This window comes from Aotus nancymaae, unplaced genomic scaffold, assembly GCF_030222135.1.
Source record: "Aotus nancymaae isolate 86718 unplaced genomic scaffold, 86718_ANA_hifiasm-v0.15.2.pri h1tg000046l, whole genome shotgun sequence".
NCBI lineage: Eukaryota > Metazoa > Chordata > Mammalia > Primates > Aotidae > Aotus > Aotus nancymaae.
Genome location: NW_026988460.1, coordinates 26,776,590 through 26,918,363, shown reverse-complemented (window position 1 = coordinate 26,918,363; position 141,774 = coordinate 26,776,590). Strand labels below are relative to the sequence as shown.

General features: G+C 45.3%; 3 protein-coding genes, 2 non-coding genes and 1 pseudogene across 11 annotated transcripts; 4 read left to right on the top strand and 2 right to left on the bottom strand.

Annotated features, from left to right (window-relative positions):
- Nucleotides 1–21,785: 21,785 nt before the first annotated feature.
- Nucleotides 21,786–21,892, top strand: LOC135268919 (U6 spliceosomal RNA). The gene has a single exon (XR_010337259.1). It is a non-coding gene; the product is annotated as a U6 spliceosomal RNA (small nuclear RNA).
- A 1,521-nt stretch (nucleotides 21,893–23,413) lies between these two features.
- On the top strand, nucleotides 23,414–38,344 carry CNBP (CCHC-type zinc finger nucleic acid binding protein). 4 transcript variants are annotated; one of them, XM_012435003.2, is made up of 5 exons: nucleotides 23,414–23,557; nucleotides 35,352–35,468; nucleotides 35,588–35,680; nucleotides 35,845–36,046; nucleotides 37,346–38,344. In XM_012435003.2, the coding sequence occupies exons 2-5, from the start codon at nucleotides 35,366–35,368 to the stop codon at nucleotides 37,461–37,463; spliced, it is 516 nt and encodes a 171-aa protein (XP_012290426.1). In that variant the 5' UTR covers nucleotides 23,414–23,557; nucleotides 35,352–35,365; the 3' UTR covers nucleotides 37,464–38,344. The 4 variants fall into 4 exon arrangements, with proteins under 4 accessions (XP_012290426.1, XP_012290424.1, XP_012290427.1 ...); XM_012435001.3 differs by having other exon boundaries at nucleotides 35,352–35,489; XM_012435004.2 differs by having other exon boundaries at nucleotides 23,417–23,557; nucleotides 35,848–36,046.
- A 14,465-nt stretch (nucleotides 38,345–52,809) lies between these two features.
- On the top strand, nucleotides 52,810–85,127 carry ISY1 (ISY1 splicing factor homolog). The gene is made up of 11 exons (XM_012435005.2): nucleotides 52,810–52,963; nucleotides 54,621–54,643; nucleotides 55,546–55,597; nucleotides 56,875–56,940; nucleotides 57,118–57,160; nucleotides 66,542–66,654; nucleotides 73,672–73,789; nucleotides 79,434–79,556; nucleotides 80,172–80,293; nucleotides 84,310–84,396; nucleotides 84,762–85,127. Exons 1-11 carry the CDS (start codon nucleotides 52,961–52,963, stop codon nucleotides 84,867–84,869), a joined length of 858 nt encoding a protein of 285 aa, XP_012290428.1. The 5' UTR covers nucleotides 52,810–52,960; the 3' UTR covers nucleotides 84,870–85,127.
- Nucleotides 85,128–86,544: 1,417 nt separating this feature from the next.
- Nucleotides 86,545–134,825, top strand: RAB43 (RAB43, member RAS oncogene family). 4 transcript variants are annotated; one of them, XM_012435008.3, is made up of 5 exons: nucleotides 86,545–88,663; nucleotides 90,711–90,876; nucleotides 92,252–92,458; nucleotides 122,098–122,281; nucleotides 125,354–129,311. In XM_012435008.3, exons 3-5 carry the CDS (start codon nucleotides 92,255–92,257, stop codon nucleotides 125,602–125,604), a joined length of 639 nt encoding a protein of 212 aa, XP_012290431.1. In that variant the 5' UTR covers nucleotides 86,545–88,663; nucleotides 90,711–90,876; nucleotides 92,252–92,254; the 3' UTR covers nucleotides 125,605–129,311. The 4 variants fall into 4 exon arrangements, 3 of the variants coding, with proteins under 3 accessions (XP_012290431.1, XP_012290432.1, XP_012290430.1); XR_010337238.1 differs by lacking the exon at nucleotides 86,545–88,663 and adding an exon at nucleotides 132,680–134,825 and having other exon boundaries at nucleotides 89,245–90,876; nucleotides 125,354–128,909; XM_012435007.3 differs by lacking the exon at nucleotides 86,545–88,663 and adding an exon at nucleotides 89,245–90,415.
- On the bottom strand, nucleotides 116,887–121,912 carry LOC110569365 (thioredoxin-like; annotated as a pseudogene).
- Nucleotides 134,826–140,807: 5,982 nt separating the features above from the next.
- On the bottom strand, nucleotides 140,808–140,915 carry LOC135268949 (small nucleolar RNA U13). Its single transcript, XR_010337280.1, has one exon. It is a non-coding gene; the product is annotated as a small nucleolar RNA U13 (small nucleolar RNA).
- Nucleotides 140,916–141,774: the final 859 nt, after the last annotated feature.

The following is a 141,774-nucleotide window of genomic DNA, read 5'->3' as shown; positions in this document are numbered from 1 at the left end:
CACTTTGGGAGGCTGGGCAGGAAGATTTCTTGAACCCAGGAGTTCAAGACCAGCCTGGACAACATAGCAAGACTGTACCCTATCAAAATAATAATAATAATAATTACCCAGGTGTGGTGGTGCACACCTGTGGTCCCAGCAACTCAGGTAGCTGAAGCAGGAAGATCTGGTCCTCCTGAGAGGCTGAAGCTGCAATAAGTCATGATTGTGCCATTTGCACTTCAGCCTGGGTGACTCATAGAGACTGTCTCAAAAAAAAAAAAAAGATTTTGTTTCCATTTTTCCCTCAAGAAACTTTAAAGACTGCCCCAGGTGTCCTAATAAGAATAAAATCATTAACTGAATATTTCAGGAAGGCTTTCTCCTCTGAAGAAGGTTACCTCTACTCAGCTGTTCTTTCCTACCCAATTTTAGTCACAAAACCCTGGAATGAAAACACCTGTGCAATCTCAGCCAGCCTCTCAGAAGAGAAAGCAGACCCAAAGCAGGCAGGGGCTCTTCCAGGGCCACCAATGAGCTGGAGACAGAGACGCTGAGCTGGAGGCAGAAACACTAAACCCAGTGGCCTTCCTGACTAGTGCAACTCCGGTCCTAAGGCCTTGCCAGCCCTGCCTCCACCTGCTTGGCTTCCTCTCCGGGTCCTTATGATGACTGAGCAGAAAGCCCCGGGTGAGCCCAGCTGACTCAGAGCTGAAGGTTAGGAGGGTCAGGGTGGGGTAGTGGGTGGTGCAGGAGTGCTTGGTTACTCACAAGAGGGAGAAAGGCTCAGACCGGGAACCTGGGAAGGCTTTATGGAGCAGGGCCAGTCGGCTTTGGACTCAGGCCATGAGCAGCCTAGAAGCTACACAGGAAGGATCTGAGGAGGCAACTGGTGGGAAGAGAGGGCTGCAGAGGCCGAGCGGAGCCAGCATGAGGCCTCCCTGCCAGTCATGGGGCTGTGGAGTTTTCGTTCTGCAAAGCTGCAGAGTCACTGAAGGGCTGGTTGGTTTGTTTTCTTTCTTGTTTTGGTGGTCAAATGTATATAACAAAATTTGCCATTTCAAGAATTTTTAGGTAGCAATTCAGTGGCACTAATTACATTATTGTGCAACTATCACCAATAGCTATTTCCAAAACTTCTCCATCACCAAAAACAGAAACTCCATATACATTAAGCCATAACTCCTACTTTCTGTCTCTATGAATTTGTCCCATTTTATTTATTTTTTTAAGACAGCATCTTGCTTAGTCACCCAGGCTGGAATGCAGTGGTGCCATCATGGCTTACTGCAGCCTCAAATTCCCTGGAATTTGCCTATTATAGATGTTTCTTATAACTGGAATCATGCAATATTTGTCCTTTTGTGCCTGGCACATTTCATTTAGAAATGTTTTTAAGATTCATCCATGTTTTACCTACCATGTATCAGTATTTCATTCCTTTTTGTTTTTGTTTTTGTTTTTTTTTTGAGACGGAGTCGCTCTCTGTCACCAGGCTGGAGTGCAGTGGCATGATCTTGGCTCACTGCAACCTCTGCCTCCCGAGTTCAAGCAATTCTCCTGCCTCAGCCTCCCAAGTAGCTGGGACTACAGGCATGCACCACCATGTCCAGCTAATTTTTGTATTTTTAGTAGAGACACGGTTTCACCATGTTGGCCAGGATGGTCTCAATCTGACCTCGAGATCCATCCGCCTCAGCCACCCAAAGTGCTGGGATTACAGGCATCAGCCACCATGCCCAACCATTCCTTTTGGTTTTTTTGGGGGAGCTGAATATATCATGTTTTTGTTTATTTTTATTGTGGTAAAATATACATAACATACAATTTTTCATTTAAACCATTTTTACATGTAAAATTCAGTGGCATCAAGTACATTCACATTGTTGTGAGCCATCACAACTCTCCATTTCCGGAATTTTTCATCTCCCCAAACTGATAACTCTGTACCCATTAAACACTCACCTCAGCCACTGGCAACCACTACTTTCTGTCTCAAGGAATTAGAGTATTCTACATACCTCATACAGGTGGATTCTCATTTGTCCCTATGTAGTTGCTTATTTCACTTAGCATGGTTTTCTCAAAGTTCACCCCTGTTGCAGCATGTGTCAGAGTTTCACAACTTTTCAAGGCTGGATAATATCTCATTGTGTGTGCAATAATACTCCATTCTGCACTTTGTTTATCCATTAATCCATTGTTGGACGTCTGGGTTACTTTGGCCTTTCAGCTATTGTCAATGATGCTGTTATGAACACTGGTATACACAAAACCGTTAAAATCCTTGCTTTTGATTCCTTGCAATATATACCTAGAAATGAAATTGCTGGATCATACAGCAGTTGGTTTAAAATTTTGAGGACCCATCAAGCTGTTTTCCAGAGAGAACCACCAGCAATGCATGAGGGTTCCAGTTTGTCCACATTCTTGCCACCACTTGTTATTTCCTATTTTCATTCCATTTTAAGACCAAGTCATCTTCCACTGAAGAGTATATACTGTGTTTTGTGTATCTGTTCATCTATTGATGAACATGAGTTGTTTCTGCCTTTTGGCTGTTGTGAACAATGCTAATGCTTCAATGACCATTGATGTTTGCATCCTGGTTTTTAATTCTTTGGGGTATACACATGGGTGTAAAATTGCTGGGTCATATGGTAAGTCTAGGTTTAACTCTATTTTTTTATTTTTACTTTTTGAGACAGAGTCTAGCTCTGTCGCCCAGGCTGGAGTGCAGTGGTATGATCTCGGCTCACTGCAACCTCTGCCTCCCAGATTCTAGCTATTCTCCTGCCTCAGCCTCCTGAGTAGATGGGATTACAGGTGCCCACCACCACGCCTGGCTAACTTTTATAATTTTAGTAGAGACTGGTTTTCACCATGTTGCCCAGGCTGGTCTCAAACTCCTGACCTCAGGTAATCCACCTGCTTCGGCCTCCCAAAGTGCTGGGATTACAGGCATTCGACACAACACCTAGCTATTTTTTGTATTTTTAGTAGAGATAGGGTTTCACCATGTTGACCAGGCTGGTCTTGAACCCCTGACCTCAGGAGATTCACCCACCTTGGCCTCCCAAAGTGTTGGGATTATAGGCGTGAGTCACTGTGCCTGGCCTGGTTGGATTGTTTTCTAGAGAATCACCAGTTATTTCTTTGACTTTGGTTTAACTTACAACTGGAAGAGGTGATGAAATTACTGTAGTTAGAAAATACTGCATGAAATATATATATAGAAGGGCTGGGCACGGTGGTTCACTCCTGTAATCCCAGCACTTTGGAAGGCTGAGGTGGGCGATCACTTGAGGTCAGGAGTTCGAGACCAGCCTGGAGAAATGGCGAAACCCTGTCTCTACTGAAAATATAAAAATTAGCCAAGTGTGATGGAGGGCACCTGTAATCCCAGCTACTCACGAGGCTGAGGCAAGATAATGGCTTGAACCCAGGAGGCAGAGATTGCAGTTATGGAGATTGCACCATTGCACTCCAGCCTGGATGACAAGAGTGAAATTTCATCTCCATAAATAAATAAATAAATAAATAGGCCAGGCACTGTGGCTGACGCCTGTAATCCCAGCACTTTGGGAGGCCAAGGCGGGTGGACCACGAGGTCAAGAGATCGAGACCATCCTGGCCAACATGGTGAAACCCCGTCTCTACTAAAAATACAAAAAAATTAGCTGGGTGTGGTGGCACATGCCTGTAGTCCCAGCTACTCAGGAGGCTGAGGCAGGAGAATTGCTTGAACCCGGGTGGTGGAGGTTGCAGTGAGCTGAGGTCGCGCCACTGTACTCCAGCCTGGCGCCTGGTGACGGAGTGAGACTTTGTCTCAAAATAAATAAATAAATAAAAATAAAAACAAAAATTAGCTGGATGTGGTGGCGGATGCCTGTAGTCCCAGCTACTTGGGAGACTGAGGTAGGAGAGTCTCCTGAACCCAGAAGTCTCAGGTTGCAGTGAGCTGAGATCACGCCATTGCACTCCAGCCTGGGTGACAAAAGCAAAATTCCATCTCAAATAAAATAAAAATTAAAATTAACTGGCCGAGTGCAGCGACTCACTCCTATAATCCCAACACTTTGGGAGGCCAAGGCAGGTGCATCACCTGAGGTCAGGAGTTTGAGACCAGCCTGGCCAACATGGTGAAACCTGTCTCTACTAAACATACAAAAATTAGCTGGGCATGGTGGCATGGGCCTGTAATCCCAGGAGAGGCTGAGGCAGGAGAATCACTTGAACCCGGGAGGCTGAAGTTGCAGTGAGCCAAGATCGCGCGACTGTATTCCAGCCTGGGTGACAGAGTGAGACTTCGTCTCAGAAAAAAAAAAAAATTAGCTAGGCGTGATGGCAGACGCCTGCAGTCCCAACTACTTACAAAGCTGAGTCAGGAGAATTGCCTGAACCCAAAAGGTAGAGGTCGCAGTGAGCCAAGATCATACCACTACTCTCCATCCAACCTGGGAGACAGAGCAAGACTCCATCTCGAAAAATAAATAAATTAAATAAATATATATAGTAGAATATTAAAGTATAAGAATAAAGCATAAAATACTTTATGCATTGCTAGTTTCACATAGACTACAAATGTCTTTGAATCAATTAATGCTTCCTTTTTTTTTTTTTGAGACGAAGTCTTGCCCTGTCACCCAGGCTGGAATGCAGTGGCACAATCTCGGCTCACTGCAACCTCCACTTCTCTGGTTCAAGCAGTTCCCCTGCCTCAGCCTCCCGAATAGATGAGATTACAGGTATGAGCCACCAAGCCTGACCACCAATGCATTCCATTTTTTTTTTTTTTGAGACGGAGTTTTGTTCTATTGCCCAGGCTGGAGTGCAAGTGTGGGATCTCGGCTCACCGCAACCTCTGCCTCCCAGGTTCAAGTGATTCTCCTGCCTCAGCCTCCCAAGTAGCTGGGATTACAGGCATTCACCACCATGCCCAGCTAATTTTGTATTTTTGGTAGATGCAGGGTTTCTCCATGTTGGTCAGGATAGTCTCAAACTCCCGACCTCAGGTGATTCACCCGCCTCAGTCTCCCAAAGTGCTGGGATTACAGGCGTAAGCCACTGTGCCCGGCCCAATGCATTCCTTTTATACAGATTTATATAAAATCCATGATTTATATTTATGTGGCTTGTCCTGAGCTAGGAGGGCCTGAGATATTTTGTACGTGGACTCTGCCAACTCATTTGTGTTTATTTCTCAGAAAGACAGTTCCAGAACACAGGCTGATTATCTGAAAGCCTACTGGATAAAGTGAAATATTTAAAAGCAAACAATGTTTATAGTTGCTCTGATTCAGCACAATTAGATTCTGTTTTGGCAAAGAAAACTTAACAGTGCTCTGCTATTTCTCAGCCACCATCAATAGAGAGAGCTTCAAGCCCCTTGTTCAAATGACCATCCTTGCAAAAGCAGCCTCTGGAGACAGTGGCTGGCAGCCAGCATGGACAGGCCTCTCAGGCTGCATTGTACCTTTAGCACATTCACTTTGGCACATTTGTTTGCAAAATCAGGACTGACTTGTGTTGTTGAAGTGAAATGAAAGGATAAGAATTCAACTAGAGACTTAAAAAGGAAATAAATTCTGAGCCATGCTACAACATGGGTGAACCTTGAGGACCTCATGCTAAGTCAATAAGCCAGTCACAAAAGGAAAATAGTTTATGGTTCTACTTATGTGAGGGCCCTAGTCAAATTCATAAAGAGAGAAGGCAGAATGATGGCTGCTGGAGGGTGGGGGACAGAAAACGGGGAGTTAGTGTTTCATGGGGACAGAGTTTCAGTTGAGGACAACAAAAAGTTCTGAGATGAATGGTGGTGATGGCTGCACAACAATGTGAATGTTCTCAGTGCCACTGAACTCTCCACTTAAAGTCGTAAATTTTGTGCTATGTACATTTTACCACAATAAAATATTCAGATGGAGAATCCACTCCAAAGCTGCACAGAAGGCCTTGGCTTGTAAAACAGAAATTGGCTAGCCAAGCATGTAGTATGGTATACACCTGTAGTCCTGTGCACTTGGGAGGCTGAGATGGGAGGATCACTTGAACCCAAGAGTTCAAGGTTGCAGTGAGCTAAGATTGTGCCACTGCATTCCAACCTGGGCAACAGAGGGAGACCCTGTCTCTAAAACAACAACAAAAACAACCAGAAATCTGCTTAGTCTTCCTTTACTGAACACTGACCTTTAAAAAAAATCAACTTAAAATTTGGTGAGGTGGGGAGGATACAGTGGCTCACATCTGTATTCCTAGCACTTTGAGGTGCCGAGGCTGGTGGATCACTTGAAGTCAGGAGTTCAGGACAAGCCTGGCCAACATAGTGAAACCCCATCTCTATAAAAAAATAAAAAATGAAATTAAATTTAAAAAAGGAAAATTAGGAGATTCTCAAAAATATCAAGAACTTCAACTTCTGCCAAAAAGTCAGATATCTGGCAACCCTAATCTCATATTCTCCAAAGGCAATGACTAGCTACCCTGAAGAGAGCTTAGTTGACTCCTTTCATCTTAGATGGGAGTTGAAACAAAGATTCTAGAAAGCAAGGAGGGATACTGCAAAGGACAGACTGTTCAGAAACACCAGCAAGTACAGATGAACAGATGAAAGCAGGCACAGAGCGGCAGGTCTTGCATTTGCCGGCCTTTCCACCGCCTTTTCTGGGTTGCCAATGTTTAGCTTGGCTTCTTGTCTTGTTGCTTCACCATCAAGAATATCAACAGACTTTTGACTTTGGAGGTCACAGACCCTTGTACTTGAAACTCTTTTCCACTCTATCCCTTTTCTCTTTCCCAGCAGAAGGCTACTGGAAACCAGAAACTAAAAGTAGCTCTACTCTTCCTATTTATTCTGGCAAAACTCTTGGACTGGATAGTATGGGTAATTGAGATAAGAATTTTTTTTTTTTTGAGACAGAGTTTTGCTCTTGTTGCCCAGGCTGGAGTGCAATGGCATGATTTCGGCTCACTGCAACCTCCGCCTCCCGGGTTCAAGCAATTCTCCTGCCTCAGCCTCCTGAGTAGCTGGTATTACAGGAATGTGCCACCACGTCCAACTAATTTTGTAGTTTTTAGTAGAGATGGGGTTTCACTATGTTGGTCAGGCTGGTCTGGAACTCCTGACCTCAGGTGATCCACCTGCCTCAGCCTCCCAAAGTGCTGGAATTACAGGCGTGAGCCACCGCGTCCGGCAAAATTTTATTTATTTATTTATTTATTTTTGAAACAGAGTCTCGCTCTGTCGCCCAGGCTGGAGTGCGGTGGTGCCGTCTTCACTCACTGCAACCTCTGCCTCCCAGGTTCAAGCAATTCTCTGCCTCAGTCTCCTGAGTAGCTGGGATTACAGGCGCACACCACCATGCCTGGCTAATTTTTGTATTTTTAGTAGAGACAGGGTTTCACCATGTTGGCCAGGCTGGTTTTGAACTCCTGACCTCGTGATCCACCCACCTTGACCTCCCAAAGTGCTGGGATTATAGGCATGAGCTACGGTGCCCGGCGAGATAAGAAGTTTTGAGGTATTTTGCCAAACTGATTAACTGATCAAAAACGTTGGAGAAACATTGCTTTGTCACAGAAGATTAATATGACTGGAATAATTATTCTTTATAAGGTCCTATGGGTTGTTTTCTGATATAATAATAACAACAAAACATTTGAATAGCACATTACAGTGTAAAAAGTACTTCTTGTATATACATGATTCCAAACTCACAGCCCTCTTGTGGTAAGTGATAATTTTCTCATTGTATGTCAGCTCCACTTAGAAATTATTCATATTGACATCAGTTCTGGAGATTCCAGATTCCATTTGCTGTATCATTGCAAAGGCCAGCATAAAACACAAGCCAACTGCTGTTACCAGCAAATCAAGGTTGGAAAGTACTTAAAAAACAGGAAAAGCCTGTGGAAAATGCCCTGTCTTAACAACTCTCAAATGCATTGTAATAAAAGCTGGCTCTGAGGACAACATATAAATAGGGCAATCTCAGGTGTGATGCCAAGAGGGGAAATGAGGTATTCATTCAATATTTCACTGAAGGCCCATGTGCCAAGTATGCTGTTAGATACTGGGATCTTGCCTATATTGGGCCTGTAGAGTCTGCTATATATTGTTGATTTATTTATTTAATTTTATTTTATTTTTAGGGAGAGGGTCTTGCTCTGTCACCCAGGCTGGAGTACTCTAGTTATGTGCCACCACAGTCAGCTATTTTATTATTTTATTTATTGTTGTTTTTGAGACGGAGTCTCACTCTGTCGCCCAGGCTGGAGTGCAGTGCTGCGATCTTGGCTCACTGCAACCTCTGCCTCCCAGGTTTAAGCAATTCTCTTGCCTCAGCTTCTCGAGTAGCTGGGATTACCATGTACCACCATGCCTGGCTAATTTTTTTTGTATTTTTTTTAGTAGAGACGGGGTTTCACCATGCTGGCCAGGCTAGTCTTGAACTCCTGACCTCTGACCTCCTCCTGATCCTCCTGCCTCGGCCTCCCCAAGTGCTGGGATTACAGGCGTGAGGCGCCATGCCTAGCCTGATTTTTATTTTTTAATTTTTTCATAGAGACAGGAGTCCCACTTTGTTGCCCAGTCTGGTCTCAAACTCCTGGACTCAAGTGATCTCACCTCACCCTCCCAAAGTGCTGGGATTATAGGCATGAGTCACTGCACCCAGCCTGCAATTTAGAAACATATAATGAAATGATGAGGTTTGTTTTCAAGACTTTCTATGATTTTAATTGGCAAAGTTTGCTTTTTTCCCTCTCTATTGTGAATCTTAAAATTCCTTTCATGCCCCTGTATAACAACTCAATGTACTATTCTTCATATAGAAATATATTGCTTGACACGGGGGCTCACTCCTATAGTCCCAGCACTTTAGGAGGCTGAGGTTGGCGGATCACTTGAGGTCAGGAGTTCAAGACCAGCCTGGTCAACACAGTGAAACCCTGTCTCTACCAAAAAAAAAAAAAAAAAAAAAAAATTAGCTGGGTGTGATGGTGGAGACTTGTAGTGCCAGCTACTCAGGAGGCTGAGGCAGGAGAATCGCTTGAACTCAGGAGGCGAAGGTTGCAGTGAGCCAAGATCACGTCACTGCACTCCAGCCTGGGCAACAGAGTGAGACTCCATCTCAAAAAAAAAAAAAATTAGCTGGGCACAGTGGCGGATGCCTATAATCTCAGCTACTCAGGAGGCTGAGGCAGGAGAATTGTTTGAACCCAGGAGGTGGAGGTTGCAGTGAGTCAAGATCGTGTCACTGTACCACTCCAGCCTGGGTGACAGAGTGAGACCCTGTCTCAAAAAAAGAAATATATCAAAGTAGGTATTAGGAGAAAGTAAGTAAGGGTCTGTAGGTCTGATGTGAGGAAACTCAAGGAGAATGCTCCTTGGCTTCTCTAGGAAATCTACCACAAGAAATTTAATGGGGTCTTCAAGAAAGACTCTTGGAAGAAACCCTGGAAATGCTGAGACCTTGGCCAATGTCCCCTAACTTCTCTCTCTCTCTCTCTCTCTCTCTCTTTTTTTAAATAGAGACAGGGTTTCAGCATGTTGGCCAGACTGATGTCTAACTCCTCCTGAACTCAAGTGATCCACTGGCCTCGGCCTCCCAAAGTGCTGGGATTACAGGCATGAGCCACCACGCTCAGCCAATACTTCTCAATGGGAAGTTTTTTATTGGCTCTTATTCAGCTGGGACCACAACCTAAGAGTACTGGAAAGGAAACAGAAAGGAAAGGGAAAGGGAGATGTGAAAAGAAAGGCAGAAATTAAAGAAAAATTCCACCCTCTAGTTGAGCCTCCGGTCTCTCTGAGTCCCAGTCAATACCCTGGGGCTTAATCCTCCGGTATTATTCTTCTAGTTTTCCATTAATCAAGGAAGTGCAAGGTGCTATGTGCAGGTGTGAGCATGGGGGTGCGTACACACACACATACACAGTTGGATTGTTGTTCAAAACTTGGGATGTTGCCTGTGTCTATCCTGAATTTTTCAAACATACGCACTTTCCCCACCCCTGCCAAACAGCCCCATAGACAGTTTCCTGAGAATAGCAGGCCAACAGGAAAAGCTTGCTGAACTGCCAGTGTGCAGACATTTCACATGTCCCAGTCAGTCACCATCTCTGCAATCCCTAAGGTTCTTCTGCGATAACTCCACACAGAAGGAATATGAAACAGAAACTTGTTTCTGTCCTCTTCTCTTCTCCCTGCAATTTAAAAAAAAACATTGTTAATTCTCAAGGATAGCTGCCCAAAGCATTATGATTACTCTACAGAGTTCTTGCTATATTCAAGGGAGGAAACAATCTTGTGTTTTACTTTTAATGGCAATTGTGTATTTCTTGAGAATCTCTCTTCCCACAGAATTAGCACACTAATCATCCAACAAGTGACCCTTAAGCCAGTAAGATACCAATATTTCAATAGGTGAGAGACCCTGAAAATGTTGCCCCATCTCCTGTGCTTCTCTTCTTCCACTATTAAACATTCTTTTGGATTATTCCAAGTGTGAATTCCCACACTTGGCTCCATTTGAATGCCATCAGCTCAGTTTTTGCCAAATATATCTTTTGTTGTGCACCATCTTTCTAAATATTTACAAGAAAATCATAGTCCTTGATGGATTGCGGCAGGTCAGTCTTGGAGAGAGAAGGAAATGGCCTTGACTGCCCTAGGATGTCCCAAGGAGACTAGCTGTATATTTGAAGTATCCAAAAGGAAAGAAAAGGAGGCACAGAAAGGATCATATTAGCACCATTTCAGTTTTGTTCAGAGCTGTATTTGAATTCTGTGTCGCCCAAAGCAAGCCTCATTTGGGATAAATATTCAACATCAGTAACATTTAGTTCCTTGAGAATATTACCTCAAATGGGGAAGTCAAAATCTCAAAAAGAAAATTACTTTTGTTCATTATTTGAATACAATAGAAATTCTATGATTGCCTATTCACATGTCAGAAATATTTCCTTATATGTAGTAAATCATTGTAGACTTGATTTCATGACTTGGATGTATGAGACTGACAGAAATTGATCTTTTTTTTTTTTTTTTCTTTTTTTTTGAGATGGAGTTTCACTTTTGTTACCCAGGCTGGAGTGCAATGGCGTGATCTCGGCTCACCGCAACCTCTGCCTCCTGGGTTCAGGCAATTCTCCTGCCTCAGCCTCCTGAGTAGCTGGGATTACAGGCACGCGCCACCATGCCCAGCTAATTTTTTGTATTTTTAGTAGAGACAGGGTTTCACCATGTTGACCAGGATGGTCTCGATCTCTTGACCTTGTGATCCGCCCGCCTCGGCCTCCCAAAGTGCTGGGATTATAGGCGTGAGCCACCACGCCCGGAAGAAACTGATCTTAATAATCTTTTATCTTGGTAAAACATTTTGGAATTCACAAAACATTTCATATATTATACCTTAATTTAATCCTCACCAGAGCCCTTTGAAAATATCCAAAGCCTGTTTTCTTTAACATTGTTTGTGTGGCATAGATATAAATTCCATGTTTCCAGAAATCCTAGTACTTGCCTTCATGTTTTTGCTATGGTTTGAGGGGAAATTATGAGAAGCATTGTATATCAATTTCTCCATGGGTAATTTGGGTTAATTGCAAGATTCATATAAATAAGCTACTCAAGGTAATTTTGGTCATGAATGTTTATTGAAATGAGAACTGAAGTTTGGATTGTTAGCTCAGCTATGCAGACAGCTTCACTGTGAGCACTGCACCACAGCCGGGCTCTCTCAGTGCAGATCAGAAGGACAGTTCAGTGAACTCAGTAGGGCAGTACTGGCCGTGCCAGCTTGTACAATCCACAGCTTTATGGCCAGGACTGCAGAATCATGGCTTCCACTTCCATCAGGGGAGAAAGTAGCGCAGCTGAGCAGATGAGAAAGCTAGAAAAGAAAAGCTTGGCTATTATCTGAAATTGCACTGGCTTTGACTTGTCCAAAAGCGATTTCCCCTTTCAAAGTCACTTCGTGAGCATTGACTGTACCAGAATAATCAGCATTCTCTGTGGCTGGCCGAAGGGTGAGTCAGGATTCTAAATTCTGGCTGCAGTGCTGGGGAAAATGGAAACACCAGGCAAGGAGTACATCATGATGTCAGCAGTTTCTGAGGGCTGGTCAAAATGCCAGAAAACACACCTGGTTTTACAATGCAATAAATATATCTGAATGTTCCCAAAAAATAAGGCAAAGATTTGTGATCATGCCATCTGCCCTCAAGCAGGTAGATGTTTTGATATGGTGTGCCTAGAACCTAACACACCAACAATTAAAGTGTATCGCTGGTATGCAAGGATGCAAAGAAAATGCTGCTACATGTAAGGTGCAGCAGGCACAAAGCTCCACAAGGTGGGCAGCCCCAAAGGAAACTCCTTCGTCACTTCATCAATGATCCAAATCCAAGTTTCAGAAATTCTTCATCTTTTCCTAAACTTTACAGCACATTGAGAAACAATGACCACCAAAACGTCAACACAAACAATCTCATATAACTGACGAAGGATTGCTATGCAGAACATATTAAGAACTCTTAGGCTGGGCATGGTGGCTCATGCCTGTAATCCCAGCACTTTGAGAGGTCAAGGCGGGCGAATCACTTGAGGTCAGGAGTTTGAGACCAGCCTGGCCAATATGGTGAAACCCTGTCTCTATTAAAAATAAAAAAATTAGTCGGGTGTGATGGTGCATGCCTGTAATCCCACTACTCAGGAGGCTGAAGCAGAAGATTGTTTGAACCCGGGAGGCAGAGATTGCGGTAAGCTGAGATCGCACCATTGCACTCCAGCCTGGGTGACAAAAGTGAGACTCTGTCTCAAAAAAAAAAAAAAAAAAAAAAAAAACTTACAAACTAGTAAGAAAAAGACAAACAACCCAACAGAAAAAATAAGCAAAATAGTCCCTTATCAAAAGAGGAAACTGAATAATCTACAAACATATGAAATCTGGGAAATGGTAATTGAAAAAAATGAGACACCAAATGAAAATTTATGTTTGCACAAAAACCTATACGTAAGGATGGGCACAGTGGCTCACGCCTGTAATCCCAGCACTTTGGGAGGCTGAGGTGGGTGGATCACAAGGTCAAGAGATTGAGACTGCTGGGCACAGTGGCGTGTGCCTGTAGTCCCAGCTACTTGGGAGGCTGAGGCTGGAGGATCACTTGAGTACACGAGTTCCAGGCTGTGGTGTGCTATCCTGATCGGGTGTCTGCACTAAGTTCGGCATCAATATGGTGACCTCCCGGGAGTAGGGGACCACCAGGTTGCCTAAGGAAGGGTGAACTGGCCCAGGTCAGAAATGGAGCAGGTCAAAACTCCCGTGCTGATCAGTAACGGGATCGTGCCTGTGAATAGCCACTGCACTCAAGCCTGGGCAACATAGTGAGATCCTGTCTCTTAAAAAAAAAGAGAGAGAGATTGAGACCATCCTGGCCAAGATGGTGAAACCCCATCTCTATTAAAAATGCAAAAATTAGCTGGGTGTGGTGGCATTCACCTGTAGTCCCAGCTACTCGTGAGGCTGAGGCAGGAGAATTGCTTGAATCCAGGAGGCAGAGGTTACAGTGAGCCGAGATTGTGCCACTGCACTCCAACCTGGCAACAGAGCAAGACTCCGTCTCAAAAAAAAAGAAAAAAGAACCCTATACATAAGCATTAATGGCAGCTTTATTTGCAATGGCCCAAACTTGGAAATAAACATAGCTCCTTCGATGAGTGATGGTTGAACAGACTGTGGTCCATCCATACCATGGAATACCAACAATAAAAGGGATGGATTTTTTTTTTTTTTTGAGATGGAGTCTTGCTCTATCACCCAGGCTGGAGTGCACTGGTGTGATGTTGGCTCACTGCAACCTCTGTCTCTCGGATTCAAGCAATGCTCTTGCCTCAGCCTCCCAAGTAGCTGAGACTATAGGCATGTACCACCATCCCCAGCTAAATTTTGTTATTTTTAGTAGAGACAGGGTTTCACCATGTTGGCCAGGCTGGTCTCGAACTCCTTGCCTCAAATGATCTGCTTGCCTCGGCCTCCCAAAGTGCTGGGATTACAGTTACATACTGCAAGGTTCCCTTTTAGATAAAGTCTCACACTGTTGCCTGGACTAGAGTGCAATGGCACGATCTCAGCTCACTGCGACCTCTGCCTCCTGGGTTCAAGGAATTCTCCTGCCTCAGTCTCCTGAGTAGCTGGGATTACAGGCACCCGCCACCAAACCCAGCTAATTTGTTTGTATTTTTAGTAGAGATGGGGTTTCACCCTGTTGGCCAGGTTGGTCTCGAACTCCTGACCTCATGATTTGCCCACCTCGGCCTCCCATAGTGCTGGGATTGGAGGCGTGAGCCACTGTGCCCGGCCTGCATGGTTCCTTTTATACAACATTTTGTTTAATTTTTTTTTCTTTTTAAGTTTCCACATATAACACTGAATACAACATTTTTTAAAAGATAACATCTTTTTTTTTTTTTTTTGAGACAGAGTCTCACTCTGTCACCCAGGCTGGAGTGCAGTGGCATGATTTCAGCTCACTGCAACCTCCACCTCCTGGGTTCAAGCAATTCTCCTGCCTCACTTAGCCTCCCAAGTAGCTGGGATTACAGGTGCCAGCCGCCATGCCCGGCTAATTTTTTGTATTTTTTTTTTTTTTTTTTTAGTAGAGACGAGGTGTCACTACGTTGGCCAGGCTGGTTTCAAACTCCTGACCTCAAGTGATCTGCCTGCCTCAGCCTCCCAAATTGCTAGGATTGTACAGGCATGAGCCACCACACCCAGCCTGAAAGGATAAAATCTTGCAAATAAAGAACAGAGATTAAAAAGGAGGAGGAGGCCGGCCGGTGGCTCACACCTGTAATCCCAGTACTTCAGGAGGTGGAGGCAGGCTGATCTATTGAGGCCAGGAGTTCCAGAACAGCCTGGCCAGCAAGGTAAAACCTGTCTTTACTAAAAATACAAAAAATAGCCAGGAGTGGTGGCGCATACCTGTAGTCCCAGCTACTTGGGAGATTGAGGCGCAATAATCGCTTGAACCCAGAAGCGGAGGTTGCAGTGAGCTGAGATTTCGCATAACAGGAAGATCCCTGTGTTTTAACCGTTCTGTATCTTGAGTGTGGAAGTGGATACATGGACCTACATATGACATAAACTTATATATAATTCAATACACTCACATACACATAAAATGAGTACAAGTAAAACTGGGGGAACCTGTACAAAATCTGTGGACTGTGTCAATTTCAATATCCTGGTTGTGACTATACTTTTGCAAAGTATTATCATTAGTAGGATCTGGCTTAAGGGTATGCAGGGTTTCTCTGTATTATTTCTTCCAACTACATATGAAATCTACAGTTATCTGAATAATTTTTTTTTTTTTTGAGGTGAAATCTCACTCTATCACCCAGGCTGGAGTGAAGTGGTGCGGGTCTTGGCTTAGTGCAACCTCTGCTGACTGGGTTCAAGTGATTCTCCTGCCTAAGCCTTCCGAGTAGCTGAGATTACAGGTGTCTGCCACCGCGCCCACCTAATTTTTGTATTTTTAGTAGAGACGGGGTTTCACCATCTTGGCTAGGCTGGTCTTGAACTCCTGACCTCGTGATCCACCCACCTTGGCTTCCCAAAGTGCTGGGATTATGGGATTACAGGTGTGAGCAGATTGTCTTTTTTTTTTTTGAAACGGAGTCTTGCTTTGTTGCCCAGGCTGGAGTGCAGTGGCTCAATCTCAGCTCACTGCAACCTCTGCCTCCCAGGTTCATGTGATTCTCCTGTTTCAGCCTCCTGAGTAGCTGAAATTACAGGCACACACCACACGCCCAGCTAATTTTTTTGTATTTTTAGTAGGGACAGGGTTTCAGATTCTCCTTTCTCAGCCTCCCAAGTAGCTGAGATTACAGGCGCACATCACACACCCAGCTAATTTTTTTGTATTTTTAGTAGAGACGCGGTTTCACCATGTTAGCCAGATGGTCTTGATCCCTCATGATCTGTCCGCCTCAGCCTCCCAAAGTGCTGGGATTACAGGCATAAGCCACTGCACCCAGCCTGAATAAAAATTTAAATAAAAGAGACACCGGCGCTGCCACATCTCGGCTACCCCTGGCTGGGCGGCCCTGTGAAGCAGCTCCTAAAATAAAAATAAAATAAAAAAAAGAGACACCATGTTTCACCCATGAGATTGGCAAATAAATTTTAAAATCTCACAGTAGAGAGTTTTGGCAAGATGTAAGAAACATGAAGCCTTCTTCCACTGCTGCTGAGAGTATAATTAGCTATGGCCACTTTTGAGAGTAACATGACAAGCAGCCAGTGAAATTTAAAACATCACCCTTCATTGCTCAACATTCACCTTCTGGGGCATATATACCCTAAAGAAATTATTCTGCAGCAGCCTAAAAAAATTTGCAATTTATGTGTAAGGGTTTATGACAGCAAAGGAGTGAAAATAATGTAAATAACCTCTAATAGATGAATGGACAAATAAAACAGTTTACAAAGCAGTAAAAATTAGTGAACTAGATGAGAATGAACACATGAACACACACACACACACACCCCAAATTTAAGAAGAAAGTTACGGATTGATATTTATTTATTCAACAAATATTTGGGTGCTTACCATGTGTTAGGTAGGAGCTGTTAGTACAGCAGAAAACAGACAAAGCAAGACAAAGTCTCTGCTTCACACATTTTACATTCTTTTTTTTTTTTTTAGAGATGGGGTTTCTCCATGTTGGCCAGGCCAGTCTCGAACTCCTGACCTCAGGTAATCCGCCCACCTCAGCCTCCCAAAGTGCTGGGATTACAGGCGTGAGCCACCACGCCCAGCCACATTTTACATTCTTGTAAGAGAACACAAATAAGCAAATAGACATGATACTATTTATATAAAAATGTTAAGGGTACATGTATGGTTTGGGAGGTATAGCACATATACACACACATATATTAATGTATACATACATTTTTTTAACTGCCCCTTGCAGAGCAGGGCTACCCTAAAAGCAGTGTGCCTAGGGTAGCCACACTTTTTAAAAAATAATATTTAAAAATGGACCAGGAGGATATACATGATTTTTTTTTTTGAGACTGGGTCTTGCTATGTTGCTTAGGCTGCTCTTAAACTCCTGAGTTCAAGGGTCCTTCCACCTCAGCCTTCCGAATAGCTGGGACTATAGGCACATACCACCGTGCCCAGTTTATATAATTTTTATAATATTGGGAGGAAGGAAAATAAGTGGGACTTGGGGTGAGGGTGGTTGAAGGGATATTTTAATTATCTAAAAGTCATTCTTTGGCCAAGTATAAACACAAACGTTTTCTTTTGTAGTTACAATTAATAATTGAAAGATTCTTTATAGTATAAAGATTTGGAGTCTAAGTTAATGTTTCATAAATTGAAGTCTGAGTACATTTCTCTCTTTTTTTTTAACCAGTGTCATGTGATACTAGCGCATTTCTCAAGATAGAAAAACACTGAAGTATTTATTGATTCATCCTTGCCAAGTTCATGAGTGACTAATTTATAAACTAGATTGATCATTTGTGTTAATTTCCAAAGAAAGGGGCTACAGACTCAATGAACAAATGGATAATACAAAACCTGGGCTCTCCTTTTCTTACCAGCACTGCAATTAATTGGATTAATCAGGCATTAAGCCCTTTATGAGATGTGGCTGGCACCTAGTTTAGATCATGTTCAAAACATCTGCCCTTTTTGGGATTTGTAGGAACTCGTGCAACTCTGTAAGTCTCCTTTTCTCATTTAAAATGAATGGATTAGACTAAATATCTGAGATGAGACTAAATACTCTTCTGGATCTTAGATTCTAATTCACCCGTTTATATAGTAGTTCTTTTTCAATTTAATCTTTACAAATTAGTTCTTCTTCTTCTTCTTTTTGAGATGGAGTCTTGCTCTTATCGCCCAGGCTGGAGTGTAATGGCGTGATCTCAGCTCACTGCAACTTCCCTCTCTGATTCTCCTGCCTCAGTCTCCCAAGTAGCTGGAATTACAGGCACCCACCACCATGCCTGACTAATTTTTGTATTTTTAGTAGAGATGGGGTTTCACCATGTTGGCCAGACTGATCTCAAACTCTAGCCAGATGGCTAGAAAGTACTAGAATCAAGATTTCAAGAGTCTGGCTCTAAATCCTCTGCAGAGGTTTTTTTTAAATGCTAAATAAGGCTGGGCACAGTGGCTCACACCCGTAATCCCAGCACTTTGGGAGGCTGAGGTGGGCAGATCACCTGAGGACAGGAGTTTAAGACCAGCCTGGCCAACATGGTGAAACCCTGTCTCTACTTAAAATACAAAAATTATGGCAGGGTGCAGTGGCTCACGCCTGTAATCCCAGCACTTTGGGAGGCTGAGGCAGGCAGATCATAAGGTCAGGAGTTCAAGACCAGCCTGGTCAAAATAGTGAAACCCATCTCTACTAAAAATACAGAAAATTACATGGTGAAAACCTGTCTCTCCTAAAAATATTAAAGTTAGCTGGGCATGGTGGCATGTGCCTGTAATCCCAGCTACTCGGGAGGCTAAGGCAGGAGAATCAATTGAACCAAGGAGTTGGAGGTTGCATGAGCTGAGATGGCACCATTGCACTCCAGCCTGGTGACAGAGAGAGACTCTTGTCTCAAAAAAAAAAAAAAAAAATTAGTCAGGTGTGGTGGCAGGCACCCGTAATCCCAGCTACTCCAGAGGCTGAGGCAGGAGAATCGCTTGAACCTCGAGCGGAGGTTGCAATGAGCTGAGATTGCACCATTGCACTCCAGCCAGGGCAACAGAGCGAGACTATGTTTCAAAAATAAATCAATACATAAAATAAACCACATAAAAAAACGATGTTGACCAGGCTGGTCTCAAAACTCCTGAGTTTAAGCAATCCACCTGTCCCAGCCTCTCTAAGTGTTGGAATTACAGGTGTGAGCCACTGCACCTGGCCAGCTATTTTTCTTTTAAGGAAAAAAAGAGGCTGCTGTGCTTATGGAGTAGCCATTCCTTATTCCTTTACTTTATTAAAAAAAAAAAAAAAAGAAAGAAAGAAAAAAAGGATGGGTGGTTTTACTTTGAAACTTTCAAAACTATTCGCAAATACCGTTTTTCTCTAACTAGTTAGTTTGCAGTAGAGAGTTTCAATTCAAGGTCAGAGGAGGAAGCCAAATAATGAAATGCTCACTAAATGATTTCTCAGTGTTTCATATCTTCTTTATCATCAGTTAGCATTCCCTACACCATTACTTTAGGGAGTCAATGGAATTTTATAGGATTAGGTCTTGGTAAGACTGGGAGGCCAGTAGCACTGTTCAAGCACATGGGCTGTCTGTGTTTGAAGCCTGACACTTTCTGACCTTGAGCAGATTACTTGAAGTCTCTCAACCTGTTTCCTCATGGGGATAACAAAAGTACTTCAAGGGAGTTTGTGAAAACTTATAAAGAGGTTAAAAACAGCCAGTTGCAGTGGCCCACGCCTGTAATCCCAGCACTTTGGGAGGCCGAGATGGGCAGATGACCTGAGGTTGGGAGTTCAAGACCAGCCTGACCAACATGGAGAAACCTCATCTCTACTGAAAATACAAAATTAGCCAGGTGTGGTGGCACATGCCTGTAATCCCAGCTACTGGAGAGGCTGAACCAGGAGAACTGCCTGAACATGGGAGGCGGAGGGTTGCAGTGAGCCAAGATCACACCATTGCACTCCAGCCTGGGCAACAAGAGCGAAACTCTGTCTCAAAAAACAAAAATTTAATAAAAAGAGGTTAAAAACATTGCCTGGCATATAGTAAGCACCCAATAAATAAGAATAAGAAATAATATTTGAATAGTAATTACTTTATGCCGGGAACTACTATAAGAGCTGTATATATATTAACAATTAGCTATTACTAGTATTACTAATTCCTAGTTCAGGATTTAGCTTAGCAAATTTTCTGCTTCAGAAGCAAATATGAGAGGTGAAAATATCAACTTATTCTCCTCAGTCTGAGTTACATACTTTCCAAATAAAGTCATAGAGCACCATTTCCTTGCTGTCAGGGAAAACAAGACATGGGTTTACATGATATCACCTATCCCCTCAATTTAACAGCAGAATCTAAGGCATGTACTCTGCAGTTGGGCATTTTAGAAGAAATTAAGAGTTGGCAGGTATTGCTGCTCAACTGGTACCCATTTTAGGAATGATGCTGAATCATAGCATTTTAGCCGGTCTTCTCTCAGGACACTTAATACTTTCTATGACCCTTGTTATCCTGCAAGTTCTGCAAGGGCACTCTCTGTGTCTTAACTAGTCACCTTTGTAACCCCTGCAATGCTGAGCATGAGACTGAACACTGGAGGAGAGGAGGGGAATAAAACATCTCCAGGGAAGGGGAATGTAATGGGAGCCTCTTGAAGTCCCACTGGCAGCTTATCTTTTGAGTGAGCTGAATTTTTCCTATTTTCACACATCTCTAGTAAGACAGGTGTACCAAAGGGCATATCCAGGCAATAGAAGCCATTGTAGTTAAATTCCACCATACACCTTTCCTGGAGATAGTTATGGTGCCTCACGATCAGCCTGGCTCTATTAATAATAGTCATTACAGGAAGCTGCATGCCAGGTAGAAAGAGCCATTAGCTATTACTACTCCAGTGCCAAGAAGTAAAGACCACATTATACTTCCATTTCTCCTCCTTAAGTCTTTTAAAACCTATAGAACATTATGTCCAGTATCTCTATTTCTCACATTCACTTTCATTTTCTATAGCTGTAAAAAAATTTTTTTTTGGTTTTTTTTTTTTGCTTGCCTACATGCAGAAAAATAATTTTAATATTAGGAATATTCAATTCCTGCATCTGTAAGGAATAGCAAATATTTTATACAGCACTATGGTTGGAATGGTGGAAAGTCAGAAAATATTAATTTTTGGCTTCTATGGTAATTTTAACTTGTCCTCTTGGTGTGGTGTGGACGCACCCAGGTTGGACTTCACACACAGCCTCTTGCATTATGTTGACTCATTGTTAGAGCTCAGAAGTCACTACCTAAGTGTCTGATTGCTACACTGTACTTTACCTCAAGATACTATAAAGATTAATCAGACTACAGAGGGGAAATCTATAAAGCTGAGTAAGCTTCTTGGTAATAAAACTATATAAATACAAAATACTGTTTTATTATTGGCAATTAATATATTGTGTTTTAGCACAATACATAAGCTGCCAGGCATTTGTTCAATCTGATTGGAAATGGGGACTTTTTATACTGAATCTAAAAACATTTTTACTTTAGATTGCTTTGATTAAAAAATTTTACCTTAGGTTGCTTTTATTAAAAAAATCTTAGGCCGGGCATGGTGGCTCACACCTGTAATCCAAGCACTTTGGAGGCCAAGGTGGGCGGATCACCTGAGGTCGGGAGTTCAAGATCAGCCTGACCAACGTGGTGAAAACCCGTCTTAAAAAATAATAAATATAAAAATGAAAATAATTTAAAAATGTTTAAGGCTGGGAAAGGTGGCTCACACCTGCAGTCCCAGAACTTTGGGAGGCTAAGTCAGCTGGACCGCTTGAGGCCAGGACTTCAAGACCAGCCTGGCCAATATGGTGAAACCCCATCTATACTAAAAATACAAAAATTAGCTAGGCATGGTGGTGGGTGCCTGTAGTTCCAGGAAGCTGAGGCAGAATTGGTTGAACCCAGGAGGCAGAGGTTGTAGTGAGCTGAGATGGCACCACTACACTCCAGTCGAAGTAACAGAGGGAGACACTGTCTCAAAAAATAATAATAATAAATAAATTTTAAAAGTTGGGCTGGGTGCTCGCTTCGGTAGCACTTATACTAAAATTGGAACGATACAGAGAAGATTAGCATGGCCCCTGCGCAAGGATGGCACGCAAATTCGTGAAGTGTTCCATAAAAAAAAAAAAAAAGTTGGGCTGGGCACAGTGGTTCACGCCTGTAATCCCAACACTTTGGGAGGCCGAAGTGGGCCGATCACCTGAGGCCGGGAATTCGAGACCAGCCTAACCAACATGGAGAAACTCTACTACTCTACTAAAAATACAAAGTTAGCTGGGCGTGGTGGCCCATGCCTGTAATCCCAGCTACTCGGGAGGGGGGGAGGTTGAGGCAGGAAAATAGCTTGAACGTGGGAGGCAGAGGTTGCGGTGAGCCAAGATCGTGCCATTGCACTCCAGCCTGGGCAACAGAGTGTGACTCCGTCTCAAAAAGAAAAAAAAAGTTTAAAATATCATTGGCCCTTTAAGTTATACCTTCATTCTTTGATAACTGCTATATTGAACACAATCTGCTAACTGCTTTATCATGATTAAGTAATTACTAGTGATTTGAACCCAGGTTTAATGCCTGACTCTCATCACGTGCTCTGCCTTCTCACGGCCATGATTTCAAAAATCATAACACTGGGATCCAGGAGCGGCGGCTCATGCCTGTAATCCCAGCGACGGAGCGAGACCCCACTCTTAAAAAGAAAAAGAAATCATAGCATTGAACTGCGGGATCCCACTGAGATGAAACTTGGGTCAAAACAATGAGACCTGGGACTCTTCCTTGTTTTGTTTTGTTTCAAATAAAGCCATTCTAGAATGAGACACAAAATTCTAAAATATTTTATAGTGAACAATTGAAACTGGGTTTCATCTTGACAAGACTAGGACTATATACACACATCTCTTTTGGAGAAAATACCAAATCTAAACTGAAGTTCATTCCTGAATATGACAGACCAGGTCAAATGGTTCTCCTGGCCCTTCCGGGTGATGTCACTCATAAACGAGATAAACGTCATAGTCTGGGCCCCACTCCCTTCCATGCTCATGACCTTCCCACGGAGGCCCCTCGCCCTCACCAGGCACTTTCATCTTGGGAAGATACATCAGTCCCGGCGGAGAAAGCAGCAAGGCCTTTCCCCCCGCTCACAAAAACCAATACAAATCTTAGAGCCTGTATCCCACAGCCGTGACCACCGTGACCTGGCACCCCTTTTCTGCAAACTTAAACGCATCTGGAAATCGGGCCCAGCTCTGAAAGCCAAGGGCCTGGTAGGAGCCCGAGAACAAGGAGAAAGTTTCTGTGGTCCCATGATAATCGCAGTCACTGCACCAAGACCCGTCCCCTGGCATCCCTAGGCTCCAGCTGGCAAGAGAGACCACCAAGGCGGGGACGGCCAGATTTCCATCCAGTCGGGCAGAACCCGGACCCCGTACCCATCTAGGAAGGGGCCGAGAGCCACTGTGACTATAATCCCGGCGGGAAAGGCCGCGCGCGTGGCATGGCGGGAAAGACAGCGGCGCGCAGAAACACCAGTCCCGCCCAGCGCCGCGCCGAGCTCCAGCAGGGCGGCCCTCCCGCGGGCGTCTCTGATTGGACTGCCGAACCCCGCGCGCTGATTGGCCGCGTGGGCGAGGCGGAGGAGAGCCGTGCGCAGCGGCGTATGTGGGGCCGTGTGCAGACCCGCGTGTGGCGCAGGCAAGGACCCTCAAAATAAACAGCCGCTATCTTGCGAGCCGTCTTTCACAGGCCTGCGTCTGAGACTCCGTCGCTGCGGGCCCGCTCCGACGCGGAAGGTGAGAGCTGGGGGAGGGGGCCGGCGCTGAGGGAACCGCAGTGCGGACCGGTTCTGAGGCGGACAGAGAGGGTAGGGAGCGGCGAGGCGGTGATGGCGGCTGCACTTTGGCCTGCGCTGCTGCTGCGTCAGGCGGGAAGCTCGGCCGCTGCCGCCTCCTCGGACCCTAGTTTCTGGCCCACGGCTGTCGGATGACACTTCTGCCCTTTCTTCGTCCTGGGAAGCTGGGTCGCGGAGCATGGGGGCCTCTCGGCGCCAGGGCCGCACCCCAGGCCGCAGGCTTAGGGCAGGGGAGGCCTGGGCCCGTGCGCCCTTGGGGCTGAGGCCCTAATGCGTTGAGGGTCGCGGAATGAGGGGCAGAGGGTGGATTTGGCGGGAACTCGGTGGAAGGAGTTCGCGTGTGGGAACAGGCTCCTGGTTGCGGACGAAGGGGGAATGGGGTGGGTATAGTCATGTAGACCATGTGTTGGGGTCGTGAGCCTGACGGGCAATGTGCCAAGGGTTTGGGGGACCTTAGGAAAGGGTTCTTAGGCCTGGCGCAGTGGGTCACTCCTGTAAACCTAACACGTTGGGAGGCCGAGGCGGGCGGATCGCGAGGTCAGGAGTTCGAGACTAGCCTGGCCAACATAGTGAAAATCCGTCTCTACTAAAAATACAAAAATTAGCCGGTCTTGGTGGTGCGCGCCTGTAGGCCTAGTTACTCGGGAGGCTGAGGCAGGAGAATCGCTTGAGCCCGGGAGGCGGAGGTTGTGGTGAGCCAAGATCGCGCCACTGCACTCAGCCTGGGCAACAGAGCGAGACTCCGTCTCACCAAAAAAAAAAAAAAAAAAAAAAGAAAAGAAAAGAAAAGGGTTTTTGAAGACGCGCTTGTGTTTTCCGGTGGCCAGACACTGCTGGAAGACTCGTGAGCCTTTAGAGGTTGTACTCCCCATACTTGATGGTTTCCCGATTCGTATTCTTACCATCATTTAGATACTAAGTTGCTTGTCTTACTTTAGCATTCGAAAAGGGGCTAATGGGGCTCACTTTCCCTGAGTCAACACGATTTAAGTTGCTGGGATCCTTTAAAAGCGCCATTACCAGAAAAAAAACACGAATTTGTCAAACCTCCAAAACCATAGGAGCAGTCGGTAGTCTTTGCATCATTTTTGGATTAATGAAACAGATGTAATTACAAACGAGACAGACATGAAATTCGATTAGCCATCTTCCATCTATATTTTTCCATATCCTGAAAACCTATTTTAGAATGGCATAATCGTCCACATTGGGGTTTAGGTGTTGATGGGTAAGTCTTGTGCTTGTTGCCACATGTTAACCACATGGCCTCAGCCACAGGGCACTTCCAAAGGAAGTGACTGCTGGTCTTTGGGGGTCTTGTAAAAGAGAACATTGCTCAGTAATCGTCTGTGATTTCAGCTAGTGTGTTTCAGGCACTATTCTGAAGGACTCAGAAGAGATAAAGAAGCCAAAACTCTGAATTTGTTTTTTGTCTTTTTCAAAGTGAAGGTTGTCTAATGTATATCCCCATCTTGCTCTTAAATTACGTTTTTAAAAGTAGATTTTCCCCCTTTCGTATTGTTTGACCCAATTTTGGAGTGAAACATAACCAGTTAATATTTCCATCAAGGAATTAATCTTAGAATTTAAATTCGCAATTTTATGTTATTTGTTTGCTTAAGTAGTATAAACGGAGCGTAGAGCTTTGAAGGTTTCAAAAAGATAAAGAGATGTAGTCCTTATCACCTAGGCTTCCCCCTCCCCAATTATAAATAGTTTTAAATGCTTCTAATGAGTTGCTCTAGTTAAGGTTAATGAAACACCTGTAAACTGCCAGGATCCTAGGTACATGCTATTTTTAGTTTGTTGAGTCTGATTCTTGTCTACAAGAGTTCTTTGTGTATTGGAATATAAAAGGAATAATTTATTAGATTCCCAAGGGCAGAATTAAAGACTTTTAAGTTTTCCAGATTTCATCTCTTGCTAACAGTTTTTCTTTAAAAAAAAAAAAAAAGTAACAGTTATGTTTGTGTTTTTCTGAGGAACCAAAGGTCCATGTTTCTTTTTGTATTGGTAACAGGAGAGGTAATATATTTCAAACATATGGTGCAGTCTGTAAAATATTTTGAACCAAATCAGTGGAAGACCAGGGTTTTTTCTTACACTGGCATTTGAACATCTGAAACAGCCAGGGAGATCTTTATCTTAAAGTATAAATGTGTTTTGTTATATGATTTATGACAATTCTACCTGGCTTTTAAAGTTCAATAAAATACGTGGCATGTATATGGGATAGTACCAAACTGGTGCCTAAAAGCAATGAAACTACCACTGGACTAATTGGATTGAATGGTCTATTGGCTGAACAGTTGACCACAGAGATTTTGCTTTTTTTTTTTTCCCTGCAGGAATGAGAGTTTAAAAAATGATTGGCTCTTTTTTCTCTTCCTAGCCTCCTGACAGTAAGTAGAGAGCCAGGAGAATGATGCCAAGGCATCCTGGCCTGCTATGTGGAGAACGCTCTTTCCCTACTGTCTCACTTAATAGGACTCTTATTCTGGCAGTGTCAGATGCTGCTGCAGCAAGGGAATGCCATTGAGTGATTGCAGTAAGCTATGCAGCATTTTCATGTTTAAAACTACTGGGATAATAAAGTGAGAACTTGGGGCCCCCAGATTTCAAGTTGTAATTAGAAGGATTTTGTTAGGAATATGAAGAGTGCTACAATGTCACCTGGAATGGCTCCATAAATACAGTGAGGTGTTAACTAGTGAAATTTAAGTTGCCCATGTTTGTGTGTTTGGTGAGACTCAAGTTCTGCCATGAAGTTAAGGAAAATGTCTGTCTTAGCTTAAAATTCAAGAAATCTATGTGAATGAAGTCAAAATTATTATGACTAGATTTTTTTTTAAAAAAGCTGTCAGTTCTAGTTTTACTTTGATTTTATCTAAAGAGAAATACAGAATGAATACAATTCAATTGTGTGTGGTTTTTGCGGGGCGGTGAGGGGGTGCGCTGAGTCTCACTCTGTCACCGGCCCAGGCTGGAGTGCAGTCTCAGTCACTGCAACCTCCACTTCCCAGATTCCAGTGATTGTCTTGCCTCAGCTTCCCGAGTAGCTGGGATTACAGGTGCACACCCCCATGCCTGGCTAATTTTTGTATTTTTAGTAGAGATGGGGTTTCACCATGTTGGCCAGGAACATCGAGATCTCCTGGCCTTGTGATTTGTCTGCCTTGGCCTCCCAAAGTGCTGGGATTACAGGCATGAGCCACTGTGCCCAGCCATGGCTTTTTTAAAGTTACTAGATACATAGTATTACCTTTATGTAATATTTTGAAGTAGGAAGTAAATTGTATAATTCCCTACTTTAAAAATACTACACAATGGCATTTTTGTTATATATTAGGATAGCATTTTTGTGTACTTTAACTTTTTCTTTTTTCCTGAAATGGAGTCTCGCTCTGTCACCTAGGCTGGAGTGCAATAGCATGATCTCGGCTCACTGCAACCTCTGCCTCCCAGGTTCAGGCCATTCTCCTGCCTCAGCCTTCCAAGTAGCTGGGACTACAGATGTCCGCCACCACACTTGGCTAATTTTTGTTTTTTCAGTAGAGACAGGATTTCACCATGTTGGCCAAGCTGGTCTTGAACTCCTGACCTCAGGTGGTCCGCCTGCCTCAGCTTCCCAAAGTGTTGGGATTACAGGCGTGAGCCACCTCGCCTGGCCTCAACTCTTAACGAAAGCCTCTGCAGAGGGTTGATAGCAAGACTCTTGAAATCCTGATTGTAGTACTTTAGATGTGTGGCTTTGGGTAAGTCACTTGGTGTCATATCTTTAGTTTGTCATTGAAATGGAGCAAGAATACATAACTTGTAAGGTTGTAAGATTATATATATGTTTACTAATGCCTGACTCATAGATATCCAGGTATTAAAACCCTTCAAGAAGTGATCAGGCCAGGCAGAAATGGATGTAATTAACCAAGGTCAGGCAGTAAATGCAGGAACCAGGATAAGAATGTAGAATTGCCCCCAAGGTAAGTACTCTGTTTTCCATTATTCTGGCTGGAATGCAGGTATTGCAGAATGTGTACTGCATCCTTTCTTTGCATCCGTAGTTTGTTTTTATTAAAACAGTCTGAAGTGTTCCAGTACCATGTTGGAACACTAAACTGACTTAATGGCACATAATAATGAGTATATACATTCAGAGGGCAAAAGCTCCAATATGGTCTCAATGCGGTTAGGTCAACAACATGAATGAGTCAGGGATAATCCTTGCGAAGTTATTAAGGATATATACAAATGTGAATGTGTCCAGCTGTGTTAGGAAAACCATATAAAATAATAAAGATAGCCAGAATCACACCTTACTTTGCTAGTATCATTTTTTATCCCTAACTTTCCTGTTGCTACTTATTTTAAATGTATTTCCTAGGATAGAGTTATGATCATTCTATTTATTAGAACCCAGATTGTTAGTCTTGACCACATACTGTTAGGTTTTAATAGTTTACTAGATTTGTTCTTAGTATCAATAGTATGGTACAATTATGTTAAGGAAAACAAATTTAGTATAATAACCATTTGTGGTTTATTTAATTCCAATATTTAATCTTTAAAGCCTAAATAAGTACAAAATTTGTAAAATAGTTTTTTTCTTCTTCCCTGCCCCCCCCCATCACGGTCCCTCCTGTGGGAGTAAAATAGTTATACCTCTTAGTTTAGCTTACATGGCCCCTCACAGTCTTGTCAGACTTTTTTTTTTTTTGAGACAGAGTCCCACCCTGTTTCCCAGGCTAGAGTGCTGTGGCGTGATCTCAGCTCACTGCAACCCCTGCCTTCCGGGTTCAAGCAATTCTCCTGCCTCAGCCTTCCAAGTAGCTGGGACTACAAGTGCCTGCCACCACACCTGGCTGATTTTTGTATTTTTAGTAGAGATAGGGTTTCACCATGTTGGCCAGGCTGGTCTTGAACTCCTGACTTGAAGTGATCTGCCCGCCCCAGCCTCCCAAAGTGCTGGGATTATAGGCGTGAGCCACCATGCTCTGCTCAGACCTTACCTTGACTTTCTTAGTCATTCCTTCTCCTGCCTGGCATGCTCTGTGCTCCTACCACCTTTTAAAGTGGTTTGTGTTATAAAAATTTGATACACAAAAATTGAAACTTAGAACAGATGTCTTGGTGTCTGGTGGTTGAAAATGTGAACTGATTTGGAACTCACCTGTTTTTCTCCTCTTAATCTCTTTTCCATTGCATTCAGGAAATAGACTGTAAGGTGGGAAACAAGTATAAACAGTTAGCCCCACTCTGCTACGTAATAGACTTTGGACTGAGTTCTGCCTACTACCCGTAAGCAGTCTAAGGTAATTGGGGAAAGAGTGGAAAGAATAACTGTGTACTCAGAAGACAAAAACTTTGATAGGTTTTTTTCTTTTTTTCTTTTTTTTTTTTTTGATTTTCTGAGATGGAGTCTCGCTCTGTCACCCCAGCTGGAGTGCAGTGGCATGATCTCGGCTCACTGCAACCTCCGCCTTCCGGGTTCAAATGATTCTCCTGCCTCAGCCTCCCCAGTAGCTGGGACTACAGGTGGTGCCACCATGCCCAGCTACTTTTTTTGTATTTTTGGTAGAGATGGGGTTTCACTGTGTTTGCCAGGATGGCCTCGATCTCCTGACCTCATGATCCACCCACCCTCATGATCCACCCGCCTCAGCCTCCCAAAGTGCTAGAATTACAGGCATGAGCCACCTTGCCTGGCCGATAGGTTTTTTAATTGATTATCTATTAAGCACAAAGTACTGTGTAACAATTCTTAGTACGCACATCAGTTTTATTATCTCTTTTTTACAAATAAGACAGATGAGTAGTCAAATGTCTTTTAGGGTAACACAACAAGTAGTTAAACTGGGTTAAGTGATTAACCCAGGTTAAGTATGGCCCTAAAATCTCTTTTATAGTGACAGGCAGGCTACATCAGTGCACTACAGATGTATCAGATTTTACAAAAATTTTTTTCCAGAGAAAACACAAACCCAAGGAACCTTTAATAAGTGGTCCCTTAGGTTAGTGGAGTTTTGTTGTTGTTGTTGTTGCTTTGTTTTGAGATGGAGTCTTACTCTGTCGCTTCGGCTGGAGTGCACTGGTGCCAGCTTGGCTTACTGCAACCTCCACATCCCAGGTTCAAGTGATTCTCCTGCCTCAGCCTCCTGAGTAACTGGGACTACAGGAGCGTACCACCATGCCTGGCTAATTTTTGTATTTTTAGTAGAGTCAGGGTTTCACCATGTTGGCCAGGATGGTCTTGATCTCTTGACGTCGTGATTTGTGTGCCTCAACCTCCCATAGTGCTGGGATTACAGGCATGGGGCACTGCGCCCAGCCCCATATTAGTGGTTTTTGGCAAAAGGAAGAAAATACATGTATTCCTGCTGACTGACAAAAAGTGAAAAACAGTATTTTGTTTTTTATTGAAGTTAGTATGTTTTGTAGCATTGCATAAAAATAGTACTGAAGTCTAGTTGGTTATGAATTCTTGGACTAATAGAACCCGGATGGCAAGTTAGAGGTTCTGGCCTGGCTGCTGGCTTTTTTTAGTCGTCTTGGGTGTAAATTTCTCAGCCACACGTGGGGATTGTGTTAGATAATCTGAAAAAAGTCTAATTTTCATGGTTTTATGATTCATCCATTTTTTTGCTTTAATATTTTCCAGTCTTTGCTTTATTATAGATTGGAATCCCCCCAAATAACATTTATAAGTAGAAGATAACTTCTGTTACAGATTTTTAAAAACGTTACATTGGGAATGTCCTTTGAGTGGTTGGCCTTAATCCCTGTCAGAAGCTGAAAGTTGTGGATCCTAAAAATTCATTTGTGCAGAATCTTACCTATGATTTCAGAAAGCTGAGATGACTGAGTGTAGTCAGTCCTTAATGAGTTTAAAATTGAGAATACATCATTACTTTAAATTAATGGTGCAGTAACTCTTGTGACTGATAGCAGTAATTTAGGTGCTTTATTGTTAGTGCTTGGTTAGATTGGATTGGGTCAGTAGTTTATTCACCAAATTGCTAAAGACCTCTGTCCCCCCAAAATTAATTAAAATGCTGATTTTCATAATGGCTACTAAAAGGATAACTATATGGGGTGTTTGATGATTCAAAGGTGAATTACTTGGTCTCTACCTTCAAGGAATATCATACAAGGCAATATGGTACTGCCATTAGATAGATATTAACAGAATGTCCTAGAACTTAATAGGAAGGATAGTTTCCAGGTGGGAGATGTAGTCGGATTTTTTTTTTTTTTTTTTTTTTTCTTTTGAGATGGAGTCTTGCTCTATTGCACAGGCTGGAGTGCAGTGGCATGATCTCAGCTCACTGCAACCTCCACCTCCTGGGTTCAAGCAATTCTTCTGCCTCACCCTCCCGATAAGTTGGGACTACAGGTGCACACCACCACACCCAGCTAATTTTTGTATTATTAATAGAGATGTGTTTCATCATGTTGGTCAGGCTGATCTCGAACTCCTGACCTCGTGATCCATCTCCCTCGGCCTCCCAAAGTACTGGGATTACAGGTGTGAGCCAGTGCGCCCAGCCCAGATTCTTTTATAGAGTTGGCATTTGAATTGGCCCATGAAGGTTGGGAAAAGTTCTGACAGGTGGAGAAGGAGCAGGGGAGACCAGGATAGTGTGACGAAATTCCATCCAGCAGCAGTCAGGCAATGAGACAGACTCATGGGGCCATGATTCTCAGCTGTCTTACCTTACCCTAGTTTTACTAAGGAATATCACAGAATTCTGTAAAGACCTTTAAATATATTCTGAGATGAGTACTAGGATAGGGACCTGCTGCCTAATATAAGTAGTGTGTTTCCCGAATGTTCTCACACATAGGTGGGTGTTGAACAATGAGAACACATGGACACAGGGAGGGGAGCATCACACACTGAGGTCTGTTGGGGGCGGGGAAATAGGGGAGGGACAGTCGCAGGGTAGGAGGAGTTGGGGAGAGAGAGCTTGGGGAGAGAGAGCATGGGGAGAAATGCCAGATATAGGTGATGGGGAGGAAGGCAGCAAATCACACTGCCATGTGTGTACCTATGCAACAATCTTGCATGTTCTTCACATGTACCCCAAAACCAAAAGTGCAATTAAAAAAAGTAGTGTGTTTCTAAAACATTATGGAAGGCGGTTAGTTTAATTATGTTACTAAAGACAAGTCTATCACAAGGGACCAGTTTTCAGTGAAACTGTAAACCACCTGATTCACTGTGATGGGGTTGGAGAAGGCAGATTGCATACATAAGTACCTAAGGCCTCTGAAAGACCTTTAAAAAGTATGTGTCGTATTGATGACATTTAGGGGCTAAAAACATTAATTCTTTCTTCCCTTATAAGACTTAGTAGTTTTTTGTTTTGTTTTGTTTTTAGCGTTTACTCTAGTAAACATAATTGTGTGACTAAAAATGGCAAAATATCTAAAATTTCTGTTCTAGTGTGTAAAGTTCTGCCTTTGCCACTGAGATACATGTTTGTTTTACAGAATAGTACTTGAATTGCAGTCTTGTGAGGCACTTTTAATGGGATTATTTTATTTGCTTGACTAAGTGGAGAAATACTGCTTTCACTAAATGTCATTTGTAGTTCATATTGAAATAGGAAGTAGAGCTTAATATTAAGTCTTAACGTGTTATTTTAGCCAATGGTTTCCTTTCCAGAAATATTTGTTCTGTCATTCCCCCCACCCCCTACTTTTATACTAGATCTGGGTCCCATGACTAGAGATAAACAAGAGAATGGAGGAACAGTTTGTGATAAATCTTACATTGATTAATTTCGGGTTCAAGTGACTCTTCTGCCTCAGCCTCCTGAGTAGCTGGGATTACAGGCGTGTGCCACCATGCCCAGCTAATTTTGTATTTTTAGTAGAGACAGAGTTTCCCCATGTTGATCAGGCTGGTCTCAAACTCCTGACCTTAGGTGATCCTACTGCTTTGGCGTCCCAAAGTGCTGGGATTACAGGTGTGAGCCACTGTGCCCAGCCTTGTTTTGTATTTTCTAAAAGCGAAGTATCTTGTTTAAATATTTTAAAATATTTAGGACTTGCAGATTGTCTGGATTACACTGTAAAAGTGATCATTTATGTGCAAATAATTATTCCTGAGAGCAGTTGTTAAATTAGCCCAAGTCGATCTGACTAAACTGGAGAAGATACAAAATGAAGATGGGGAGGAAGTGGTGCCATAAGCAGCTTTTTTTTCTTTGACCATTTTATATGCCATTCATGTTGTTTTTTAATCCTAACTCTTACCTGTGGTCGAAACCAGTTTACATAATTTAGGATGCTAATACTAGTACAGTTAGAAGAATGATTACAAAGCAGATACTCTTTCAAATTCTGTAAAAATATGTTTTTAGTCTCCTTCACTGGCTGGTTTCTTTTAACTAGAAATAATGTTTTATATATCTGAAACCACAAATAACTCATAGCCAAACAATTTTTTTGGTAATATGTTCGTAGGCATGTGGCAAGAGTTAGTAGAAAGACTTTTCTTTTTTTTAAATTTTATTTAATTTTAATTTTAATTTTTTTTAAGACAGGGTTTCACCATGTTGGTCAGGCTGGTCTTGAACTCCCGACCTTAGGTGATCCGCCTGCCATGGCCTCCAAAGTGCTTGGATTACAGGTGTGAGCCACCACGCCCGGCTTTTTCTTTTCCTTTTCTTTTTTTTTTTTATTATTTTTTTTTAGTAGACAGATTTCTCTAAGAACTTATCCAGAATCAGATTGCACAGAATTGGGATAAGTGAGTATTGGGTTATTTTATTTATTTATTCATTTATTTATGTATTTTCACTATCCACCTGGAGATAAGGGTTATTTTCTTTTGCATATTCGACAGTGGGAACTTTTTGAAACTGAACTTCAGCTTAATTTTTAGTTACTAAATTTCTCCACAAGTTAATGATTAAATAGTTTCTGAAAGTGGAGAACCTTGCCATTTTTCTGACTGCCTTTTGGGTCTTTGTTGCTGTGGTTGGGTTGGCTAATTCCATCATCCAGTTAGTTTTACTCAGTTGGAAATATGTTTTTGTAGGTGATGGTACCCGTGCTTAGGTTTGAGAGGTTATTTAAAATATGACTTTGTGTGCCATTGTTTGACAATGGAATTAAGGGTAAAAATATTTAGATATGGAAGTGTGAAAATATAGTTACATTGTTTTCATTCCGTTCTATTCCATTTCATTCTATTTTAAGAATAGCCTCAATTTATTTTTAGATTGTTACATAAGAAGTACAAAATCCATTTGCTTTAGTGGGAGTTTTATTTTTATTTTAAAATGATACCCAATTAAAGGAATTTATTACAAAATTCTAAGTAGCCTTGTTTAAAATGTAGAATTACATTACAGAAACATTTGGAAAGGGGAGAATAAAAGAGAACAAAGCACAAACATTCCCAGTGCTGTAGATGCTATTAGCGCTTTGGTGTAACTCATGGTCATTTTCCTAGTATTTTTATTATATAATTGTCTCTTGGTATCTGTGGAGAAGCAGTTCCACGACCTCCCTCAGATATCAAAATCCTCCTATGCTCAAGTTCCTGATATAAAATGGTGTAGTACTTGCATTACAACCTTTGCACATCTTCTCATGTACTTGAAAATCATCTCTAGATTAAAAATTCTTAATACAGTGTAAGTGCTGAATAAAGTAGTTGTTAACATTGTATTGTTTAAGGAATAATGGCAAGAAAAAAAGTCTGCATATTCAATACAGATGCCACTTTTTTCCCCTGAATATTTTTATTCCAAGGTTGGTTGAATCCATGGATGCAGAACCCATGGATATAGAAGGCCTACTGTACTTTTGTAACCTCTAGAGATAAAATTTGTATCTTGCATTTGTTTTAACATATCTGTTCTAAGGAATATCTCAATCACCAGGCAAGTGCTGCAGTATAAGTAGGTACTATATCAAGTGCTAAGGTTAAGAGAGTATTTTTCTTCACCGACTCCTCGCTCTGAGAATCCATTTTATGGCATCATTGGTTTGGATTATTCCAATTTTCTGATGAGTAAATACTTCTATTTGCAAATGTGTCCATTAAGCTGAACCTGGAATGAGTATTACTACCAATTACTTCCCTCCCTCCCTACCTTCCTCCCTCCCTCCCTTCCTCCCTCCCTCCCTCCCTTCCTCCCTCCCTTCCTCCCTCCCTTTCCTCCCTCCCTTCCTTCCTTCCTTTCTTCCTCTTTCTTTTCTGATGGAGTCTCTATTCTCCAGGCTAGAGTGCAGTGACACAGTCTCAGCTCACTGCAACCTCTGCTTCCCAGGTTGAAGCAATTCTCCTGCCTCAGCCCCTCTAGTAGCTGGGATTATAGGTGTGTGCTACCACACCTAGCTATTTTTTGTAATAGAGATGGGGTTTTGCCATGTTGGCCAAGCTGGTCTCAAACTCCTAACCTCAGATGATCCACCTGCCTTGGCCTCCCAAAGTACTAGAATTATAGGCGTGAGCCACCATGCCCAGTCACTACCAATTATTTCTAATAATGAATTTTAATTGACCCTAACCCTGTAAATTCCATCACTCCTTCAATAACTGTATTAATGTGTGTATTATAATAGATCTATAATGCCCAAGCATGTAGTTGTGTGATTATTTTTTAACCAAAATATTAGCTTTTTTTCCCTAGAATAATTTTCCAAAAATACAGTTAATAGAGAATAAAAGTTAAAAGAAATTTCAGTTGTTTAATGTTGCTACTCTTAATATTTCAAAGATCTGACTGCAGCCATGAGCAGCAATGAATGCTTCAAGTGTGGACGATCTGGCCACTGGGCCCGGGAATGCCCTACTGGTGGAGGCCGTGGTCGTGGAATGAGAAGCCGTGGCAGAGGTGGTTTTACCTCGGATAGAGGTATTTTGTCGAATACAAAAATTTGAAGTACTTCAGTATTTGTTAGTATCAAGACTGGTCTGACTAGCCGAATTTCCCTTTGTTTTTGCTTAAAACAGGTTTCCAGTTTGTTTCCTCGTCTCTTCCAGACATCTGTTATCGCTGCGGTGAGTCTGGTCATCTTGCCAAGGATTGTGATCTTCAGGAGGATGGTAAGTATTTAATACTTCTTTTCATACCCCTCTAGAGCTTGGAGAGGTGAGCACGTGCAGCTGGGTATAGCTTTTCCACCTTTGAGATTTTTTATTGTATAATTTAAAACATAACACTTTGTAAAGGTTTTATAGTCTTGGTCTGTTTCTTTTCCTTATTGTTGAAGCCTGCTATAACTGCGGTAGAGGTGGTCACATTGCCAAGGACTGCAAGGAGCCCAAGAGAGAGCGAGAGCAGTGCTGCTACAACTGTGGCAAACCAGGCCATCTGGCTCGTGACTGCGACCATGCAGATGAGCAGAAGTGCTATTCTTGTGGAGAATTTGGACACATTCAAAAAGACTGCACCAAAGTGAAGTGCTATAGGTAAGGTGTTACAATATTGTTAGAGGAAAGCTCATTGCAGAGATTCTTCTAGAGATGAATTAGCTATAAATGGAAGGCCCTTAGTAAAATCGGTGAACGTTGGCTGTGACCCGATAAGACCAGTTTTCAGCATACGTAACTGGCAGTCTATCTGTATATAATTCTGCATTCTGCCCTGATATTCTGACTTACGGCACCTGGACAGTTTTCACAACTGGACTTTTTTAATATGTAAGAGTGTTATAATTAGAAACTTCGACTTTATAGAAAGCTCTGTAATTAATATACATAAATCTTTCATCATGTAACCAGAAATCTTTGTTTGTGACATGTAAAGTGTATTATTTGATAAATGTTACTGTGTATGTACCTGTGAAACCTTAATTGCATAAAGACAAAGATCTTAATCAGTATTTTAGTTTTAATGTTGGATGATCTCTTAATGGCAAAAATTTTAATTTTATAGCTTAGGCTATACAGTTGAATATCTTTTTTTTTTTTTTTTTTTTTTTTTTTTTTGTGACAAGAGTCTCACTCTGTCACCAGGCTGGAGTGCAGTGGCGTGATCTCGTTTCACTGCAACCTCCGCCTCCTGGGTTCAAGTGATTATCCCACCTAAGCCTCCCAAGTAGCTGGGACTACAGGTGCTCGCCACCACGCCCAGCCAAGTTTTGTATTTTTAGTAGAGAATGGGTTTCACCATGTTGGCCAGGATGGTCTCTATCTCTTGTCTTCGTGATCTGCCCAACTCTGCCTCCCAAAGTGCTGGGATAATAGGCATGAGCTACCATGCCTGGCCAACTAGCTCTATTATTTTATTTCTCCTTCCTGCCCTCAGTTTATTAATGTAAACATTATTACTATTTTTTTTTTCTTTTTTTGGAGACGAAATGTCACTGTTGCTGAGCCGAAGTGCAGTGTCACGATTTTGGCTCACTGCAACCTCCATCTCCCGGGTTCAAGCAATTTTCTCGCCTCAGCCTCCCAAGCAGCTGGGACTATAGGCACGCACTACCATGCCTGGCTAATTTTTGTATTTTTAGTAGAGATGGGGTTTCACTATGTTGGCCAGGCTGGTATTGAACTCCTGATCTCATGATCTGCCTGCCTTGGCCTCCCAAAGTACTGGGATTACAGGCATGAGCCACTGCGCCTGGCCAGTATAGACATTTATTTTCTTGAATAGAAAAATGTACTGCTTGATTTATTAATGGCTTTTTATTCTGCACCGTGACTGCTGCTTTGGTAGACAGTTTTGCTCTGAGGCCCATTGTGAAAACTATTTTAATTTCTTTTTAGGTGTGGTGAAACTGGTCATGTAGCCATCAACTGCAGCAAGACAAGTGAAGTCAACTGTTACCGCTGTGGCGAGTCAGGGCACCTTGCACGGGAATGCACAATTGAGGCTACAGCCTAATTATTTTCCTTTGTCGCCCCTCCTTTTTCTGATTGATGGTTGTATTATTTTCTCTGAATCCTCTTCACTGGCCAAAGGTTGGCAGATAGAGGCAACTCCCAGGCCAGTGAGCTTTACTTGCCGTGTAAAAGGAGGAAAGGGGTGGAAAAAAATGACTTTCTGCATTTAACTACAAAAAAAAGTTTATGTTTAGTTTGGTAGAGGTGTTATGTATAATGCTTTGTTAAAGAACCCCCTTTCCGTGCCACTGGTGAATAGGGATTGATGAATGGGAAGAGTTGAGTTAGACCAGTAAGCCCGTCCTGGGTTTCTTGAACATGTTCCCATGTAGGAGGTAAAACCAATTCTGGAAGTGTCGATGAACTTCCATGAATAACTTTTAATTTTAGTATAATGATGGCCTTGGATTGTCTGACCTCAGTAGCTAATAAATAACATCAAGTAACATCTGTATCAGGCCCTACATAGAACATACAGTTGAGTGGGAGTAAACAAAATGAAAAGACAAACATGCGTGTTAATGGCTGTGTGAGAGAAATCGGAATAAAAGCCTAAACAGGAACAACTTCATCACAGTGTTGATGTTGGACACATAGATGGTGATGGCAAAGGTTTAGAACACATTTTTTCAAAGACTAAATCTAAAACCCAGAGTAAACATCAATGCTCAGAGTTAGCATAATTTGGAGCTATTCAGGAATTGCAGAGAAATGCATTTTCACAGAAATCAAGATGTTATTTTTGTATACTATATCACTTAGACAACTGTGTTTCATTTGTTGTAATCAGTTTTTAAAAGTCAGATGGAAAAAGCAACTGAAGTCCTAGAAAATAGAAATGTAATTTTAAACTATTCCAATAAAGCTGGAGGAGGAAGGGGAGTTTGACTAAAGTTCTTTTGTTTGTTTCAAATTTTCATTAATGTATATAGTGCAAAATGCCATATTAAAGAGGGGAATGTGGAGGACTGAAATCTGACAGTTTGGACTTTTCTTTTTGTACTGAAGTCATGTCTTCAATAATGAAAATTGCTGTTAAAAGAATGTATAGGATTTAGATACTTTTGCAAAGCTATAGAAAAGCCTCTTTGTAATCCATTATAATAATGCCCTTTAGTTCTGTGTTCATTCTGAACAGTTTTAATACCATTGCTGTTTTAGTGTTTGTTTCCTTTTTTTTTTTTTGAGATGGAGTCTCGCTCTGTTGCCCTGGCTAGAGTGCAATGGTGTGATCTCAGCTCACTGCAGCTTCTTCCCCTCGGGTTCAAGTGATTCTCCTTCCTCGGCCTCCCAAGTAGCTGGGATTACAGGCGTGCGCCACCACACCCAGCTGATGTTTGTATTTTTAATAGAGATGGGATTTACTATGTTGGTCAGGCTGGTCTCAAACTCTTGACCTCAGGTGAGCCACTGTACCCGACCTTTTCCTGAGTTTCATAAGGATCTGAAGTAGTGGATTCTTTGTTTTTGCTAGGATCTCATTTAAAGTGGAGATGGACCTTAGAACTCATCTGTTTAACTCACTTGATAGATGAGTTAAAAGAACCTTAATTTGCATAAGGGTGTACAGTTTGTTAGAGACTGAACCTCAACAGTTCTTCCCACCCCATGCCCTCTGCTTCCCGACTCCGGAGTTAAATGCAGTTAGTGTCATATACTTTTTCCACTTAGTTCATTTTTCCCCCTCCATGTTGCTATGTGATTCTTTTGGTATCAGTTTTTCATCTTTCATGCAGGGTTCTTCTGTCAGTTCATGGTATAGCGATTCAGTGTTGAAATGGTGGTGTCTCAGCTGTGCTGTGCACATTCCGACCTTGTTAAATTAATAGTCCAGAGCAAGCAAGAAAAAGGTAATAGCGTACTCATTTCTTTATGAATATAAGCTTATAATATTTTTTCATCATGTGCTATTTTTACTGAACAAATTGTATGTCTCACATGTTAACACAATAAATATCTTGACAATTTTATTTTCTACCACATGTATGAAGCAGCATAAGGAAAGACTTATTTCGAAGGCATCACTGTTCAATGAGGTTTGGGGACTGGTGTGCACATGGAGTTATTTCCCCCAAATTCTGGGCCTCATGTAGGAAAACCTAAAACATAGCAAATGAGGTATGCTGTTATGGCATTCTTCGTCAACTTAGTTGTGGTTAGTAATCCTCCTGGCTGGGCGTGGTGGCTCATGCCAGTAATCACAGCACTTTGGGGGAGGCCGAAGCAGGTGGATCAAGAGGTCGAGACCATCCCGGCCAACAGGGTGAAACCCCGTCTACTAAAAATACAAAAATTAGCTGGGCGTGGTGGCACGTGCCTGTAGTCCCAGTTACTTGAGAAGCTGAGGCAGGAGAATTGCTTAAATAAATTCTCCTGTGTTAATCACAGCTTTGTGTGTTGGGAAGGGAAAAAGTAGAGTGGGTTGGTTAAAATGTAGAACTCTTGCTTCATGTAAGCATTCCTTTTGCTGAATTTGTAGTACTTTAGTTGCCTTTTGAGACCTTTTGAAAAGCATTAATTAAGGACCTATTCACAGGAGACTACAGAGTTCCTTTGTAAGATAAAGTTTATTTGCATTGACCTTGATGACTGGCAAGCAGTGCAACATGAAAATGTATTTTACAGTGAAATCAGGCTAATTAAAAAGAGTCAGGATGGGTGCGGTGGCTCACACCTGTAATCCCAACACTTTGGGAGGCCAATATGGGTGGATCATGAGGTCAGGAGTTAATAAGCCTGGCTAACATGGTGAAACCAAGTCTCCACTAAAAATACAAAAACTAGCTGGGTGTGGTGATGCGTGTGCCCGTAGTCTCAGCTACTTGGGAGGCTGAGGCAGGAGAATTGTTTGAACCAGGAGATAGAGGTTGCAGTGAACCGAGATCCATGCCATTGCACTCAATCCTGATGGACACAGTGAAACTCATCTCAAAACAACAAAAAATCAGTACCATGAACACCTGTGTGTTTTCTCCATTTTAATAGTTTGAAAGTAAATTATAGATGACACTTCATCATGCATTTTACAAGATGTTCTCATTACCACAATACCAGTATCATACTTAATATAGTTAAACATTATTCCCTTGTATCATCTAATAGCTTTGGTTTTTTGTTTTGTTTTGAGACAGAGTTTCACTCTTGTTGCCACAGCTGGAGTGCAATGGCGTGATCTCGGCTGACCCCCAACCTCCACCTCCCAGGTTCAAGCAGTTATGCCTCAGCTTCCTAGCTGGGATTACAGGCACGTGCCACCACGCCCAGCTAATTTTGTATTTTTAGTAGAGATGGGGTTTCATCCTGTCGGCCAGGTTGATCTCTAACTCCTGACCTTAAGTGATCCACCTGCCTCAGTCCCCCACAGTGCTAGGATTATAGACGTGAGCCACCATACCCGGCCAAGTTAATTGGTTTCTTTAGTCTGTCTTAATCTCCTAACTTAACTATTGGGAGACTATAACAGTTTTCTTGAATGTCTGTTTTTTTTGGGTGGGGGGGATGGAGTCTCGTGTTGTCCAGGCTGGAGTGCAATGGCGCGATCTCAGCTCACTGCAACCTCTGCCTCCCGGGTTCAAGCGATTCTCCTGCCTCAGCCTCCTGAGTAGCTGGGATTACAGGCATGCGCCACTACGCCCGGCCAATTTTTGTATTTTTAGTAGAGACAAGGTTTCTCCATGTTGGTCAGGTTGTTCTCGAACTGTCAGTCTCCTGCCTTGGCCTCCCAAAGTGCTGGGATTGCTGGGATTACAGGCATAAGCCACCGCACTTGGCCAAATGTCCTCTGTTTACTGGTTGTTTCCTTATGGTATCATTTAACTTGTTTCTCTGTATATCTATTTCCTAGTCTAGAGGCTAACTTCTTAGGTTAAGCTTAAAGTTTTTGCCTTTTTTTTTTTTTTTTTTTGACAGTCTTGCTCTGGCACCCGGGCTGGAGTGCAGTGACTCAGCTGTAGCTCACTTTGCCTTCAACTCCTTGGCTCAAGAGATCCTCCCACTTTAGCCTCCCTAGTAGCTGGGACTATAGGCATATGCCACCAAGCCCGGCTAATTTTTTGATTTTTTTGTAGAGATGAGGTCTTGCAGTGGGTATGGTGGCTCATGCCTATAATCCCAGCACTTTGGGAGGCCAAAGCGGACGGATCACCTGAGGTCAGGAGTTTGAGACCAGCCTGGCCAACATGGTGAAACCCTGTCTCTACTAAAAATACAAACATTAGCCTGGCGTGGTGGCAGATGCCTGTAATCCCAGCTACTCGGGAGGCTGAGGCAGAGAATGGCTTGAACCTGGGAGGTGGAGGTTGCAGTGAGCCAAGATTGGGCCACTGCCCTCCAGCCTGGGGGAATAGAGTGAGACTGTGCCCCCATCCCCACCCCCTAAAAAAAAGAGAGATGAGGTCTTGCTGTGTTGCCTGGGCTGGTCTCGAACTACTGTAGTGATCCTCCTGCTTTGGCCTTCCAAAGTGCTGGAATTGTAGGCAAGAGCCACTGTGTCCAGCCTTAATTCTTTTTTTTTGCTTTGAGACAGTTTTGCTCTTCTTGCCCAGACTGGAGTGCAATGGCGCCATCTCGGCTCATCGCAACCTCCGCCTCCCGGATTCAAGCAGTTCTCCAGCTTCAGCCTTCTGAGTAACTGGGACTATAGGCATGCACCACCACGCCCAGCTAATTTTTGTATTTTTAATAGAGACAGGGTTTCACCATGTTGACCAGGATGGTCTCGATCTCTTGACCTCGTGATCCACCCTCCTCGCTCTCCCAAAGTGCTGTGATTACAGGCATGAGCCCGCGTGCCTGGCCTAATAATTCTTTAGTAGCACAAAGAACTTGGTTTGTGTTTGTCTTCACTTGATGAAAAAATTTTTCTAATTTGTTTTTTTATATCAGGATCCAAATGCTCTCTATACATGCATTTGGTAATATCTCTTAAGTGTCCAAGTCTCTTAACAGTTTCCTGTCTTTACTGGAGAAAACCTGGGATTGATCCTATGACCTGTATTTGGCTGATTGTATCGTTGTGATACGTTTCACATTTTTAGCCCCCATCGTTTTTGTAAAGTGGTAGATTCAGAAGGTTAATTTTACATATATGTGAACCTATACGTATATATATATAGGTTCTTTTCTTTTTCTTTTTTGAGACGAGTCACCCTGTTGCCCAGGTTGGAGTGCAGTAGCACTATCTCAGCTCAACGCAACTTCTGACTCCCAAGTGATTCTCCTGCTTCAGCTTCCCAAGTAGCTGTGATTATAGGCATCTTGCCACCCCTCCTGCTAATTTTCTTCCTTTTTTTTTTTTTTGCATTGGAATCTCACTTGGTCGCCAAGGCTGGAGTGCCATGGTGGTATAATCTCAGCTCACTGCAACATCCACCTCTCAGGGTCAAGCAGTATGCCCGGATAATTTTTGTATTTTTAGTAGAGATGGCCAGGCTGGTCTCGAATCCTGGACCTTAAATGATCTGCCTGCTTCGGCTTCTCAGAGTGTTAGGATTACAGGCGTGAGCCACTGCACCCGACCTTTTTCTTTCTTTTAGACAAGAATATATCATAGGAGAGGCAGTGTGCTTCCTGTTGCATCATATCAAGAGGTACAAAATGTCAGGTTTTACTTTTGGTGATCATAAGCATCAGTGGGTTTGGTGATTGCAGTTTTGTCCATTCATCATGAAGTTCCTCATTAATCTTGTACCAAATGGTTTTTACAGTTTGAGAGCCATGGATGATAGATACCTGGATGAATTCAGTCATGAGGAACAATTGGAAGAATTCTAAATCCTTTAAAATGCAAGCCCAGGGGAGAACACTCCCAGGAATTAATGTGTGATTTCTTTATTATTATTATTTTTTTTTTTGAGACAATCTCACTGTTGCCCAAGTTGGAGTACAGTGGCATCATCTTGGCTCACTGCAACCTCTGCCTTCCAGGTTCAAGCGGTACTCCTGCCTCAGCCCCCCTACTAGCTGGGATTACAGGCATGCACTACCATGCCTGGCTAATTTTTCTATTTTTTAGTAGAGATGGGGTTTTGCCATGTTGACCAGGCTGGTCTCAAACTTCTGACCTCAGGTGATCCACTTGCCTTGGCCTCCTAAAGTGCTGGGATTACCGGTGTGAGCCATGGTGCCTGGCTAATGTGTGTAATTTCTAAAAGCTGGCCTAGTACTCTCACTTTCCCAAAGTCTTGATACTGCTGTAGCTCAGCCCCCAAGCCCCTTCTGGTCTGAGCAGCAGAGCCTTGCTCATTTTTGAGAGCACATGGCATCATGTAAATAAAGGATCTGGTGTCAGACCTCATTTGAATTTTGTCTTCACCAACTCTGTAGTTGCCTTAGAATGGAAGCTGAGTGAATACTTCTAAACTAGTTTCCTTATCCGTAAAGTGAAAATAACTTCTGGCCATATATGGTGGCTCACGCCTGTAATCCAAGCACTTTGGGAGGCTGAGGCAGGTGGGTCACCTGAGGTCAGGAATTCAAGACCAGCCTGGCCAACATGGCGAAACCCTGTCTTTACTAAAAATAACAAAAATTAGCCAGGCATGGTGGCGGGTGCCTGTAATCCTAGCTATTTAGGAGGCTGAAGCAGGAAGAAAATCACTTTAACCTGGGAGGTGGAGGTTGCAGTGAGCCAAGATCGGGTCAATGTACCCCAGCCTAGGAAACAGACTAAGACTGTCTCCAAAACAAAACAAAACAATACTTGTATGCTGTGATGGATTATGTGAGACGTTGGTAAAAGGCCTACTTAGTTCTTAGGATAATACATGGTACCTACTATTTTTAGTGATGCATAATGTACATAGTTTCAGGGTATATGTGATAATAAATTCATGTAATTTGTAAAGATCAGATCTGTGTACTTGGGGTATCTGTCACCTTAAATATTTGTCTTTACGCTAGAACCATTCAAATTTTTCCCTTTTTAGGCTGGACGTGGTGGCTCACCCCTGTAATCCCAGCACTTTGTGAGGCTGAGGTGGGTGGATCACCTGAGGTCAGGAGTTTGAGACCAGCCTGGCCAACATGTTGAAACCCTGTCTCTACTAAAATGCAAAAATTAGCCAGGTGTGGTGGTGCACACCTGTAGTCCCAGCTACTTGGGAGGCTGAGGCAGGAGAATTGCTTGAACCTAGGAGGCAGCGATTGCAGTGAGCTAAGATTGTGCCATTGACTCCAGCCTGGGTGACAGAGTGAGACTCCATCTCAAGAAAAAAATTTGTTTTTCTCCTTTAGCTATTTTGAAATGTATGGTAGATAATTGTAAACTATAGTCACTACTCATCTAACACTAGGTTTTATTCTGTCAAACTACAGTTGTGCACATTTATCAGTTTCTCTTCATCCCCATCTCCTACCTTTCCCAGCCTCTCATAATCATCAGTCTACTCTTTATGAGATCCCCTTTTTAGTTCCCACATGAGTGAGGACTTGTGATATTTGTCTTTCTCTGCTTGGCTTATTTCACTTAATGGTCCCTGGTTCCATCCATGTTGCTGGACATGATAGTTTTCATTGTTTTTTATGGCTGAATAATACTCCATTGTGTATGTATATATTTTTCTTTAGCCGTTCATCTACTGATGGGCACTTAGGTTGGTTGTATATGTCAGCTGTTGTTAACAGTGCTACAGTAAACATGGGACTGCAGATAACTTTTTTACATTGATTTCCTTTTTGTGGCTATGTACCCAGTAGTGGAATTGCTGGGTCATATGGTTCTTCTACTTTTACTTTTTTCTACTACTATTTTTATTGAAACTCTTCCTATAGTGCCACCAGGTTCTTGCAATTTTTTCTCATGCCACATGAGAGGAGTACCTCAGCATATTTGGCAAATATATGTGTAATTTCTAAAAGCTGACTTAGTACTCTTTCACTTTCCCAAAGCGAAAGAATAGGCCTGGTTTAATTCAGGGACATGTTTAAACATGGCCACTAACTCAAGGGCCTTGGGGAGCCAGCCGATGGTGTTATAGATGAGTGAAGCTGGTCAGCTAGGAAATAGAGGGGTGGTGTCGGGAACTGGGGAAGAGGCTATGCCTATACCCCTATAGGAGGCTCCCCTTAACTGGGTACACTCTTTAATGCCCCCAGGGGGGCATTGAAGTGCAGTGTCCTGATCTCAGCTCATTGCAAGCTCTGCCTCCCAGGTTCAAGCGATTCTCCTGCCTCAGCCTCCCGAGTAGCTGCGATTACAAGCGTGTGCCACCACGCCCAGCTAATTTGTATTTTTAGTAGAGATGGGGTATCACTGTGTTAGCCAGGCTGGTCTCGAATCCTGGCTTCAAGCAATCCACCCGCCTCTGCCTCCCAAAGTGTTGGGACTACAGGCGTGAGCCACCACATCCAGCCTAGTGCATAATTTTAAAAACCTGAGCAATAGTTTGAAAATCAGTTTTGTGGGTGGGCATTTAAAATTTTGAGGGATGGCTAGTCACGGTGAGAATAGTCACGGTGGCTCACGCCTGTAATCCCAGCACTTTGGGAGGCCCAGGCAGGTATACACTTGAGGTCAGGATTTCCAGACCAGCCTGGCCAACATGGTGAAATCCCGTTTCTACTAAAAGTATAAAATGAGCACAACACAGTGGTGTAGTCCCAGCTACTTGGGAGGCTGAGGCAGGAGAATCGCTTGAACCTGGGAGGTGGAGGTTGCAGTGAGCAGAGATTGTGCCACTGCACTCCTTCCTGGGCAACAGAGTGAGACTCCATCTCAAAAAAAAAAAGAAAACACAATTTTTTTTGAGGGGCATCTTGATTCTAAATTTGTTTACAATTTAAAGTGACTAGGAATTTAATTTGGCTTTGAAAGTTTGAAATAGAAACATCCTGCAAATATAGAGGTTATGCATCCTTTAAGTAAAGTTTTTCTTTCTTTTTTTTTTTTTAAGAGACAGGGTTTCACCATGTTGGTCAGGCTGGTCTTGAACTCCTGACTTCAGGTGATCCGCCCGCCTCAGCCTCCCAAAGTGCTGGGATTACAGGCGTGAGCCACCGCGCCAAGTTTTCCTTGCACCTTTGTGGAGTTTCAATCATACATCTTCCTAAGGATTTCCATTTTAGATTACATTTTCATACTTTAGTGTTAATACTTACTAGGCTGAAGAGAAAATGCTTTATTTTATATGTTTTTTTCTTTCTTTTTATTTTTTGAGACAGAGTCTTGCTCTGTTGCCCAGGCTGGAGTGCAGTGGTGCTATTTCAGCTCACTGCAGCCTCCACCTCCTGGGTTCAAGCAATTCTCCCACCTCAACCTCCCAAGTAGCTGGGATTGCAGGCGTGTGCCACCATGCCTAGCTAATTTTTGTATTTTTAGTGGAGGTAGGGTTTCACCATATTGTCCAGGTTGATCTTGAACTCCTGACCTCAGGTGAGCCACCTGCTTTGGCCTCCCAAAGTGCTAGGATTACAGACATGAGCCACTGCACTCGGCCGTTTTTGTGTTTTTAGTAGAGATGGGGTTCACCATGTTCTGGTTTTGAACTCGTACCCTCAAGTGATTTGGCTGCCTCAGCCTCCCAAAGTGCTGGGATTGCAGGCATGAGCCATCATGCCTGGCCTATTTTATATATATATTTCAAGACAGAATTTTGCTCTGTTGCCCAGGCTGGTCTCAAACTCCTGAGCTCAAGCAGTCCTGCCTGGGCCTCCCAAAGTGCTGTGTAGAATACTATCTCAGATCATCAGCGTGGTAGTTTCTGGTTGTTTGGCTGCTAGGACCCTAGTTTGGGACACAGAAGCTTGTTGCCCAGAGGTATTTGAAACTTGAGCTGCTAGAAGTGGGGCTGAATCCCCTTTTCATAACAGTATACCTTAGTACATTAGTACATGATAGATGTCTTGATCTCTTTCAAACACATTTTAAACCTGCAAGCCCTTTTTCCCAGAAACAAAGTGTTCATAAAATCTCTGGTCTCTGCCTAACATGTATCATTATGACTCATTGGCTCCAATGTTAGACTCTCGATTTAATTGGTGGTATCTGACTATAGCTAACTGGCTATTAGAATTTTTTTTTTTAACATTAGGCCATAGGTGGTGTTTAGGTCTGTTTTTTTTTTTTTGACAGTCTTGCTCTTGTCGCCCAGGCTGGAGTGCAATGGCACGTTCTCGGCTCACTGTGCAACCTCCACCTCCCAGGTTCAAGTGATTCTTCTACCTCAGCCTCCCAAGTAGCTGTGATTACAGGTGCCTGCCACCATGCCTGGCTAATTTTTGTACTTTTATTAGAGATGGGGATTCACCATGTTGGCCAGGCTGGTCCCGAACTCCTGGCCTCAGGTGATCCACCCATCTCGGCCTCCCAAAGTTCTGGGATTATATGCATGAGCCACTGGGCCCAGCCCATATAGTTGTTAATTTAGCAAAATTATGAACTTATGGTCATTTACAAATTATTTTATGCTCAAATTGTCACATCCTTGTTTCTGCTAAGAACAGAATGCTCCAGGATCCGTTCGGATTTTTTTGTCTTGCCTCAAGGAATCAACAACTGTGTTAGTTTACTATTGATGTTATAATTTAGTCACATCTATAAGGTCCTTTTGCCATGTACACAGGTTTGGGGGATTAGAAAATATACATCTTTCGGAGGGTACTATACTATTCTGTCTGGCTTCTGGCCCTCAAAGATTCATATCCATTGAACATATAAAATGCATTTATTCTATTCCAAATTACCCAAAGTATCAGCCCATTGATACTTTTGTAAAATCTTTATTGGGGTGGGGGTCGTGGTGTAAAATCTCATCTACATCTCATCACCTTCACCTGAGGATATCCTCAGGCTCAAGGCTTTTCTTATGTTTTGTCCTTTTTCTCACAGTCCAAGCTGGCAGTGTTTCTGCTGTTATAAAATTCTCAAGAACCTTGTGAGTCTCCTTTGTGTGTCACGGGAATTCATTCCATTAGACAAACAGGAGGCTCCTCCACTGACAGAGATGGGATAATCTCATCTCTATTTCTGGTTTCTGCTAAGATGGTTGTGCCATTTGCCTAGTCTTTTCAAAGAGCCCTCAGTATGAATGAATATTCTGATCTTTTGATTCTTCTGAGACACTAGAAAAAGGTTGTATAACTGCACCCTTGGCTTTTTGTCCAGAGCACACATTCCTTGACAGTGAATCACCTAATTTTAACATCTTTTGCTATATGGAAGGCTGAGAATTTCCCAAATTAATTACTGATTCCTTTTGGCTTAATAGTTCTTCCCTCAATTTCTCTCTTTTCTTTTGCATTTTACCATAAGCAGCAGGAAGAAACCAGAAAACTTCTTCAGCTAAATATCCAAGTTCATTGTTTACAAGTTCTGCTTTCCTCATAACTGTAGATACAATTCAGCTAAGTTTCTCCCTTTATTTGAGGACCCCCTTTACTGTTTCCAGTAGCATGCTCCTTACTTCCTTCTGAGCCCTCACCAGCAGGAATTTTTTTTTTTTTTTTTTTTTGAGACGGAGTCTTGCTCTGTCGCCCAGACTGGAGTGCGATGGCACAATCTCAGCTCACTGTCATCTCCACCTCCTGGGTTCAAGCGATTCTCTTGCCTCAGCCTCCCGAGTAGCTGGGATTACAGGCATGCACTGCTGTGTCCAGCTTATTTTTGCATTTTTAGTGGAGACGAGGTTTCACCATGTTGCCCAAGCTGGTCTTGAACTACTGACCTCAAGTACCTAAGTATATGGGAGGATATGCATAGGTTATATGCAAATAGCATGCCATTTTACATAAGGGATTTTAGCATCTGCAGATTTTGGTGTGTGTGTATGGGGAATCCTGGAACCAGTTCCCTGAAGATATTGAGGGACAACTATAGATAAATAAAAATACATAGAAACATTTTGATAATGAGTACAGAGTCCTTATACTACAAAAATGTTGCTCATACTTACAGGGTGACTAGGAAACAATATAAATTGGGACTATTACTCCTTTACTATTTTAGCCCTCAAATCTTTTGTTTGTTTGTTTTTTTGAGACGGAGTTTCGCTCTTGTTACCCAGGCTGTGGTGCAATGGCACGATCTTGGCTCACCACAACCTCAGTCTCCTGAGTAGCTGGGACTACAGGCGTGCGCCACCATGCCCAGCTAATTTTTGTATTTTTAGTAGAGACGGGGTTTCACCATGTTGACCAGGATGGTCTCAATCTCTTGACCTTGTGATCCACCCGCCTCGGCCTCCCAAAGTGCTGGGATTATAGACGTGAGCCACCTCGACCGGCAGCCGTCAAATCTTATATGCCAGACCTGTGCCAGGGGTGGAGTTGGAGGTAAAGAGTAAAAATACAAGATAGGATTCAAGTAGAGAAAGGCCTGTAAATCTGAAGTTTGGTGATTTAAAGGCTAAGAGTTTTTCCAAAGTCCTGCAAGGACCTGAGCCTGGCTCAGCTGACTACACATAGATGATTGGTAGGGCCTCATTAATAAATCTGCAGGTTTTTTTTGTTTGTTTGTTTTTTTGACAGGATCTCACTTTGTCACCTAGGCTCTGGAGTGCAGTGGCAGTGGGGTGATCATGGCTCACTGCAGCCTTGACCTTCTGCACTCAGTTGATCCTCCCACCTCAGCCTCCTGATTAGCTGGGACCACAGGTGTGTGCCACCATGGCCAGCTAATATTTTTTTTGGTAGAGATGGAGTTTTACCATGTTGCCCAGGCTTGTCTCATCTCAAACTCCTGAGCTTATGTGATCTGCCCACCTTGGCCTCCCAAAGTGCTGGGATTATAGGCATGAGCCACTATGCCCGGCTGTTTTTGAACTAATTATTGTGAACTTTACATAGATCTGAGCACAGTGTCTCCTTTAAAACAACAGCTCTGTCTACATATCATGCAAGAGGAAAAATGAGAACAGAAAGGTAAGCACTATCATGCCAGTTTCATGGCAGAAGAAAAACTATACTGGTTGAGTAAGTCATCTAAGGCCACAGAGCTAATAAGTGGTGAAACCAGGTTATGAATCCTGGATGTCTAAACTGTCTCAAATGGGAAGCAGGCATCAACCAGTCAGATTAGTCAAGTGGCAAGGGCACAAAGCCAGGGGTACTGCAGGCAAAAGGCGCAGCATGAACAAAGGCAGAATCAGTGTGAGCAGAGAAAGGAAGGCCATTTACCAGACTGGCGAGATAGGTCTGACTTTTGTTGGTTGCAACCCTAAAGAATTTTACGTAAATCTTCACATAACTGAAGATTTAATAGTGGGCTGGAGGCACAGCCTTATTCTCATCTACACAATGATGTTACTAAACACTAAATCTTGTCTCCTGAGCTCTGAAGTGGCTGACAGTTGGTATTACCTTTTGTCTGACATCCCGCAGGATGTATTTTCTCCAGCATTGCAAGCAGATCTCAAGACTCATTCTGACTAGGTCAGCTTGGGTCTTAAGCCCCACCAGTCACCATGCCTAGGGAGATGGGATGGATGGGTTAGCTTTAGCGCTTGATCCACACTTAAAGCTGGGGATGCAGTTCCCTTCCCTACAACCAGAGGGCTCCCCAAATGGAACTGAGATAAGTGGGTAGGGGGAGCAAATGCTAGGACAACATAGGTAACGCCTCTTGAATCCCGTTAGTATGTGATCTCTGCATCCTAGAGTCGGAGATTTAATGGATAAAGGTTGTATGGACATGTTGAGAAGGCCTCATTTGAGTGAGGAATGACCCTGCTTGTTTGAGATCAGATATTTAAGGTAAAAGTTAAGCTGCTTGAGGCCAGGCACAGTGACTCACACCTGTAATCTCAGCACTTTGGGAGGCTGAGGCGGACAGATCACGAGGTCAGGAGTTCAAGACCAGCCTGACCAACATAGTGAAAACCCACCACTACTAAAAATACAAAAACTAGCTGGGCATGGTGGCACGTGCCTGTAGTCCCAGCTACTAGGGAGGCTGAGGCAGGAGAATCGCTTGAACCCGGGAAGTTGAGGCTGTGGTGAGCCAGATCACTCCACTGCACTCTAGCCTGGGCAACAAAGCGAGACTCCGTCTAAAAAAAAAAAAAAAGTTAAGCTTCTTGAACAAAAGACCCCCCAAATGCAGAGGCCTTAACAAGGCATGTTTTTATTTTTCTCGTTTAACAGAGCTCAGTGTTCCAGATCTGGGAGGGGGGACTAGTATCTTCACAATACTTTCATTTCTGAACTCAGGTTGGCTGATCCATGGACACTTCTCAGTCAGCAGAGAAGGGAAAGGGCAAGGGATGTATATTTTTGTCATGACTTCGTCTAAGTGACACACAGCTCTTTGACTCGATTCTCATTAGCCATTATTTATAAATCATAAACCAGACAGGTGGGAAGATGGGGTCTGTAGTGGGGTGGTCATACGCCCACTTAAAACTTGTCACATTTCAGACATGAGATTCTGGTGACTATTGTAAGTACTTTTCCTGTTTTTTCTGACCCTGAACTACACATGTCAGCTGCTTCTCTCTCTGGCTGCTGCTAGGGTGCCCATCACTAGTTAGGTCCCGTGGTGGAGGGAGTACCTGCAGCTGAGGCACCATGTTTGAAAGGGAAAGCGGCTGTAACTGAATTAGCTGCGGGTCCTCAACTGAATTCCACACCACAGCTCTCATTGCTGACACCATGCGGTAGTAACCATCAGAACCTTTCCTACCGGGGACCTCTCTTGTCTTCCTGGTCCTTATCTAAGGATCTTCGGGTCCCAGCAATGTGCCCAGGACACAGTGACCGCACTTCTCAACCACCCTCCTCCGCTAAGTAAGTGGTACTTTTTGCCTGAAACTTAAATTTTTATTTTAAAAGGGGACGACCTCAAGCACTGTCTAGCTCTGAAAGGCCCAGCGATTACAGCAGACGAGCTGAGAAAAAGTACACAAGGCCCTAAGAAGTAACAGGGAAACGTGAAGGAGTTTACGAAGCCCAGCCAGCTTTAACTCCTGCAGGACGCACACTCCAGCTCCCACCACCGGAGCTGTTGGGGTCGAAGATCCCTCGTCGCAGTCAGAGGTGAGGTCGAGTAATTTCCAAAAGGGAATATTTGCTCTCACAGAAGAATCAAGAAGGAAGCCTGTGGAATTAGAGTAGCAGCAATAACTCAGCCTTCCACACAACCGCGCCCAGCGCCGCCTGCCCCCGCAGTGCTGATACTGAACGCAAAACATTTTGTACCGCTCGTTTCAAGAGCAAGACCCACCGCCCGGGAAAAAAAAAAAAAAAAAAAAGAAGTCCGAAAATAGTCCCACTGCGCAAGCGCAACTTTGCCCCGCCCACTCACGTACGCCGGTGATGGTGCCGCGTGCTGTCGCTACCGGAAGACTGCCTGTCAGAGTGCGCTGCCAATGTCTCTCCTAACCTTTAGCCGGATCTCCCTTTCACTTCCGGTCCCCCCTTTCACTTCCGGTCCCTTTCTTTTACAAAAACATCGGTCTCTGTGGGTAGTTAGAATCTTCAGTTCATTTGAGCGTCAGCTTCGTCTGGGCCTGTGGAGTTTCTCAGACAGGGGTCGCGGGGCTCCAGGACAGCGCCCTTAGTGACAACATGGTGAGTGGGGTGGGCGGGTGAGGGAGCGAGTGGATAGATGGGCAGGCCAAGGGGGCATCCAGCCGCCTGGGTCGCTCATGGCCTAGGGGCTCAGGCTTGCAATGCGGAGGGCTTCAGGTTACTTGGTGTAACGAGGGGATTCTCTTCCTGCCTCGCTCAGCTGTCAGATGGAACCCCGGGAGCCGCGTTACCGACCTGGACAGTGTCTTAATCCCGATGAAGCTCTTTACGTTATCGAGAGGGAAATTGAGACACAGAGAGGCGCTAGAGCCCGCTCCGAGTTACGGTGCATATAGTGTGTGGTCGGCTGTTTGTCCTAAATACCACAGAGAAGATTAAGAGCAGTTGTGACCATATGTTTCCGGGATTATTTCATTTATGTCCGTTCTCAGTCGCTCCATAATATACAAACATCTCGAGGGTAGGGTCTTTTCATTATTGCTTCCTTAATGTCTAACACAGAGTCGTTCTAGATGTTCAGTAACTATTGAATAAATGAATGACATAGACAAGAAATGTTCTCTGAGGGTGTGATCTCTGTGGTCTGGCGTCATTTGTTGGTTTCTTCACTTCAAGAAGCATTTACGACGTGTAAATGTGAGAATACACCCAGTGCCGGTACAAATATGATGATTGGTTACTGTAATATTGGCTACTGTATTATTTTCATTAAGTGAAGCCCCTATAAGAAACACGGGACGTCATGGTTAGGTTATAGGAGATATATTGGAAGCCATTGTAGATTGATGAGGACACGCTCCCAAGAAAAAGAGAAACCAGTAAAGTAGAAGTAGCCCTTTTTGTGAGAAGATATGTCCCAAATTACTACCATGTTTGCCTATCTACCAAGCATTTGCCAAGTTTGTTCATGTGTCAGTTCAAGGGGAGAGTCTCAAAGGAGACTTAAATTGAACTCACTTTTGCTGAGTGTCTGTAAACTGCATGCCTGGTGTTTTTATCTTATGAAGTTGTCCTGACACCTCTGAGATGAGGTGTGATCTCTGTTTTAAAGATGGGGAAACTGCGGTATAGAGAGACTACTTTTCAGAGATGGTAAGTGGAAGAACTGGGAATGTAAGTCCCTGACGGAGCCAGGACTCTTTCTACCTAAACTGCAACCCAGAAAACTCGTTCTCTGCCAGACACTGTGTTTCAGGGATAATTGAGTTAACATTTAGTGTGACAGCACTTACATAAAACTCACTTTACAAAAGGCAGTCTTCAGACTTATTTTCCCCAAATACCACTGGCAGGGAACAGAAAATTGTGATGCTGGGTGTTAAGTGCCATAGTAAGTATTATCCCTGATAGAGGACACCAGCCTAACTGGGAAGGAGGGGTCACAGAATAATGTTCTGGGTGGTCCTAACACAAGTAGAATTTGAAGGAAGAATAATGGAAGTTAGCCAGATACAAGGTGTTAGGGTCAGTGGAGGAGTAAAGATTTTAAGTTGAGGGAAGAGCAGCAGGTCACAGGATTGGGATGTCTTTTGATTTTTGTTGTTTATTGTTGTTCATACAATAAAATCACCTTTACTGTTGTTCAGGTGATTTGCTTGTGACTATATCCTTGTAAAACTTTTCACTGAAAAGTAAATGGAAAGAAAAAGATATATTTTAAACATGGGCATTTTTCTTCCCTTTTCTCTCCTTCCAGGCCCGAAATGCAGAAAAGGCCATGTAAGTATCAACTTGTTTTTGGCTGTACATTTTTTGTAACTGAATAACCACCATGTAATTCTTTTTGTATTTCCTCTTTTTGTTATCTGAGCCTTTTGAGAAGCTGTTTCTTTCCCTACATATGTTAAAAATAGCATTCCCATATTTGTCCATTTGTTTTCTCCTTTTGTGTTTTCTCACAGTTTCCAGAACTTACACAGGATGAGCATTTGTTCACCTCTGGTTGGTGCAGGGGTTGTGAGAGTGACAGCTAGACAACACCATGATGTTAGTCTTTTAACACCTGGATGTATTGCTCATCACAGTGGTCTAATAAGTAGAGTTTGCCACAATCCTTATGTGTAGTGTAAGTAAAATAGATACTTGGGTGTTCAGGAATACAAATTGCATCATAAACCGTACTTCCGGCCGGGCGCGGTGGCTCAAGCCTGTAATCCCAGCACTTTGGGAGGCCGAGGCGGGTGGATCACGAGGTCAAGAGATCGTGACCATCCTGGTCAACATGGTGAAACCCCGTCTCTACTAAAAAAAATACAAAAATTAGCTGGGCACGGTGGCGCGTGCCTGTAATCCCAGCTACTCAAGAGGCTGAGGCAGGAGAATTGCCCAAACCCAGGAGGCGGAGGTTGCGGTGAGCCAAGATCGCGCCATTGCACTCCAGCCTGGGTAACAAGAGCGACACTCCGTCTAAAAAAAATAAAAATAAAAAATAAAATAAACCGTACTCCTGAGAACATGGAATCCCTAACTACACTGTGGTTTCTTAATTGCTATATATATATGTGTATATATATATGAATGACATTAAATATGGTCATAAGCAGATCTACCCCATCCAGGAACATGGGTAATTAGAAGTCTGTGTGAGCAGGATCTGATGAAGTCTCTTATATCTCTGGTAGGACGGCCTTAGCAAGATTTCGCCAGGCTCAGCTGGAAGAAGGAAAAGTGAAGGTTGGTGTAAATCTTCCTCATGAATTGTCAAGTATCGAGAATAAATGCAGAGTGGGTACAGTGACTCATGCCTGTAATCCCGGTACTTTGGGAGGCTGAGGTGGGTGGATCACTTGAGTGTAGGAGTTTGAGACCAGTCTGGGTAACATGGCAAAACCCCTTCTTTACAAAAAAATACAAAGATTAGCCTAGCCAGTCATGGTGGTACCCACCTGTAGCCCCAGCTACTGGGGAGGCTGAGGCAGGAGGATTGCTTGAATGCAGGAGTCTTACGTTACAGTGAGCCATGATTATGCCACTGTACTCCAGCCTGGGTGACAGAGTGCGAACCTGTCTCCAAAAAAAAAAGCTGAGTGCAGTGGCTCATGCCTGTAATCCCAACATTTGGGAGGCTGAGGGGAGTGGATCACTTGAGGTCAGGAGTTTGAGACCATCCTGGCCAACATGATGAAACACCGTCTCTACTAAAAATTCAAAAATTAGCTGGGCATGGTAGTGGGCACCTGTAATCCTAGCTACTCAGTAGGCTAAGGCAGAAGAATCACTGGAGCCCTGGAGACTGAGGATGTAGTGAGCCGAGATCACGCCACTGCACTCCAGCTGGACAGACTTCAAACTGCAAATTTTCCTGTTTCTTGTCTGTACTTGCTGACACTCTTGAGAGTCTGTACACTTGAATTCCAGTCCCTCCCTATAGCTGAGGCAGGATGATGGATCTGGCTGCTTGTTTTTCAGTTTCTTCTGTATTACAGTGGCTGGGTCCTTTATTACTCCAGCTGTAATACTGAATAATAGGGAGTGGACTATGATGTGGAGAACAGCTGTAAGCTGAAACCAGTAAATGATTTCATCTCTTAGAGACAGCCAGATTAGAGATAATGTATACCATTCTTTGAAATTTTTTTTGTTTTTTAAAAAGTTTATATACACATGTATATGTATACACTCATATTTATGTATGTTTATTTTAAACACTGATAGACATTGTTTCTTAAGGTAGTATAAATATGCCATGAAATAGATAGAACCTAGTTTAGCTGTCTCTCTATTGCAGGACAATTAAGTTGTTTCCAGTACTAAATAAAATGCAATGAATGTTTTTCTTAAGGAGAGATTGTAGAATGAGGTTTAAGGCTTGATGAGGATCATCTGGAACGAAAACTTCAACTGTATTTAGGCCATTAGATGATTTAGGCTTAAGGCCTGAATCAGTTGTGAATGTTACGATGAAACTTGTAAGTAGTCTAATGGCAATGTGTTATTTTTTTTCTCCTTAGGAACGAAGACCCTTTCTGGCCTCAGAATGTACTGAGCTGCCCAAAGCTGAGAAATGGAGACGACAGGTATGTTGTGGGTAAATCTGTTTTCAGTAGAAGTAACAAGTCTCATTGCTTCTTACTGTCTAAATGACTGTTAAACCAAAAGTCTAAGTATTTTTAAATACTAATTTTGAATTATAGTTTTCTGTGCTTCCTAACATATTCAAAAATCATTAAAATGTATTACTTTTTTTAAAATAGATCATTGGAGAGATCTCTAAAAAGGTGGCTCAGATTCAGAATGGTAAGCAAACTTGTTCCTTTAAAGTGGTTGTTTCTCAAATCCACAATTAGACTTGAAGAATTCAACACTCCTCTCACAATAATCAATAGAACAAGTAGACAGTAAATCAGTAAGGACATAGAAGAGCTGATCAATATGATCAGTCAATTTGATCTAGTTGAAAGTTATAGACTACTCTACCTCACAACACTCTACCTAACAAAAAAGAATACATGGTTTTTTTTAAGAGCACATGGAACACTCACCAAAATAAAACATATTCTGGGCTGCAGAACAAATGTTAGCAAATTTAAAATATTTGAAATTATATGAAGTATTTTCTCTAACAACAGATTCATATCTGAAAAATCCCTAAATATTTGGAAATTAAACAACACACTTGTAAATAACTCATGTGTCTAAGAGGAAACAACAAGGAAATTAGAAGATATTTTGAATTTAATTACAGTGAAAATGTAATGTCAAAATTTAGGGAATGAAAATATTTATGGGATATAGCCCTTAGATAAAAATGTATAGCACTGGCCGGGCATGGTGGCTCATGCCTATAAATCTAGCACTTTGGGAGGCCAGTGCTAGAGGCAGGTAGATCGTGAGGTCAAGAGATAGAGACCATCCTGGCCAACATGGTGAAACCCTATCTCTACTGAAAATATAAAAATGAACTGGGTGTGGTGGCGTGTGCCTGTAATCCCAGCTAACTGGGAGACTGAGGCACGAGAATCGCTTAAACCCAGGAGGCAGAGGTTGCAGTGAGCCGAGATCACACCACCGCGCTCCAGCCTGGCAACAGAGTGAGACTCTGTCACAAAAAAAAAAAAAAGAAAAGAAAGAAAAAAATGTATAGCACTGAAATAATAGAAAATTAAGAAAGTTTCAAATTGGTGATCCAAACTTCTACCCTGTGAAATTAGAAAAGAAGAGTAAATTAAACCCAAAGCAAGCAGAAGGAAGGAAATAGTAAAAGTAAGAAATCAAAAACATTGAAAACAAGATAAATAGAGAAAATAAACCAACAGCTGGTTCTTTGAAAAGATCAAGAAAATTGATAAACTTCTAGTGATACTGACCAAGAAAAAATGTACACAAATTAAGAATTTTAGGAACTAAATGGGGAATATTACTGCAGACTCTACAGACATTAAAAGGATGATAAGGAAATATTGCAGACAATTTTATGCCCATAAATTTGGCAACTTAGTTGAAATAGGTCAATTCCTTATAAGACACAAACCGCCAACCGAAGCTCACTTAAGAGAAATGGTTCTTTTTTTTTTTTTTGAAACAGAGCCTCGATCTGTCACCCATACTGGAGTGCAGTGGCACGATCTTGGCTCACTGCAACCTCTACCTCCCTGGTTCAAGCAATTCTCCTGCCTCAGACTCCAGACTAGCTGGGATTACAGGCACCTTCCATCATGCCTGGCTAATTTTTGTATTTTTTTTTAGTAGAGATGGGGTTTTACCATGTTGGACAGGCTGGTCTTAAACTCCTGACCTCAGATGATCCACCCACCTCAGCCTCCCAAAATGCTGGGATTACAGGTATGAGCCACTGTGCTTGGCTGAGAAGTGGTTCTTAACCAGGTTAACCAGGGGCCTTCCCTCTGCCACCCTCCTCATGACATTTAGCAGTGTCTGAAGAAATTTTTGATTGTCACAACTGGAGGGGTGCTACTGGCATATGCTGGGTAGAGGCCAGGGATGTGCTAAGCATCCTACAAATAATTATCCTGAATAAACCACAGTGTCAGTAATTCTACTGCTTAGGGACAAAGTTCAAGAAGAAATGGTAAACCTGAGTAGTCCTGTTTCTGTTAAAGAAATTGAGGCTGAGCACCATGGCTCATGCCTGTAATCCCAGCCCTTTGGGAGGCTGGGGTGGGTGGATCACTTGAGGTAAGGAGTTCAAGACCAGCCTGGCCAACATGGTGAAACCCTGTCTCTACTAAAAATACAGAAATTAGCCAGGTATAGTGACACACACCTGTAATCCCAGCTACTTGGGAGACTGAGGCAAGAGAATCACATTAACCCAGAAGACAGAGGTTGCAGTGAGCCGAGATTGGGCCACTGCACTCCAGCCTGGGAGATAGAGCGAGACTCCATCTCAACTTAAAAAAAAAAAAAAAAGAAAGAAATTGAATTCACTTCTAAAAACCTTCCTACAAAGAAAATTCCAGGCCCAGGTGGCTTCACTGGTCAATTCTGCTAAATATTTAAGGAAGAAATAATACCAACTCTGCTTAGTTTTCTCAAGAAAATGGAAGAAGAGGGAACACTTTTTAACTGATTTTATGAATTTTAGTATCAGCATTACCCTGATGCTAAAATCAGAAAAAGATATTATAAGAAATAACTACAGACCAATATTTCCTATGAATATAGACAGAAATCTTTAATAAAATATTAGCAAATCAAACCTAGCAATATGTAAAAAGGATAATACGTCACAACTAAGTAGGATTTCTAAACCGTAGGTGATTAACATTCAAATATAAGTTAATTCATTATGTCATTCCAAAGAAAACTGTATGATCTACATCAAAAAGCATTTGACAAAATTTGATGCTTACTCATGATAACAATTCAGCAAGCCAGGCCTGGTGGCTCACACCTGTAATCCCAGCACTTTGGGAGGCTGGCTGAGGTGGGCGGATCACCTGAGGTCAGGAGTTCGAGACCAGCCTGACCAACATAGTGAAACCCCATCTCTAAAAAAGAAGAATTCAGTAAACAGAATAAAAGGGAACTTTTTACCCTGATAAAGCACTCTTTTTTATTTATTTATTTATTTTTTATAGAGATGGGGTTTCACCATGGTCTCAATCTCTTGATCTCGTGATCTGCCCGCCTTGGCCTCCCAAAGTGCTGGGATTACAGGCGTGAGCCACTGCGCCTGGCGACTTTTTTTTATTTTTTATTTTTTTATTGAGATGGAGTTTTGCTCTTGTTGCCCATGTGATCTTGGCTCAGTGCAACCTCTGCCTCCCTGATTCAAGCGACTTTCCTGCCTCAGCCTCCTGAGTACCTGGGATTACAAGTGCCAACCACCACAGCTTGCTAAGTTTTGTATTTTCAGTAGAGACAGTTTTCACCATGTTGGTCAGACTGGTCTCAAACTCCCAACCTCAGATGATCCACCTGCCGTGGCCTCCCACAGTGCTGGGATTACAGGCGTGAGCCACCATACCCAGCCCTGATAAAGCACTTCTAACAAGAAACCCACAGCCAATAAACTATTTAATGGTGAAGGATTGAATGCTTTCCTCCTAAGATCTGGAACAAGGCAAAGACACCAATTCTTACCACTCATATTCAGCATGATGCTAGAAATCCTAGCCAGTGCAGTAAAGTAAGGAAATAAAAGGCATACAGATAAGAAAGTAACAAATAAAACTCTCTCTTTATTGTAATGTGGAAAATCCCTCATAATTTTTTTTTTTTTTTGAGATGAAGTCTCGCTCTGTCACCCAGGCTTGAGTGCAGTGCCACGATCTCGGCTCACTGTAACCTTCGCCCCCTGGGTTCTAGTGATTCTCTTGCCTCAGCCTTCCGAGTAGCTGGGGCCACAGGCATGCGCTAGCATGCCTGGCTAATTTTTGTATTTCTAGTAGAGACGGAGTTTTGCCATGTTGGCCAGGCTGGTTTCGAACTCCCAACCTCAAGTGATACTCCTGCCTCTGCCTCCCAAAGTACTGGGATTACAGGCGTGAACCACTGTGCCTGGCTGAAAATCCTACATAATTTTGTATGTTGAAAATCACAAGGAACCTACAGAAAGACTTCTAAAATGGATAAGTGAGTTTATCAAGGTCACAGAAAAAAAGTTCAATATACAAAATTTTATATATATGTAAATATATATATATATATATATATATATTTTTTTTTTTTTTTTTTTTTTTGAGACAGAGTCTTGCTCTCTTGCCCAGGCTGGAGTGCAGTGGCTCAACCTTGGCTCACTGCAACCTCTGCCTCCTCCCAGGTTCAAGCTATTCTCCTGCCTCAGCCTCCCAAGTAGCTGGGACTACAGGCATTCGCCTCCACACCTGGCTAATTTTTGTATTTTCAGTAGAGACGGGGTTTCATCATGTTGGCCAGGCTGGTCTTGAACTTCTGGGCTCAAGTGATCTGCCTGCTTCAGCCTCCGAGAGTACTGGGATTATAAGTGTGAGCCACCACACTCGGCCTCAAAATTATATTTTTATATACTAACATTGAACAACTGGAAATACAACTTTTTTTTTTTTTTTTTTGGAGACGGAGTTTGCTCTTGTTACCCAGGCTGAAGTGCAATGGCATGATCTTGGCTCACCGCAACCTCCGCCTCCTGGGTTCAGGCAATTCTCCTGCCTCAGCCTCCTGAGTAGCTGGAATTACAGGCACGCGCCACCATGCCCAGCTAATTTTTTGTATTTTTAGTAGAGATGGGGTTTCACCATGTTGACCAGGATGGTCTCGATCTCTTGACCTCGTGATCCACCCGCCTCGGCTTCCCAAAGTGCTGGGATTACAGGCGTGAGCCACCGCGCCCGGCCCGGAAATACAACATTTTTTAAAAGTGCTATTTGCAAAAGCACCAAAACACAAGAAATACTTAGGTATAAATCTAACAAAATACAGTCAGGATCTGTATGCTGAAAACTAGGATGCAATAATGAAAGAAACCAAAGAGGACCCAAATGAATGGAGAGATATACTGTGCTCTTGTATGGGAAGACTTAACACAGTAAAGAGTTCAATTCTTTCTCTCTTCAAATACATCACAATCAGATTTCTAACAAGATTTCTTGTTTGTGTTAACATGCTGTGTCTAAAATTTAATTGGAAAGGCAAAGGAACTACAATAGCCAAAACAATTTTGAAAAGGAACAAAATTGGAGCATTCATGTCACCTGATTTCAAGATGTAATGGAAAGCTTCAGGATTCCAGTTAATGTGGTATTGGTGAAAGGATAGGCACATAGACCAAGGAAACAGAATTAGAAGTCCAGAAACAGAGCCGCACATAAGTGGTCAGTTGACTTTTTTTTTTTCTGGAGACATACCTTGCTCTGTCACCCAGGGTGGAGTACAGTGGTGCAGTCATAGCTCACTGCAGCCTCCACCTCCTGGGCTCAAGTGATCCTTTTGCCTCAGTCTCTTATGTAGCTGGGACTGCACACCATGTCACCATACCTGGCTAATTTTTTTTTTTTTTTGAGATAGAGTCTCGCTCTGTTGCCCAGGCTGTAGCGTGATCTCGGCTCAGTGCCACCTTCGCCTCCCAGGTTCAAGCAGTTCTTTGCCTCAGCCTCCTGAGTAGCTAGGATTACAGGCACATGACACCATGCCCAGCTAATTTTTGTATTTTCGTAGAGACAGGGTTTCACCATGTTGGTCAGGCTGGTCTCCAGCTCCTGACATGGTGATCTGCCTGCCTCAGCCTCCCAAAGTGCTCGGATTACAGGTGTTAGCCCCTGTGCCCAGCATGCCTGGCTAATTTTTTTTTTTTTCTAAGATGTATTTTCACTCTTATTGCCCAGGCTTGAGTGCAATGGCACAATCTCAGCTCACCACAACCTGCCGCCTGATTTCAAGCAATTCTCCTGCCTCAGCCTCCAGAGTAACTGGGATTACAGGCATGTGCCACCACACTCGGCTAATTTTTTGTATTTTTACTAGAGACAGGGTTTCTCCATGTTGGTCAGGCTAGTCTCCAACTCCCGACCTAAGTGATCCGCCTGCTTTGGCCTCCCAAAATGCTGGGATAACAGGTGTAAGCCACCATGCCTGGCCCTGCGTGGCTAATTTTAAAATTTTTTGTTAAAGATGGGCTCTTCCTGTGTTGCCCAGGCTTGGCTCAAGCAGTCTTCCCATCTGTGTCTCCCAAAGTGTTGAGATTACAGGCAGGAACCACTATGCCTGGCCTGGTCAGTTTACTTTTGACAAAGGTATGAAAACAATTCAGTAGAGAAGAGAGACAAAGAACTCTTAAAAATTCATCAATAAGAAAATAAAATTTGTTTTAAGAAGTGGGCAAAATTTTGAACAGATACTTTACCAAAGAAAATATGTAGACTGGGCGCGGTGACTCATGCCTGTAATCCCAGTACTTTGGGAGGTCGAGGCAGGTGGATCACTTGATGTCAGGAGTTGGAGACCAGCCTGGCCAACATGGTAAAACCCTGTCTCTACTAAAAATACAAAAATTATTTTTTTGGTGTGTGGTGGCTCATGCCTGTAATCCCAACTGCTTGGGAGGCTGAGGCATGAGGACAGCTTGAACTCGGGAGGCAGAGGTTGCAGTGAGCTGAGATTGTGCCACTGCACTTCAGCCTAGGCAACAGAGCAAGACTCTGTCTCAAAAAATATATATATATGTAGAGGCAGATGATCATCTTTTGATGTGTTTAACATAATAGTCATAAAGGAAATGCAGATTAAAACAACAGTGGGATACTACACACCTGTTAGAATGACTTAAACAAATAGTGACAATGCCAAGTGCTGGCAAATATGTGAAGTAATGAACTCTCATGCACTGCTGGTGAGAAGGCAAATGGAGCAGCTACTTTAGAATGGGGTTTGGTAAAGTTAAACATACACTTAACCTATGATCCAGCATTTCTATTCCTAGGTATTTGTCCAAGAGAAATGTAATCCTTTTCTGTTACACAACAACTCATACATAATGTTTATAGTAGCTAAAAACTGGAAGCAACCCAAAGGTCCTTTTGGCGAATTGATAAAGTGAGGTCTATATAATAAAATAATACTTAATAATAACAAACATATAGGCTAGGCACTGTGGCTCATCCCTATAATCCCCAGCACTTTGGGAGACCAAGGTGAGAGGATCGTTTTGAGCCTAGGAGTTGGATACTAGCCTGGTCAACATAGTAAGGCCTCATCTCTGTAAATAATAATAATAATGTAAATAAATAAAATTAAAACATATGGAATCTCAAAAGCATGCTTTTGAGCTTAGTGCTGAGGGAAAGAAACGAAACTCAAAATGCTACATATTTTATGATCCCATTTATATGATATTCTGGAAAAGCAAAATTATAGGAACACAATATAGTGTGTTTACTGGTGGCCAAGAGTTGGGTAGCGGGAGGGGGTGACTATAGTCGAGCATAAGGAAATGTTTTGGGGTGATGGAACTTTCTGTGTCTTAATTGTGGTGGTGATTACATAATTATGTACATTTATGAAAACTCCTAATTGTGTACCAAAAAGTAATGTTTTTATATGTAGATTTTTGACAAGTCAATAGAAAATAATAAAACGTGTGATTCTTGTTTTCTTCAAGATGGCTTGGCTTTGCTTTGGGAGAGGATTCCAGAAGCCCTCACTTTGCTTTGGTTGAGGCCCTCAGAGGGCTGACTGCCTTGAGTTCTCTTGTGTCTTTAGCACTGGAAAGTCTCGCCATGGTGGTGGTGGCAAGTCTTTTTCCTTCTTCTTTTTTTTTGAGACGGAGTCTCCCTCTGTCACCCAGGCTGGAATGCAATGGTGTGATCTCAGCTCACTGCAACCTCCGCCTCCTGGGCTCAAGCGATTCTCCTTCCTCAGCCTCTGGAGTAACTGGGACTCTAGGTGTGTGCCACCATGCCTGGCTAATTTTTGTATTTTTAGTAGAGATGGGTTTCATCATATTGGCCAGGCTAGTTTCAAACTCCTGACTGCATGATCCGCCTGCTTTGGTCTCCCAAAGTGCTGGGATTACAGGCGGCAGCTACTGTGCTCGGCTGTCTTGCTGTCTTTTTCCTTCTTAACAGAACAGAACATGGGAGTGGGAGGTTGTAAAATGTATTTTTTTTTTTCTTTGAGACAGAATCTCGCTCTGTTGCCCAGGCTGGAGTGCAGTGGCACAATCTCGGCTGATTGCAACCTCTGCCTCCTGGGCTCAAGCGATTCTGCCTCAGCTTCCCAAGTAGCTGGAATTACAAGTGTGTACCACCACTCCTGGCTAATTTTTGTATTTTTAGTAGAGACAGGGTCTCCCCATGTTAGCCTAGGCTAGTCCTGAACTCCTGACCTCAGGTGATCTGCCCTCCTCAGCCTCCCAAAATGCTGGGATTACAGGCATGAGCCACCGCACCCAGTTACAATGTATTCTTTTTACTTGACTTTTTTGGTTTTTTTTTGAGTGGAGTTCTCACTCTGTCACCCAGGCTGGAGTACAGTGGTGCGATCACAGCTCACTGCAGCCTCTGCCTCCAGGGCTCAAGCGAATCTCTCACCTAAGCCTCTCAAGTAGCTGGAACCACAGGCATGTGCCACCACACCCAGTTAATTTTAAATATTTTTGGTGGAGATGGGATTTCACCATGTTGCCCAGGCTGGTCTTGAACTCCTGAGCTTAAGTGATCTGCCCACCTTGGCTTCCCAAAGTGCTGGGATTACAGGCGTGAGCCACCACACCTGGCCTGTTTGACTTTTTTTTTTTTTAATGGACTTTATCTAGGCAAGAATTACATACAATAAAATTCACCCATTTTTAATGTAGAGTTGGATGAGTTGCAGCAGATTTGTATACTCACGTAAGCCACCACCTCCACAAGCAATATCCATCAGCCCTAGAGGTACTCTCATGCCCATCTGCTAGAGCATCAGTCTTAGCTGTAATCCAGATGTAAGAGCCCTTCTGGACTTGCTGTTGTCATCTAACATTACTTCTTTTTTTATTTTTTATTTTTTTTATTTTTTCCCTCCTTGCTGGGCACATCCAACATTACTTCATAAAGGCCTTGCTGTATCTCCACTGTGTGCAAATTGTCCCTTCCAACAGCCATATGATGTTTCATTTCAATGTATTAGGGTTTGTTAACCATTTTCCCTCCTCTATGGTGCGATGCCCCAGTTCCACCACAGCAAAATTTGTGCATATCCCTTTCAATTAGTCCCTTAGGCTTAATTCTCAGGCCTGTAGTCCTTGCTAAAAAAATTTTCCCGTATAGCAATACGTTGCTTTCCTAAACAGGCTAAATCATCATGGAATGCTGCCAGCCCTGGGTGCCCATCCCAGCCTCACTGTGTCTTTGCTGACCGTGGATGCTGTCTCGCCTCCCTCTTAGAAGCTTGTTATTTTAGTAGTTGTATAAATGTAACTGCTGGGTCATTTCAGGATTGTTTATATTTTTTAATTGCTAATGAGGATGAAGTTATTTTCAAGGATTTTTTTTTTTCTTGTTACGCTAGTGGGAACTCTTTATAATTCTTGTCCTTTTATTTATTTGGGTGGTTTTTCTTATCAATTTAGATGAGTATTTTTATGTAGTATACCTTTGTAGGTGTTGACATTTATTTTAAGGGTATGATACTGAGTGTATGTGTTGGAGGTGTTGACATTCATTTTTATGGAATGATATTGTTAACCTTTTTGTTTTCTAGCTGGTTTAGGTGAATTTCGAATTCGTGACCTGAATGATGAAATTAACAAGTTGCTGCGGGAAAAAGGACACTGGGAGGTCCGGATAAAGGAGCTAGGGGGTCCTGATTATGGAGTGAGTACATGGCAGCCCCAGTGGTGAATCTCGTCTAGTTTTCTAGCCCCAGCAGTTCCCAGCCTATTCCTGCCATAGTAGTCCCTTGATTCAGGAAACCTATGAACAGGTTGGGTAAGATGATGCTGGAAGACTCCACAGCATATGCATCAGAGCACAGAGGGCATCTGTATGTACCAGCCAGAAGCCCTTGTAGAAGCTGCTTCATCTCTGGGCCTCGTGTTTAAAATGACCATGAGGCCGGGCGCAGTAGCTCACTCCTATAATCCCAGCACTTTGGGAGGCTGAGGCGGGTGGGTCACTTGAGGTCAGGAGTTCAAGACCAACCTGGCCAATATGGCAAAACCCTCTTCTAAAAATACAAAATTTAACTGTGTGTCATGGTGTGTACCTGTAATCCCAGCTACTTGGGAGGCTGAGGCAGGAGAATCACTTGAACCTGGAAAACGGAGGTTGCAGTGAGCCAAGGTCACCACTGCACTCCAGCCTGGGCAACAGAGCAAGACTCTGTCTCAAAAAAAAAAAAATGACCATGGTCCTTCACTGGGTACAGTAGCTCATGCCTGTAATCCTAACACTTTGGGAGGCTGAGTCAGGAGGAGCACTTGAGCACGGGAGTTTGAGACCAGCCTGGGCAACACTGTGGGACCCTGAATCTATAAAATATTTAAAAATTAGCTAGGAATGGGTAGCACATGCTTATAGTCCCAGTTGCTCAAAAGGATGAGGTTGGAGGATTGCTTGAGCCTGGGAGGTGGAGGCTGCAGTGAGCTGTGATCATGCCACTCGGGTGACAGAGCAAGACCCTGTCTCAAAAAAAAAAAAAAAAGACCATGGTTCTTCACATTCTTTGAGTACCTTAGGAACTGGAGACAGCCATTTGTTGGCTTTGTTATCTTAAGGGGCCTTAGAGACACTCCATTATGTCCTTTTTTTGGACGTGTATAAATGCAATACTTCAGAACCATATCTTTCAAACTTTTAGGAACATGGCTTATTGGTAAAACACACACGCACAATCACAACCCAGCAAACACAGAAAGGTGCTGAAAAAAACACTAAGTATGGTATACTTTGATATTTTTTATTTTGTTCTGTTTTGGTTTTTTAAAAAAATAATGTTTGTGATTTGCTTAACTGATTTCATGACACACTAATGGGTCTTGGCTTTGAAAATTCCTGCCCCAGAGCCTAATTCGTTCACACTTCTGTGATGAGACCTACCTCAGATCACTGGAAACAGTAGTATTTTATCAGTGGACTATAACGTGTTGTATAAGAAACATGCAGTTTTTCTACTTGTTGATCTTTCACCTTTGAGAAAGTCTTAACACATAACCGTAATTCTCACTCTACTACATACAGATGGAGCATTCAGCCTTCCCACTGCAGAATAAGAAAGGCACTCCCATTTCTTTTTTTTTTTTTTTAAGATGGTGTTTCGCTCTTGTTACCCAGGCTGGAGTGCAATGGCGCGATCTCGGCTCACCACAACCTCCGCCTCCTGGGTTCAAGCAATTCTCCTGCCTCAGCCTCCTGAGTAGCTGGGATTACAGGGACGCGCCACCATGCCCAGCTAATTTTTTTGTATTAGTAGAGACGGGGTTTCACCATGTTGACCAGGATGGTCTCGATCTCTTGACCTTGTGATCCACCCGCCTCGGCCTCCCAAAGTGCTGGGATTACAGGCTTGAGCCACCGCGCCTGGCCAGGCACTCCCATTTCTGCAGCACCTCTTGTATCCAGGCACTGCGCTAGGAGCCTTTTCTTGGGCGTCTTGCCTAACTTCTTTTCTTCTTTTCATTTGTTTTATTTTTGTTTTTTATTTTATTTTCTATTTTTACATGCCATTCTTCTCTGTATCTTTCCGATTTTAGTGTATGTCCCACCAAAGTGAGCACTTGCCTAACCTTTTCAGCAGTTCTGTAGTGGAGATTTTATTTTACCTGTGAAGCTGCTTAAAAGCAGCTCATTAATCCACCTACGAAAGTGGCATCAGACGTATGAAAAAATTAATGTGTGAAATGTTAAGTTCCGCCATCCAAATTCAACACTGTTAATGTTTTTTTATATTTCCTTCCAGAGATTTTTAATGCTTAATAATTTCATTTTTATTTTCTACATACAAAAGTAATATGTTATCACTAAGTTCAGAAAAGTACAAAGAAACAGAACAGCACTCAGTCACAATCCCATTACCTAAGTGCACCCACTTGAATATGCTCTTCCATTGTTTTTTTTTTTTTTGTCTTTTTTTTCCTTCCATTGTTTTTGTATGAATGCCATAATTGAAACTATACTCACTGTATGTACAATTTTGGTTCTAGGTTTTGTTTTTCTTTTCAAAATGGTAACTTTGATTGTATAAACAGTACATATTTTTGTGCAGAGAAAAAATATACAAAAATTATAAAAAATACATATTAGTATATACATTATAGATATATTTTTTATATATAATTTATATAAAATATATATTTTCCTAGTCCCCAAAATGACTGTAATTAACATTTTGTATTTCTCTTTCTAGAATTTGTTCTCAAAATATATATGTTTGCTTTTATAGAATTCATTAATATTCTAACTACATGCTTTATTCTCTTAATAGTGTATCAGGAATACAGTTTCATGTTGATAAATTACCATATATTAAGGTAGATATGAATATTAAATTGTTTTATTTTATTCTACTTTAGTTTTTTTTGAGACAGAGTCTCATTCCATCACTTAGGCTGAAGTGCAGTGGTATGATCTTGGCTCACTGCAACCTCTGCCTCCTGAGTTCAAGCAATTCTCGTTCCTCAGCCTCCTGAGCAGCTGGGATTACAAGTGTGTGCCACCACTTCTGGCTAATTTTTTTTTTTTTTTAATTTTTTATTTAAAGATGGGGTTTCACCATGTTGGTCAGGCAGGTCTTGAACTCCCAACCTCAGGTGATCTGCCCACCTTGGCCTCCAAAGTGCTTGGATTACAGGCGTGAGCCACCGCACCCGGCCCTGGCTAATTTTTATATTCTAGTAGAGAGGGGGTTTCACCATATTGGCCAGGCTGGTCTCAAACTCCTGACCTTAGGTGATCCACCCACCTCGGCCTCCCAGAGTGCTGGAATTACAGGTGTGAGCCACTGCACTCAGCCTCTTAGTTTAGTTTTTGTGACAGGTTCTTAATCTATCACCCCAGGCTGGAGTGCAGTGGCATGATCATGGCTCACTGCAGCCTTGACTCCAGGTGCAAGTGATCCTCTTACCTCAGCCTCCTGAGGAGCTGAGACGACAGGTGTGTGCCACCATGCCCAGCTAATTTTTTTTTATTTTTGAGACAGAGTCTCACTCTGTTGCCCAGGTTGGAGTGCCATGGTGTGATTCTGGCTCACTGCAACCTCTGCCTCCGGGGTTCAAGTGATTCTTGTGCCTCAGCCTCCAGAGTAGCTGGGATTACAGGTGCCTGCCACCACACCTAGCTAATTTTTGTATTTTTAGTAGAGACAGCTTTCACCATGTTGACCAGGCTGGTCTTGAACTCCTGACCTCAGGTGATCCGCCTGCCTTGGCCTCCCAAAGTGTTGGGATTACAGGTATGAGTCATGACACCTGGCCATGCCCAGCTAATTTTTAAATTTCTTGTAGAAATAGTGTCCCATTATGTTGCGCAAGCTGGTCTTGAGCTCCTGGACTCAACCAGTCCTCCTGCTTCAGTCTCCCAAAGTGCTGGGAATTACAGGCGTGAGCCACATGCCCAGCCAAATTGTATGGAGTTTCACCATGTTGGCCAGGATGGTCTCAATCTCCTGACCTCGTGATCTTCCCACCTCGGCCTCTGGGATTACAGGGATGAGCTACTACGCCCAGCCAAAAATGTTTTTTAACTCACAAAACATTGCAGAAATAGTACAGAGAACTCTTATATACCCTTTATACAGATTTACCAGTATTTAACATTTTGCTTGTATTTGCTTTATTTTCTTTGTGTACCTAGATATTTATTTTTTGTGAATCGTTTGAAAGGTAGATTTAAGGCTGGGCGTGGTGGCTCATGCCTATAATCCCAGCACTTTGGGAGGCTGAGGCAGGTGGATCACGAGGTCAAAAGATCGAGACCATACTAATCAACACAGTGAAACCCCGTCTCTACTAAAAATACAAAAAAATTAGCTGGGCGTGGTGGCGCACGCCTGTAGTCCCAGCTACTCGGGAGGCTGAGGCAGGAGAATTGCTTGAATCCAGGAGGCGGAGGTTGCGGTTGAGCCGAGATCGCGCCATTGCACTCCAGCCTGGGTAACAAGAGCGAAACTCCGTCTCAAAAAAAAAAGAAAAAAAAAAAAGAAAGGTAGGTTTAAATACATCATGCTTCTTTACCTTTTAATATATGTGTATTTCCTAAGAAGAAGAATATTCTCTTTTTTTTTTGAGAAGAATATTCTCATATAACCATGGTGGAGCTATCAAGTCTAAGAAATTTAACCTGGCTACAGTAATTTAATTCACGTGGCCATTTCATCAATTTTCCCAATAATGTCCTTGGTAGTATTTCCCCTGCAGTACAGGACCTGGTCCAGGGTCACATACTACATGTAGTTGTCAAATCATCAGTTTTTAACGGATATAGTTGTATCTTCTGGATGTATTTCATTTGTTTTCTACTGATTGTCATTTAGGTTGTTTGTAGTATTTTTAAAGCTTTTGTCACTTAACATCCTAAGTGTTTTTTTATTTTTTATTTATTTTTATTTTTTTTTAGAGCCAGCAGCCTATTCAGCTGAGAGCCTCAGGGGCTGACAGCTTTCCAGGCTGAAGGCCTTTATTTTTATTTTTTATTTTTTATTTTTTTTGAGACGGAGTTTTGCTCTTGTTACCCACGCTGGAGTGCAATGGCGCGATCTGGGCTCACGGCAACCTCCGCCTCCTGGGTTCAAGCAATTCTCCTGCCTCAGCCTCCCGAGTAGCTGGGACTACAGGCGTGCGCCACCACGCCCAGCTAATTTTTTTGTATTTTTAGTAGAGACGGGGTTTCACTGTGTTGACCAGTATGGTCTCGATCTCTTGACCTTGTGATCCACCTGCCTCAGCCTCCCAAAGTGCTGGGATTATAGGCGTGAGCCACTGCGCCCGGCCTTATTTTTATTTATTTATTTATTTTTGAGACAAGGTCTTCCTCTGTCACTCAGGCTGGAATGCAGTGGCATGATAGACATGTGTCACCATGTCCAGTTAAGTTTTACGTGTTTTTGTAGAGGCAGGGTTTCGCCACGTTGCCCAGGCTGGTCTTGAACTCCCGGCCTCAAGTGATCTTCCAAACTTCATCTCCCAGAGTGCTGGGATTACAGGTGTGAGCCACCGTTCCCAGCCCGTAAGTGTTACTTATTTTATTTTTAAATTTTTTTTTATTTTTTGAGATGGAGTCTTGCTCTATCACCCTGGCTGGAGTGCAGTGGCATGATCTCAGCTCACTGCAACCTCCACCTCCCAGGGTCAAGTGATTTTTCTGCCTCAGCCTCCCAAGAAGCTGGGATTATAAGCGCTCGCCACTGCACTCAGCTAATTTTTGTAGTTTTAGCAGAGATGGGGTTTCGCCATGTCGGCCAGGTTGGTTTCCAACTCATTACCTCAGGTGACCCGCCCACTTTGGCCTCCCAGAATGTTGGGATTACAGGCATGAGCCACCGCGCCTGGCTCTTTATTTTATTTTTGAGACAGAGTCTCACTCTGTTGTCCAGGCGGGAGTGCAATCGCACGATCTTGCCTCACTGCAATCTCCACCTCCCAGGTTCAAGCAATTCTTCCTACCTCAGCCTCCCAAGTAGCTAGGATTACAGGTGTGTACCACCACACCCAGCTAATTTTTTTGTATTTATTAGAGACAGGGTTTCGCCATGTTGGCCAGGCTGGTCTTGAACTCCTGACCTCAGGTGATCTGCCCACCTCAGCCTCCCAAAGTGCTAGGATTAGAGGCAGGAGCCACCACGCCCAGCCCCATAAGCATTTTTTAAAGTATAGAATATATTCCATCAATGAATATAATTTACTTAGATCATCCTCCTACTTTTCTTGTTACTTAGGTTGATTTTTTTTTTTTTTTGGAGACAGTGTCTTGCTCTGTTGCCCAGGCTGGAGTGCAGTGGCATGATCATGGCTTACTACAGCCTCAACCTCCTGGGCTCAAGTAATCTTTCCTCCTCAGCCTTCTCCTAAGTAGCTGGGACTACAGGCATGTGTCTCCATGCCTGCCTAAGTTTTTCTTTCTTTTTTTTTTTTAAGAGATGGTGTCTCTCTCTGTTGCTGGATTTGAACTCTTGGACTCAAATGAGCCTGCTTTTTCGGCCTCCTAACATGCTGATATAGACATGAGCGACAGCACCTAGGTTCTTGTTTTTTATTTTTGAGACAGTGTCCCACTCTTTTGTGCAGGCTGTAGTGCAGTGGCACCATCTTAGCTCACTGCAGCCTCGACCTCCTGGATCCTCCCACCTCAGCCTCCCAGGTAGCTGGGACTACAGGAGCACGTTACCACCCCTGGCTAATTTTTGTATTTTTTGTAGAGATGAGGTTGAACTCCTAAGCTGAAGTGATCCACCGAGCTTGGCCTCCCAAAGTGCTAGTGTTACAGTTGTGAGCCACTGCATCTGGCTTTTATCTTAAAACATATTTGCAAACATGGAAATAGTGGGTTTAAAGATCAGATCTGCCAGGCGCGGTGGCTCACGCCTATAATCCTAGCACTTTTGGAGGCCGAGGTGGGTGGATCACGAGGTCAGGAGTTTGAGACTAGCCTGACCAACATGATGAAACCCGTCTCTACTAAAAATACAAAAATTAGCTGGGCATGGTGGCATGTGCCTGTAATCCCAGCTACTTGGGAGGCTGAGGCAGGAGAAGTGCTTGAAACTAGGAGGCAGAGGTTGCAGTGAGCCGAGATTGTGCCACTGCATTCCAGCCTGGGCAGGAGTGAGACTCTGTCTCAACAAATAAAAAATAAAAAAAAAAAGATCAGATCCATTTTCTCTTTTTTCTTCCCAATAAGAAAGTTGGCCCTAAAATGCTGGATCATGAAGGAAAAGAAGTCCCAGGAAACCGAGGTTACAAGTACTTTGGAGCAGCAAAAGATTTGCCTGGTGTTAGAGAGCTGTTTGAAAAAGAACGTAAGTAACTAAGTTTTTGACAGTTTTAGCCTTTTGTTGGTAATAATCATAAGTAGATACACAGTATGCTAAGTTTTTTTTTTTGAGATGGAGTCTTACTCTGTCACCAGGCTGGAGTGCAGTGGCATGATCTCAGCTTACCACAACCTCTGCCTCCCAGGTTCAAGCGATTTCCCTGCCTCAGCCTCCTGAGTAGCTGGGACTACAGGGGGATGCCATCATGCCCTGCTAATTTTTTGTATTTTAGTAGAGATGGGGTTTCACCATGCTAGCCAGAATGGTCTCGATCTCCTGACCTTGTGATCCACCCGCCTTGGTCTTCCTTAACTGAGAATTTTTTTTTTTCCCGTGCCCGCCCCCCTTAACTGAGAATTTTTAAGCACTAGGATGGAACCATAGGCCCATGCCATACAACTGGGACTGGAAAGTGCGCCCAGGATTGTTTGGTGAAGGATTCTGCCTTTGACAGGTGCTAATCGGTCAGTCTGGAGAAGGAGTTTCCCTATTTGAAGTTTCCCAGAATGATTGGGGCAGGCTCTGAAGTTCACTGAATCACATTTATGTTTCAGTTACTTATTAGTTGAAAAAATGATAACTAAAGAACAAATAAAATCTTAGGCCTAACCCTAACATGTAAAAGTGGAGAAAAGTGAAGCTGCTTTGTGTGAATCCAAATAGCGCACCCCACCTCTCCTCCCTCTTCCTGTCATGGGCGCAAGGAAGCTTCAGCCAAATCTCCAGAATGTAATTTGGAACTATTAATCTAGAATTTTAGTCTATTTTAATTTTGTCTTTTAGAATGGCAGTCTAAACATTTCATAGAAAAAAGTATGAGGAGCAGAGAAGAATGATGCCAGTATTCTCGCCACTATTAGCATTTTGTTATATCTCCTTGTGGTTGGTTTTTCTGTTTTTAAAAAAATATAGTTCTACTTTTATTAAACCCTGCTTATTTTAAAATCATTATTCCAAAGGGGTTTTGCGTAGGTCACTACCATCACTTAAAAATAATTCAGAGTTTAAATATTGTGCCATTAATTATTAAGCAATATATTTTTATTACAGAGAAGTTATAAAATGCAGAAGATCAAAAAAAAAAACCCACATTTTCACACCTCATATGTGATTATTGTTATTACATTGGGGCATTGTTCCCTCCAGTTTCTTTCTTTATTTTTTGACACAGAGTCTTGCTGTGTTACCCAGGCTGGAGTGCAGTGGCGTAATCTCAGCTTACCGCAACCTCTGCCTCCTGGGTTCAAGCGATTCTCCAGCCTCAGCCTCCCAAGTAGCTGGGACTACAGGCACATGCCACAATGCCCGGCTAATTTGTATTTTTAGTAGAGATGGGGTTTCACTATGTTGGCCAGTCTGCTCACGAACTCCTGACCTTATAATCTGCCCACCTTGGCCTCCCAAAGTCTTGCGATTACAGGAGTGAGCCACCTTGCCTTGCCGTTCCCTCCAGTTTCTAAAGGATTGTATTGTGGGGGTTCCTATGTTGTGATTCTGCTCTATATGTTAGGTTTTTTGAATTTATATTTTTCTAAATGTATTTTTGTTTATTCTAGTCATAGATTTTTAGGTTTTTAAATTTATTTTTCCTTTTTTGTCATCTATTGAAAAGGTTGTTTTATATATATATATATATATTTTTTTTTTTTTTAATTAATTTATTTTTTTTGAGACGGAGTTTCGCTCTTGTTACCCAGGCTGGAGTGCAATGGCGCGATCTCGGCTTACCTCAGCCTCCGCCTCCTGGGTTCAGGCAATTCTCCTGCCTCAGCCTCCTGAGTAGCTGGGACTACAGGCACGTGCCACCATGCCCAGCTAATTTTTTGTATTTTTAGTAGAGACGGGGTTTCACCGTGTTGACCAGGATGGTCTCGATCTCTTGACCTTGTGATCCACCCGCCTCGGCCTCCCAAAGTGCTGGGATTACAGGCATGAGCCACCACGCCCAGCCCTATATATATATTTTTTTAAGATGAAGTTTTGCTCTTGTTGCCCAGGCTGGAGTGCAATGGTGTGATCCCGGCTCACTGCAACCTCTGCCTCCCAGGTTCAAGCGATTCTCCTGTCTCACTCAGCCTTCCGAGTAACTGGGATCACAAGTGCATGCCGCCATGCCTGGGTAATTTTTGTATTTTTAGTAGAGACGGGGTTTCATCATATTGGTCAGGCTGGTCTCGAAGTCCTGACCTCAGATGATCCACCCACCACAGCCTCTCAAAGTGCTGGGATTATAGGCATGAGCCACCATACCTTTCCTAAGATTTTTGTTTTAAAAAGAAAATGCTGACCAGGCACGATGACTTACACCTGTAGTCCCAGCACTTTGGGAGGCCGAGGTGGGCAGATCACCTGAGGTCAGAAGTTCGAAACCAGCCTGACCAACGTGAAGAAACTCCATCTTTACTAAAAATACAAAATTAGCCAAGTGTGGGGGCACATGTCTATAATTCCATCTGCTGGGGAGGCTGAGGCAAGAGAATCACTTGAATCGGAGAGGCAGAGGTTGTGGTGAGCCAAGATAGCGCCACCATTGCACTCCAGCCTGGGCAACGAGTGAAAATCCGTCTCAAAAAAATAAAAAAAGAAAAAAAATGCTTAAGTGAATTTTACTGAGTATAATTCAAATATAGTACAAAGTTAAAGTCCTCTTTCCTCTACCCTTATCCCAGTGCCCCCCCACCCCCAGAGGTAACTGATAACCATTATTATCTGTTTGGTATATTCTTTTTTGGGCCTTAAAAAAATTTTTTTTTTTTTTTCAGAGATAGGACCTTGTTCTGTCACCCAGGCTGTGGAGTACAGTGGTGCAATCATACTCATTGCAGCCTTGAACTCTGGGGTCCGAGGCATCCTTCTCCCTCAGTCTCTTGAGTAGCTAGGAGCACAGGCAGGTATCACCACCCCTGACTAATTTTTAAAAATTTCTGTAGAGATGGGGGTCTCACTGTGTTCCCTAATTTTGAACTCCTTGCCTCAAGCAGTCTTCCTGCCTCAGCCTCCCAAAGCACTGGGATTACAAGCCTGAAACCCTGCACTCAGCCATCTTCCAGTCCCATTTCCAGGCAGTTATATGCATATTTCATCAGTATAAGTGACAGGTGACTTAACTCCAATGAAATCCCAGGATAGTCTGCCTTCAGGCATGGCTGAATCTGGCTCACATTTCTGTGTTGCAGTTTTGACTTCCACTGTGTGAGCTTCTTACTCTGCCTAGCTTTCCACTTATGGCAATCATTTGTCATCCACTTACATCTTGTTCTTTCAGCAACAGATTTTTCTCCCAAGCAGCTCAAGCAAAATTCCCAGAACTGAGTGTAGTTGGTTTTGATTGGGTTATAAATCCATCCATATGCCACCCCTATAGCCAGGAGGAATGCAGTACTCTGAGCCAGCCAGGCTTCAACCTTCACTCTCTCCTGGTTCCAGTGAGCATGGTGACTGCCACTTACACGACATGGCCCAAGAGTGGCAGAAGGGTGGACAGAGTTGTTGTTAACCAACAGTGGGATGATAGAGGCCTGCCAAATGACAGTGGCTCTCCCATAACTGTTGTGTTGTGATAGCCATTGGTACCCTCCCACAGATGTACTTAGAACTCTGTTACTGGGTGTGAAGGATTAGAGTATCATGGTATGGATTAACCATACCTGACATAACATAAAAGTCCATTGCAGACTTTTATTTTCCAGTATTTTTTGGTTTTTCTTTTTTTTTTAAATTTTTTTGCTTTGAGGTGGACTCTCACTCTGCTGCCCAGGCTGGAGTGCAGTGGCACCTGGAGTGCAGTGGTGTGATCTTGGCTCACTCCAGGCTCTGCCTCCCTGGTTCAAGTGATTCTCCTGCCTCAGCCTCTTGAGTAGCTTGGGATTACAGGCGCCTGCTACCGTGCCTGGCTAATTTTTATATTTTTAGTAGAGACAGGGTTTTCCATGTTGGCCAGGCTGGTCTTGAACTCCTCACCTCAGGTGATCTGCCTGCCTGCCTTGGCCTCTCAAAATGCTGGGATTATAGGCGTGAGCCACCGAGCCCAGCCTGAAATCTGCACTTTTGACAAGCATCCCAGGTGACTGTTAGCATACCATTAGCTTTTATTCTTTGACCAATCTGGTTGGTTGTCATTTTCTTTTTGATTTTTAAGAATTACTTGGCCAGGCACGGTGGCTCACACCTGTAATCCCAGCACTTTGAGAGGCCAAAGTGGGCGGATCACCTAAGGTCAGGAGTTAGAGACCAGCCTGGCCAACATGGTGAAACCCCATCTTTACTAAAAATACAAAAATTAGCTGGGTATGGTGGCAGGCGCCTGTAATCCCAGCTACTCGGGAGGCTGAGGGAGGAGAATCACTTGAACCAAGGAGGCAGAAGTTGTAGTGAGCCAAGATTGTGCCATTGCACTCCAGCCTGGACGATAAGAGCGAAATTCTGTCTTAAAAAAAAAAAAGAATTACTTAAATATTCTGGACAGTAGTCCTAGTCTGAAGGTATCTTCTTTAGGACTTTCTCATGTATCTTTTTTGTTTGCTTATACTTCCTTTTGTCTTTTTTATTTACTTATGTTTCCTGTCATGCTTTTTCATTAAACATATGACAGTTCCTGTGTTACTAAAATACCTTGTGAAATAGCATTATAGGGGCTGCAGGATATCCCATCCCATACACATTCTGCAGTTTACAATCCAAGGTTATTCCCAAGTTTTCTCTATTATATTATATAAATAATACTGTGATGCATATTTCTGTCTATGAAGCTTTTTGCTGTCTTGTATTTGATTTTGTTGTTTAATTAGGTAGATTTTTTTTTTTTTTTAGAGATAGGGTCTCACTATGTTGCCCAGGCTGGAGTGCAGTGGCTCTTCACAGGCGCAATCCCACTACTGATCAGCACGGGAGTTTTGACCTGCTCCATTTCCGACCTGGGCGGGTTCACCCCTCCTTAGGCAACCTGGTGGTCCCCCACTCCCAGGAGGTCACCGTATTGTTGCCGAACTTAGTGCAGACACCCGATCGGCATAGCACACTACAGCCCAGAACTCCTGGGCTCAAGTGATCCTCCCACCTTAGCCTCCCGAGTAACTGGGACTACAGGCACGTGCCACCGCACCTGGTGATTTCTTTTTTTTTTTAATTTTTTCGAGACGGAGTCTTGCTCTGTCACCTAGGCTGAAGTGTAATGGCGCAATCTCAGCTCACTGCAATCTCTGCCTCCTGGGTTCAAGCCATTCTCCTGCTTCAGCCTCCTGAGTAGCTGGGATTACAGGTACCCACCACCACGCCCAGCTAACTTTTGTATTTTTCATAGAGATGGGGTTTCACCAGGTTGGCCAGGCTAGTCTTGAACTCCTGACCTCAGGTGATCCACCCGCCTCGGCCTCCTAAAGTGCTGGGATAATAGGCGTGAGCCCCTGCGCCTAGCCAGGTAGATTGCTTTTAAATGGACTAATAGATCAAAGTACTGATTTTAAAAAGGGCTCTACCACTTATATAATCCTATTAATGTATAGAAAAGTACCTATCCATGGTATTTTCATGAACATACTTGCCACGTGGCTGTGTAGCATCGTATCAGGAAACAGCTTCACTGGAGTGTGATTGTGACTTAGGAACTCAACTATGTTTTTGTTTCTTATAGCTCTTCCTCCTCCCAGAAAGACACGTGCTGAGCTCATGAAGGCAATCGATTTTGAGTACTATGGTTACCTAGATGAAGACGATGGTGTTATTGTGCCTTTGGAACAGGAATATGAAAAGAAACGTAGGTCTCTGGGCATTTCATTTCATAATAGATGGCACCTGTTTTCTGTTGTCTCCTTTGAAAACAGGAATTTCAATAGTGTTTTATGCCAGAAGGGAGTTTTCTTTGTTGCTAATGGTCTTTAGGCATGATGGTCTGCTAATTCCCTGACCCCTGAGAGGCAGTCAAGGCTGTGTGGACCAGAGGTAGCAGGTTGGGGAAGCCACAAGAGCCAAGTCTGACTGGTCCCTGTCTGCCAGGAGGTCACCATCTGGATTCATGCTAATACCAGTGCCCTTGTGACACATTGAGCCAGGACTTTGGAAGCAAGTGGCCTGGAGCTGGAGCTGCTTTCTAGCATGCTCTCCCCTGCCTCCTCTGTTTTCATGTGGGTGTGTTGGGAAGCCTCTCAGGTTGTGGAACTGGGGAGGATTTGTGAATGTTCCCTAAAAAGCTGCTTTGTGGCACTGAAAGCCGGAGCTGTTTTAGGACTACCACACCTCACATCCATTTCCACCCAGGGGGCAGAATGAAGAGTGTCCCTTTCTAGAGGGGACATCTTGGCCTTTCCCTGTATAGTGTTGAAAGCTCATTTTGAGACTGGAATAAATAGCACCTACCCTCTCTTGTTGTTAGTCAGAGCTGACTTAGTGGAAAAGTGGAAAGCAGAGAGAGAGGCTCGACTGGCAAGAGGAGAAAAGGAAGAGGAGGAAGAAGAGGAGGAAGAAATTAACATCTATGCAGTCACCGAGGAGGAGGTACGGGGGTTGGTCCCCTCTGGCACTCACTGCCATCTGCTCCAAACCATGAAGTATGGCATGGGCTCCAAAATGCAGGGTCAGAGTTCACAGCCCAGCTTGCTCACCTGCAGGATGGCTGTGAAAACACTTGGGAGATTACAGGAGAGTTTCAGGAGGCAACAGCCATGAGAGTGTCCTGTCGACTGTGCTTTACACCAGGGCTTCCTTCCTTCCTTCCTTCCTTCTTATTCCTCCTGCATAAACTGGAATTGAATTGATAAACACAGGGGAAGCCATGAGCTTTAGTCCATGACCTCATCACTTCTGTTCACATGGGAGTGCCAATAGCTCTTCTGTAGTCTAACACCCCCATCTTTTTTTTTTTTTTTTTGAGATGGAGTCTTGCTCTGTCTCCCAAGCTGGAGTGCAGTGGCATGATCCCAGCTCACTGCAACCTCTGCCTCCCAGGTTAAAGCGATTCTTCTGCCTCAGCCTCCCAAGTAGTTGGGACTACAGGTGAGCACCACCATACCCAGCTAATTTTTATATTTTTAGTAGAGGCGGGGTTTCATCATATTGGCCAGGCTGGTCTTGACCTCATGAGCTCAGATGATCTGCTTGCCTTGGCCTCCCAAAGTGTTGGGATTACAGGTATGAACCACCGTGCCTGGCCCTAACATCCCCGTCTTACAGATGGAAACAAACCCAGAGCAGAGAAGAGACTTTCTCAGAGGGTCATGGTTGGGAAATCCCTGCATAATTTCAGACCTTTTGCATATTTTCTGATCTATAGGAAATACTCATTATAGTTATTAGTTTTTATTATAGCCACCATATAAGTAATGTTGACACGTCTGTCTGTGCTACACCTTTTATTTTTTATATGAAACAGTACCAAAATTTCACTGCATTAAAAGAGGTATTCTGAAACAAGGAAAACTCAGCATTTGAAATCCTTGCCTCTCAGGCAGAGCTCTGCTGCAGGGCCCTGTGTTTGGAGTCCTTGCTGCCTGCGCATATCCAGGTGGATCTGATTTGCTGGACTGAGAGAAGGGAGGGGATCATCCACACATAGATGATGGCTCAGGTTCCACATGAGGAGCTTGGTGAGACACCACTGGTGAAGAAGCAGACTCAGGTTTAGTGACTTAGTCAATGTCACACAGGATATAACAGGGCTGATGTTCCTGCTCAGGTCCAGCTGGGCCAGCAGTGGGGTTCAGTGCAGGTCTGAAGCAGGATGGCAGCATGCCGTAGGAGGATTTCCTCTAGGTATAAATACTCATTTATTCTGTCAGCAGGTGTTTAATTCATGGCTCCTGTGAGCCATCCCCATTCCAGGTGTAGTGGCATGGTGGTGCAGAGGCTTGGTGTATAGCTTATAGTACAGGGAGAGGCAGTCCAGTAAGAGAGACAGTGAGCGGCAGCCCCTCAGTTGAGCCTGGTGCAGGGACAGCCTGCAGATGCTCTGCTGGGGAGCTAACCCCTCAGCTGAGATCAGGACGATCCAGGGAACTTAACCAAGGGAGGAGGAGTTGAAGAGAGAGGGCTTCCAGCAGGGGCGCATTGCATGCTGAGAGATCCTGTAATGAGTGTGAGAGACAAAGGACAGCCCAGTGGGCTGGAGTGCAGAGGGTGGGTGCTGGGTGTGAGTGGACGCTGATGGGGAGCTGACGTCGTGGGAAAGAGCACTGGAAACTAAAATTTTTTTTTTTCTTTTCAAATAATTCAGGAAGTTGCAAAGAGGACAGAGAGATCTTGTGTATGCTTTACCCGATTCCCCCAATGGTTGCATTTCATGTAGTTCTAGCACAGTAGCAAAACTGGGAGGTTGACATTGGCATAATGAGTGTGTGGAGTTCTGTGTCATTTGTCTCCATGTGTGGAGATCATGTGGCCATCATGACAATCAAGATACAGAACTGGTCGGGGGCGGTGGTGATGCCTGTAATCCTAGTACTTTGGGAGGCTGAGGTGGGAGGATTGCTTGAACTCAGGAGTTTGAGACCCATCCGAGCAACACAATGAGGCCCTGTTTCTACCAAAAATAAAAACAATTAGCCGGGTGTGGTTGGACATGCCTATAGTCCCAGCTACTGAGGAGGCTGAGGTGTGAAAATTACTTGAGCCCAGGGGGTTAAGATTGCAGTGAGCTGTGATTGTACCGTAGTACTCCAGCCTGGGAACTGTCCCCTTACCACAAAGATCCCTGGTGCTGGCCCTTCACAGTTCACACCTCCCTGTCTTCACCATCTCTTGCCGTAGCTGAACCCTAACCTGTTCTCCATCTCTGTGATTTTGTCATTCCAGAATGTTTTATAAATGGGATTGTGCTGTGGGTCACCTTTCGAGATGGCCTTGACACTCAGCACAATGCCCTTTCCATCCCTCTGGTTGTTGAGTTCAGTAGTTCATTCCTTTTCAGTGCTGAGTGCTGTTTCATATACAGAAAAGTACACACCTCCTAAATGTGTTGGTCACTGGATTTTCACAGGGTGAGCACACACACACATAGCAAATACCAGTGAACAAACAGAACAGGACCACAACGCCAGAAGCTCACTGCTGCCTCAGGGGTCACCCTCCTGACCTCTCATGACCCATGTGTTTCACTTGTGTCTGAACTTTACATATGTGGAGTCATGTGTACTCTTTTGTGGCTGATGTCTGTGGGCATTTGTGTTGTGTCCAGCTTGGAGCTTTGGCAGATAGAACTGCTGGGAATTTTCTTGTTCCTGTGCATTGTTTCTGTTGAGTACATGCTGAAGAATGGAAACACCAGATCAGGGTAGGTGTGTCTTTAGTGTTAGATACAACCAGTTTCTCCAAATGCCAGCAGTGGATGAGAGGTTCCCCAAGAGTCTTTTCAAGCCACCCCCACTGGGAGCTAGTCAGGGAACAGATCACGTAGGGTGTCTGGCAGAGCCCGGCAAGCAGTGGACACCTGACTCGCCACGAGACCCCTTCTCTCTTTCCAAGTCCACGTTGTTTTCTTTGTCCTTAGAAATTTGTATTGACCCATAAGAAACCTCTGAGTTGATATATTTTTTTTTTTTTTTTGGAACGGAGTTTCGCTCGTTACCCAGGCTGGAGTGCAATGGCGCGATCTCGGCTCACCGCAACCTCCGCCTCCTGGGTTCAGGCAATTCTCCTGCCTCAGCCTCCTGAGTAGCTGGGATTACGGCACGCGCCACCATGCCTAGCTAATTTTTTGTATTTTTGGTAGAGACGGGTTTCACCATGTTGACCAGGATGGTCTCGATCTCTTGACCTTGTGATCCACCCGCCTCGGCCTCCCAAAGTGCTGGGATTACAGGCGTGAGCCACCGCTCCCGGCCCCTGATCTTTTTTTTATACATGATACATTATTTTCCATTAAAATTTTTTAAAATAGTGATACATTCACAAGGTTCAAAAGTGAAAAAGTATATAAAGATATTCCACAAAGATTCTCTTTCCTCTTCCTGTCCCTCATCTGCCTTGTTCTCACTATCAGTAGTTTCTATTCTTATTTCCTCCTTAGACAAAAGGTAGCATAATGCACACCATGTTCTATGGCTTATGGCTTTTTTTTTACTTAATCTTGTGGTTCGAGTGTCTTTCTGTAAGTACAGAACTTCCTCATCTCTTTTTTCTTTTAAATAGCTGAAGAATAGTGTTTGGTTTTTTTTTTTTTTTTGAGACGGAGTTTTGCTCTTGTTACCCAGGCTGGAGTGCAATGGCACAATCTCGGTTCACCGCAGCCTCTGCCTCCTGGGTTCAAGCAGTTGTCCTGCCTCAGCCTCCCGAGTAGCTGGGACTACAGGCGTGCACCACCATGCTCGGCTAATTTTTTTAGTAGAGACGGGGTTTCACCATGTTGACCAGGATGGTCTCGATCTCTTGATCTTGTGATCCACCCGCCTTGGCCTCCCAAAGTGCTGGGATTATAGGCTTGAGCCACCGCACCCGGCCTGAATAGTGTGTTTTATAGAGTTGCCAGCATTTATCTAGCTGGGCACCTACTGATGGACTTTCGGTTGTTTTGTTTGTAGTCGGACGATGAAGGCAGCCAGGAGAAAGGAGGGGATGACGGCCAGCAGAAGTTCATTGCTCATGTCCCCGTGCCCTCACAGCAAGAGGTAGGACCACAGCTAAGAACTGCCCGGGCACCAGGGGCTTCTCTAAAGCAGACTGCACAGAGCGCTGTAGTGGGTTTTCATTTTCCTTCCTACCCATCAGGGCAGCTCAGGATCCTGACCACATGACACCTGTGGTTGTACTCATAATAGGGTGTGGGATCCAAAAAGGGCAGGACCTTCTGCTCTAGACCATTCTATTGTTCAAATTTTTCCAGTGGAGGGAGTTGGGACTCTTGGAGACTATTCTGGGTATTTAAATCAGACTTCTCAATGGACTTTTCCCATGGGGACTTCCTCCTGGCTGAGTCTGGCAGGGGTTGAAGGTCTTTGCTAAGGAGTGAGCCCTGCACTCTTAATTTCCACAGATTGAGGAGGCACTGGTGCGAAGGAAGAAAATGGAACTCCTCCAGAAGTATGCAAGCGAGACCCTGCAGGCCCAGAGTGAAGAAGCCAGAAGGCTCCTGGGGTATTAGGGCCCAGCTGGGGCTCTCCTCAGAGTTCTTCCATCCCCCAGTAGCCCTGCAAGACCCAAGGCTGCAGACAGGCAGGCCATTGCTGTGAGGCCTCCTGCCCTGTTCTCCGCCTTTCTTCCCTCTCCTTCTTATCCTGTGCTGACCCGGGGGTAGGGGTCTGTCCCTGGCCTCCCTGGTAGATTTTGTACACATATTTTGCTACTGTGTGGATCCATTTATTTTTTATTGTGGAGTGTATACAACAGGTTGCGAACTGGCTGCCTGTGTCTTATTTTGCCTTGCACTGTGATTTTTGTGAGGAGAAGAATCAATTAGTGGCTAACATTTTAAAATGCAATTTTTCAGCTGGGCGTGGTGGCTCACACCTGTAATCCCAGCACTTTGGGAGGCTGGGGCGAGAGGATCACGAGGTCAGGAGTTCTAGACCAGCCTGAACCAACATAGTGAAATCCCATCTCTACTAAAAATACAAAAATTAGCTGGGCATGGTGGCGTGTGCCTATAATCCCAGCTACTCAGGAGGCTGAGGCTCAAGAATTGTGGTGAGCGGAGACCGTGCCACAGCACTCCAGCCTGGGTAACAAAGCGAGATTCCGTCTCAAACAAACAAACCAACAAAAATGCAATTTTTCTTTCTTTTTTTTTTTAAAATCTTTTATTTCCTTCTCCCAAAAATGCAGTTGTTCTAAAAGACACATCTCTTGAAAAATGAGTGTGATGTGTCAGCCCTGGGCACATACCCCACAGGTCAATGACCAGATCCCTCTGTGTCGAGTGCTGCTCTGGGCTCTCTGTGTGCACCCCTCCGCCTGCTCCACTCATTCCTCCCTGGGTGGTAGGAATTTGAGTTTGCTACTCCTGTTTTATAACCTGTTTTGCAGAGACCTATTTTATTAAAGATTTTTATAAGAAAGGGAAAACTCCATGTGTTCAGCTTGTTCCCTGGGCTGACTGCTCTAAGGTGACATTGGCCTTAAGATGTATGGCCAATCACTGAAGGGCAGTGCTATCCTGCAGGGGAATCCCTGAAGCCCCAGCTCCAAGTGTGGCAAGGACAGGACCAGATCCCAGGAGCCTAGGATGGGGAAGCTGATCCACCGTGGCCTCCGTGACCACAGCTTTAGACAGGGCTGCTTGCAGTGGGCTGCACCATGGCCTGTTGAAAGCACACAGTGGACACCAACTGATTCTAGAGCTTCCTCTGAGCTGGGACTTAGCTCTCCAGTGGGGAACCATGGTCAGCAGCTGCAGCCACTGGGCAGGATGGGGCCTGGCCTCCTGCCCTCTGCAAGGTCACTAGAGTGTCTGGGAGCTCAGGGTCAGGGCCAGATGGCTGTTTCCGGGGCCAGGGCTCCAGCTCAGGCTGTTTGGGAACAGGAGCCCATCACACAGCAGAATGCCTGAGACGGTTGGTCTGCAGGGAGCAGCTCAGTCTGAGGGTGGCAGAGCCACGTGTGGCTCTGGGTCAGGGGAGAGTGGCCAGTGCTGGGCCCTCTCTAAGGAACCTGAGGGCCACAGGCTCTGTGGAAAGGGTCTGAGTGAGGGAGTCGGGACCTAGCGGGTAGGGAACTTGATTGAGGACGCTCCCTGTGGTCACAAGGGGAGGTCCAGGCAGGACCAGGTCAGGAGGAGGCTGGGGCAGAAGCCCAGGCAGGAGGTGGGTGGGCTGGGTGGGGACAGGAGTGGCAAGGGTATAGGTGAGGATGGGGAAGGGGCCCCCTTGCCTCCTGGCTTCCCTGAGGGCAGGGCTGGCCAATCCCAGCCCTCAGCCGAGCCCAGGGGCAAATGTGTGCAGGGAGGAGGGGGCTCCAGGTTGGAGCTTTGGGAGCCCTTGGAGGCAGCAAGGCAGACTCAGCTCTGGAACTCAGCACCCAGCCTGGGCCTGCAGCGGGGGCTCAGGAGTGAACGTCGTGGGGGCTCTGAGCAAGACCCTTCGGGCCCCAGCCTCAGCTTTCATACTTTGAAATCGAGGACTGGACTCGTGCTGTCTGAGTTTGCCCTGGGGTCTGGGCCGTCCTGTGGTTTGTGCAGAGGTCTCAGAGGGCCCTAGGGACAGACTGACCCAGGTCTGAGCCTCTGGGGAGCACAGGGGTGGTCAGGCTCAGACAGGCCTGGTTATGGGTTTGTCTTCCAAGGGGCACATGTGCACTCTTGTGCTTCCTGGCATTTAGAAGAGAGTGGGAAATTCAGACATCAGGCCTTCCTTCTCCCTGGGAAGGATGGCAGGTGCCTGGAGCCAGGCCTGTCTTGAAAGCCAAGGGCTCTGGGCCTTCCTCCTCCAGTCCCCTGTTCCAGGCCTTCAGTGCACAAAAGTGCTCCCCTCCTGGGATCTCTTCAGGGCTCCCTGGGATGCAAAGGGGCCGGGGATTAGGATTCCACATTTGAGGAAACAGGCTGAGAATGGAGAAGCATCCAGGTGGACATCCTCTAGGTGTCCCTGGCAGAGGCCCTTGCTACTTATCTGCACAAAGGCCCTAGAGGTGAGAGAGGGTCTCAGCAGGGCTCCAGCCCCAGGCCTGGAAACAGCTGGGGTTGGGGGAATGTGGCTGGTGGGTGTGGTCATCAAGGCAACAGAACCAATCTCAGGAGGCTTTGGTTAATAAAATCTGCTGAATGGTTTTTTAAAAAAATGGTTAATCAAGAAAGGCTTTGGCTCTGCTTGTGGTTTCCTGAAAAGCTACTTTTTCGTAGTCACGTTTCCATCAACTTCCTTCTCTCACATTGTCTGTCCTCCTGTGTCTAAAACACACCGTCTCCCTCCTGTTTTGCTTTAAGACTAGTCACAGCATCCTCACCCAGGCCTCAGACTGCCCTCCTCCTGGACCTCCTCTCCTGCACCCCCAACTGCCTGGCCCCACCTACCCTTGGGCAATTTATAAACAAGGAAAAGATGAAATCCTTTCTCCTCTTGCCCTGCACTCACCCTGTAGTACTGCACATGCCCACCCCATTCCCTGAAACCCTGGCAGGTTCTGGACACAGAGCTGGGGCTTCTCACCCTGCTCTCTGCACAGCACTGAAAGCAGGAAACCACTTGGATAGACATCAGGCCTGGCCCAGCACCCAGCTGACTTTCAACCAGAGGGATCTATGGGGGCAGGCAATGCCACCCAGCCCCTTCTGGCATCTCCACACTTGCTGCCTGCCTGCTCCACTCAAAAGGATGCAAAGTGTGGTGTCCGTGGAGGGCTGGCCCGGTGCTGAGTTCTGCTTCTCTGCCACAACTCCTGGGGCTTTTAGCAGGTGCTGTAGTCTCTGAGCCTGGGTTTCCTCTCCCACAAAATGAGCTGTGGGAAGGGCAGAGCTGCTTACAGTTCTCTCTAGCAGAGCCAGGATAGAAGTCTGTGAAAAACTCGTGTGTTTGAGTGGCTGGGAAATCAGGTGAGGGGCTGTGAGGGGAAGAGATGATGCTGGGAGAAAAGGAGCCTTGAATGTGTGTACATTCCTGAGAGTCTGGGGCTTGGCACTGAACTTGCTTGAGCAGGAAATGCCTTTGTAAGATCCCTTCTAGCAGCAGATTGGGTAAGGGTAGGGGTTGTGCTGGGGGACTAGAAACAGACCAGGGAGGAAGCCAATCTGATTCTCTAAGGAATGGCTGGGCTTGGTCAGGGGCTAGCAGTAGAGGTGTGAGTTGGGATACCGAGGTGCTGACCCCTGTATTTTGAGTCAGATCCTCAAGCGTGAGACCAGTGCCATCAACAGAAGCAGCAAGAGTGGAGGTGCTCATTTGGCCCATATTTATGACATTTCAGGATTCTGGGAGGAGAGAATGGATGCTTGTGTTTGATCACCAGGTAAGTGCAGATGGGCTGTCTATGGAGGAGCCTTTCCAGTCAGCAGCCAGCACCAGCCAGAGTGCTGAAGTTTATGACTGCTGTAGCCAATTTCTGCTTTATTCCTAGTTTTAATTTTCTAATATTTTGTAGCAAGCACCCTTCCATATGAAAGACACAGGGTATTGTGGTTGGCGTCTGGCCTTCATGGTGTTTTTTCACCTTTTTTTTCTGATTGAGGACACATTTTCAGCACTAGCCTTGGCATCACCACATAAAGAAAATTTGGGGCTGGGCATGGTGGTGCACACCTGTAATCCCAGCACTTTGGAAGGCCAAGGCAGAAGAATCATTTGCTTGAGCCCAGGAGTTCAAGACCAGCCTGGGCAACATAATAAGACCTCTTCTCTACAAAAAATTAACAAATTAGCTGGATGTGATGCATGCCTGTAGTCCCAGGCCTGTGGTCGAGTATAAGAGGCTGAGTTGGGAGGATGGCTTGAGCCTGGGAGATTTGAGGTACCAATGAGCCATGATTGTGCCACTGTGCTCCAGCCTGGGAAACAGAGGGAGACTCTGTCTCCAAAAAAAAAAAAAAAAAAAAAAAAAAGGCCGGGTGTGGTGGCTCATACCTATAATTCCAGCACTTTGGGAGGCCGAAGCAGGCAGATCACGAGGTCAAGAGATCGAGACAAACATAGTGAAACTCTGTCTGTACTAAGATACAAAAATTAGCTGGGCGTGGTGGCACGAGCCTATAGACCCAGCTACTCGGGAGGCTGAGGCAGGAGAATTGCTTGAACCTAGGAGATGGAGGTTGCAGTGAGCCAAGATCACTCCAGCCTGCCACCTGGCAACAAAGCAAGACTCTGCCTCAAAAAAAAAAGAAGAAAATTTGTCTGATAGTGTTGTGTTGTAGGTTTATATTTTATATTTTAATAGTGGCAACTGTAGAAAGAAAAAGATGAAAGGAGAAAGAAGGAAGGAGAAAACCAGGTATGAATGTCCCTCTAGCCACTTGGAAGAGGTCTGATCCAGGGAACATTTCCATTATAGGATACCCTCTTTATCATCTGAGATGACACAAACAGTTAAAATGCAGTCAGCTTACCTGCCACTAGCTTTAAGAATGTTAAATTCTTGACCTATTTTAAAAAATCTGCAATACGCATTTTTTTTCAAATTTGGTGCATTAAATGAAACAAATATTTTTTAATTGCTCCATTTCAAATTAGCATGATTTCATTTCAAATAAAATGCCACTGTGCTACTCAGGAATTTACCACCAAAAGAGGAAATGTAGATATTAGTCAGCTTTGTTGAGGTATAATTTACATACCGTAAAACCCACCCTTTGTAAGTTTACATTTTAATGATTTTAATAAACTTCTAGAGTTGTGCAACCCTTACCACAGTCCAGTTTTAGAATCACCCCACAAAGGCAAGGGAGTGGTGGCTGGGCTTTCTGACAAAATCTATACTCAGACCAACATGTCCCCCATGGACCCCAATCAGTTCCAGGCTAGGGCAGTGGAAAGGCCAGTTAGCTATCCAGCCACCATCCTCCTCCATACTTCATCCTGGCTCCTGGATTCCACACAATCTTTTGCTGTGGTAGCTGCTCTGAGCTGGGGGTAGGTCTTGTTTTCTGGAGTTTGGACTTTGACCTGAGCTAGCCCCAGCATGCGGAAACTTCCATCCCATCTCCTTTTGTCTACTTCTACCCTGGAGTGGAGGTTATTTCCTGCCGCACTAGCGCTCCGCTCCCATCAGGTATACCAAAGTGGGGCTCTCAATTGCTTTTCAGTGGCACTTTGGGGTTTCCTGTCTGATTCTGTTGGGTATTTCCCATGGGAGTGGAGTACAACCTTTCAGAACAAACAACTCTTCTGCCTTCTCCATGGGGTCTGCCTTTGCAGACTGCTCATTCAGTCCCTTCCTGTCTTGACTTGAAAGGTTTGCTGGGGTCCTCATGGTGGCACTGGGGGACTTGTTCTCTGTGGAGTCTCCTTCAGCTTCTGGAAGACCCTCCCCTTTTCTCCTGGATTTTTGTCTGCTTTGTCCACAGGTGCATTACAAGGCCCCAGGAGAGTGCCCGTCTGTAGTAGGCATTCATCAAATGTGTTGAATACCTGGAATTGGAGTGCCACAAGGGAGCTGCCTGGAGGGCTCAGGGGTGCTGTCAATTCCTTCTCATCTTGGGAGCTGGGAGGCCTAGTCCTATTGGATCTAGTGTAAGCTTCTTACAGATGTTTGGATCTCCTTTCTCTGAGGGGCCCTAGTTCCCTGAGCCAACTTAGGAGCTGATCTGCCCTTCGGCAGAGTCTCTCTGTTCCTCTTCCTAGACTCCTGCTTTTTGGCTGGGTCACTTTCCCAGCTGGGCCTGTAGCAGTTCTGAGCTGGGCCATCCAGCCATTTGATAGCTGCTTTGGAGATGAGAGGTCCCAGCTACTCCTTCTGGCCTAGCTTCCCATCAAATGGGGTCTTGGGTCCTCTCCTCACAAGGATTTTGGCCTCTTCTGCAGTTTTGTAGCCAGCCTGGATTCTGGCCTTCTGCAGCCTGCTCCCTCCCTTCCCTTCTGCCCCTGGGAAGAGTAACCTCTGCCACTGCCGGGGAGGGGGACTCTGCAATGCCTGTTCGTCAGAGTAGGCATTCAGGTGACACTGCCATGGTCGTCCTCTTCCCCGTGATCCATTCCGGAGGGGGTCATTCCATGTTCAGGCCAGCAGGCCCAGAGCTCCCGTCATTGCCTCTGCCTGTTCCTGACTGGAGGTCTGGGAGGCAGCACGTAGGGGAGCCTGGGCAGGTGGACCCGGCCTGGGTGGGGGGCAGGCAGGTGGCGCGGGACACCACCTGGGGTCCCAGATGAGGAAGGGTCCTGGTGGGCAGTGGTTTAAGGGCCAAGCGGATCTGCGGTGTGGGCGCGCCGGGGTGTTGATCAGGAAGGGGGCAAGGGTGCTGAGGGCGGGGTTGTCTGGGGGCGGGGTTTAGGGCGGAGTCGGGATTGGGCGGAGTCGGGGTCGGGGCTGAGGTGGGCCTGTGGGCGGAGTCGAGGTTGGGCAGAGGGCGGAGTCGGGGCGGTGGGTTGAGGTGGGCCTGAGGGCGGAGTCGAGGTCGGGCTGAGGGCGGAGTCGGGGCGGATTGAGGTAGGTCTGAGGGCGGAGTCGAGGTCGGAGTTGAGGGCGGGGCCGTAAGCGGAACCGGGGTCGGGCTGAGGTGGGCCGGAGGGTTGGGCCCAGGGGACGGAGTGGGTGCCGGGCTGAGTGGGGAACCGGAGTGGGGCGGAGTCGGGGACAGTCTAGGGCGGGCCTACAGGCCGGACTGGCCTGGCGCGGAGCTGAGGGCCGGTCGGAGTTTTGCGGAGGGCCGGGTTTGGCGGGTCCGGGGCGGAGCCGAACCCGCAGGGCTCCGGGTTCGGGCGGGGCCGAGCCGAGCCGGGGCGGGGCCGAGGCCGAGGCAGGCGGTCGGCTGCGCTGGGGGTTCAGGTGTTGCGGCTGCTCCACGTAGCTAGACGGCCTGCAGGCTGGAGCGAGCGGAGCTTGGCCCGCGGCTTGCGTGAGCTCAGACCGTCCTAGCGTCCAGAGCGCCTGTCCTTCGGCTCTCTCTAGGCCATGGCGGGGCCGGGCCCGGGCCCGGGGGACCCGGACGAGCAGTACGATTTCCTGTTCAAGCTGGTGCTGGTGGGCGACGCGAGCGTGGGCAAGACGTGCGTGGTGCAGCGCTTCAAGACCGGCGCCTTCTCGGAGCGCCAGGGAAGCACCATCGGCGTCGACTTCACGATGAAGACGCTGGAGATCCAGGGCAAGCGGGTCAAGGTGGGAGGCTGGCCAGGGCCCCTGGAAGGCGCTCTCTCGGCGGGCGGGGCGGGGGGCAGCGGAGCCCCAGGCCGCCGCGAGCGCCCCCCGTGTCCGTCTGAGGTTTCCTTTGGCTTCCTCTTTTTCCTTTCTCCGGTCGGAGCAATCCTGGGCCCCGGGGTCTGGGCCGGGTTCGAGTCCTCAAAGCCCAGGCCTTGGGTTGCGGGGAGGAGTGAGGGAGTGTGGAGGAGGCGGCCCTGCCCTCTGGAGCTCACACCGTGGGGGGACTGTGCTCCAAAATAACTTTAGCCTTTAGGAGGCAAGGGGTTAGACTCCCCTGCTCCAGGTACCAGCGGAGCGCCTCGGGGTGCGGAGACCAGACGCCCCCGCGCCCCCCACCGCGGTGGCAGCCCCCAGGTCGGCCCACCGGCGGGGCACTCAGCCAGAGAACTGCACCCGCTAAGGACTAGGAGCGATCAGGAAGTAGTTGCTTCTAGCACCGGAGGGCCAAAACTTTTTGTCAGAATTTCCGGCCTGGCCACGCCTCCCTGCAGTCTCTTTGTGGACCTGGTGGTGGAACTTTACTCCACTAGGGCCAGCCCCGGTTCCCTCCCCCAGCTAGAGTTTGATAGAAACTGAAAACTTCACAGATACCGGAAGGTGGGGGAGAGGATCAATCTTTGGCAATGACTCCGAATAAAAACAGCAGGATATGGTTGCCACAGTGTCCTGGCAGTGGCTTGATAAATATTTGTAATGAATGAAATCAGAGTTTCTTAATCTAGGTGTAAGTACTCCCTAATCAACTAGGAGACCCTGGGCTGAAGGCACTCAGTAACTTTTCTGAACCGCACTGTACAGCAATCTTTGGTTGCTTTCATGGTTTCGAGTCCCCATGATCTTCAGGACACCTTTCAGAGCGCAGGTACGGGAGGCTCTCTGCCAGGGAGATGGGAGTCACTTGAGCCTTGCTGCTGCTGGGCTCTGCCTCTCGGAGTAGCTCTAGGCCTGCTCCTTGTTGCCTTTGGCTAGGACACGTAGCTCTTTGTCTTTGTTTCTGTAAAATTGGGATAATTTCTGGGTGTTGCCTTCCTCTTGCCCTACGATAGAGAAAAAAGTAAGTCAACAGCCTTTATGTGACCACAGTGCCTCTCAGATGTGACAGCGAAGCAGAAACTCCTGCCTGAGGGTTTTTTTTTAAATAGTCTTCTGGGGTCTGTGTTTTGGTCTCCATGGATGGAAAAGAGCAAGGTGCAGAAGGCAGCTTTGAGTCACTTGGGACCACCCTTTTGGAGCAAGTAGCCAGGGAAAGGCTGGAGTGGGTGTAGTATCCGTTAATGAGTGTGTGCCCAGTGATGATGCCAGCAGCTGCAGGGAAAGGGGAGTGTGAAAATACAGGCCAAAGAGCAGTGGTGTCCTCACGAGCTGTAGGCCTGTGCCCGGAGCGTCTGTGGTGACCCAATGCTGACGGTGGTCAGGGAGCGGGCAGGGTTCCTGTTTACCTGTCGAGATAACAGCCTGTGCCCCAGCAAACCTCCCAGTTTACTGTGCACAGGTTATGCAATGCAGAACTGGGCAGTTCTTTATTTCCTTTCCTTATGGTTGCCTCCAGGTTGTCCTTCCTAGGAGGCAGCCTGTGTGCCGGGAAGCAGAAGAGCTGTGTAGCTATGGTAAAACCTCTCCAAGTTATAGCTGCTGCCCTTCTTGAGAGGCTGTTGGGAGCCAGATAGGTTACAGGTGCATTCTCTGCTGACTGATGGGAATTCTTAGCCCCACTCACATGGGATGGAGCCTGGGCTCACAGCTAAGAAGTGACAGGTGGGAATATTTTTCCCAGTTTTTCTGACTCCAAAGCAGGAGTTTTCCTCCCGCCGCAGCCAACAAACAGCTTTTCAGAATCGCATTGTCTGGAGTGGGGAAGCCTCTGGCAGTTGTTTACCTCTTATTTTGCAGTCAGGAAAACCTGAAGTCTAGCCCATTCCAGAGGCTCCAAATTAAAGCTGGGCAGCCGTGAACCTGAGGGAACACTGTCCTTCGAGTCAGGATTCCTGGGGTCCACTGCCTCAGCAGGAGCAAGCTGTTTTCCCCCCTCCATCTGTAAAGTGCCTCTGAGTAGTCTTTTGGCAGTGTGATTTTTAAGTCAAGTTTTTTTAGGTCTAATTTACACACAGTAAACCATTACCACTTGAGGTGCACAGGTCTATAAACTTGACAAACATACACAGACATGCAACCACACAACAACCAAGATCGAGAATTTTTCCACCAACCCAGAAAGTTCCTTTTGTTCCTTTGTAGTCAGTTCCTTTCACCCCATCCTCTGGCAACCCCCTGATCTGTTTTTTGTCCCTGTAGTTTCAGCAGTGTGATTTTAACTGAAACCCTTGATGAACCAGAGTTTATTGTTGTTTTTTCTGTGAAAAGCAAGTGCACATCAGGGATTTAGTTTAAAACCTTCCCAGGATCTTGGCGTGGTGGTTCATGCCTGTAATCCCAGCACTTTGGGAGGCTGAGGCAGGAAGATTGCTTGATGCCAGCAGTTCTAGATAAGCCTGACCAGCATAGTGAGACTCAGTATCTGTTATAAAATAAAATAAACCTTCCCAGGGCCTGTCCTGGAAGCCTGGGATGCTTGTCTAACAAGCATCCAGTCTTATCTCCTAGAGCTTTACCTGTGATTCTTTACAATGATGCTGGGTTTTATTAGAGCTTGAGAAAGCTTAGAGATGGGTCGGTGGTTTTCTAGCTCTTCTGAGCTTGGAGGTACCAAAAGGTAAGGAGAAAGGCCAAGAGGGCAGAGAGAGGGTCAGAGGGCTTTAATTAGCTTCCCAACCAGTCAGAGCAGTACCTTTATCTAGTTGTATATTGAAGTTCTACTTCTTGTTATTTGACTAAAGAGTTTTGCTGCTATAAAAATAAAACATTTAAGAATCACAGATTTAATCAAATTATTTCTGTAGCCACTTCCCATTACAGCCAGAATAACCTCCAGATACCTTCCCCAAAGAGATGGACCTCTGGAAGGAGACAAAGTTGGAGAGGCAGACAGAGGCCCATCTCTACCCTTTACTGCCTGCTCTCTAGCCTTACTAGCCCTTCAACATGCCAGGCTCACCCCTGCCTCGGGACCTTTGCATCTGATCCCCTGCCCATCATACTCTGCCTCTAGATCTCCATGTAACTGCTACATCTTCCTAGAGGCTTTCGCTGACCTCCCAGGTCCTCTATTATGTAACTCTGTTGTGTCTGGTTATAACACTTACCAGAGCTTCAAATTAACTGGTTTGTTTGTCTCCCCCTCTAGAAGGTAAGCTCTTTGAAGACACAGGGATCCAGTGGGCCAGTGTTAAACACATGGTGTCCAGTATGTGCCTGTTAATTGGTTCCTTTATAGAGAAGAAGCTGAGGCCAAGGTCACTTACAAGTCTGTGGCAAAATCCAGGGTTTGGCTGGCTCCTAAGCCCAGTCCTCGTTTTTACACTTGACCACCCTTCTGATTTGCTCTGAGTTCATGAAGATGACCCTGAGATTCATTCTCTGAGTGAATGGATCTAATAAAAATGCAGTTATGGTCATTGTACTCACTGAGAGAAGAATGTGGAATGGGGCATTTTAGAAAGATTTGGTTTGACATTTGAAGAGTTTTAGGGTATTTATCAGTTATTAACAAGAACGTGTAGATATACCCAATAGCTCATAGACGCTGCTGTATGAGTCAGTAAGTGTTTGTATATGGTCATCATTTTCAGTGTTCTTGTGGATGCATTTGGCTCTAGCTATGAGAACGGGACTTAGAAAGTGAATCTGAGTGCTGCTTCTCTTACATACTATGAAGTCTCTGACAGAGAGCACTGGACTAGGAGTCTGAAGAATCTGGGTCTTCAACCCTACCACAATCTTGGGCACTTATTTTTTTCTCCTTGGAGCCTCTGACTTCCTCATCTGTGAAATGGGACTAATAATCTTTTTTTTTTTTTTTTTACTTCTCTACACGTTTATTGTTCTTTTTTTTTTTTAATGAGAGAAAGAAAGAAAGAGAAAGAAAAAGGAGAGAGAACAGGATTCTTGCTCTATTGCCCGGGCTGGAATGCAATCTAAAAATAGGTATTAAAAACCTCTTTTATGCCGATAATTGTGCTTAACAACGGAGACAGGAAGGAATAAGGGAAGAAAATAACCAACAGCCAACCAATATTTCGTTTAAGTCTGTGAAATGCTATGCAAATGCTGAAGAGTGATTTACTTCCAATTATATAGTCACTTTCAAAATAGGTGTAATATGATACTGAGAAAAATGTATGTTCTGTGGACCTGGGGTGGAGAATTCTATAAATATTCACTAAGTTTACTTATTCCAGGTCTAAGTTCAAATCATAGATGTCCCTATTAATTTTCTATGTCGTTGATCTATCGAATATTAACAACGTGGTGTCAAAATCTCCCGCTATTATTGTGCGGGAGTCCAGGTCTCTTTATAAGTCATTAAAAACTTGTCTTATGTATCTGGGTGCTCCTGTATTGGGTGCATATATATTAACTCCTGTTGTTGCATTGATCCTTTTACCATTATGTAATGTCCTTCTTTGTTTGTTTCTTTTAGTCTTTGTTACTATTAAAGTCTATTTGGTGAGAGATGAAAGTTACAACTACTGTTTTTTTTTGTTGTTGTTGTTTTTGCTCTCCATTTAATTGGTGAATCTTCCTCTATCCCTTTGTTTTGAGTCTTTGTATGTCATTGCTTGTGAAATAGATCTGGATACAGCATACCGATGGGTTTTGACTTTTTATTCAATTTACCTGTGTCTTTGGGGCATTTAATCCATTTAAATTTAGAATTAATATTTGTGAGTTAAATATTGTCATTGAATGCTAGCTGGCTATTTTGCTCATTAGTTGATGTAGATTCTTCATTAAAGAGATACTCTTTACGTTTTGGTAAGTTTTTGGGATGACTGATACTGGTTGTTCCTTTCTGTTTGTAGTGCTTCTTTCAGAAGCTCTTGTAAAGCAGGCCTGGTGGTGATGAAATCTCTGAGTGCTTGCTTGTTCGCGAAAAATTTTATTTTTCCTTCGCTTATGAAGCTTAGTTTGGCGGGATATGAGATTCTGGGTTGAAAATTCTTTTCTTTGAGGATATTGAATATTGACCCCCACTCTCTTCTAGTTTGTAGGGTTTCTGGTGAGAGGTCTGCTGTGAGTCTGATAGGCTTCCCTTTATGGGTAACGTGACCTTTCTCTCTAGCTGCCCTTAGAATTTTCTCCTTTATTTCAACCCTAGTGAATCTAGCGATTATGTGTCTTGGAGTTGCTCTACTTGAGGAATATTTTTGTGGTGTTCTCTGGATTAGCTGGAGTTAAGTATTGTCCTGCCTTACTAGATTAGGAAAGTTTTCCTGAATAATATCCTGAAGAATATTTTCCAACTTGGATTCATTCTCTTCATGAGATTCAGGTATACCTATCAATCGTAAATTAGGTCTTTTCACATAGTCCCATATTTCTTGGAGACTTTGCTCATTCCTTTTTACTCTTTCTTCTCTAATCTTGTCTTCTCATTTCATTTCATTAAGTTGGTCTTCGAACTCTGATATCCTTTCTTCTGCTTGATCAATTTGACTGTTAAAACCTGTGCATACTTTGCAAAGTTCTCGTATTGTGTTCTTCAGTTCCATTAATTCACTTATATTCCTAAGTTGTCTATTCTCATTAGCATTTCGTCAAATCTTTTTTCAAGGTTCTTAGTTTCTTTACATTGGGCTAGAACATGTTCTTTTAGTTCACTAAAGTTCCTTATTATCCACTTTCTGAAGCCTAAATCTGTGAATGGAACACACTCGTTCTCCATCAGGCCTTGTTCTCTTGTTGATGAGGAACTGTGATCCCCTGTAGAAGGAGAGGCATTCTGATCTTGGGTATTCTCAGCCTTTTTACGCTGGTTTCTTCCCATCATTGTGAGTTCATCCACCCGTCGTCTTTGTAATTGCCTACTTTCAAATTAGGTCTCTGAGTGGACGTCCAACTTGTTGATTCCCAGTGCCGAAATCTGAGCCACCCACTGCGCCGGCCAAAACAGCGGCATCAAGATTCGTGGTGCTTTTCTGCCTGGGAATCTCCGGTCTGGCTTCCCTCTTGAGTCCCTTCTTCAATCAGGTAAATGGGCGACTCTGCCTTCCCGGAGCTCCAAAGGGGACCAAAAGGGGACCCAGTCCCGTTTACTCTGCACCAAGAACCGCTGCGCCAGGGCGCCGGCAAAACCGCCACACTGGCCACAAGAGTTGCCCTGGCAACCTGTGGGGCTTCTCTGCTGGGAATCTTCCGGTCCATGGGAAATTCGTCTGAAAGTGTGGCATCCTCCCGCTCTGTGCGCCTTCTCTGGGAGCTACAATCCCAAGCTGCTAGTGATCAGCCATCTTGGATCTCTCTTCCCAGAACCAGGACTGATAATCTTTGCTTTACCTCCTTCTTAGGGTTGTTGGAAAACTTTGGACATGCTTAAAATCGTTTAAAGTTACCTTATTTTTGAATAGCTAAACCATTCATATGGTTCAAATTTCAAAATTTTAAAAACTTCAAAGAGTATGCAGTGAAAAGTCTCCCTTCTGTGTTTGTCCCGTAAGCCACCCAGTGTCCTCTAAGAAGAACCCATTAGTGTAACCCATTTCTTATTTAAAAACAAAGATTTATAAATATAAACATAGTAAATATAAATAAATATAACAAATATAAATATATATATATTATTATTGCTGCAGTTACTGTTTTCCTCCTAGATGAGACAGATTAGGTCTAAATTTGCCCCTCCCCCACACCACTCCTCCCCACCTCGGTGTCCTCAGGAAATCTCAGCTGGCTCTAAATCCTTAAAACATTCTGAAGCTCCTCCACTCACTCTTATCTGGGACAACACAAAGGCCTGTTATGTAAACTCATTTTTGCAGATCACTAGGCACACAGGCCTCAGGTCCAGTACAGAGGTCAGCCTTGTGGAACTGTACTCCTCTATTCAGCTCTCTCTCAGGCTCGCTGTCTGCTCTCTGGAGATGCTGGCAGATCTCTCCTTCATAGAGGTAAAGTCTGCCCTTGGGCCTGGACCTCCAGATTTCAGGACCTTTGGCTTTGGCTCTCAAGCTTCCCTGGGCCCTAGGAGTCATCTTTGTTTTTGTAGCTGCTCCTGGCACTTCAAAAAGAGAGGGCGGGGTGGGATAAGAGGAAATGGTTTCTGGTTAAAGTTTGCATCTCAGTCCTTCCAATCAAGAGTCTAGTTCTGCTCATCTGTTTTTTTCCTATTTGGATAAAGTCTGACTTTTCAATTTTCATCAGAAATAGCAAAAGAACTGTTAGATAAGAAAGAAGTTCTAGGTCATGCTGATTGTCTGAAGAAATCTGTTCTTGATGCCAGGGACAGCCATCCTAATTGCAAAATAAACCTTGCCTCTGGAGGTTTCTTAGACCCCTGAGGCAGCATGTATGGTGGAGAGATAGTGGAAAGAGGGCCAGCTTTAGAATTGTACAGTACTATCTTGGCTTTGCCACATATATCATTAGTCCTCCCTTATCCTCAGTGGATATGTTCCAAGACCCCAGTGCCTGAAACCTTGGATGGTACTGAACGCTATACAGGCTATGTTTTGTCTTATACATACATCCCTGTGATAAAGTTTAATTTATGAATTAGGCACAGGAAGAGATTAACAACAATAATTAATAAAATAGAACAGTTATAACAGTATGTCAGCATCGCTACTTCTGTGATTTGTGGCCATTAGTAAGTAAAATAAGGATTCTTTGGACGCAAGCACTGTGATCCCACTACATGACTACTAAGTGATCAATGGGTGAGTACACACTGGACAAAGGGATGATTCACATCCCAGATGGGATGGAGCAGGATGGTGTGAGATTTCATCATGCTACTCAGAATGATGTGCAATTGAAAACTTATGTATTATTTCTAGACTCTTCCATTTAATATTTTTATTTGTTTTTTGAGACAGTCTTGCTCTGTCATCCAGGCAGGAGTGCAGTGGTGCGATCTTGGCTCACTGGAACCTCTGCCTCCCAGATTCAAGAGATTCTCCTGCCTCAGCTTCCCAAGTGGCTGGGATTACAGCTGCCCACCACCACACCCAGCTAATACTTGTATTTTTTGGTAGAGATGGGGTTTCACCATTTGGCCAGGCTGGTCTCAAACTCCTGACCTCAAGTGATCCGCCCATCTGGGCCTCCCAAAGTGCTGGTATTACAGGTGTGAGCCACTGTGCCTAGCCTAATTTGTATTTTTATTTTTTATTTTATTTTATTTCTTATTTTTTGAAACAGAGTTTTGCTCTTGTTGCCCAGGCTGGAGTGCAATGGCACAATCTCGGCTCACTGCAACTTCCACCTTCTGGGTTCAAGCGATTCTCTTGCCTCGGCCTCCTGAGTAGCTAGGATTACAGGCATATACCATTATGCCCCACTAATTTTGTATGTATGTATCTTTGTTTATTTATTTTGACAGAGTCTCACTCTGTTGCCCAGGCTGCAGTGCAGTGGTGCAATGTCGGCTCACTGCAACCTCTGCCTACCAGGTTCAAGCAATTCTGCCTCAGCCTCCCAAGTAGCTGGGATTACAGGTGTCTGCCACCATGCCCAGCTAATTTTTTTGTATTTTTAGTAAAGACGGGTTTTGCCATGTTGGCTGGCTGGTCTCAAACTCCTGAGCTCAGGTGATCCACCCACCTAAGCCTCCCAAAGTGTTTGGATTACAGGCATGAGCCACTGCACCTGGTCCTACTTAATATTTTTAGAGCCAAGTTGATGGCAGGTAGCTGAAACCTTGGAAAGTGAAACCACTGATAAGTGGGGGATACTGTACCATAGGCATGTAACTTCACCTCTTTAAATCTGTCTTACCTGCAAAACCCTTGCCCTTAAGGACCTGGCCCATAGTGGATCATTCACAGATGGGAACTGATATTGGTATGTAACTGCCTGATGAGAGAGATTGGCATGGGGGGACGGGTGTCAGGAAGCTTGGTTTCTCAGCCTAGTTGCCCAGCTGACTGTAAGCAAGTCACTTCATTGACCTCTTGTCTTATCAGTAAAGTGATGGTCGGTGGCAGCTGTTGGAGTATGCCTTCTGAGGTGATGTTTCTTTAAGGGTCAAGGTGCATTTTGATTGGAGAGACCTAAAAGCCTGGACTTCAGCTAACAGCACGAGGGCTCGGAGTCATTTCTCTTCCTTGCATCAGTTTCCTTGCTGTTGCGTAAGGAAGTGGGACTAGGTGATCTCAGAAGCCTCTCTAGGCTCTGTTATTCTTTGAAAAAAGGTCCTTGTCATTTCTAGTCAGATAACCTCCATGCCCACCATTTTTATGGCTATGGAGTACAAATATTAGGTATTTTTAAAATTAAAAAACTCTGTTTACAGTTTCCAATTAAAACCTTTGATTTTGGGGTTTTTTTAATTCTTGGCTTTTTTTTTTTTTTTTTTTTTTTTGCAGACAGGGTCTTACTCTGGTTGTAATCTCTGCCTCTTAGGCTCAGGTGATTCTCCCACCTTAGCCTCCTGAGTAGCTGGAACTACAGGGTATGCACCACCATGCCTGGCTTATTTTTTGTATTTTTAGTAGAGATGGGGTTTCGCACTGTTGCCCAGGCTCATCTCGAACTCAAGCAATCCACCTGTCTCAGCCTCTCAGAGTGCTAGGATTACAGGCGTGAGCCACTGCACCTGGCCTTATTTTTGGCTTTTAACTATGTGTGGGTCCCTAAATAGTGGATGATTTTGTATAAAAAAAATGGATCTCAGTGTCAGAATAAACTTCACTTTGTTAGTTAGGCTTTTTTAAAAAAATTTATTTATTTTAATTTTTATTCTTTTCTTTCCTGTTCTGTAGTTAGGCATTGTTAATATCTGTCATGTTTATTTTATTTTTTTCAATACTCCCAGTAAGAATGAGACTGTCCTGTTTATGCAAAACAGAATCAATTTTATGAAATACATGAAAATTCTACAAAATACGTAGAAAAATCTCTTAGAAAAAAATCAATTTTATTATTGAAATCTCAAGGCAAATACTTCAGTATAAATTCTGACCCTACAGTTTTCTTTGTTATTTTTTTCCCCCAGATTAAGCCCTTAACACATGTTGGCTGCAGGAATGGGAAAATGAGGAGCAGGAGCAACGTCTGATGGGAGGGTCCCTGCTGGATCCCACAGTTAGCAGCACAGGTCTCTCTCTCTCTCTCTCTCTCTCTTTTTTTTTTTTTTGAGACAGAGTCTGTCTGTCACCCAGGCGGAGTGCAGTGGTGCAATATCAGCTCATTGCAACTTTGGCTTCCAGGATCAAGCAGTTCTCCTGCCTCAGCCTCCTGAGCAGCTGGGACCACAGGTGCACACCACTACACCTGGCTAATTTTTATATTTTTAGTAGAGATGAGGTTTCACCATATTGGCCAGGCTGGTCTCAAACTCCTTACCTTAAGCGATCTGCCCACCTCAGGCTCCCAAAGTGTTGGGATTACAGACATGAGCCACCATGCCCAGCCATGGACTCTTGAAGCTCTACTAGAAGCTCTGCTAGAAGAGTTTAGGAAAGGGCTGGAGGGCACCCTGCACATTTTAACAGAACACATGGAGGGGAAATGCATGTGAAGTGAAAAAAGAAGACCTCCTAGGAATTTGGGAAGTCCCCTCCCCTGGGAAGGCCCATGGTGATGGGTGGAAGCTGAGGTGTGTCCAGAGAGGCTTGGGGCCAGTTTGTTGTCCATTTGTGGTCCATGTGCATACGTCAACAGATTGATGCTTTTCTTTCCCTGAATTATCTTACCTGACTGTCCTGTCTAAAGTAGCACTCTCCCAAGTTCCTTAAAAATAATTTTTTCAATATTGAGATATAATCCACATACGATAAAAATTCCCCCACTTAAAAGTGTGCAATTCAGTGTCATTTTTTTCTTAATATACTCACAGAGTTGTGCAGTCATCACCACAGTTGATTTTAGGATATTTTCATCACCCCAAAAGAAACCTCATCCCCACAAGGAGACACTCTTACTTCTTGATTCCCCCAGCCCCTGGCAACTACTCAGCTACTTTATCTCACTGTAGGTTTGCCTATTCTAGACATTATACATAAGTGGGACTGTGCAGAATGTTTTCAACATTATGCCCTTACTTGCCTTCTTTTGTTTTTTGATCCTAGTACTTTGCATTGCCCCAAGTCATACTTCACTTGTTTGTTACTGTTTGCCTCCTTCTACCCCCAGGCACTCAGCGCTGCTGGGTGTGGACTTTGTCTTAGGCATCAAATCACTTGGCACAGTGTACTTTCCTTTTGGTTGCTGAATGAATGAAGGAAGGCAGGAAGGAAGCACACTCTTTACCCATTTACTTAGCTACTTCTTGGGTTGCTTTTGTTGAATTGATCAGTTCTCTTCCATGTGGCCTTCTAGTAAGTTGGAAATATACGTACTGTTTCTACCCATTGTATTAAGTTTTAAATTCATGTTTAAATATCTATCTAGAATTAGGATCTTTTTTTTTCACCTAAAGAAGACAATAAAGACAAGAACCTCCATAATCCCAACACTTTGGGAGGCAGAGGTGGGTGGATTGCTTCAGCCCAGGAGTTTGAGATTAGCCTGGGCAACATAGGGAGACCCTGTCTCTACAAAAAAAAAAATTAGCGAGGTGTAGTGTTATGTGTTTGTAGTCCTAGCTACTCAGGAAACTGAGGTGGGAGAATCATTTGAGCCCAGGAGGTCAAGACTGCAGTGAGCCATGATCGCATAACACCACACTGCACTCCAGCCTGGGGGACAGAGTGAGACCCTATCTCAAAAAAAAAAAAGACAAGAACCAAGCACGCTTTTACTTTCTCCTTATTGCCCATTCCATTTTTTTTTTGACATTATGCACCAACAGTTATTTAGATTTAATTCTAAGTTTTATTTTTAAATGTACTGTTCCTTATTTCTTTGATTCATTTTAGTTTTGTCTGAATTTTTTTCTCAAATGATTCTTACAGAAAATGTCTGTAGTTGATAAACTTTCAGTAACCACATATCCAATATTATTTTTCTGTCACTTAAATGTTAGCTTGGCTAGATATATAAATTTAAGTACAAAATAATCTTCCTGAGAACTCTTACTGAACTAAAGACAGGGATATGATCTGAGAAATGTATGTTAGGCGAGTTCATCATGTGCCCATTGTAGAGTGTTCTTACACATCCTAGATGGCATAGCCTCCTACACACCTAGGCTATATGGAATGGCCTATTGCTACTAAGCTGCAAACCTGTACTGAGCACCGTAGACAGTTACGACGCCATGGCAAGTATCTGTGGATCTAAAGTAAACACAGCTAAACATGGAAAAGAGGCAGTAAAAAGACGGTATAAAAGCTAAAAATTGGAATATTTATATAGGGCCCTAACCATGAATGGAGTGTGCAGGACTGGAAGTTGCTCTGAGTGAGTGAAAGAGTGCAGGGGAGTGACTGTGAAGGCCTAGGGCGTGACTATGCTCTACCGTAGACTTCCAGTGTTTACTGGACATTTAGGCTACAGTAAGTTTATTGAAAATTTTTCTTTCTTCTATAATAAATTAACCTTAGCTTACTGTAGCTTTCTTTTACTTTATAAACTTTTTTTTCCTTTTTAAAATTTTTTTTATTTTTGAGATGGAGTCTTGCTCTTGTTGCCCAGGCTGGAGTGCAATGGTGCAATCTCAGCTCACTGCAAACCACCTCCCAGGTTCAAGCGATTCTCCTGCCTCAGCTTCCTGAGTAGCTGGGATTACAGGCACCTGCCACCACGCCTGGCTAATTTTTGTATTTTTAGTAGAGATGGGGTTTCACCATATTGGCCAGACTGGCCTCAGGTGATCTGGCCGTGGCCTTCTGAAGTGCTGAGATTACAGGTATGAACCACAGGCCTGGTCCTTTTTTCTTTATAAACTGTTAAACCAAGGATGTCCAATCTTTTGGCTTCCCTGAGCTGCATTGGAAGAATTGTTTTGGGCCACACATAAAATATGCTAACAATAGCTGATGAGCTTAGAAAAAAAAAAGCTCACAATGTTTTAAGAAAGTTTATGAATTTGTGTTGTGCTGCATTCAAAACTATTGTGGGCCACAGGTTGGACAAGCTTGTGTTAAACTGTTTTTTAATTTTTTTCATAGCCAGCAATGTTTTAAACTTTTGACTCTTTTGTAATAACACTTAGATTAAAACACAAACACATTGTACAAATGTATAAACATATATTTTTATATCCTATTATATAAGTTTATTTTAAAAACGTTTATTTATTGTACCTTTTTATTAAAAACTAAGACAAACACATACATTAGCCTAAGCCTACACAGGGTCAGGATTCTGTTGTTTTTCTCCTCCACATCCTGTCCGACCACTGAAAGGTCTCCAGGGGCAGTAACCCGCATGGAGCTGTGACCTCCTGTGATGATGTTGCCCTCATCTGGATGCCTCCTGAAGGGCCTGCCTGAGGCTCTTGTTGCGGAGGAGGCTTGTTTCTGCCAGCATCACCACAAGCTCATGAGTAATGTGTTGGGAGCCACTAACACATTATCAGCCTAATGCTGCGGCTGATGTGAAGTCTGATAACTAGTTGAATTATTGTTTGCTTCTTGTTAACTCATTTTTTACTTTTGGAAATATTTAGGGTTTTAAAAAAATTATCTGGTGTTCTGAAGTCTTACCACAGCTGTCTAGGTGTGGGATATTTTTTTCATTCATCCTGCTCTGAACCTGGTAAATATAGCCAATGTGAAAATTCCTGTGTTTCTAGCCCTCTAGAGAATTTTCTTTTTCTTTGTTTCTTTTTTTTAATGGAGTCTCACTCTGTTGCCCAGGCTGGAGTGCAGTGGCATGATCTCCGCTCACTGCAACCTCTGCCTCCTTCAAGTGATTCTCCTGCCTCAGCCTCCTGAGAATCTGGGACTACAGGTGTATGCTACCATGCCTGGCTAATTTTTTGTATGTTTTAGTAGAGACGGGGTTTCACTGTGTTAGCCAGGATGGTCTTGATCTCCTTACCTCATGATCCACCCACCTCAGCCTCCCAGAGTGCTGGGTTACAGGCGTGAGCCACAGCGCCTGGTGAGAATTTTCTTATTTCTTTGATTAGCTTCTTCTTGTCATCTCTCTGTTCTCTTTTCTGGAGGTTGTCCTCCAGGTCTCTTTCCTTTCCCCTGTCTTTTTTTTTTTTAGACAGAGTCTTGCTCTGTTGCCCAGGATGGAGTACAGGAGTACAATGGCACAATGTGAGCTCACTGCAACCTCCACCTCCTGGGTTCAAGCAATTCTCCTGCCTCAGCCTCCCGAGTAGCTGGGACTACAGGCACACCACAACACCCAGCTAATGTTTGTATTTTTAGTAGAGACGGGGTTTCACCATGTTGGCCGGGATGGTCTCAATCTCTTGACCTCATGATCTGCCTGCCTCTGCTTCCCAAAGTACTGAGATTACAGGTATGAGTCACCATGCCAGCCCTAATTTTTGTATTTTTAGTAAAGACAGGGTTTCACCATGTTGGCCAGGCTGGTCTCAAACTCCTGACCTCAGGGGATCCACCTGCCTCAACCTACTAAAGTACTGAGATTATAGGCATGAGCCACCATGCCTGGCCATAATATACATTTTTAAAATTTTGAAAGTAAGTTGTAGACATCATAATTCACCCCTGAATACCTTAACATGCAACTTTTAAGAAAAAGGATTGTAAAAAGCACAATACTCATGTCACACATAAGCAAATTAACATTTTCATGATAGCATCTCCTGTCTAGTTCATTTTTAAGTTTCCCCAACTTGGCTGGGTGCAGTGGCTCACACCTATAATCCCAGCACGGGTGGCCAAGGTGAGGGATAGTGTGAGCGCAGGAGTTTGAGACCAGCTTAGGGAACATGGTGAAACCCTGTCTCTACTAAAAATACAAATATAAAAATTAGCTGGGTGTACTGGTATCTGTCTGTAGTCCCAGCTACTCAGGAGGCTGAAGTAGGAGGATCACCTGAGCCCAGGAGGTCGAGGCTACAATGAGCTGTGATTGCACCACTGCACGCCAACCTGGGGGACTGAATGAGACCCTGTCTCAAAAAACACCCACAAAAGTTCCCAGACTGCCCTTGAAATGTCTTTTGTGGTGTTCCCGCCTTGCCCCCACCTGGAGTCCAGTATGGGTCCGTGCTTTGCATTTGGTTTTGTGTCTCTTCAGTCTCTTAGCCAGAGCAACACCTCCTTTTTTTAATGACATTGATTTTTTAAAATTAATTTACAGATCAGTACAAGCCAGGGTTTTGGGGTTGGTTTTTTTTTGGTAAGAGTCACCTTCTAGTTTTTTCTCATGGTTTCCTTGTGGTGTCTTTTCATTTGTTTCTTTATTCCTCATATTTCCTATAAGCTGAAAGTGTGGGGACTTGATGAGCCTCAAGTTAAACCATTCTGGGAAGAATGAGTCCTAGGGGATGTTGTGGGCTTCATCTGGCAACATGGGACGCAGTCCCCGATGCCAGGTTGCCTACTAGTAATGGGGCCTGTTTGATCACATGGTTAGGGTGGTGGTTGCCAGCTTTCTCCATTTCTGTTGATTTCTTCTCCTTTTTTTTTTTTCTGATATGGAGTCTCGCCTTGTTGCCCAGGCTGAAGTGCAGTGACACGAGAGGCTTACTGCAACCTCTGCCTCCCGAGTTCAAGCGATTCTCCGGTCTCAGCCTCTCGAGTAGCTGGAACTATAGGCGTCCACCACCACGCCCAGCTAATTTTTATATTTTTAGTAGAGATGGAGTTTCACCATATTGGTCAGGCTGGTCTCAAACTCCTGACCTCAGATGATCCGCCCACCTCAGCCTCCCAAAGTGCTGGGATTACAGGTGTGAGCCACTGCGCCCAGCCCATTTCTGCTGATTTCTAAAGATTCCTCTTTGCTCTTTTGAATTGTTTCTTGATCACTTAAGAGCCACAGCCTTCCGTCTGGAGCAACAGACAAGTTGAAATGGGCTCAAAGGGAAGAACCCTTGAAACCTGGAAGGTGGTGCTCTGACAAGCTTAGTTATGGTTATTGGCTAGGAATTACCCATCTAACACCCTGTACGTAAAGTACATAGCATGGCAACTTGTGCATGGTTTGTTCATTCCTTAGGTATCTCCTGTCTCCTAGTCACTGTTCTAGGTACCAGAGAGAGAGAAAAGTAAGTAAGAGGCAGTCTCTGTTTGGGGACTCACCTCTGGTGGAGAAAACATATGTAGACAGGTAATTAGCTTGCGATGCTATTAATGCCGTGGATGTAGTGACTCAGACTTCCGAACCAAGAGCGGGACCGCATGGCTCGACAAGTACCCTTCTTTCACCTCCACACATTGTGGCGACAGGTGGCCAAACACGGACAGTCAGGGCTGTTCCCGGAAGGCAGGGCCATGTGGCTGCCATGGCTGTCCTAGGGAGGTGTGCTGAGTGCTGCAGAGCTTGGTTGGGGGCTGTAATCCACGCTCCTCAGGGCCACAGAGCTGTGAAGGGGAGGGAAACCCTGGAAGATGTGTGACAGATTCCTAGGGAGGAGAGATGGGCAGGGCTTTGAACACCATGGCTGCCTCTGTGCAGCGCTGTGGTCCTGGGAGGGAGGAGTGTGATGTTTGTCCAAGGTGCATGCAGCTAGAGAATGGTGGCAGATGAGAGCATGGCAAGTACGGGGGCCTGCCTGGTGGCACTGGCAGGTTATGGGCCTGGTGGATGCAGGCCGTGAAATGGCCAGCTGGACTTGGGAGCCCAGGGAGGAAGGTTTACTGTAGAGTTGATACCATGACTGAGTGGCATGGAGGGTGAGAGTGAGGGACACTTGGGGCCAATCTGGGCCATCGTCGCATGACCAAAATAGCAGGGAACTGGAGGGATGCTTTGAGGGTTGGGGTTGTTCAGTGTGGGCCATAGAACATCTCAGTCTCTTGTGCCCAGAGCCTTCCAGCCGAGGAATTTAGGGAAAAGAGGTGTGGGGTTTATGGGAATTCTTGTGGAGGCTGTGAGGGCTCCAAGAGGCTGTCTACCAGGGATGCTGGCACTTGCAGTCCTGACTTTGAGGATGCTGTCATTCCTTGCTGAAACCCCTTCCTGATGGGCCTTTTCACCACCAAAGGCTTATGGTGTCCCCATTTATCACTGCCCACCCCCCCGGCTAAGCAGTGCCCACTGCGAGCTCCTGCATGCTGCTTTGGTTTCCTCATTACCCCAGGTATTCCCCTGGTACTGAAAGGAGCCTGTGAGTGAATGAGGTGTTTGGGTGGCAGCAGACTGGTCCTGGATGCCCTTAGCTTCCTGCGAGGAAGAGGAATACCTGGAAATGGTGGCACTTGGCAAGTGGACGAGGCAGGATTTGTTGGCCAGAGGCAAGGGTGCTTTCCCACAGTGCCCTTTCTTCCCATCCAAGCTATTCAGGAAAGGGTTTGATTCCTGTAGGAGGTGCCAGTGGCAGAAGCAGTTTTTATGTGCTTGTGGAAGAGTCATGTGCATGGTGAAGGACACCAGGCTTCAGAGTCAGGCAGACCTCTGCCGACACTTGATTCCTGTGACTCCTCAGACATAAGGAGTAATGAGACCGACCTTCTAGGGTTGTCGTGGGATGAAGTGGCCTGACACACAGGGAGCACCAACAGTGCCAGGTACCCACAGAACTCTGGACCCCTGACCCCTTGCTTTCACCGGCCCTGCAAAACATGGTGGGTTACTGTGCTTCCTGGGTGACTGGGGAGGAAACTCAGACTACAAGAAGCCGATGGGGCCGTCCCTCATCACGCAGCTGGTGGAGCAGAACGGGAATGCACATCTTGGATTTTACTTCATTCTGCATCGCCACTAAACCTCCCAGGGAGAGCTGCATTGTAACAAGGGACAAAGAAAGCCATTTCTCATGCTGGACCTTGAGGCACCCACGTTTAAGAGACAGAAGGAATTTTGTGCACGAGAGTCTGTACTGGTCCTCTACTCCCCTCCTGCAGAGGAGAATTTGTGCCCCTGACATTGGGCTGCATTGCAGTCTGCTTTGCTTGCCACCAGCCTGTGTCGCTGGTCTAACTTGGTCTCACCTTTCTTGTCCTCGCTTTGGTCTCTCTCCACCTGTCTGCCCAGATGGTGGCAGGCTGTGTCCCTAGCCGGTTAACATGCTGGAGGTTTTGCTGTCTTACCCTGGCACTTCACAGTGCTTCACTCCCTAGCCTGTGGCTTGCTTGCAAGCCCAGGGCCAAGCCCTTCCCTGGAGGACTGCAGGTTGGTGGGAGGAAGGCAGCGGCAGTCAGGAGCTGGCGTGGCCCACAAACTCCACCTCCTGCTTTGACTCACCACATCCCAAGACACAATGAAAAATAGCTCAGGAACTTGTATTTGGGTCATTCTGACCAGTTTTCAGAGTTTGTCCTGAGAACTAACTTTTCCAAGGTCCTTCTCTAATATGAAGAAGCAAGGAACTTTCCACCGCCTACTTCGTTACTCAGGAGAAAGTCTTGTCAAATAAAACTTTCCTCTGTTTCTGTTGGGAGGGATGGTGCTGGACACAGGTCCCAGAGCTGAACTTCAGTGGTATTTTCAACCTAGTAAGCAGGGTTGATTTCCCACTGGGGCACATCTGAACTCACTAAGTGGGAACATGAACGAGGAATCCCTGGAAAGCAGCTTTTGGCCCCACTGCACAGGCCTGACTACCAGGACCTGCACATAATGGACTGCTGATGTGTTGAGGCCCTTCTCTGTGCCAGGCACTGTGCAAGTACTGATGGTGCCAAGAGGAATAAGACGGTCTTTCTCCTCAGAGAACCCATTCCTGATGGCAAGAGATGGACGTAGGAACCAGGAGCCAAGCAGCGGCCCAAGGCCGATTTCCACTACAAAGCCTGTTGTTGTTGTTTTCTTAATGTTAACTTTTTTTTTTTTTTTAAGATAGAGTCTCACTCTTGTTGCCCAGACTAGAGTGCAATGGTATGGTCTTAACTCACTGCAACCTCCGCCTCCTGGGTTCAAGTGATTCTCCTGCCTCAGCCTCCTGGGTAGCTGGGATTACCGGCACCCACCACCATGCACGGCTTTTTCTATTTTTAGTAGGGACGGGGTTTCACCATGTTGGCCAGGCTGGTCTTGAACTGTTGGCCTCAGATAATTCACCTGCCTTGGCCTCCCAAAGTGCTGGGGTTACAGGCTCGAGCCACTGCACCTAGCCCTGTTTTCTTTTTTTTCCTTTTGAGATGGAATTTCACTCTGTCGCCCAGGCTGGAGTGCAGTTGCACGATCTCTGCTCACTGCAGCCTTCACCTCCCAGATTGAAGCAATTCTCGCACTTCAGCCTCCTGAGTAACCGGGATAACAGACATGTACCACCACACGCATCTAATTTTTGTATTTTTAGTAGAGACGAAGTTTCACCACATTGGTCAGGGTGGTCTCAAACTGCTGGCCTCAGGTAATTTGCCCACCTTGGCCTCCCAAAGTGCTGGCCTCCCAAAGTGAGTCACCGGGCCTGGCCTAAAGCCCGTGTTGTTTGACCGGCAATTCTGCCGGTGGTCTGCTGGTTTGTTACTGTTGAACTTCTTTAGATGGCATATCCTTTTCTGACTGCCAGCAGCTCCCACCAGTCCTGTCTTCTTACTGCCTTTTATGTCCCTTGGTTGGCCCCCAAAGCTCAGCAGTGCATGACATTTGACTTAGGTGGATAACCCACTCTGTGATGTGTACTGTTGGAGGGGCGAGAGTAAAGGGCTATGGGAACATGAAGGAAAGAAGAGTTACTTCTGCTCAGGGTTGGGCCATGGGCCCACAGTGTCAGGCAAAGTGAGAGACTTTTGAACTGGGGTCCTGAAGGGTAGATAGGAGTGCACCAAAAGGTTAAGATGAATGCAGTTTATCCCAGAAAAGATAGTGGTGAGAACAGCACTGCCTTGTGGGTGTGGAGACTAAGGGTAGCGTAAGCTGGGAGTTACAGTTGGAACTTAGAAGAGGAAAGAAACCTCATCCCTCAGCCAGCACGTGCTTCCCGACTGAGGCAGCAATGGGCAGGACTGAGCCAGTGATGGGCAGGACTGAGCTCTTGTGTCACCTAGGTGAAATAAGGGCCTGAAGCCCTTGCAGCCTTGAAATCCCCACCCCACGTGAAATTTACCTGCCAGCCCTTGCTGAGTGGGAGAGGAGGGGCAGCGTCGCTTTTCTGAGCATACACACTCTGGGAGCCCTTTTCCTTCCTAATTAGGCCTCACTCATACCCTCTGGGTCCAGCAGATGCCTCTGGACTTCACCCTTCCCCAAAGGTCAGTTGTAAGACAAGAAAGCCTGCCAGGAAAAGCTCAAATAGCTGGTGATATACTAGATGAGAGGGCCTAGAGATCATTCTCAATTTAGAGTCCCTGTTGGCTGGTCAGGTTAGTGGCTGGTCAGGTGAGCAGCTGGTCAGGTGAGTGTGCAGGAAGAGAGCTTGGGGGATGGGGAATAGAGAAAGTGGGATTCCCACTCTCAACTTGGCAGATATTCTCAGCAGTTTAAGGGCGTTTATATCCTCTGGGCAGTGAAAAACACTCTTAGCCATAACAGTGTGCAGCAAACTCAGCCGGCAGTGTAAAGGCTTACAGGGCAAAATGGTCCTCAGTACTCATTCCTCCAGATTATGTTTCTGTTGGGCACTTTCTACATGCCAGGCAGTGTGCTAGGTGCTGTGCAGATTGCAAAAACCAGACTGACATAGCCCGTGCCCTTGTGGAACTCATGAGACAGAGAGAGTAAACACTTAAAAAGTGTGTGCACATGTGTGTGTGTGCATGTCAGGCAGTGACGTACACTGAAGAAAAATGAATTGGGATTGGGACAAGATGGGAGTGCTTTTTTTTTTAATGTTTGAGATGGAGTGTTGCTCTGCCCCCCAGCTGGAGTGCAGTGGCGCGATCTCGGCTCACTGCAGCCTCTGCCGCCAGGGTTCAAGCGATCCTCCTGCCATAACCTCCTGAGTAGCTGGGATTACAGTTGCATGCCACCACACCTGGCTAATTTTTGCATTTTTAGTAGAAACGGGGTTTCAGCATCTTGGCGAGGCTGGTCTTGAACTCCTGCCCTTGGCTTGGGGCTGCTCTTCTAAGAAAGGCCTCTTGGCCGGGCACAGTGGCTCACGCCTGTAATCCCAGCAGTTTGATAGGCTGAGGTGGGTGGATCACCTGAAGTCAGGAGTTCAAGACCCTGACCAACATGGTGAAACCCAGTCTCTACTAAAAGTATAAGAATTAGCCGGGCATGGTGGCACATGCCTATAATCCCATCTACTCAAGAGGCTGAGGCAAGAGAATTGCTTGAACCTGGGAAGCAGAAGTTGCAGTGAGCTGAGATCATGCCACTGCACTCCAGGCTGGGTGACAGAGTGAGACTTTGTTTCAAAAAAAAAAAAAAAAAAAGATGGGAATGAATGAGGAGGCCAGTCACATGGGCGTCTGGGAGAGCATTTCAGGCAGGGAACACCAAAGGCAAGGGCCTTGGTGCAGAGAGGCCTTGGAGTACTCCAGGAATGGCAAGTAGGCAGCTAGAGGCAGATCCTGGGGTTGCCACCCAAGGGTTGAGGACAGAGGAGTTACAATATCCTAGCACTGTTTCAGAAGCTGCACTGGGCTGCGTGTAGAAAATGAATTGGGTAAAGTGGAGGCATGGAGACAGGCCTGAGGCCGTTTGTGTAGACCCTGGTAAGAGGCTGGAGTGGCAGTAGGGAGGTGGGGACAAGCAGGCAGGAGGAGGGCACAGCTAGGGCAGATGCAGCGGGGACTCAGAGCTCATTTGTCCCTGCTTGTCCTGGCCTCTCCCAAGGCAGAGAGACGGGCAGCCTGGAATCTAGGACTCTGCATTAGGATGCCTTGGCCGAGTTCCAGCACCCCTCAGAGCCTTTCTCTTTCCTCCATAATGTTGGCTCCTGGTCTCTGCCTGCAGGCAGTGGCAAGGATGAGTGAGATGGCTAGGACCCCCCCAGAGTCCACAGGGTGGGTCTGCTTGCCTTCTGATACACTGAGCCTAGGCCTGCCCTCTCCAATAGGTGGTCTGATGGTTCCTGGTTGCTGTGTCTTGTCGCCTGCCTGTTTCTCAAGTAGCTAAAGAGGCAAATCAGAGGCATTCAGTTCTCACCCAACCTCCCTTGGGTGCTGCCTAATGGCCAGCTGGCCTAGTTGGGGTGGGGAGGGGTCTGATCTGGGGAAAGGGCTCTCTTGGCTTGGCTTCTCCCTCCTCTTTTGGAATATAGTAGGCATGGGTGAAGTGATCAAGCTGCCTGTTAATGTAACAGACAGCTTGATCCCTCTCTTGTGCTCTCTCTGTGATCCCATGACAGGACTGTTCTCCACCCAGTGACCTGAATGATATTTTAAAAACAAACCAGAGCACATCTTGTCTTAGCCCAGGCTTGCCCTGGAAAACAGCCCGAGAGAAGGGCTCATGTGCATCACTTTTGTTTTTGGAGACTGGCCCCAGGAAGGAGGCAGGGCTTAGGTAGAGCTGTATCTTTCAATTAGCTGCCATGGGCAGTGGCCTTGACCCTGAGGACTTTCCAAGGTGCATACAGAATGTGTCTCACAGTGGTCCCTCTGAGAGGTAGGAGAGGAGAGCTTTATCCCCTGTTCTCCGTTAGTCATGGGTGACCCCTAGGGTGGGAAGGCCCCCTCTCTTCTGGGTTATGGAGGCATGAGCACACAGTGGTTTCCAGCAGGCCTCTCTGGCCAGACTGAGGGATGCTCTCAGGCAGAGAGTGAGGGGTGAGGTGTGGGCAGGCCTTTGTGGGTGTACAAAGCAGATTGCTGTAGCAGTGGCTGGAGTGCAGGGTGCACTGCTAAGAAATGTGAGTGGGAGAAAAGAGGAGACCAGCTCATATTTTCCTGCCTCAATCTCCAGTGGCTTCACATTGCAAGAAAAATGAAATCCACATTCTTGACTTTGGCCAGCAAGATCCTGTATACTCTGGCTCTGGCCCATGTCTCTGAACACATCTCCTCCCAGTTTCTTTCTTCACAGCCATCTGGCCACACTGCCCTTTCCATGTCTTTAACACGGTAAGCATTCTCCTGCCTCTGAGCCTTCGTCCTGTTCCCCTGCCTGAACACCGTCCCTGTGGTTGGCTCTTCATCATTCACGCCTCAGCTCAGATACCTTCTCAGATCATCAAGTAGGCTGGCCCCCACCCCTGGGGCTCTCTCCCTGACCTTCACATTCTGTAGTGTGCTCATGATCACCTTTTAAAAGGATCTGTGACATATTCTGTCTTCTCTTACTAGAATGGAGCTAGTTTTGCTCCATGCCCTGCTTTATCTCCAGTTCCCAGAGCAGAGGCTAGGACAAGGCAGGAGCTCAGCACATGTTGAATGAAAAATAAACGACTCATGCACACAGCCCAGTATATTTTTCTTTTGGTACTTTATATATTTTCCTTTGCATTAAAGCTCCTTTGTGGCCTGGCGTGGTGGCTCACGCCTATAATCCCAGCACTTTGGGAGGCTGAGGTGCATCAATCACGAGGTCAGGAGTTCAAGACCAGCCTGGCCAACATGGTGAAACCCCATCTCTACTAAAAATACAAAACATTGCCAGGCGCGGTGGCTCACACCTGTAATCCTAGCACTTTGGGAGGCCGAGGTGGGTGGATCACCTGAGGTCAAGAGTTCAAGACCAGCCTGGCCATCATGGTGAAACCCATCTTAAAAATATATATATACAAAAAATTAGCTGGGCATAGTGGTAGGTGCCTGTAATCCCAGGTACTTAGGAGGCTGAGGCAGGAGAATTGCTTGACCCCAGGAGGTGGAGGTTGCAGTGAGCTGAGATTGCGCCACTGCACTCCAGGCCTGGTGACAGAGTAAGACTCTGTCTCAAAAAAAAAAGCTCCTTTATGTATATTAAAAACATTTGCCACAAAATTGTAATAGCTTAGTAAATATTGTTAAATGGATGCATTTATCAGCACCTTCTCCATGCTTGCACTTGGGCACATGAGTTTGGTCATCTGACCCTGACAGTACCTTTTTGTACAGATGAAAAACAGAATGAAGTTGTAGCCTAGAGAGATAAAGCTGGTGACAAAGCATCTGGTCACGAACTCAGGCCTGTTGGCCTCAGAGCATCGCCACTGCCCTGTATCCTTCCCTTCCTCTAATTCGAGGGGGTAGGATGGGAATACTACCAGCCATGGGAAGAGTTTACTTTCCCAAAATATCTCCTCCATTACTGCCCATAGTTCACCAACTGGTTGGCCTACATACCTTAATCAGTAGTTACATTGTTGGTTTTTCATTTAGTTTTTTTTTTTTAAGTGTTAGAATGTTTTATTGTCACTCAGATAGCAATTGGATTTATAGTCTTGACACTTTATATTTTTTGTAAATTAAAAAAATTACAAGTTTTTTTTCTTTTTTTGTTCATTTTTAAAAATACAAGTTTAAATAGCCAATGGCTGGTTATATTTTCAGAAAACATGATTGGACTAATTCATTAAAGGTGGCTTCAAGCTTTTCCTTATTGGCTCCAGAAAATTCACACACCTTGTGTCCCTCCTTAAAAAATTGGAATGTTGGCATGCATTTGACTTCACACTCTGAAGCAAGATCCTGACAGTCATCCACATCTACTTCAAGGAATACCATGTTGGATGCTTTTCAGATAGGAAATGAAAGAAAGGCTTGATCATTTTGCAAGGCCCACACCACATGACTGAGAAGTCAACAACTACAAGTTTATTGCCTGAGGCGTCCAAGGCTTCCTGAAAAGCAACCTTGCTCTCATCTGCTTCACCATCTTGGCTCCTGGGGTCTGATGAGCAACTGTAAGGACTGATGGAAACAGATCCAAAGCACTAGACCAGGCTTGGAGCTCATTTAGTTTTTATTTTAAGCAAACTTACACTTGTATATGGTTTGAGGAGTCATTTGGTTCTGCAAGGCTTGGTACCAGAAGATCTTAGGATACCCTCAACTGCCCTAGGGCAGCCACTTCCAACTCTTCTTTGAAATAGGGTCTTGAGTGCGGTGGTGCTATCTGGCATTTCTTGCAGGGAAGCTTTTTTCCAAGGAGCTTCTCTTTACTTTCATTTATCTGGAAATGTCTTGATTTCACCCTGTCTTTTGAGGAAAAATTTTGTTTGACAGACTTCAGTGTTGAGAGTTTTTCTTTCTGTACTTTTTTTTTTTTATTTTTAGCACTTCTCAGCATTGTCTTCTGGCCTCCATTATTCTAAGAAGTTATTTGTCATTTGTATTGTTGTTCTCATGTATGGAATATGTCTTTTATCAGACTGCTTTTCATATTTCCCCTTTATTCTTATTTTCTGTTAGTTTGACTGTGATCTGCCTTGGTGTATTTTGTATTTTTTTCTGTTTGGGGTTTGCTGAGCTTCTTGGATCTTTAAGCCAGTGTGTTTCACCAGATTTGGAGATTTTTCAGCCATTTGTTCTTTGAATCTTTTCCCCTATTATCACTATCTTTTCCTGGAACTGCAATTATGTGAATATGAGACAGTTTGGTATTATTTCATATATCCCTGCGATTTTATTAATTTTCTTCAATCTTTTTTCCCCTTCTTCAAATTAACTCTTTATTGATTTTTCTTCAGGTTCACTGATTTTTTTTTCTGCCATCTATAATCCAGTGTTGAGCTTATCCAGTGAATTTTTCTCTTAATATAATTTTTAGTTCTAGAATTTCCACTCATTAAAAACTTAAGTTTATACACACACACACATACACACACACACACACACACACACGTTTATTTTTGAGACAGTCTCACTCTGTTGTTCACGCTAGAGTGCAGTGGCACCATCTGGGCTCACTGCAACCTCTTCCTCCAAGGTTCAAGGGATTCTCATGCCTTAGCCTCCTGAGTAGTTGGGATCACAGGAGCATACCACGATGCCTGGCTAATTTTTATATTTTTAGTACAGGTGTGGTTTTACCATGTTGGCCAGGCTGGTCTCAAACTCCTGACCTCAGGTGATCTGCCTGCCTTAGCCTCCCAAAGTGCTGGGATTACAGGCATGAACCACTGCACCTGGCCAGTAATTTTAATAATAATAAATAGTTTAACAAAACATTTTTTAATGTTTTAAAAAATAATTTTTATTTCTTTCCTTAAATCCCGTATTTGTCCACTCAGTATGATCATATTTTTCTTTAACTTTTTGAACATACTTTTCTTATAATTTTCTGAACATATTTAAAATAGCTGCTTTAAAGTCTGCCTCCTAAATGCAAAATCTGAACCATTTTGGCATCAGTGTCTATAGATTGCTTTTTCCCTTATCTGTGGTTCATATTTTCCTATTTATTTGCATGTTTAGCAATTTTCAGTAGTATCTGGAAATCGTGGTTGATAATGAGACTCTGGATTCTGTTATCTTCTTTAGAAGAGTGTTGATTCTTGTCCTAGTCAATTCAGTTACTGGCTTGTCACCTTGAACTTGTTTGTTTAGGCTTATTTTTATGTTTTGTTAGGGTGGATATGTGGAAAGACTAAGGTGTTTCCTCAGCCTCTCTAATGTGGCAGAACTCAACTTCCAAACCCAAGACTTATGTTGGTTAGGGCAGGTCTATGGAGATCTTTCTTTAGGCATGGTCACTCATAGTGACATTGTGATAGCTCAGCTCATATACAAGGCACTAATGAGACACTAATGAGGCCTCTTCACTGTGTCTGGCTTGGAACTTCAACATCCCCCAGCACTCCTGAACCTCTATCTCTGGTCTGTTCTCAACTCTGGAGGGGGCACTCTCTGGTCAAGGTCTCACTGGGACACCTCACATAGACTTTTTGGCTCCCCCTATGTATGACTCCTCATTTCGTCACATCATCTGCTCCAGACCCTGATCTCTGCCTCCTTAGCTCAGTGGGACCACTGTGTTCTGTATGGATTCTAGCCCCCGTGGTCAGAAAACTCCCAGGTAGAGCGTTGCGATGATCATGAGGTGCCTTTCATGAGTTTTGCCTCTTTTAGGGGTTATGGTCTCGTGCTGCTTGTCTACATTCCCAAAACAACAGCCTCTATATAGTTTCTCCAGTCCTGTGGTTGTGTGTGGAGGGAGGGCTACTCTGCCACCAGCGATGCTGCCATGGCTGGAAGCTGCACCAGGAGCCCTCTGACCAGCTCCAGGTTGGCTGATGTCTAGGCTGCTGCTCAGGTTTTATCCTAGGATCTCTCCATCATCCTGGCATCTCCCTTTGCCTCCCTTTTCAGTTGAACTCTCTGTTTTCTGGGTTCCACATTTTCTTATTTTTGGTTGACTTCTTTAGATAGAGAAACTTTCAGTCACTCCCTGAGGAAGGGTGCCAAGAAGGTGAATTTTTCGGGGAATGTATGTCTGGGAATGCCTTTATTAAACCCTCGCACTTGAATATCGGTTGGTTGGGTAGAGAACTCTTAAGTTGGAAATAATTTTTTTCCTCATTTTAAGGCATTATTTCATTGGCCATCTAATGCCACATGGGTTTTATGTTCATTCTTCTTGCTTTGTTCTAGAATTTCCACCCATGGATGCAGTGTGGTCTGCTCTGCCCCATTCTGTGTGTGCTTGGTGGGCCCCTCAGCCAATTCTGGATACTTTTCTTGAAATACTTGTTTGATTTCCTCTCCTTGATTTTACTGTTCTCTTTTTCTGAAACTCTGATTATCCTGCTTTCCTAGGCTGGTTCTATAATTTTCTTTTCTTTTCTTTTCTTTTTGAGACAGAGTCTCGCTCGCTCTGTCACCCAGGCTGTAGTGAAGTGGTGTGATCTTAGCTCACTGGAACCTCTGCCTCCCAGCTTCAAGCAATTCTGCCTCAGCCTCCCCAGTAGCTGGGATTACAGGTGTGCACCACCACACCCAGCTAATTTTTGTATTTTTAGTAGAGATGGGGTTTTACTACGTTGGCCAGGCTGTTCTCAAACTCTTGATCTCAGGTGATCCTCCTGCCTCGGCCTCCCAAAGTGCTGGGATTACAGGCGTGGGCCACTGTGCCCAGTGTATAGTTTTATTTTCTCTTTTTTTCATTTCTTTGTATTTTTCTCTACTTTGGAGGGATTTCTTCAACTTATCTTCACTGGTGTTGCATTTTTCATTTATGTTATCATATTTTTAATTGAGCTTATTTTTCTTTCTGAATGCCCCTTACCAAAAAAGATAGTATTCTTTTCTTGTTTCATGGGTCTTTCCCTATTTCTGAAATATTGATTGCTTGAGGACTTTGCCTCTGTGTTGTTTGTTTCTTCCGCGTTGCGCTTTTGCTATTGTTTGGCCTGTGTCTTTCATGTTACGTGTTCTCCTCACTCTTCTCCACACCAGAGGTTGTCTGGATCCCAGGCTCATGTGGTGCACACATAAATCTTGCCCTTCACCCCATGCTGCCATGTGTGAGCTGCTAGACGCATGAACTATAGGCCTGGTTTTCTTGGAGCCACTCACTAAGGAGTAAATGGGACAACTCAGGAAAGGGCCCAGAGCTTTAACTCTCAGACTTCTCTTTGTTGGGGCTGGGAAAATGGTGGTCACCTCCACAGTGCCAGGGACAGAGGCCCTGCCTTCAGGAACTGTCTGGGCCTCTGTGGTCTTTCCCTACCCCAGACAGACCTTGAGAGAAAGACCTTTCTTCCATACCTTGAGAACTGGGTAAAGAGGCCCCCGAGTGTTTGTGCCTGCAAAGGGTGCTGATGGACCTGCAGCTCAGCACGCATGACAGGCTCAGTGTCTGTCTTCAGAGAGCCACGAGAACCTGTGATTGGTGGGGCAGAGAAGGCACGCCCCGAGGCGTTTGGTCACCGAGAGCCCTGGCACATGCCTCTTGGATGCCTGCCCAAAGTCCAGGCTCTCCCAGGCCCACAGCTGGTGAGGTCTGCCCAGAGTGGGCTGCCTCCTGGCCCCACACAGGCCTCTGTCCCTGCCTGGCCTGGTGTCCATCCTGCCAGACTCTGCTTCTAAAAGACAGTAGGGAAGCTCCACCTGCCCACGGATACCTCTTCTCCACAGCCCACATCTGGTGGGAGGTGGGGTGGAGTAGGTGTTAAATGAAGACATGGGTGGGAAAAGCCCCCAAGCTCCTTGCTTTGGCCAAGCTGGGTCAGCTGATAGAAACTGCCTTGTACTCAAAGGCCCCATGGGAGGACTCTGCCCATTGCCACCACCAGGCACCCTTCCCATAGCTGTCATCACCAAGCTGTACAGTCCTGAGGGAACCCTAATGCTGGAGGAGCCTCACACACACTGGGTACATGTTGCTCTTGCAGGCGAGGGGACCTGGCTGTGTGCGCTACTGCCCGTGCAGCACACCTGGAGCCAGCTTTCCAGCTGCCGGCCGCTTGAGCTCTGGTGGTTCTGTGTTCCCAGCAGTGGGCCCAGTGGTGAGGGGAGAGAGGCACACAGAACATCTGGGCCAGCTCAGAGTATACCCCTTCCTCCACCTTTCCCCGGAGACCCTAGAGGGCCAGGACAGGGGCTGCTCACCTTCCCTTTGCATCCTTTTTTCAATAAGTTTGGGCCATTGAGTTGCTTTCTAAGGGCTCAGAAGGCCTCTGTGTGTGTGTATGTGTACCTCCTAGCCCAGTAGAACCATGACTCTGGATGTGGGTCTATGGGGTCTCTCTGCCTGTCCCTGTGTTCAGCTTGTGCCACTGGGTTCACTGAGGAACCCTGTTTCTTTAGCTGCAGATTTGGGACACAGCTGGCCAGGAGCGGTTCCGCACCATCACCCAGAGCTATTACCGCAGTGCCAATGGGGCCATCCTCGCCTATGACATCACCAAGAGGAGCTCCTTCCTGTCAGTGCCTCACTGGATCGGGGATGTGAGGAAGTATGCAGGCTCCAACATTGTGCAGCTGCTGATCGGTGAGTGAGGGGTTCCTCGGGACCACAAATCCCATTACTCTGCCTATCTCTGCCTCCCTCTGCTTTTTTTTTTCTTCCAGTACCTAATCGTGTAGTCCTCAATAACCTCTGCTTTTTAAACACAGGGTAAGCCTGAGTCCAGAGGGAGTCCCAGCCAGAGTTTGAGCCATGGTTTTGCAAATCCTGGTCCCACTAATCACTTGTACAGTAATATTCAGATTTGTAGTTAGAGGAAAGAAGAAAGGGAGCTGAAGTTTGCTCTGCAATTCTCATATGTTTCCATAGGCTCTGTACCGCCTCCGTCTTCACATTTGTCAAAGGTTATTTCTTGTACCCCAGCTTCTCCTCATTTGACAGGGGCTGGGGCTAGGCTCAGAAAAGTGGGGTAACTTATCTGAGTCCACCCCGCCTATGAGCATACTCATGTAGGCTTTGAGTTTGCTTTTGCTGACCTCAAGTCTGTGGGTTTCTCTGTTATGCCGCACACAGAGCAGGGACACTTGATGGCTTGTGTGCCTCAGCATCTTGCAGAAGACTTCTTCAAGTGCAGCTGCAGGGCCTCACCTCCAGAGCGTCTGATCCAGGAGGGTTGAGTAGGGCCCATGAATGTGCATTTCTAACAAGTTCCCAGGTGACACCCACCTTGCTGGTCCAAGGACCCCACTATGAGAACTGCTGCTATGAAAGGATGCTGTTTACCTCTGTTTTCCTTCTATATAACCTTCCCAGACCTAGACTGGAGAGCTCTTTAGCCCTTATGTTATCCCTGGGGTCCTTGCCCCAACAGGTTGATTGTTTTTTTTTTGAGATGGAGTCTCACTCAGTCACCCAGGCTGGAGTGCCATGGCGAGATCTTGGGTCACTGCAACCTCCCCGGTTCAAGCAGTTCTCCTGCTTCAGCCTCCCAGTAGCTGGGCCAACAGGTTGATTCTTCTGACTCAAATGTACAGACAGGGCCTGGACCTGACTCTAGCTGGGAAGAGGGTGGTGCCTGGTTCCATGTGGCCTGCCTTCCACAGCCTGCTTGGACTGGGAGATGAAGCTTGGCAGGAATGGAGCTTTCCCCACCTGGCCTAACCATTTCCCTTTTATCCAGAACATTTCTTTTTTTTTTTTTTTTTTTTGAGACAAAGTCTCGCTTTGTTGCCCAGGCTGGAGTGCAGTGGTTCTATCTCGGCTCACTGCAACCTCCACCTCCCTGGTTCAAACAGTTCTCTGCCTCAGCCTCCCGAGTAGCTGGGATTAAAGGCGCCTACCACCACGCCCAGCTAATTTTTGTATTTTAGTAGAGACGAGGTTTTGCCATGTTGACAGGGCTGGTCTTGAACTCCTGACCTCATGATCCACCTGTCTCGGCCTCCCAAAGTGCTGGGATTATAGGCATGAGCCACCATGCTTGATCTATTCAGAACATTTCTGAAAAATATCCTAGCCAGGCGTGGTGGCTCACACCTGTAATCCTAACACTTTGAGAGGCCAAAGTGGGCAGATTGCCTGAATTCAGGAGTTCAAGACGAGCCTGGGCAATATGGTGAAACCTTGTCTCTACTAAAAATACAAAAATTAGCTGGGCATGGTGGTGCATGTCTATAATCCCAGCTATAGGGGAGGCCAGACCTAAGAATCGCTTGACCTTGGTAGGCGGAGATTGTAGTGAGCCAGATTGCACCGCTGCACTCCAGCGTGGGTGACAGAGGGAGACTCTGTCTCCCAAAAAATAAATTAATTAAAAAGCATTATATTATAAAACATTTTATACAGCTACAAAAATGTGTTTTATGTATTTATTTATACATACGTATAGATAGATATATACACACACACATATATTTTTAGAGATGCAGTCTTGCTATGTTGCCCAGGCTGATCTTGAACTCCTGACCTCAAGCAATCCTCCTGCCTTAAACTACAAGTAGTTGGAATTACAAGTGTGAGCCACTATATCTGGTTTAGAATAGTATAATAATGAGCCCCTAGGTACCTATCACCCTGCTTCCGCAATTAGCAACTCAAGTCCAACCTCCTTTCATCTGTACCATGTCACCTCCTCCCCTTGTATTATTGAGACAAATTCACATCAAACTATTTTACCTGGCAGTATTCTAGCATGAACCTACAAAATATGTAAACATTAAAAAAAACCCAGCAATATTATTTTCTCATCTAAAAATACTGACATTTCCTTAATAGTATCAAATAGCCAGTCTGTATTCAGATTTATAATTGCTCATAAAATTCATATGTGCTTTATTTTTTCCAGTTTGTTAAGACCAGGTTCCAAATAAGTTTCACACTTTGAAATTGGTTGCTATGTTAGTTAAGGTTACCAAGGAATTTTAGATCTTTACAGACTTTTTTTTTTTTTTGAGATGGAGTTTTGCTCTTGTTGCCCAGGCTGGAGTGCAGTGGTGTGATCTTGGCTCACTGCAACCTCTGCCTCCTGGGTTCAAGCAATTCTCCTGCCTCAGCCTCCAGAGTAGCTGAGATTACAGGTCCCCACCACCATGCCTGGCTAATTTTTTATATATATTTTTTAGTAGAGACGGGATTTCATCATGTTGGCCAGACTGGTCTCAAACTCCCAACCTCAGATGATCTACCCACCTCGGCCTCCCAAAGTGATGGGATTTTAGGCGTGAGCCACCACGCCAAGCCCAGACTCTTTTTTTTTTTTTTTTTTGTCTTCCTTATAACCACATTACAAAAGTCAACCATATTCCAGAAATTGGGTTAAGGAACAATTTAACAGATTATTTGGAACATAATGAAGACATCTAGGAGGAGCTGGGTAACTTGAGATGGGTCTCACTGTGTTGCCCAGGCTGGTCTTGAATTCCTGGACTCAAGCAGTCCTCCTGCCTTAGCCTCCCAAAGTGTTGGGATTACAGGCATGAACCACTGCACCTGGTCTAAAAAGGTTTTTTAAAGAAAGAAAGATGACCATGCCCAGGAGTGTCTATTTGTAGTGGTGGAGGGGAGTGGATGGTGTGGGGCTGTCAGTGTGGCCCTGCCAGGTGGGACTGGGCTACCTAGCCCCCATGGCCTCATGTTGCCCCTGGCTTTCCTCTGCAGGGAATAAGTCAGACCTCAGCGAGCTTCGGGAGGTCTCCCAGGCTGAGGCACAGAGACTGGCCGAGCATTATGACATTCTGTGTGCCATTGAGACGTCTGCCAAGGACTCAAGCAACGTGGAGGAGGCCTTCCTGAGGGTGGCCACGGAACTCATCATGCGGCACGGAGGCCCCCTGTTCAGCGAGAAGAGCCCCGATCACATCCAGCTGAACAGCAAGGACATCGGAGAAGGCTGGGGCTGCGGGTGCTGACCGGTGGCCGGGCCGGCAGGCTGGGGGCTCCCCACCTCCTTGCTCTTCCTGGCCTGCCAAGCCCAGCCCTCCAGAGCCAGCCCTCCCAGGCACCAGTGACTAGAGCAGCTGGGTGAAACCCTGGCGCTCTGCATCCTGTGGCCTGGCTGTGGGATGGAGGCTCTCCTTGAGGAAGGGGAAGCAGGGTACCCTTGAGGGCCACCCTGTCATCCAGCAGTTGGCCCTCCACGATCTTTACATTCCAGGACTGGCCTGAGCCCACCAGTGTGTGCCACAGTAGGAGGGGCCAGTGGTCCTCCCTGTCCCACACCTGCTGGCTCTGTTTCCTCTCTTGGGTTTGCTTAACCTGTGGCAACAGGTTGCTACTTTCCAGGGATGTGGCTGGTGCCCTGGGTTCTTCCAGGCCATCCTGGGGTTCCACATGTAGCAGCAGCACAAGAACCATGAGACCCACAGACTTGGTGCCTGAGTGCAGCTCCAGGGAAGCCCTAGCCCCTTCCAGGCAGGGAACCTGCTTCCTGCCTTCACTGCCTGTGCAGCGCTCACAGACACCTCCCTGGGGCCTGGCTGGCTGCCTTATCAGGACCTCTGAGTTTTCTGGCTTTCCGTGTAGCTTCTCATTTTCATAGGCACAGCGTGGAGTCACAGCCCATAGCTAGGTGGGGACTGTCTGCTGGCTTGGGGCCCAGTGTTTTGCCACTCAGCTTGCAAAATTAGCTAATCCTTCAGTCCAGCACTCAGAAGGCTAGGGGGTGGGGGAAGAAGATGGGAAAGTGGACATTTAAGATCAAAGTAGAAGCTAGCGGCTGGGCGCAGTGGCTCATACCTGTAATCTCAGCACTTTGGGAGGCCGAGGCAGGCGGATCACGAGGTCATGAGATCAAGACCATCTTAGCCAACATGGTGAAACCCCATCTCTACTAAAAAAAAAATACAAAAAAAAAAAAAATTAGCTGGGCATGGTGGCACACATTGTTCTCCCAGCTACTCGGGAGGCTGAGGCAGGAGAATTGCTTGAACGCAGGAGGCGCAGATTGCAGTGAGCCGAGATGGCACCACTGCACTACAGCCTGGGCAACAGTGCAAGACTCTGTCCCAAAACAAAAAAAAAGAAGCTAGCATCCTTGAGGCTCAGGATGAGGGGCACCCAACCTTACCCCACAAGCAGAAGTCCTGCCAGCGGTATGCAGGTCCCAGTCTAGTTTTATAGAGTCGAGCCTTCCAGACAAAAAAGGAGAGGCCCTGGCAGTCCTCGGCTTAGCGCATTTTGTTCTTCCGGCTCTTAACTGCCTCACCCTGAGTTGGGCATCAAGGTTAGAAGGCACAAATGGGAGGGAGGATCTGGGAAGAAGCACTGTTCTCTGGGCGTGTGGCTCAGAGGGATCACAGTGAGGAGAGAGCTTGGGCCAGGGCTGGAGGGGGCACGTATCTTCCCTAGCCAATCCCTGTCCTCTGTCAGCCCAGCTCTGCCTTGAAGCCCTCTCAGCATGGTTGCCCCAGAAATAAGCTACTCTTAGACCTACGGGCAGGGCTGCATCGGGTTGTGGTCCAGCTCCCAGGCAGGGATCAGTGCAGTCCCTGGGTCAGTGAGAGGCCTCCCTGCCTTCTACACTAAACACTCTCCTGGCAAGCCTGGCCATAGGGCAAGAACAGGCCTTGCAGCAGTGCCAGGGTGACCCAAGAGGCAGGGTTGGGGCCTGGACAGGGCTTCCCCGGCTGAGACTGAGGCAAGCAGGGCTTGATGCTCGTGATGGAGCCAGCATCTCACTTGCTGGGCTCCCTTTCAGGCAGGGAGACCACCTGTGGTTGGCTGAGCCTGGTTCTGCAAAGGAGGAAGATAGCCAGGAGCTGGGGGGCCAGCACCTGCACTGAGGGGAGAGTGGCTGCATCAGGTTGGGGGACACCAGAGGTGAGGCTGCCTGGTTCCCTTCCTCAGCAGCTTTGCTTGTGGTAGGGGTGAGAGTGGAGCCAAGTGGGGCCTGGGCTCTGTCTGCAGGGCAGACAGTGCCTGGCACTGAGAGGTGCCCTCAGACCCCACTGGGACTGGATGTGCCGTGGGCAGTGCCTTCCTCCAGCCCCACAACCTTTCTGCTGGGGCTGATGTTTCTGGGGTCACACAGTCAGGAGGGGCTGAGCTAGGTTTTCACTGCAGGCCCACCCTTGCAGAGCTCTGCTGTTTTGGGGGAAGCAGGGAGTATGTATAGGGTCTTGGGAGAAGAGGCCTAGGCCTGGGCCTCCCTGTTTGAATTTCATCTAGTTCCAGGGCAAGTCCCGGCCATCCAAGCTTAGTTACCTATACTGCCCACCACCACCTGCTGCCCACCTCTGAGAGGCCTGGCTCTCAGTACTCTGCTTCCAGGCCGGTGCTTCAGTGGTGGCTGGGAGGTGTTACCTTCCTCAGGGCTTAGGGAGAGAGGGAGGAAAGGACCCTCCTGCCCTGGACAGGGCCCTCCACCCCAGCTCCTTCACAGGGATGGTAGCTGACCATGATGGGTTCATTTGTCACCTTGTATTTTGAACCACCTTCATTTCTCACCCCCCAGGCAGGAGCAGCCTCACTCCAAGGGCTTGGCTTGGAAAGGCAGGCTCACCTGGGACTCCACATTCCTTCCCTGCTGCCACTGTGCCACCTGTCCCTCCATCCCAGAAAGGCCACCCTAACCCAGGCACCCTGCTGTCCTCTGGGCTTCTCTGCCCAGGTCACCCCGTGGCAGGCCTGGGCCCTCAAGATGTTTGAAAGCCCATAGTGCCACCTGGCTTCACTCCAGCACCCTGTGTCTTGGAGCACCTCTGTCCTGTCTAAGACAACCTGGTCTCCCTGCTCCATGCCCACCCCTGGCCCTTACCAACCTGACCTTTTATTCATGCCATTTGGGGTCAGAGATGGCCCAGCTGGACACAGCTCTTAGAAGTGGCCCCACCCTGGGGCCTTGCCCTAGGACCCCTTGGCAGGAATGACACACCCCATGCTCAAGGTTCTCCTACCCCTGGATCCTGGGCTGAAGCCATTTCCTACCGAGAAGCATTCCCACCCCCTCTCAGGCACAAACGCCAGTGTCCAGGGGCTCAGGACATATACCTGGGGTTGCGGGGGCTCCTGCCCTACCATATTTCACCAGGAGGGGGCCCCACTGCCCCTCCAGGCCTTAAGACTGGGCTGGGAGAGAAGATGGGGAAGTGTGTGAGACAAAACAAAACAAGCCTGTTTCCTCCCCTAGGCAGGCTAGGATCTCCCCGCAGCCCGGGCTCTGGTGGGGAAGGAGAACAGTGTCATCTCTTCCTTTGTTGCTGAAGAGCAGGACCAGGTGGGGTCAGGGGCCAGAGAGGGCTAGGGTGGAGGTGGCCAGGGGAGCAGAGGGGAGTGGGCTGAAACCTGGGTGGGGCTGGTGTGACGCTGGCTTAAGGAGCTGGAGGGGCTCCTGATTCACACTGAATTTCAGTTTCTCTTCCCCAAGAGGCTGTGGGAGTTGGGGCCTCCTCCAGTAGGAACCCTCTGACCCCTGTAGAGCCTGGACTTGGGGTGAGCGGGGCCTCAGGCAGCCCAAGGATTCCATTTGCATTTGGTAATTTTTCATGTCACCTATTTATGAATATATAAATCTTTATACAAAATCTATTTTTTAAAACATGGAAAAGTTGCCTTTATGGAAACTTGGCAGAGCCAGAGTGTACACATTCCTAAACCATTAAACAGATTTCTGTAATGAGCCACTGTGCCCAAGACTGGTTTTCTCATCTTTGAACCCAGAGCCAGCCCAGGTGGCCGCCTGCCTCAACTAGTCTCCAGGCCTTCCCACTTGCCAGTCTGCCGCCCAGAGCGCTCTGAGACCTTCCCTCTGCCCCTAGGCCCCTGGGAGACCCCCTGAGCAAGAAGCAGTTGGTGCCTGAGGGGAAGGAGAAGCTTGGGCTGGGTCCCTTCTCTGCCAAGGACGCCCTCGGCTCCCACTTTGGGTTTGTGTTGGAGAGGGCTCTTTGGTGATCTGCAGGGGCACCCTCAACCCAACCTCCACGTGAGGGAAGCGTCACTCTCCTGAGCAGGCCTAGGTGAAGAGTCCCTTGCCCAAGCCTTGTAGCCACATGATTCCATGATAGCAGGAATAACCCCACCTCCATGGCTGAGGTTACCCCCACCCCTGGATCCTGGGCTGAAGACATTTCCTACAGAGAAGTGTTCCCACCCCTTCTCAGACACAAACGACAGTGTCCAGGGGCTCAGGGCCTATGCCTGGGGTTGCAGGGGCTCTGACCTGTTAATCTGAGTTAGGACCTAACAGCACCATGGGGGGCTCCTGCTCCTGTGATGTGACCAGCACAGAGATGTTACTAGGCACACAGTAGGTGCTCAGAGGTTAGCTGAGTGCCTGCATCAGGTCTCTGGCACCGGGAAGTCCATAAACTCCATAGTCCGCCCACCAAGATAATCAGGGGTCTGTTCCTGGTCACTCAGATAAGGGATTCTCTGCTGAAAGGGACTCTCAAAAAGCAGGGCTGCTGAAACCCAGGTGTGCCCTGTCCTGTAGCCCTGGGCAGGGCATTTCTCCTCTCTGGGCCTTGGTTTCCTCAAATGTGGGATCCTAATCCCTGTCCTGTTTGCATCCCGGGGAGCCCTAAAGAGATCCCAGGTGGGGAGCACTTTGTGCACTGAAAGCCTGGAACAGGGGACTGGAGGAGGAAGGCCCAGAGCCCTTGGCTTTCAAGACAGGCCTGGCTCCAGGCACCTGCCATCCTTCCCAGGGAGAAGGAAGGCCTGATGTCTGAATTTCCCACTCTCTTCTAAATGCCAGGAAGCACAAGAGTGCACATGTGCCCCTTGGAAGACAAAGCCATAACCAGGCCTGTCTGAGCCTGACCACCCCTGTGCTCCCCAGAGGCTCAGACCTGGGTCAGTCTGTCCCTAGGGCCCTCTGAGACCTCTGCACAAACCACAGGACGGCCCAGACCCCAGGGCAAACTCAGACAGCACGAGTCCAGTCCTCGATTTCAAAGTATGAAAGCTGAGGCTGGGGCCCGAAGGGTCTTGCTCAGAGCCCCCACGACGTTCACTCCTGAGCCCCCGCTGCAGGCCCAGGCTGGGTGCTGAGTTCCAGAGCTGAGTCTGCCTTGCTGCCTCCAAGGGCTCCCAAAGCTCCAACCTGGAGCCCCCTCCTCCCTGCACACATTTGCCCCTGGGCTCGGCTGAGGGCTGGGATTGGCCAGCCCTGCCCTCAGGGAAGCCAGGAGGCAAAGGGGCCCCTTCCCCATCCTCACCTATACCCTTGCCACTCCTGTCCCCACCCAGCCCACCCACCTCCTGCCTGGGCTTCTGCCCCAGCCTCCTCCTGACCTGGTCCTGCCTGGACCTCCCCTTGTGACCACAGGGAGCGTCCTCAATCAAGTTCCCTACCCGCTAGGTCCCGAATCCCTCGCTCAGACCCTTTCCACAGAGCCTGTGGCCCTGAGGCTCCTTAGAGAGGGCCCAGCACTGGCCACTCTCCCCTGACCCAGAGCCACACGTGGCTCTGCCACCCTCAGACTGAGCTGCTCCCTGCAGACCAACCATCTCAGGCATTCTGCTGTGTGATGGGCTCCTGTTCCCAAACAGCCTGAGCTGGAGCCCTGGCCCTGGAAACAGCCATCTGGCCCTGACCCTGAGCTCCCAGACACTCCAGTGACCCTGCAGAGGGCAGGAGGCCAGGCCCCATCCTGCCCAGTGGCTGCAGCTGCTGACCATGGTTCCCCACTGGAGAGCTAAGTCCCAGCTCAGAGGAAGCTCTAGAATCAGTTGGTGTCCACTGTGTGCTTTCAACAGGCCATGGTGCAGCCCATTGCAAGCAGCCCTGTCTAAAGCTGTGGTCACGGAGGCCACGGTGGATCAGCTTCCCCATCCTAGGCTCCTGGGATCTGGTCCTGTCCTTGCCACACTTGGAGCTGGGGCTTCAGGGATTCCCTTGAAGGAAGGCAGTGCCCCGTGACTGACCACATATCCTAATGTCACTGTCACCTCAGAGCAGTCGGCCCAGGGAACAAGCTGAAGACTTGGAGGTTTCTATTTTGTATCAGATTTTTTTTTTAAGATGCCTGTTTTTATTTATTTATTTTTTTTTATTTTTGAGACGGGGTTTCACCATGTTGGTCAGACTGGTCTCGAACTCCTGACCTCAGGTAATCCACACACCTTTGCCTCCCAAAGTGCTAGGATTACAGGCGTGAGCCACTGTGCTCATATCAGATTTTTAAAGATTTGTTTCCTAGCGACTAGGTGTGCTGGCTCACGCCTGCAATCCCAGCACTTTGGGAGGCCCAGGCAGGTGCATCACCTGAGGTCAGGAGTTTGATACCAGATTAGCCAACATGGTGAGACCCCGTCTGTACTAAAAATACAAAAAATTAGCTGGGTATGGTGGCAGACACCTGTAGTCCCAGCTACTCAGGAGGCTGAGGCAGGAGAATCACTTGAACCCGGGAAGGGGAGGTTGCAGTAAGCCAAGATCGTGTCATTGCACTCCAGCCTGGGCGACGAGAACAAGATTCCATCTCAAAAAAAAAAAAATTTGTTTCTTAGCACAAAAATTGTGTTTGCTATATTCTGGCCCTTCACCCTGCCAGGAAGCTCCAGGATCTGTGCTGGTTAGAGGGAAGCAGGAGAGGTGTGGCCCATTGAGAAGCGGGCACATGGCAGAGGAGGCCAAGAGAAGAGAGAGTGTGGCCAGGCAGCCCTAGGGGAGCTCCCTGGAGCTGGGTGAGTGTGGCCCACCTCCTCCTGCCTTGCTCCATATATGGGTTGTGGGCCAGCAGCCTGCACATCATCCAAGAGCCTGTACAAAATGCAGAACCTCAGCCTCCACCCAGACCTCCCAAGTCAGAATCTGAATTTTATTTTAGTTTTTTCCAGAATCTGAATTTTAAAATGATCCCCAGGGGGATCCTCATTGTGTGCACATGACTGAGACACTATGCTCAACATAGCCTGCTCACTGCACAAGCATGGCCCAGGGTTAGGCCCTGACATCCTAGAATTTTCAGGTTCTTTCATTGGCCTGAAGGATCTTATCTCTATTTATGTCTTGGTCAAGTGTCTTTTCCTTCCTTCCTACAGGTGCCAACTTCATCTGCAGACTTCAAGGTCAAAGGGCTCACGGCTCGCTCCTTAGCAAGGCTCAAGCTCCATCCCATAGCCAGAGACAGCACCATGAATGGAGTCAGCAGGGCCCCTGCATCACCCTGACACCCAGACACTCTTCCCAGGGGACTGTCATCATCCAAGCGCTACTTTGCCTGGAAACATTCGAGCTTGTCATCCCTAATAGTCAGGTTTTTGTTTCATTTTGTTTTAAATTTTCTTCATGTTACCTTGTCTAAGACCTAATATGGTCCTTGATCTCTTCTTAATCCTTGACCAACTTGACGCTGTAGACTCTTTGGGCAGAAAAGGCATACATTCACATATAGATGCCAAATATGGTGCATTGTCAGGTGTGAATAGACATTTGGCTGAAGGCAGCTCAGTTTCCACATCTAGAATCTTCAGACTTCTATCACAGCAGTGGTTACAGCGACCCAAGGTAGTGGGGGCTGACATTGATTGCCAGGTTTCTGCAAACTTGTATTGTTTTCAGCATTGTACAAGAATTCATAAGACAACTTTGGTGTTTTGCCTCAAACTGCACATCTAGTCAGTGCAGAACCCTGTGCATCTGGGCTCCAGGGGCTGGGCCTTAACCCTGGAAATTCTGAGGGTGGACATTGGATATTTGAGAGTGAGGTGGTGGCCGCAGTGACAGCTACCACATAATCAGGATTAGGTTCAACAACATGGACACAATTCTAAATGAACTTTTCTGAAAATAACACCCCTTTTAGAGATCTATCGGAAGGAATTTTTTTTGAGACAGGGTCTAGCTCTGTCACCCAAGCTGTTGTGCAGTGGCACCATCTCAGCTCACTGCCACCTCCACCTCCTGGGATCAAGCCATCCTTCCACCTCAGCCTTGCGAGTAGCTGGAACCACAGGTGTGTACCGCCACACCCAGCTAGTTAGCTAATTTTTATAGTTTTTTTGTAGAGATGGGGTCTTGCTATGTTGCCCAGGCTGGTCTTAAACTCCAGGGCTCAAGTGATCCTCTCACCTCAGTCTCTCCTAGTGCTAGGATTCCAGGCATGAGCCACTAGGCCCGGTCTAAACTTTACAGTTTTCTATAAAAAGTATATATTATGTTAACTCTGAAAGAGTTATGAAAACAATATAAAATTTAAAAAATTTAAAGATGCTTATGATGCAGTATTCACTGAATGACTCAGAACACCAAAATATAGAAATGTTATAAGTGATGTAAAAACTAGAGTCTGGGCTGGGTATGGTGGCTCACGCCTGGAATCCCAGCACTTTGGGAGACCGAAGGCAGTCTCTACTAAAAATACAAAATTACCTGGGCGTGGTGGTGGGCACCTGTAATCCCAGCTACTCGGGAGGCCGAGGCAGGAGAACTGCTTGAATCCAGGAGGTGGAGGTTGCAATGAGCTGAGATCACACCATTGGACTCCAGCCTGGGCAACAAGAGCAAAACTCTGTCTCAAAAAAAAAAAAGAAGAAGAAGAAATTGAAAAGAGAACCCCAGGCTTGGGACAGCAGCCAGAGTGGATGGCAAGAATTTGGTTCCAGGCCAAAAATAGACGGTAATGTCCACACTTAACTGCCGTAGAACCCTGGCTTCCTTCCTGCCTGGCTACCTGGCACGGGCAATGGGGTTTCTCCCATCTCCACCACTCTCAGGAAGATCCTGTGCTGGAGAAATGGGAATGCCTCAGGGAAAAGATCTCTGGCTACAGACATTAGGGGACCCCTCCCCAGTGAAAGAGCAGCTTGGTCCAAAATCACTTAACAGAGAGAAGCCTACCCGTTGATAAGCTCCATCTGGGCACTCAGGCTTCCAGAAATCCCCAGACCTAAGGAACAGCCCTCACATGGTAGACAACGTTTAAAACAAACAGGAGAAAGGAACGCCAGGCAAAGAACAGGAGAGAACTTAGAAATTTGTTTTAAGAACAACACAACACCCAAGAGCTCCCTGGAGTAATGACTGCCTCCAGGTCTGGGGCAGAGAATGTATAACATGTGCCAGAAAGCGGAGGGTCTCTCCCAGGGACTCGGAGTGGTCTGGAAAGAACTCAGTGGCCAGAGGCCTCCAGCAGGCCCACTGGCATCACACAGATAACAGCTTCAGCGGACGTGTAGAAAGCCAGGATGATCTCCCCGCCCCCACCCCCCCTGCCCAGGGAGGAGGAAGGTGGGAGGAGGAGAAGAAAAGAGAGAAGGAAGAGGAAGAGGAGAGGAAGAGGAAAAGTTTCTGCCTGTTGGGGTTTAAATCCTCCTTCCCTTAATCACCTTAAGGGTCCCTTTAAGCTTTTCATGTCCAGACTCTAGTTTGTTTGTTTTGAGATGGAGTCTCACTCTGTTGTCCAGGCTGGAGTGCAGTGGCACCAGGCACGGTGGCTCACACCTATAATCTCAGCAGTTTGGGAGGCTGAGGCAGGTGGATCACCTGAGGTCAGGAGTTCGACACCAGCCTGGCCAATATGGTGAAACTCCATCTCTACTAAAAATACAAAATAGCTGGGTGTGGTGGCGCCTGCCTGTGATTCCAGCTACTCAGGAGGCTAAGGCAGGAGAGTTGCTTGAACCTGGGAGGCGGAGGTTGCTGTGAGCCGAGATGGCACTGCTGCACTCCAGCCTGCGTGACAGACAAAAATAAAAAATAAAATAAAATCTAAAAAATAAAAATAACTGCCAAGGAATTCTGGTGGGGTGTGGGCAGGGAGAGGAGACCACCCGCCCCCGCCACCACGTGGTCAGTATGCCAAGTGTAGCTGGAAGCCTGGGGCAGGCCCCAGAGGCATCCCCACAGCACAGGTTATCTGTGATGGTTGTCTCTTGTGACAGTTGATCATACGAATTGGGTCACTCTTGTCACACCCAAATAAAACAGAGTCCAGAGGCGGGGGCAGGAGGATGGCACATAATACTGCCCCAGGAATGTCATTCTCTGTAGCCTGGCTGCTGAGGCTGCCTGCTCCAACCTGAAGCCAATTTTTGTTATGTTTTTATGAGACAGAGTTTTTGCTTTTGTTGCTGTGCTGCTGGCTGGAGTGCAATGGCACGATCTCAGCTCACTGCAACCTCCATCCCCAGTTCAAGCAATTCTCCTGCCTCAGCCTCCCAAGTAGTTGGGATTACAGGTATGCGCCACCATGCCCAGTTAATTTTTTTGTATTTAGTACAGATGGGGTTTTACCATGTTGGTCAGGCTGATCTCAAACTCCTGACCTCAGATGATCCACCCACCTCGGCCTCTCAGAGTGGTGGGATTACAGGTGTGAGCCACGGAGCCCAGTAGAAGCCAGTCTTATCTGATAGCTACTCATACCACCTGCTTCGACTCTAAGATGAGTTTCACTTGCTGTCACTCACCAGTCAGAGCTGGCCAGCACCGCAGATTTTATTGGTGCCGATGAACTTTCTGAAAAACAGTATTTATATTTCTCCTTTTAATAACACCTCCAACTTCCTCTTTATTCTTCAGACATATTGAAGACCACTTACTTGGTCTGTGTGTAAGACCCAAATTGCAATTCCTGCCTCCCAAATAAAATGTTAAATTTAGAGATTAATCTCTATATTTTACTTTTTTTTTTTTGAGACAGAGTCTCACTCCGTTACCCAGGCTGGAGTACAGTGGCACAATCTCAGGTCATGGCAACCTCCGCTCCTGGGTTCAAGGGATTCTCTGCCTCAGCCTCCGCCTGGTTAATTTTTGCTATTTTTAGTAGAGACAGGGTTTCACCACAGTGGCCAGGCTGGTCTTGAACTTCTGACCTCAGGTAATCTGCCCACCTTGGCCTCCCAAAGTGCTGGGATTACAGGCGTGAGCCACTGCACGCAGCCTAATCTCTAGATTTTAATCCTTGGCTTTGACACTCTGGAAAGTGCTTTTCTGGCTGTATCCAGCCTTCTGCTGAAATCACTCATGAGGAGTTTCAGGTGGTACCAGCCTCATCCCTTCCTTTGTTAAGTACCTCAGAAAGAAATTTGTCAGGGTATTCGTAGGATGAACTGAATTTAGAGGTTCATCTGGGAGACATGAATCTTGCTGTCATGAATGGGTACATTTTTTGTTTATTCACACCTTTCTGTTCTCAACAATATTTTGCTCTAGTTGTTGTTTTTTTTCTTTTTTTTCTTTTAAAATTTTTTTTCTTTTTTAAGATGGGGTTTCACCATGTTGGTCAGGCTGGTCTTGAACTTCTGACCTCAGGTGATCCGCCCACCTTGGCCTCCAAAGTACTTGGATTACAGGTGTGAGCCACCACGCCTGGCCCTCTAGTTGTTTTTTAATAAACCAAATTTTTAAAAACTTCTTTTAGAGATGGAGTCTCATTATGTTGCCCTGTCCACTCTCAAACTCCTACTCTCAAGAGATCCTCCAGCCTCAGTCTTCCAAAGTGCTAGGGTTATAGGCGTGAGCCACCGCACCTGGCCAATAAACCAAATTTTAATACCGCACTAAAGCTCTGGATCTGTGTGGCACAAATAGGCTTTTTAGAAGTCCTCAGGCTTGCCAAAAGCCCATGGGGCAGGGACAGAGAATCAGGGAGGATTCAGTTGGGCTCATTTATCTTATATACGAGCTACTGCCTAGAAGCTGGAAAAAGGGGCTTAGTGCTAAAGATGTTGGAGAATCTTTACTCAACTTTTAAAAAACTCATGGCAAAATATACAAACATGAAACATACCATCTTTGTCATTTTTTAAAAGCACAGTTCTGTAGCGCTAAGTCTGTTCCCATTGTTAGGCAGCCGGGCTCCAGAGCTTTCTCATCTGAGAACTGAAACTCTACACCCACTTAACAGCTCCCCAAGTCTGCACTCTAGACTTTCTAAAGGCAACCGAATGGGTGACTTCAGTCACAAAATAAAATTACCCACATGTCTGTTGAAGGATACAACATAAATATATAAATAGTTGATTTTTTTTAAAGCCTTTCTGTGAGATCACTCAATTTTCTAAACTCAGTGGAAGAATCTGGAAGGAATGATTCTTCAGGTTATGATGGGGGTCTGCAAAGCTTTTCTGAAATGGAGGACATCAAGTGAAGAGTGTGTATTCTAGGCTCTGGCCTTGGTTGTATTGACTGACAGGTAGGAGCAAACTTGGCAGGCTGGGTGAACTGCAGAGCCTGCCTTCCCTTTTTATTATGGAATCTTTGTAAACCAAAAGCCTCAAAGTTGTTTTCTTTTCTTTTCTTTTCTCTTATTTATTTTTATTTTTTAGACGGAGTCTCATTCTGTTGCCCAGGCTGGAGTGCAGTGGTACGATCTTGGCTCACTGCAACCTCTGCCTCCCAGGTTCAAGCGATTCTCCTGCCTCAGCCTCCCAAGTAGATGGGACCACAGGTACATGCCACCATGCCTGGCCAATATTTGGATTTTTTGTAGAGATGGAGTTTGTCTTGATGCCCAGGCCAGTCTCGAACTGTTAACCTCAAGTGATTCACCAGCCTCAGCCTCTCAAAGTTCTAGAACTACAGGTGTGAGTCACTGCACTTGGCCTCAAAGTTGTTTTGTAATTAGTAGGTGTTGGAAATAGATGCTCGGTGCCACAAAGAAAACTTAGCACTGAGACGAAGGATCTTTTAGCAACACAACTTTTACTTTTTGGACTGCAGGAAGGGTACCCTCGTTAGTCATTGTGCCACGAGAGTACAATGTACAAAGGAAAAACAGACTAATTTATTCTTTATGCTTTTGGGGTCGTCCTTACTGCTGTGTATGATCTCTGTTGGCTGGAGATCAAAATTCTAAAGGTTAAGTAAGTGTAAGTGTGCATGCAAAAGCAGCGTGAGTGGTTCCTCTCTGCAAAATCTGTAAGCATTTCATACAGCCTAGAGGCCAGAGACGCAAGAAGGGGAGGACAATTCAGAGGCTAAGCAAGCAATCCTTGCCACACTGAGTGAACCCTGCCCAGCTTGCAGGGGTGGCTGGGTGGCTAGAAAAGTCCTGGTGCTTTGGGTTAACTAAAGATGCTTTTCAGTTTCAGCTCCCTCAAATGCAGCAGTGTTACCTTTGAAGCCTGACTTTCTTCCTCATCTGAAAATACGAGAATAATTCTTCTTATATTGCAGGGTTTTCTGAAGATTAGAAATGATATATATGGCTGGGTGCAGTGGCGCATGCCTATAATCCCAGCACTTTGGGAGGCTGAGAAAGGGGGAATCACTTGAGCCCAGGAGTTCAAGACCAGCCAGGGCAACACCGTGAGACCCCATCTCTACAAAAATAATAATAATAATAATAATAATAATTAGCTAGGCGTGGTGGCACCTGCCTGTGGTTCCAGCTACTTGGGAAGCTGAGGAGGGAGGATTTCTTGAGTAGGAGAGGTAGAGGCTGCAGTAAGCCATGATTGTGGCACTGCACTCCAGCCTGGGCAACAGAGTAGGACCTTATCTCAAAAAGAAAAAGAAAAAGAAAGAAAGCAATGATATATAATATGTCTATAATAATGATATATGTGAAACAAATAGCTGGTGCTCACCAAAGAGGAGTTTCCACTGTAATTGGTACTGCCAAGTATATAATTTTTTTTTTTTGAGACAGAGATGGGGTTTCACTATGTTGGCCAGGCTGGTCTTGAACTCTTGGGCTCAAGTCAAGTGATCCACCCACCTTGGTGGGTCAAGTGCTGGATTATAGGCATGACCCACCATTCTTGGCCCCAGATGCATTTTCTTTTTCCTTCTTTCTTTCTTTTTTTTCTTTTTTTTTTTGAGACAGAGCCTCCCTCTGTTGCCCAGGCTGGAGTACAATGGCGTGATCTCAGCTCACTGCAACCTCTGCCTCTCGAGTTCAAGTGATTCTCCTGCCTCAGCTTCCCAAGTAGTTGGGATTACTGGTGCCCACCATCATGCCAGGCTAATTTTTGTATTTTTAATAGAGACAGGGTTTAACCATGTTGGCCAGGTTAGGCTGGTCTCAAACTCCTGACCTCAGGTGATCCACCCACCTTGGCTTCCCGAAGTGCAGTGAGCCACTGCACCTGGCCTGGTTTGCTATCTGACCCCTCCAAATCTCATGTTGAAATGTGATCCCCAATGTTGGAAGTGTGGCTTGGTGCAGTCCTCACACTAATGAGATAATGAGTGAATTCTCACTATGTTAGTTACCAAGAGAACTGATTTTCGAAAAAAGCCTGGCACCTTCCTCCCCTCTCTCCTGCTCCCTCTCTCACCGTGTGACCCATCAGCTCCCCTTCACCTCCACCATGAGTGAAAGCTTCCTGAGGTCTCACTAGGAGCTGATGCTGGCACCAGGCTTCCTGAACAGTCTGCAGAACCGTGAGCCAAATAAACCTCTTTTCTTTATAAATTACCCAGTCTCAGGTAATCCTTCATAGAGACACAAACAGATTAAGACATAATGCCATTTACGGGAGAAAGGGAGACTTGGAAACAACCTAGATATCCCAAAAAAGGAGTGGCATAGAAATGATCTTCATGAAGGATTTGATAGAAGTAGTGATTGGAATTCTAATACTGATTGGAAAATGCCAGTAAGTGAAAAAAGCTGAATAGCTGTTTATAACTGCAATTTCCCACCCAAACCTAAATGTTCCTTAGTAAGAGATGAATTAATACAATAAAAATAAAATGAATGAATACAATAAAATTAAAAGTGACTAAGTACACCAGGCATGGTGGCTCATGCCTGTAATTACAGCACTTTGGGAAGCCAAGGTGGGCAGATTGCTTGAGCTCAGGAGTCTAAGACCAGCCTGGCCAACATGGCAAAATCCTGTCTCTACAAAAAATATTAGCTGGATTTGATAGTATGCTTCTGTAGTCCCAGCTTCTCAGGAGGCTGAGGTGGGAGGTTAGCTTGAGCACAGAAGGTCAAGTTGCAGTGAGCTGAGATTGCACCACTGCAAACCAGCCTGGGAGACAGTAAGACTGTCTCAAAAAAAAAATTGACTAAGTAAAAACAGAAGGACCATGAAAATATGTTCTCAATTACTCTCATAAGTAAAACAATCTTAAATATATATTTAAATATGTGGGTATGTATATACACACACACATGCTGGACAGAAAGCCTGGAAGGATATTCAGCCAAAGTTAGGAAGAAATATCTCTCTGGAGTGGGCTGGATTTCAGGGCTTTTATTACTGTTTTTCACGTCTGGTAGGTAACGTGCTGACATCACAACAAGGTTTGTGAGAAGCACATCTCACTCACACAAGAGCAAGAAAAGCCAATCATCACACTTACAAACTACAAAAGGCTCCTAATTTTCTTTATAGTTTTAGAGAAAAAATTTTGGTTATGGTCATGAATTAGTTATATATAGCCAGGAAAACCAATAAAGCTATTTCCATCTTTTCAAAAAGGGAAAAAGTTGGGCTAGATAATTTGTGTGTTTATGATCTCCACTACCTACAGCTGTTCAGAGAAGGACGCCAGGAGGACATACTGCATGGCGAGCCTCATTGTTCCCTCTGTGCCTTCACGCAGGTGTGTTTACTTTCTGAGAATATATCCTTTCCAGAGTTAGCAAAGAGAAAAGCTGGGATGTCTAGAATAACTGTTAATAGTGACTCTCTTTGGCTAAAGGAGTTTACAGAGATTGCTGTATTACTTTTAAAAAATCATCACTATGTATTGTGGTAAAACATACATGGCATAGGTCAGGCATGGGGGCTCATGCCTGTAACCCCAGAACTTTGGGAGACAAAGGCGGGTAGATCACTTGAGGTCAGGAGTTCAAGACCAGCCTCACCAATATGGCAAAACCCGGTCTCTACTAAAAATCCAAAAATTAGCTGGGCAAGGTGGCACATGCCTGTAATCCCAGCTACTCACGGGGCTGAGGCTGGAAAATCGCTTCAACCCAGGAGGCGGAGGCTGCAGTGAGCCAAGATCACACCACTGCACTCCAGCCTGGGCAGCAGTGTGAGACCATCTCAAAAACAAACAAACAAACAAACAAAAAACCCAAAACCAAACCATACATGGCATAGTATTTATGAAAGAACAGTATTTTGAGAGAAGCACATCTCACTCACACAAGAGCAAGAAAGCCAATCATCACACTTTTAAACTACAAGAGGCTCCTAATTTTCCTAATTTAAACATCCATAAAATT

What these genes read in the sequence shown, in the direction of transcription:
- RAB43 (XM_012435008.3), top strand. Translation starts at nt 92,255, where the DNA reads ATGGCGGGGCCGGGCCCGGGCCCGGGGGACCCGGACGAGCAGTACGAT. An exon ending in TCCAGGGCAAGCGGGTCAAG is followed by an intron (nt 92,459 to 122,097) that starts GTGGGAGGCTGG and finishes CTGTTTCTTTAG; the next exon opens with CTGCAGATTTGGGACACAGC. An exon ending in CATTGTGCAGCTGCTGATCG is followed by an intron (nt 122,282 to 125,353) that starts GTGAGTGAGGGG and finishes TTTCCTCTGCAG; the next exon opens with GGAATAAGTCAGACCTCAGC.
- ISY1 (XM_012435005.2), top strand. An exon ending in CGAAATGCAGAAAAGGCCAT is followed by an intron (nt 54,644 to 55,545) that starts GTAAGTATCAAC and finishes TATCTCTGGTAG; the next exon opens with GACGGCCTTAGCAAGATTTC. An exon ending in AGAGCTGTTTGAAAAAGAAC is followed by an intron (nt 73,790 to 79,433) that starts GTAAGTAACTAA and finishes TGTTTCTTATAG; the next exon opens with CTCTTCCTCCTCCCAGAAAG.
- CNBP (XM_012435001.3), top strand. Translation starts at nt 35,366, where the DNA reads ATGAGCAGCAATGAATGCTTCAAGTGTGGACGATCTGGCCACTGGGCC. An exon ending in TTGTGATCTTCAGGAGGATG is followed by an intron (nt 35,681 to 35,844) that starts GTAAGTATTTAA and finishes TCCTTATTGTTG; the next exon opens with AAGCCTGCTATAACTGCGGT. An exon ending in ACCAAAGTGAAGTGCTATAG is followed by an intron (nt 36,047 to 37,345) that starts GTAAGGTGTTAC and finishes ATTTCTTTTTAG; the next exon opens with GTGTGGTGAAACTGGTCATG.